Source organism: Rattus norvegicus, chromosome 2 (genome assembly GCF_021556685.1).
Source record: "Rattus norvegicus strain SHRSP/BbbUtx chromosome 2, alternate assembly SHRSP_T2T, whole genome shotgun sequence".
NCBI lineage: Eukaryota > Metazoa > Chordata > Mammalia > Rodentia > Muridae > Rattus > Rattus norvegicus.
In genome coordinates this window covers 62,983,835-63,128,013 of record NC_141535.1, presented here as the reverse complement: position 1 = coordinate 63,128,013, position 144,179 = coordinate 62,983,835, and the positions used below count along the sequence as shown (strand labels likewise).

The window sequence follows — 144,179 nt, the reverse complement described above, 5'->3', positions numbered from 1 at the left end:
CCAGGATGGACTTTCAGCTAGAACTGTAGGTGAAAATAAACCTTCCCCTCTTTCCTAGGCTGTTTTTGTCAAATGTTTTGTTGCAACAATGAGTAAAGCTAATCAACACAGTTTCCCTAGAGTGACTGCAGGCATGGGGCCATATCCTATCTCATTTTTCTTTCTTTCTTTTTTTTTTTTTTTTTTTGTTTCGTTGGTTACAGTTTGAATTTTTTGGTTTTGTTTTTTGAGACAAGTTTTCTCTGCGTATCTCTGGCTGCTCTGGAACTCGCTCTGTAGACAAAGCTGGCCTCAAACTCACAAAGAACTGTCTCTGCCTCCTGAGTGCTAGGACTAAAGGCATGTGCCACCACCGCCCAGTTCAACTTTTAATTTTAATAAATATTTCAAAGCTCTTGGTAAGGAAGTCATAAATGTGGCATAGAACGCTGTGATTGGATTGTTTTATGACCTTAGAGATGAAGTCTTGGGCTAGTGAGCTGATTCGGTGAGTCAAAGGGACCCACTACCCATGCGAAGGCAGACAGAACAGACTCCACAAGGTTGTCCCTCTGCCCTACACAGGAGCACCTGGCATGCGTGCACATCACATCACAGACACAGACATTACCCAAAATCCAGAACAACTAACGTCTATAATAATATGTCTGATTTTATACAAAGCAGTAACTCTAACATGGAGAAAGTCACAAAGCCAACATGTGGCAAATAGGATATTAACCAACTGTCTTAGTCAAGGTTTTTATTGCTGTGACCATGCAACCATGACCAAAACAACTTGAGAGAAAAGGGTTTATCTGGCTTACACTTCCATATCATTACTCCTCATTAAAGGAAATTAAGACAGGAACTCAAACTGGGCAGAAGCCTGGAGGCAGGAGCTGAAACAGAGGCCATGGAGGAGTGCTGCTTACTGTCTTGCTTCTCCTGGCTTGCTCAGCCTGTTTTCTCATAGAACCCAGGACCTCCAGCCCAGGGATGGCACCACCCACAATCCATCACTAATTAAGGAAATGTCATACAAGATTGTGTACAGCCTGATTTATTTTTTTAAGTTCTAATTGTTTTTATGCACATTGGTGTTTTGTCTATATGTATGTCTGTGTGAGGGTGTTGGATCCTGGAGTTACAGACAGTTGTGAGCCGCCATGTGGGTGCTGGGAATTGAACCCAGGTCCTCCAGAAGTGCAACCAGTGCTCTTAACTCTGAGCCATCTCTCCAGCCCCAGTACAGCCTCATGTTATGGAGGCATTTTCTTTTCAAAAAAAAAAAAAAAGGGCTGGAGAGATGGCTCAGCCGTTAAAGGCTAGGCTCACAACCAAAAAAAAAAAAAAAAAAAAAAGGCAGGAAATCAGAACTGTTATCCATTTCAGGTAGAAATATAAAACATTGCACTTCCTCTCCTTGTACACATACCCTGGACCGATCTGCCTATGTGTGAAATGGCATATAAAGGTGTTTAACGCCTCAGCACTGTTTGAGGGAGTAAAAGGCTGGAGATAATTATCAGAGATGCTTTCTCCTGCAGCAGACGGGAGCAAATACAGGGAGCCACACTTTGCAGAGAGAAAAGGAGAGAGAGCTTGTAACACACAGCTCTAAATGGCATCGACCTATCAAACCCCTCCCCTCGGAGCTCAGGGAGCCCCATGGCAGAGGAGGCAGAAAGAGTGTCAGAACCAGAGGGGACAGAGGCCCTCTGAATCAAGTGAGCAAAGCTCAAGTGAACGCACACAGACTGAAGCTACAGCAAAGGCTGACTCGGGTGTGCATAGCCAGGTCCTCTGCGTATGCATTAGAGCTTTTCGGCTGAGTATTTTTTCTGAGACTCCTCGGTGTGTGAAGGAGGGGATCTCTGATTCTTGTGCTTTCTCTTGGGAATCTGTTTCTTCTGCTGGGTTATCTCGTCCAACTTCAACACGATTTGTTGTTGATTTTTTGTTGTCGTCGTTGTTTTATCTTATTCTATTTTCTATTATGATTTGTTGTTATCTCTTTGAAACCTGCTCTTTTCTAGAGAGACGAAGAAAGGGAGTGAATCTGGATTGGAGAGGAGGTGGGAGAGGAACTGAGAGGAGTAGAAGGAGGGGAAAAACGGTAATCTGGATATATTTTATGGGAAAAAAATCTATTTTTAATGAAGGGGAATACCAAGTAACAAAAAAGAACAGCAGAACATCTCAGCGTCTGCCGTTGTTGTAAGGGGTACTGTTCACCGAAGCTGTCAGACCATAGGATACCAAGGGGTGCTTAGGATTGCAGGATTAAAGCTTCAGATGCCTTTAATAAATGTAATCAATACCAAAAAATAAACACAAATGACATGTTATAAGGTAATACATTAATATGGCCTTGTAATTGTAACCTACTCAAGGTGAGTTTTTAAAAAACTATGATGTCTAATCTTCATTGTCACCATAAGTGGATCTGGAATCAGCTGAGAGACAGATCATGGGGTAAACACCTGTGATGGCTATTTGAAGTGTGTTGGTGACACAGCCATGCCATGGTTCCCAGTGCCTCAGAACTATAAGAAATGGCAAGGCCTTCCTTCCTGGTCTGACTGCAGATGTAGATAATGCGTGCAGAAAATGTACACAGTGGCTTTCTTCCCCAGCCCCTCACCTCTCAGCCCTGTGGTTTTAAGACTGCTCCCCAACAGAGACTGCTCCTACCGAGGCTGGCCACACCTGCCGCCTTCCATGTTCAGCTGTCTGCAGTCTCCTCAGCTCCCTGTTCGCCTGTGTATAATAAACACACCGAGACTGTGGACTCTTGAGAGGTCTTCATCTTAGGGAGCCCAGTCCCCACCTGATTGCAGCTTTTCTCTGTGTTTATATGGTTGTCTTTTCTACATTCTCTCAACTCAGTCAGGCCCACCCCTGGAGTCAAGCTGGATGAGGCACAGAAAGACACAGAAGAAATCCGCAGGAGTCACAGGATGTGGGAATTAGCACAGGGATGTAGATTAACACTGCTGCGGTCATATGTTATTTGTTCTACGAAGCAGATTGTTTTTAATTTATATGGGTGTGTATTTGCATTTGTATTCAGTCCCATGTTTGCCTTTTGAAATGTCAGCTCTACTGAGACATAACCCACATACCACAGAGTTCCTCCAAATGGTACAAGTGGCTCTTGGTATATTCACAAAATTATAAGCCATCACCCCAACAATTAAGACCACTTTCATCATTCCCCCTTCTCCCCAAATGCATATCCACTAGCAGATGTTTCCCCCACCCACCCCAGCACACCCTCTTCTACTTCCTGCCTCCGTGGATCTGCCTGTTGAGTGAGGTGTTGGCTCCTGTTTTCTCTTCCTGTCGATCGTCTTCCTGTACAAATGTAATCCACGTGTTCCCTTACAGCCACTTCTGCTTACTCTGCAGCAATGCAAACATCTCCAACTGTCGCCATACTTTATTTAGCCTCATTTCTATAAATGTGCTATGGCAGGAACAAATGACATCTGCCAACTTCCCATGGCCACTGTCCTTAGCTGACATCACTAGTTTTCTGTTGTGTCCTCTCCAGCTCTCTGTTTCTCCCCATGCATTGCCCGCCACAGGGCAGCACTCCTCTTCAAAGGGTACAATCCTAGGGCGACTGTCTGTCTGTCTGTCTGTCTGTCTGTCTGTCTGTCTCTGTATCCAGCTGTCTTTCTGTGTGTGTGTGTGTGTGTCCCTCTCCCTTCCTGTGTATATGCTATGATACATGTGTGGAGGTCAGAGGACAACTTTGGAGAGACGGCTCTCTCTTTTCATCATGAGATCTACAGATATACCTCAAGTTTTCAGGGTTGGATGGCCACAGCTTTTCCCTGCTGAGTCATCTCCCCAGCCCTCTGGCTACTTCTAGTACCTAATAAAATGTCAACGCCAAGTACAAACCTGCCATAATGCATTGTTAGGGAATAATGATAAGAACTTAATTTCTTTCCCATGCTCTTTAGTTGGACAATGGCTAAATTTGCAGATTCAAAACCTGCAAAGGCAGAGAGTCAACTGTATGTGCCTGTATTCAACTTGAAGCCTATTAACCACATCTTTCTATGCTATTTCTCAAAACCAAAGACTTGTGACGGAGTCTATATGCTTAGACTCTTTCACTCCCTTATATCCTTCCCAAATCAAGAGGTGTGATTTCTATTTCCCGTTTTTTTGAAGCCATAGCAGCCCCTGAGACTGCCTCAAGCTGTGGCGGTGTAAGGAAAATTGGCTACACAATGTGTGGGGTTAGACTATGAAAACACACACCTGTCTGCTTTGTTCTCTCAGGATGCTGACTCTAGGACGACAGTCAAGAAGTTGTAAGGCAATGCAGTGCCCTGTGGGAAGCTCTTGTGGACAGGGAGTGAGGGCTGTGAACCATAACTCTCGCTGAGCTTTCAGGCAACTGGCCGTGTATGGAACCTATCTTTTTTTTTTTTATTAACTTGAGTATTTCTTATATACATTTCAAGTGTTATTCCCTTTCCCGGTTTCCGGGCAAACATCCCTCTCCCCCCTCCCCTTCCTTATGGGTGTTCCCCTCCCAACCCTCCCCCCATTGCCGCCCTCCCCCCATAGTCTAGTTCACTGGGGGTTCAGTCTTAGCAGGACCCAGGGCTTCCCCTTCCACTGGTGCTCTTACTAGGATATTCATTGCTACCTATGGGGTCAGAGTCCAGGGTCAGTCCATGTATAGTCTTTAGGTAGTGGCTTAGTCCCTGGAAGCTCTGGTTGCTTGACATTGTTGTACTTTTGGGGTCTCGAGCCCCTTCAAGCTCTTACAGTTCTTTCTCTGATTCCTGTATGGAACCTATCTTGGAAAGGAGCCTTTAGCCCTGGGTTATCTCTGCCAATGCCCTGTGGGGCACTTGTGACCACTGAGTCATGAGGAATAGAGAACTGAAAGACCAGAAATCGGCTGTTGGTGCTAGAGATCTAGCTCTGTGTGGAGTGCTTGCTATGTGCACAGGCGAAGAGTCTGATCCCCGGGCATGCAAAATGGGTAAAATATGTAGAAGGAACTGAATCAATGCAGGAGGCAGAGGCAAACAGATCTCTGAGTTCAATGCTAGCCTGGCCTACAGAGCAGGTTCCAGGGCTATACAGAGAAAGCCTGTCTTGAAAAAAAAAAAAAAAAACTAAGCAAGGCGGGTTGGAGAGATGGCTCAGCAGTTAAGAGCACTGACTGCTCCTCCAGAGGTCCTGAGTTCAAGTCCCATCAACCACATGGTGGCTCACAACCATCTGTAATAGGATCTGATGCCCTCGTCTGGTGTTTCTAAAGACAGCTACAGTGTACTCAATACATGAAATAAATAAATAAATCTTTTTTTTTTTTTTTTTTGGTTCTTTTTTTCGGAGCTGGGGACCGAACCCGGGGCCTTGCGCTTCCTAGGTAAGTGCTCTACCACTGAGCTAAATCCCCAGCCCCTAATAAATCTTTAAAAAAAGAAAAAACAACCAAAACAAATAATTGAATCAAGAGAGGAGAAAAAGTTTTCAGCCTACTTCAGAGCAGGATCTGACACTGCACTCACATACTACTTAACTCCCTAAGACTACAGGATTGTTCTGAGGAAAATGTCTTGTTTGGAAGGGGGTTAATTTGGGTCTGGTATAGCTCAGGCTGGCCTTAAACTCTCTGTGTATGGCCGTGTACACGAATGGCCTTGAAATCCTGATCCTCCACCTCCAAAGGGCTGGGATCACAGAGGCAGTTCTCAGGTGAGAACAGTGTCTCAAGTGATTCCACCTCTGTGCAACCGTCACAGTGTGCACGCAGGTAAAGTCAAGATGCCCACAGGAAATATTCTCTCAGGGGACTATCCGTAAAATCACCTGTGGCCCATCTTTATGACTAGTATGTCTACATTATTTCCTTCCTCTGGAAATTACTCCCTGTCAGTGGTAGAAACTCACTCTAGTACTCAGAACTCCCCCACCCGCTTTCTTTATCCAGTTAGGTAACTCAGCAAGAGTGAACACCATAGCTCATTTTTTATGCTGGATACTTTAGGAAAAAAATCCTCAGGTGACACCAGGGACAAGAGCCATCGGGCTGAGAGGACGATATTCACTAGAGTGGTAGTTGCAGTCGCTGGAGGGATGGCATGGGCATCCGAGTTCAGTACCCAGAACCCATAGATAAGAAACTGGGAAGAATAGCCCAGTACTTGTAATCCCAGTGCTGGGGAGGCTGAGGCAAGCAGATTTATGAGGCTCACTGGCCAGCCCCAGGACCTAAAGAGAGATCCTGTCCCCCAAAACAAGATGAGGACTGGGGTAATGGCTCAGTGGATTAAGCACTTGCAGTGGAAGCTTAAGGATCAGAGTTCAGATCCTCAGAATCCACATAAAACCCAGAGTTCCTACTGGGATGTGGGGGAATAAAGACAGGAGGGTCCTCGTAGGGCTTAGAGGCATAAAATACACACGAACAAACACCGGGCCCAAAGCGATGAGCTATCCTAACTGACTGCTCATGTCCGTTACAGATTGAGCAAAGCGGGGAACAGGAGAGCCTGTTTCAAACAAGATAGAGAGCAGGCACTCACCCTGAAGTCATTCTCTGACCTCCAACATGTGTGCACACAGGTACACATGTACACACATAGTGATGAAAGGGAGGAGGAAAGGAAAGGAGGAAGGAGGGAGAGAGGGAGGGAGGAGAGAAGGGAGGAAGAGAGAAAGGGTGGATGGCTCCAAAGGAATGATACCTGGGGTTGGCCTCTGGCCTCTGTATGTACTTCAGGACCTGCCCTGCCCCACTCTCACACACAGAAGAGATCAGGAATCAGGGCCTGGAGAGCTCTTTCAGCAGTTCATCTTCCAGGGGACCTGGCTTCAATTTTCCCACCAGGCAGCACATAAACCACCTATAATTCCAATCCTAGATAATCCGATCTCTTCTTTTGGCTTCTGTGGGTATGAGACATTCATGTGGTACACAGACATGAAGCATATGACAGAGGACACCATGCAGGAAGCCAGGGTTCTCTTCTTCCACCAGGGGCCTTCATACACTGCACCTGCCATCTCCCATGCCCTCCCTCGTCCCTCATCTTCTCAACCTTCTCTATCCCCACACTGCAGTTTAAAGAACCGGGGTCAGTTGGTTTGAGAGCTGTTCCCTAGCTGTTGCAGCCTGGTGCTTCCTCATGCCTTGATGGAGGTCTGGGGTCGCCTGGGAGGAGGTAAGCCAAGTGGTGCCCACACAATGGCTTCTTTCCGCATCTTAGCTGGAGGTGTCCCGGCAGTTGGCCCCTGGAGCGGTTAAAGATAGATGACCACCTGATCCACGTGTTATCTGGTTTCTCCACTAAATACCTACAATTTTCTCCTTGCAAATGGAAAAGCTGTCTCCTGAGAAACACAAACGGACTGAGGAAATACCTGTCCCTTAGCAGACATTATCTCTAGATTCAGCGATCACTGCTTCCTGCCCAAGTTTTTTGTTTTTTTTTTTTTGTTTTTTGTTTTTTTTTAACTGTGGAGATTGCAACAGTGTTTCAGCCTATCTTTTCCTCACTGACCTGCTTGTCTTCCCCTTCACCTCTGTGAATTCACCTAACAGCATGAATGGATGGGTTCTGTGTATGTGTGTGTGTGGGGGGGTATATGTGTACATCCGGAAGCCTGTAGCGTACATCTGTGTGGTATGGGCATGTAACCTTATACACAGAGGCCAGAGGAGAGACACCCTGTGTCCTGCTTTCATTTCCACGAGACTGGGTCTCCTTCTGACCCTGGAGCTAGGCCACCTACCAGAAAATCTCAGGAAACCTGTCTGTCTCAGCCCCACCACAGCACCAGAGCTGCAGGGTTGCGTTGTCTCGCCTGGCTTTTTGCATGGGTTTGGGATTTGAACCTGGGTTCTCATACTTACGCGTGTTTCCTTTCACCTGCTGAGCTCTCTCCCCAGTCCTGATGAACTGGAAGACCTAGGGGGATGTGGAGAGGAAAAGTAAGAATAAAATTTGTTTTTATGTAAGGTAGGGGATCGGCCAGGCCGCGTCTAGTATCAAAAAGCTCTGGGTTCAGTCCTTAGTGCTGGGAGAAGGAAAAAAAAAACTGGGCAGGGAAAGTTCTTGATTAAAGTATGCAGGATAATCCGAGTGAAAATGAAATAATTGGCATCTTGAGTCAGATTTAAATAATTTCTTTTCATTAGCATGATTTGAATGAGAATGACCCCCACAGGCTCACATTTGAATGTTTGGTCCCAACAATAGGAACTGTTTGGAGATAGGAGGTGTGGCCTTGTTGGAGTGGGTGTGGCCTTGTTGGGTGGGTGTGGCCTTTTGGGGGTGGGCGTGGCTTTGTTGGAGAAGGTGTGTCACTAGAGATGGACTTTGAGGTTTCAAAAGCTTAAGTCAGGCCCAGGCTCTCTTCCTTGGCTTACAGCTTGAGGATCAGCTATGAGTTTTAGCTGCCTCTCCAGCAGCATGTACCTGCTGCCATGCTCCCAGCCGTGATGATCACAGACTAACCTTCTGAAACTATAAGCAAGCTCCCAATTAAATGCTTCTATAAGTTGCCTTGGTTACCATGTCTCTTCACATCATCAATAGAACAGTAACTAAGACAATCAGCATATATGTATATCTACTACATTTAATTTTTTTATTTATTTAATTTTATGTGCTTTGGCGTGAGGGTGTTGGATCCCCTGGAATTAGAGTTACAGACAATTATGAGCTGTCATGTGGATGTTGGGAATTGAACGTGGGTCCTCTGGAAGAAGAGCTGGTGCTCTTAACCACTGAGCCATCACTCCAGCCCCCCAGTCAGCATACATTTGTCCTCCAGCTTTGTGTTTATGTCATGAGTGCTGACGTTAGTCCAACAGAGAGAGATCAGTGCAGAAAAGGCCAATTACTGCCTGCGTGCGAAGTTAAAAATACTGGTGACACTTCCAAGCACTCTCTACCAGCCCAGCCTTGCAGAATCCCACACATGGCCGATTTAGGAGTTGCCTAGAAACACGCATTCAGGACCTGCCCCCATGTGGCCCATACATATACAGCCACCCAATTAGACAAGATGGATGAAGCAAAGAAGTGCAGGCCAACAGGAGCCGGATGTAGATCTCTCCTGAGAGACACAGCCAGAATACAGCAAATACAGAGGCGAATGCCAGCAGCAAACCACTGAACTGAGAATAGGACCCCTGTTGAAGGAATCAGAGAAAGAACTGGAAGAGCTTGAAGGGGCTCGAGACCCCTTATGAACAACAATGCCAAGCAACCAGAGCTTCCAGGGACTAAGCCACTACCCAAAGACTATACATGGACTGACCCTGGGCTCCAACCTCAGAGGTAGCAATGAATAGCCTAGTAAGAGCACCAGTGGATGGGGAAGCCATTGGTACTGCCAAGACTGAACCCCTAGTGAACGTGATTGTTGGGGGGAGGGTGGTAATGGGAGGGAATGGGGAGGGGAACACCCATATAGAGGGGGAGGGGGAGGGGTTAGGGGGACGTTTGCCTGGAAATCAGGAAAGGGAATAACATTCGAAATGTAAATAAGAAATACTCAAGTTAATAAAAAAAAAAAAGGAGTTGCCTAGAGAAGACAATCTTATCGTGTGTGTGTTTGTGTGTGTGTGTGTGTGATCCTTCTTGTGTTTTGAAACCAAGTCTCTCATTGGCTTAGAGTCTCTCCTTGTGTGCAAGGAGGCTGGCTAGCCAATGAGGACCAGGGATCCACTGTCTCTGCCTCCTCTGCACTGGGATTGTAAGGGCCACCACACGCAACTTTTCAGTAGGTGCTAGGGACCCTACTCAGGTCCTTACACTTTACACGGCTAGCACTTTACCTAGCTCCCCAGCTCCTAATCTGAGTTTAACCTCTAACGTCATGAAATCTTTGTGGTGTAATTTTATGACTTTTCAACCACATTTTAATTTGTATGACTAAGTAACGCTTGCTGGTTTATTATATAAAATACAAACTTTGCTGTGCAAAAACATATGCTCGCCAAGTATAATTGGACTTAATGGCCGTCTAAAGCCTTCCTTCTGCCTTTGTCTGAAAACATAATCTCTATTTTGGGGCAGAACTGCCAATTTACTTGATTTAGGGTTGTTTTTTTTTTCTCTCTCTCTCTCTCTCTTTCACTTCTGTAGAGGGAGAAAGGCTCAAGACCTACTAAGAGATAGCCATGGGCAGGAGAACTGTGGGGAGTTCCTGTAATTTTATACCTCCACATGTATTTTAAGTGTAATTTGGTATAGTAAATGTAATGGTATAAATTTCAGTGGAAGAACACTTGCCTAGCCTGTGCAAAATCCTGAAGAGCTGAATCCTCAACACTTCCAAAATCAAACAGACAATTAACGATTAAATATAAGTTGAACTTTCTTCACCCTGGCAACAGAATTTGGTCATCCTTGCACGCAGTCCACTCTGCCTCCTCTGGATTCTTGCATATGTCAGCCCACATGTCTCCCACACGTAAATAAATCTCCTGGCAGCCTCCTTCCTATGGGACGGCTATATACAACCTACTTACACTGATGGCTCTGAGGGTAAAGGCACCCTCTGCCAAGCTTGACAACCTGATTTACACAGGTTAGAATGAGGACACTCACTCCTGCGAGCTGACCTCTGACCTCCAAGCAGATACTATGGTACATGAGTGACCTCCTCCCCATAATACGATAAATAAATTGAAATGTCATTTTAAAAGAAAGAGAGTGAAAAAGGCACCCCTTGAATCCCAGCACTTGGGAGGCAGAAGCAGGCAGACCTCTGTGAGCTCAAGGCCAGCCTGAGTGAGCTACAGAGCGAATTCCAGGACAGTCGAGGCTAACACAGAAACACTGTCTTGAAAACAAACACAAGCCATAAACAAAAAGAAAAGAATTATTCCTATGGTGACACATACATGAGCTATAGCAAACGGAAGGTTGGGGCTAGCTGGGTCATAAACTTAATAAGATCCTGCTTCAAAATAAGAATGTTGTAAAGGGTTGGGTATGATCTCAGGAGAATCGTGCTTACCTAACATAATCAAGGCCTTGGTTTGGATCCCAGTATTTCACCCAACCAATCAAAATGATACCCTAAAAGAGACATCACAAACATCATGGAACTCCCCCAGAAACCTGCCAGAGCCAGGGCTACTCCAGAGAGACCTCAAGGTTGAACTGAGAAAACTTTGTTGACAAGAAGGCTCTTCTTTGGCCTTCAAAACTGTGTGTCTTTTACACACGACTCCCAGACTCCTTGGACTCCCTCAGAGCATTGTGAGGGTATGGAGACGACCTGGTTGCTTTCTTCTTGCTTTCTTCTTCCACCACAGAACATCTTCCCCTCACAGCCCACCTCACCACCTGTTCTAGCACCTCTTGTCCTTGGGCCACAAAGGAAAGGGGAGCCAATGGTTACGGGGTATCCACCATAGAATATTGTTTGGACTTGGAGTTAAGCCAATAGGAAGTCTTTGTTAGCTTCTAGCAACTGTACCTGGTCAGGATCCCAGTGTAGCACTGAGTCTTTCTCAGGGCGAGCTTTAAAGAACAAAGTCCATATCTTGGCTCGACATACTTCAGTTAACAAGAACAGTTAGCTAGAAGTGGAACTACAGAAGCCAAAAAGCAAGATTAGTACATTTAGGGACTTTCCAAGATCTATGGGCATTGATGGATTAGGTCTTTGTTTTTGTTTTAGCTGGTGGTGCTGTCTACATGCTGAGTTTTATGGCCTGAATGGTACTGCCATCATGGAGTCAGTTGTGCTGAAGTTTGGGGGACCTACAAAAGCCAGGAACCCATTATGACAATGACCCTCTCTATTCTCGGATTCCTCAAATAAGTTCTATGAACTGTAGAGTTCACTCTTGGAACTCTGGGAGCAGAGAGAGTAGGAGCCAGACTCTGTCTTTGCTCCCTATCCCAACATCTTGTTCTCAGTGGACAGATCTCTCTCCCCTCCCCTCCCCTCCCCTTTCCCTCCTCTCCACTCCTCGTTTATTTGCCTTTTCTCTTTTTAAGATAGGCTCTCATGTATCCCAAGCTTTCCTTGAACTAGATATAAAGCCAACAATGACTTTGAATCTCTTTTCCTTCTGCCTCCACCGTCTGAGTTCTGGGATCACAGCCATGTGCCATCATATCCAGTTTATGTGGTGCCAGGGCCTCATGCGTACTAGGCAAGCATTCTGTCAACTATACTACAGGCCTAGACTGAGGATTTTTCATCTAGATGTGGTTTAAATAGGTTTGGCCCTCAGAGATTTATGTGTTTGGATGCTGGGCCATAGGGAGTGGCACTATTAGGACTCGTAGCCTTATTGGAAGAGGTATGGCTTTGTTGGGGGAAGAGCATCACTGTGTGGGTGGACTTTGAGGTCTCCTATACTAAGGCTTGTGCAGTGTGAAATCCAGTCTCCTCCTGGCTGCTTTCGGATCAAGATGTAGAACTCTTGGCTCTTCCATCACCATGTCTGACTGCAAGCTGTCATTTTTGCCTGCCATGATGATAATGGACTAAACCTCTGAAACTGTAGCCAGCGTCAATGAAATGTTTGCCTTCATAAGAGTTGCCTTGGCCATGGTGTCTGTTCACAGCAACAGAAACCCTAACTAAGACAGAAGAGTAGTGGTAGAGAAACAGGCCCTGATGCCTGCTCTGAACATTTACAGTGGCCTTCCTGACAGATAAGAGGAAAAGCTTGTCACAGGAGTGAAGACACCTGTTAAGTGTTTAACACACTGACTGCCCCGTTATCTCCAACAGATGAAGCATGGCATCCCATGTACATGCTCTAGATCCTTGTAAAAGTCTGTGTCTGCCTTCTCAGACTTGGTTACAGAGATGTAGATCCCTATGGTTGGCTTTGTAAGAAATAAAATTGATACTCATTCTCAAAGTAAAGTATCCTAAGTCAGCTTTGGTCTAAATACAGATAAGTAGAAAACAACCCCATCAAACTCTTGGTAGTCTAGCTACACCCCAAGGCAGAGGGGGTAGGGGGAGAACCCTAGGTGTCTAGAGTAAAACGTTATTAGAGACGAGCTTGCCTAACAACCTGAGGAGAAGATACGCCATGATTATGTGCCTGACAAGCTTTCAAACAAACAGAGGTGAAGCCATCGGGTTGGTTGGGTGCTTTGCCAGTGAAGACACAAGCTAGAGGAAACCTCCACTGAGAATGTGCCCACCAGATTGCCCTGTGGGCAAGCCCGTGGAATATTCTCATGGTTACTGATTTATGTAGGAGGGCCCAACCTATTGCGGGCAGCGCCATCCCTGAGCTGGTGTAAGAAAGCAGGATGAACAAGCCATAGGAGCAAGGCAGGAACACTCTTCCATAGCTCCCGCTTCAGTCCCTGCCTCCAGACTTCTGCTTTGAGCTCCTTCTGGACACCACTCAGTGACAGAGTATGAACTGAGAGTTACAAGCTCGATTAAACTCTTTCCTTCCCAAGTTGCCTCCAGTCATGGTGTTTTTATCACAACAGAATTGAGAGACAATCTGCGTGACTGTCCCCTCCCTATGAGCAAGGAAGGGCTTTAAAACTCTCCTCTGTACTCAACCAGCACAGCCTGCCATTCTGGGCTGACACCTGGCTGTGTAAAAGTCATAAAGGAAATGCCCCTGCTCTCACTACTACTCCCAGTCTCTCATGCTCCCCCCCCCCCTCCCCGGAGCTGGGGACTGAACCCAGGGCCTTGTGCTTGCTAGGCAAGAGCTCTACCACTGAGCTAAATCCCCAGCCCCTCTCATGCTCTTATTATGAAGTGATTATAAAAAGGGACTTATCAGAGAATTCTTCTCCCAGCTTTGGAGCCTACCTGCTTAGCCAGTCCTTAGCATTTTAGATTTTATTTTCATTTTTAATTATGTTTGTGTGTGTGTGTGTGTGTGTGTGTGTGTGTGTGTGTGTGTGTGTGTGTGTTGGGGGCGGTGTTTGTGCCCATGGAGCTGAAGTTATGGTGGTTGGGAGCTGCCCAACATGGGTGCTAGGAACTGAAATTCAGGTCCTCTGCAAAAGCAGTACAGAGCTCTTATCCACTGAGCTACCTTTTCAGTCCATCTCTTAGCATTTAAATCACCACAGAAAATGGTAGAAGTATCTGGGCCTTGTGGAGGCCCTTGAAGGCAAAGCTACTTCCTTCTAGTCAAAAAAATAGAATCTAAGTTCAACCTCTGGCCTTGAGTAGAGAGACCTGAGGTTGTGAGCTTCACAAAACGATAGGTACTACAGGTACTATTGCCTCTTCCTTTTTTTTTTTTTTTGGTTCTTTTTTTTCGGAGCTGGGGACCGAACCCAGGGCCTTGCGCTTCCTAGGTAAGCGCTCTACCACTGAGCTAAATCTCCAGCCCGCCTCTTCCTTTTAAGAGTTAATACAATGAGGCCTGTCAATCACTTGGGCAGGAGTCCTTCCTCACCCCACCCCCAACAAAGCTACTTAACCAGAAGACATGCTAAGGAAAGGGTAGAATAATTATTCCCTTAATGTGGTAATCCACTACTCCTTCCCAGACGTCCCTCCCTTGGGGCGGAGTCTTTCTAGCAGCACAGTGGAGTCTGTCTTCTTTTCAGTTTTAACTCACAAGCTGTTAGCCTCCACATCTCCTTACTTCTAGCTAAGCTTGCTTACTAGGAGCAAGGGTGCTTGCAATCTTCAGTTTAATCCTGTCCCCACTCTTCCCTCTTCCCTAAACCTAAACGGTGCTCTTCATTATATTTTATAATGTTATTTACAAAAGAAAAATTCATTAAGAAAGGAGAGCTGGGCTAGAGAGATGGCTCAGTGATTAAGAGCACTGACTGCTCTTCCAGAGGTCCTGAGTTCAATTCCCAGCAACCACATGGTGGCTCACAGCCATCTGTAATGGAATCTGATGCCCTCTTCTTGTGTGTCTGAAGACAGCTATAGTGTACTCATATATAATAATAATAAAAAAAAACTTTAAAAAAAAAAGAAAGGAAAGGAAAGCTAAGTAAAACAGGTTTCTTTTTTTAATTAAAAAAAAAATCTTCAGGGCTGGAGAGATGGCTCAGTGGTTAAGAACACTGACGGCTCTTCCAGAGGTCCTGAGTGCAATTCCCAGCAACCACATGGTGGCTCACAACCATCTCTAATGGAATCTGATGCCCTATTCTGGTGTGTGTGAAGACAGCTACAGGGTACTTATATGTAATAAATAAATAAATCTTTAAAAAAGGGCTTATTAACAACAACAACAAAAAAAAAAAACTTCACGAAATCTTGAAGCCTGGTTATAAATTATGTTCTTTAAGCAATAGCTCTTTGCAACCCTCTAAATCCTATCTATAGCTCTTGGGTCAATATGTATGTGACTCTTTGTCTTGGGTGTGTGCTGTTGTGTTCTAAAGCCTCCTCACGGGTTGGGGATTTAGCTCAGTGGTAGAACGCTTGCCTAGGAAGCGCAAGGCCCTGGGTTCGATCCCCAGCTCCGAAAAAAAGAACCAAAAAAAAAAAAAAAAAAAAAAAAGCCTCCTCACCTCTCTCTCTCTGTCTCTCTTTGAGACAGGGTTACTCTGTATAGCTCTGGCTGTCCTGGAACTCACTCTGTAAACCAAGCTGGCCTCAAGCTCACAGAGATCCTCCTGTTTCCAACTCCTGAGTGTTGGGATTAAGCATGTGCATCACCACAGTTGGGTTGATTGTTTAATGAAAGACTAGAACTCAGAGCCTCCTGCTTGCTCGGAAGTACTTCTACCCTCTGGGATATCTCCCCAGCCCAGACAGCATTCTTTATTTGTTTGCCCTGTACCCCTGGCTGACTTGACCTCTCTGTAGCCCACAAGGGCCCATAGCTAACACTCCTGGCTCTACCTCCCAAGTGACGGGATTCCGGGTGTGCTGTACCACATCCCGGTCCCTCGGGATTCGTTCTTAAGGGGCCTGACAGTTCATCTTTTTTTCTTACCAGAAGGCCTCCAGATGGATACTTTTGTGCTCTCTGGGCAGTTTAGATATCATGTCTCCATCTAGGGCCAGAAAGATGACTCAGGTCCATTCCAGTAATGGAAGTCCTGCAGGTTCAGAACCGGTTTTGCAAGCTGCTGCTGTTGAAGGAATGGTATTTCCTTTGACCTGCTAATATCTGACTAGCTTCCTAATGCTGTTGGCCATTCTCAAACCTTACCCTGGTGCCTTGGATCTGGGAACAGCTGACTAACTATGTTAGTCTCAGAACTGAAAATTACAGAGTCAGAGTCTGTCAGTACAGGGTTTCCTTCACCCACAGCAATAAAAATGGGCCTCAACCTGTGGGTCGTGATCCCTTTGGAGTTGAATGAGCCTCTCATGGGGGTCTGAGGTATTTTCATTCAGATTCACAACAGTAGCAAAATTACAGTTATGAAGTAGCAATGAAAATAATTTCATGGCTGGGGTCAACATGACACGAGGAATTGTATTAAAGTGTCACAGTTCCAGGAGAGTTGAGAAAGTCTGCTTAAGTAGATGAACCAAAAAGCCTGCAGACAAAGGACCCTGAGTGGAGGTAGGAGCATAGGTGCCATTTGCATGTGTTTCCAGTAACTACTGTTTTCTCATTAAGTTCCATGGTGATTTCCTCCTTTGAGGTGGGGGTGGGGTGGGGGGGTGGGGGTGGGAACAGAACTGCACTGGGTTTCTGTCTCCTGCTTACAAAGTAGTAGTGGGAAAAGTGAGTAACTTTTGAGTTCATGAAGGGATTGCTGACGGGGGTTAGGAGATGCTCTCTCAGCAGAGCCAAGTCCAATGCTTAGCACCCACATGGTGGCTCACAACCATCTGTAACTCCAGTTCCAAGGGACCCAATCCCCTCCTCTGGTCGTCAACAAGTGATGCACAGACTACACATGCAGGCAAAACACCTACAGGCAGGAAAAAAAATAAAGTAACGAAGTCATTTTTCTAAACAGGCATCGTACATAGTGAGACTCTATTACTTTGCTTTCCCAGAACATCTCTTGACATTTTGAAATTTTTTCCTTGTACTTCTTTTCTATATCTCTATCTAAATTAAATCATGGTTTTTGGTGTGTTTTCAAGACTATAGATTATACCACAGGCATTTCTATGTTACATCCTTCAAAATGTAATTATTCCTGTCTCAGGGTTTACTATTGTGCAGAGACACCATGACCAAGGCAAACTTTTAGTTGGGGTTGGCTTACAGGTCAGAAGTTCAGTCTGTTACTATCATGGTGGGAAGCATGGTGTTGGCAGACTTGGTGCTAGAGGAGGAGCCAAGAGTTCTACATCCTTGATCTGAAGGCAGCCAGGAGGAAGCTCTCTCCACACTGGGCACAGCCTGAGCACAGAGACCTCAAAGCCCACTCCTACAGTGACACACTTCCTCCAACAAGGCCACACCCACTCCAGCAAGGCCACACCTCCTAATAGTGCCAACCATTCAAACGCATGAGTATATGGGGGCCAAACCTATTCAAGTCACCACAATTACCCATGACAAGTAATGTCTTTGATATTTTAATAAGTGGATCCAACTACATTAGTGAAAGGAATGATTCCACTTGCGTCCATTTCTAAGGATAAGATCTGTGATACAATTACTAGAAAGGAGAAAGTTGGTCAATATGGAAAGGCAGCATTGAGCTGTGCCAAATGGGAGAGAGAAAAAGACCTTGTATAACACAGTTTTCTTGGGAAATGTATATGACTGGTAAAAGCCAGTGTTTTCATTCTCCTTCACCAATTAACCAAACAGAAGAAAGTCATTCTAGAAGGAAATACCAATATTGCTAAGCAACCCTGTGACAGGCACTGGGCTGTATACCTTACATAGAAGGCTCCTTTAAAAGTACTCAACTATTCATATGTAATGCTTAGTTAACAAATGGCTATTTCTAAGTGTCTTATTGATACGGTAAAAGAAAAGACACCAGTATAATTGTGGGTAGGTGTTCACAGTAAATGAGTATTTATGAATTATGTTACACTAGTTTTCTATTTTTATATTATTTTTATTATGTCAATTTTATTTGTATTGCTTTGATATATTATTATAATTATTAACACATTATATTATATAAAATATATTTTATATTATGTATATAATATTTATATTAGTATTATGTTAATATAAAAGTTAAGGTGATGTATCTACCCTGGCTACCTAAATTTGCCTTCCCAGGAGGTCCCACTCTATACAACTCTTGATTGGTAGTCAAGCAGCACATAGATAGCATCTGTCCTGGGAGCCTTTCTCAAGACTTTTTCAGGCATTGCTTCCAATATGTGAAGACTAGGGGTGAAGGCAAAAAGACCTCATAGCTCTACCCTGAAAGTAATCAGGAAGCCTGTAGCACATTATGTGAACTGTTAAACTGATGATCTCTCTCTCTCTCTCTCTCTCTCTCTCTCTCTCTCTCTCTGCTCTGGTGGCTTCCTTTGAAAATGTATCTTCTCAGAATCCCTATCAAGATGTCCTTATACCCACAGATAATCTATAGCAAGATGCCCTTATACCCACAGATAATCTATAGCAAAATGTCCTTACACCCACAGATAAGCGTTGTTATCATTCCTCATCAACGGAACTTCTCTTTGGAATGGATGGAGACCATTATGGAAAACCAAAACCAATCAGGATGCAGAGTTGTAGGGCTCAGTCCCAACAGATACATCTAGAAAAACACCCCTGCATCTATAGTTTAGGGAGCATTGAGGAAGAGGGGGCAAGCAGACAGTAAGAACCAGAGGATTGGGGAGTTTTCTGTGAGAATGTGTGTCCTAGCAATGTCACATGTTATACTCACAGATTCACCAACACAACTGGCCAAATGGGAGCTGAGCAAGGACAACACCAACAGGTGTGCCAAAGTGAATGAGGAAAAACCCAAGAAGCACCAACCCTACACAAAGACCCATGGGCAACTGAGGAAAAAGGGGAGTTGGGGAGGTGGTCTTCTCTAGGGAAGAGCTCACCAACTGGTTGTCCAGTGCCCAAAGTCAGTCCTGAAAACACAGCTACAAATGACACTATATAGACTGAACAGGGCTGTATATATATTTAGGGATATATGTGTGTGTGCACAGACATGTATTCATGCAATAGCAATTAGTGGGAAAAAAGGCCACGAATTTGAAGAAGAACGGGAGTATGTGGGAGGGTTTAGAAGAAGAAAATGGAAGGGAGAAATGTAATTATATTATAATCTAAAAAGTTTTTTAAAGAAAAGAACATCACAATACCTGGAAATAATATACCTGAAATTGTTCATTTCATATTTTTAACTGATACATAAATATATAAAAAAAATAAGAAAAGAGAAAATCTACTCCTAAGAAACTCACCTGGAATCACATCCTATCTTAAAAAGTTTTCTTGTTTTGTTCAATAGCTGTGTGTCTTTGTCCAATTTCTCCTTCTGAGACACAAGAACCTGGATACCATTTTACAACCCCTAACATCCGCTGTTACCAGCTGGTGAGCCAGACAGGAGGATAAAACCAGTGAACACAGAAACCAGGGTCCCGGCCCGAGAACCCAGAAGAATGTCTATCGCTCGCTGTGAATCTGTGGACAACTGCAAACTTCTTTCCAAAATAAAAATACAGCAGTGTCATGGTTAATCTGACTTGTCAACCTAACAGGGTTTGCAATCACACAGAAATAAGTCTCCAGATTTGATGTGCCAGGGTAGGGGGGATACCTGGGGTTGCCCCCACCTGCTCAAAGGAGAAGGGAGGGGGCATGTGGGAGGAATTATGGGAGGGGATGACTGAGAGGGAGACACTGAGTGACTGAGCGGAATGTAAAGGGATAAGTAAAATAATAGTAATATACATAATGAATATATTATATATAATGAATACACACACACACACACACACACACACACACACACACACACACACATATATATATATAATGAAATAAGTCTCTGGCTCATCTGGATTAGTTTAATTGAGGCAAGAAGACTCATCATAAGCGTGGTGGACTTCATTCATGGCTGGAGTCCTGGACTGAGTGAAAGGGAGCTGAGCAGCAGCAGTCACCGCTCTCTGCTTCTGCAGTGTAGACGCTGTGTGACCAGCTGCCTCCAGCTCCTGTGGTCATGCCTTCCTTCTTCCCCTCCTTCATGTACAGTATCCTCAGACTGAACCAAAACTCTGTCAGATACTTTGTTGCATCAATCAGAAAAGAAACAAGTACTAGCAGTTCTGACTCAGACTACTTGTGCTTCAGGGATTCCAGCCAGGTCCTACTAGAGGGGATCCAGAGCTCCTCTGCAGCCACTCTATAGGGCAAGAGGAAAGTTTGCTGGTCCCTCTTAGACAGGGACTCCACCCCTAAACAACAGAAGTTATTGCTCAGGCACGCGCGCGCGCGCGCGCACACACACACACACACACACACACACACACACACACACACCCCGCCAAAGACATCTGTGACTACTGCTCTCAGAAAAGACCTGAGGCAGAATAGTGGGGACAGTAAGATCCAGAAAGCTTTAGCCAAAGGCTGCAGAACTAATGCGTAAAAGCAATTCCTGGGAGGGTTTCCTACACCCCTTTTGCTCCCAGATAACTGAAACAGGGTGTTTTCACACCTGCTCCAGCCCATTTCAGCTCCCAAATAAATGACACAGAAACCTAGTATTTTCATTAACAAGCTGAGACCCTAAGCTGGGCAGGTTTGGAGCCATTCTAACCCAGCTAGGCTGCTAATCGCCAGCCAAGTGCTCTGTTACTTGCCATCCTGTCTTCTCCAGCTCTCTCTGATCCATGTGTGTCCTCATGGCTGCTCTCTTGTGGCGAATACTCTTGGTCCATCCACACAGTCTTTCCACACGTCTTCTTTCTCTTATAAATCACGCATAATTTATAACTGCATTATAAATACTTATACCCATGGATAAATCTGGACAGTTTCTCTCATTTGTGGAACTGCTGGTGACAGTCTGTTAAGGATAAAATCCTTTCAACTCTCACAATAGAAGCTCCTTTTTGAAGTAGAAAGAGGCTATTTCAGGACCTCCCAGCTGGACAAGAGGCAGAGAATAAATGATTCTGGTGCATTCAGTCTTGCCTGGTCCATCTACAATGAAGCTGCTATGCCCAAGACTCAAAAAAATCATAAAAAAGGGCGCAGAGAGATTATAATAATCAGGGGTACATATCACTTTTTAAGACAGGGTCTCGGGGCTGGAGAGATGGCTCAGCGGTTAAGAGCACTGACTGCTCTTCTATCTTTCTTTCTCTCAGTCCTTGTTGGCCATCCTGTGACTCTCTTTCATTAGCTTGGCTTTCAGTTTGTCCAAGGCTCTGGCATCCAGGGAGGAGCCTTTCCATCTCAATAGCCTCCTTCCCAAATCATACAGTGCGACCAGCGCAACTTCGTAGACCAGGTGGTCAATGACAGATTGGCCTGAGTGACAACAAGGCTGTGTGTCTTTTCCTTTTCTGTTTTGGCGTCGAGTGGTGATTTTTATAACACCTCTGTTCTGATTAACGGCAAATCCATCGCAAAAACAAAACAAACAAAACTGACATTGCTTCTGGTGTGTATTTTCCGTGGAATCAGACAGCCAGCTGATAGAAGTCCATCGCTTCTGTATCCTGTAGGAGGCCTCGAGTTCAAGTGAAGCCTGACAGCCAGGAGCCAGAATGGAAAGAAGGACCCAGAAAAGAAAACCTGGTCCAAATGTGGAGAATCTAACAAAAATGTCAGGGACTGTGATCTACACTCAGACCGTGTAGCCATAGGCATCCATTGGAATTCATGTGTCTCAGTCCCTCTTCAGCCATGGACACCCACTGGAATTTATAACTGGAATATACATTTATGACTCAGTCATTCTTAGTCCTGACAGCTTGGCTGCTGCCTGCCTGAGTCAGGCCTGGATAAGTTCGCCTTGTGCCGGGAACACACTGAGCCCTTATTCCCTGGCGTCTGCTATGTTATTAGGAAGAAACCCAACAATCTTTGAAACTGCTCACACAGGAAATGTATGTATCAAACGGGTTCTGTACACGACAGGGAATGGCTTGTGTTATGTTTTCCTTACCACCTACTGTAAACAGATGCTGTTTGATTTCTTGTTTTTTTTCACTAATCTTTCGAGAGTCACAAAACATTTCTTTCTTGGAGTCTTGCTGCTCTTCGCCAGGGCTCCGCAGCTTGGAGGATCTGGGGGTGGGGCAGGGCTGCGTACTATGTTCCAGAGGTGGTTAAAGGTTCTTACACTCGGATGACAGCCACGGAAGTAGTCTGTATATCGAAGGCATCGGATAGCTATTTTATTGACTAAAATTTCTAATTTAGATTAAGGATTAAACCCATAACCATCCAGTTAATGCGGCATGTTTATAAAGCAAGGGACAAGCATGGGTCAACTCTGCAGTTCTAGAAAACCAGCCCTGTAGCTAGAATCCTGAGACTGGTACAAGTACCTCTCTGGTACAAACAGGAGGCATTGCCAAACACTCACTCAGCTTTCAGTATTCGGAACACTGCTCCTTTATGAAGGAGGGGCAACCTCACATTCCAGAGACCAAGTGACTTAGACTGAAGCAAGAGGAAGCTGCCCCAGAGCCCTGTGTAAGGACATTAGCACTCGGCTCTTCACTCAGTGTGGGGAGAAAGCAGGAGGGAGAGATGTGGACCTAAACGGCATCTGATCCCTCACTCACAGGTGTTAATACGAACAAGCTAAAACCCCTGGTTTTGTAGTAGTCAAATGTTGGCAACCTCTGATCATTTCTACTGTTTATGCATAGCTGTACATGCTTACATGAGCATAGGGAGAATTCTGAAAGGATATTATGGTGATTTGAATGAGGGTGGCCCACACAGACTCAGAAGTTTAAATGCTCGGTAGGTCCCCAATTGGTGGAACTATTTGGGAAGGAACAGGAGGGATGGCCCTGTTGGAGAAGGTATGTCACTGAGGGCAGGTTTTGAGATTCGAAGGCCCATGCCAGTCTCAGTTAATTTCTCCACCTCATGCTGTGGATCGGATGTGATCTCTGTTACTGTTCCAGCACCATACCTATCTGCCTGTTGCCATGCTCCCTGCATGATGGTCATGGACTCGGTCTCTGAAACCGTAAGCCCCATTAAACACTATTTTCTATAAGTTGCCTTGGTCATGGTATTTCTTCACATCAATAGGCAAAGTAACTAAGACAGAGATATATACAAAGTTAACATAGTAGGGAGAAGGAAGCAGCTAAAATAAACAGAAAAACTACTTTAGAGAGAGAGCAGACAAGAGAGAGAGAGAGAGAGAGAGAGAGAGAGAGAGCGAGCGAGCGAGCGCGAGCTATGGCATATATGATATGATCTTGCCTGTGAAGGAGGAGCACCTGTGCAGATAAGGGGACACATCTGGATGTCTAACATTGGTTACAGTACTATTTTCTCCTTCTAGGCACCACAGGTTTCCCTTGCATACACCATGCCCTCTTCCTCTTCCATAGAATGAAACCCACATTTTCAAGTGTTTTCCTGCACACGGGAGCATCTGAGAAGGACCTGGCAGGCAATAGGTGACTTGTTGGGGTCAAAAAGTGATCTGTTCCACACGCTAAAGCTCTGCTTTAACTGGAGACTGCCATAGAGGTCAGAGCCATAAAGCATCCGTTACATGCTCTGTAAGGGGGTTGATACGGCTCAGTTAGTAAAATGCTATGCAAGCAATTAAGGTCTGGTTTAGAGACCCAACATCCCAAATCCAGGATCTAGAGAGGCATGGACAGGAGAATCCTTGGGGCTCTTGCACCAGGCAGGATAACTGAATTGTTATTGTTGAGCCCTGTGTCCCAGTAAGAAATCCTGTCTCAAAAAAACAAGGCGGATGGCACCCAGGGAAAGATAGCATCATTGACACCTGGTCTCCACATGCACACACGTGCTTGCATACCTGCACACAAAGAACTCACAGAGGGGTTTGGTAAGAAACCTTATAGAATAAGAGACTGTTGATCACACGGCTTTGAAAGGACAAAGTTCTGAGCCAGCCGTAATGCTTCCGAACAAATAGCCAGGGCCAATGTTAGTATTTGCACGCGTCATAAAGTCCAGGTTCTGTTCGTACCTGTTTTAGAGTACGGTATCATGTATTGGTTGTCCTAAGTCCCTTGATAGGAAGGGGAAAGCACTTTCCTATAACAATGAAAGCTCTGAATGTCTCAAGGCAGTTCCAACTGTAATAGAGAAGCTGAAGATACGGGAATGAATTCAGACCAGTGTTTTTTTTTTAACCTTGATCTGTTGGCATGCAGGGTCAGATACATCTTTATTGGGGTGAGGCCTGTCCCATACTCTACGATGCTTGGCACCACCATAAGTTACTATATAGGCTGATAGCATTCAGGATGTGACAAATATCCCCTGTAGGTAGGTTGAGAAACAATGAACTGGTTGAACCTCATTTGTTGTATTAAAAAAAAAAAACCATGGTGAAGCATGACAATAATCACAGTGTTCATGGAATCCTCAGGTCAGGACAAATATCCCCAGGAGATGGGAGGGGGACACAATGAGAAAAACTGAATTTGTAAACCTCATTTGCTGTATTTATAGACTACATGGTGAAGCATGACTATAATGTTTAAAAGTGAGTTAGAAGATACACACACACACACACACACACACACACACACACACACACACACGCAGCTTAGATAGACGATGCTTCTAGAATCAGTATGGGAGATACCCTCTTACGGACACCAAAGGCCCCTAAAACAACACTGACTCTAGCCATCCCTCTTATGATGGTTTGCATATGATTGGCCCAGGGAGTGGTACTGTGTGGCCTGTGTCACTGTGGGGGTGGGCTTGGAGACCCTCCTCCTAGCTGCCTGGGGACGCTCAGTCTGTTCCTGGTTTCCTTCAGATGAAGATGTAGAACGCAGCTCCTCCTGCCCCATGCCTGCCTGGATGCTGCCATGCTCCCACCTTGATGATAATGGACCGAACCTCTGAACCTGTAAGCCAGCCCCAGTTAAATGTTGTCCTTATAAAACTCACATTGGTCATGGTGTCTGTTCACAACAATAAAATCCTAACTAAGATACCTCTTGACTACCCACCAGAACTATACATTAAGACCTTATTTTTTTTTCTATTTTTTTTTTCAGGAGCTGGGGACCGAACCCAAGGCCTTGCGCTTGCTAGGCAAGTGCTCTACCACTGAGCCAAATCCCCAACCCCTCATTAAGACCTTATTATGGCTGGAGAGATGGCTCAGTGGTTAAGAGCACTGACTGCTTTTCCAGAGGGCCTGAGTTCGAATCCCAGCAACTACATGGTGACTCCCAACTATCTGTAATGGGATCCAATGCCATCTTCTGATATGTCTGAAGAGAGCAATAATGTAGTCATATACATAAAATAAATAAATTTAAAAGACCTATTGCTAAAGATAACATTCTTTGCAAGACATAAAGATATAGAAAATGAAGCAGGAACCAAGCAGGAAGCTTCCTCCTGGATAAATAGCTTTCATAATGCTGGCAGGTGCTACGCAGGCTGCTTGGGGGAGAAAAGGCATTGGTAATACTACTAAGACCAGAATAATCTTGCTAACTATAGTACCAACCTCCGTGGCAAGATGTGCTTATTGGTGCTATAGTGGCACAACTGTTGTAGGGGCAACCACCTGCTCTGTGAGTGGATTTGGCCAGTGTAGGAGTAACATGAAGTTTGTTACTGTAAACCCAATGAAAACTTCACAGTTGAAGAGGCTGTAAAAAGTGGACTCACTACTATTCTGTAGCTAAATTGACTTGGTGACAAACTGTCTTCTAAACTTCTGTGTTTGTAATTGTGGACAAATGCTTTCCTTAGCCTTAATGAGATAAGATTCTCTTTACAATAAATGGGAGTGACTGCAGAAGCTCTCGACTGTATCAAGTGCTAAGACAAAGGAACGGTTAAGTGCTCAGCTCTAAACAGGGCCTCTGCATCGCCCTCCTCAACGCTTGGAATATTGTGGCAGAAGAGGCAGAAAGAGTGCTAGAGCCAGAAAACAGGGGAAAGACTTATAAAACGCTGTCTTCTGCATATGACACGAAAACTGCAGTTGCGAACACAGAGTAGTTGTGGTTGCCCACAGCCAACTATTGATGGGTGAGGGAGCCTTATGAGTCCTTACCTCTCCCTGCTATTGGTAATTAAAGGAGTGAGGAGGGGGCTTAGCTTTAGATACATGTCCACTGTTGAGCCCATTAGGGATCGATGGATAGTGTTCTTCCCATCTCAGAGACAGTCTTGGTTAAAATCACTGACTCACCAAACAAAGAATACATGACCCTTAAAAAGGAACTTGTAGGGAGGAGGGAGTAAGTATCGATAGGTTTGAGAGAAAAACAAAAGAGGGTGTAAATAAGATGAACTGACTGCATTACGTACATGTGTGAATTGTAAGAGAATCAATGCAAGCATTCATTTTTTAAAGAAGAAAGGCTCTCCTTTGTGTAGGACAGCAGGATTGGCTTGGACAAGGCAGTTCTGAGCAGGAACAAGGAAACAGTGGGTGTCTTAACACTGGCTTGTTTTTCTAGTGAGGTTTTAAAGCAAAGGGACCTTCCCTACACTAGCTCGAGTTGCTTGGGTCCCTTCAGCTTAGGTGCTGTCTCTTGGTTTTGGAAATAGTGACTGGTCTGTTGGGGGATTTTCTTCCTTCCTGAGAGTCACAGTTTAATTTCATGGCATGAATGACTTCATTTTACTCTTCTGAGGCCTGGTGCAGAAACTCTATTTGGGCAAGGTCACCCCCAAATTCCATTGAACATTGATAAATCTACTGATTCCAACCAAGGCATTTACAAAAACACATGTTAGTTTTGTCACATTGAGAGCAGATAAGATACCCAACCCACAGGACTCCCTGAGACTAGGAAGAACAATTAAATATTTGGGGATTGTTCATGTTGCAGAGGCCTGGGCATCTGGGAGGGGAGTTTCCAGTGTCTTAACCTAGGTTAGACTAAGCTATTTAGGTGCCATGGTTAGGACCTTTGGCAAACCTGCTGTCCCTTGCTGATCCTGGAAGGAATTGTGCCCATCTTCCAAGGGGCCCTTCTGACTGCAGCAAATGGTTCCTTGCCCACACTTCTGACGCTATTTACACACACCAGCAGATTCCAAGAGCAAGAAGCCCTCGAGGAAAATCTGGTGTGTGTCCTCTTCATCTGGTCAGATAGATCTGAGCACAGGCCGCACAGATGCTCAGAGAGTGCACGGGGGATTTCCTACCCACACATGTTCCCCCCACACACACTTATTAGTTTTGAAGCAACGCCTCGTGTAGCTCATGCTGGCCTCAGGTTTACTATGTATCTGAAGATAACCTTAAACTTCTGCTCCTTCTGTCTCTGCCTTCCAAGTGCTGGCATTAAGGTCATCCACTACCACTCCTGGCTTCAATTCATACAGGTCTTTATTTTATGCATGTGTTTGCATGCATGTGGTACTCACAGAGACCAGAAGGGATCAGATCCTTTGAAACTGGAGCTCCAGATTTTTGTGAGCCACCATGCTGGGATCTAAACCCAGGTCTCCGGCAAAAGCAACAAGTGCTCTTACTCACTGATCCATCTTGCCAGCCCCTCACAGGCGTACTTTTTAACTGTCTGCTTTCTCTTTGCTATCTTGGTTCTCTGTTCCTTCAGCGTTGCTCAGGACTGCTACACAAGGACACTGCTTGCACCCAAATTCCTGTATCAGAGTCAGCTCTGGATGGCACCAAACTACGACATACAGATCTTAGCTCCTAGGCAACAGCCATGGCAGTCAGAAGGCCACAGATGCAACTCATAGTTACAGTTACCATTGCTGTGATGACACACCATGACCAAAAGCAAGTAGGGAAGAAAGGGTTTATATTCTGCTTACACTTCCACAGCATTGCTGATCCCTGAAGGAAGTCAGGACCTAGAGGGGTGTTGCTTACTGGCTTGCTCATCATGGCTTGCTCAAACTGCTTTCTTATAGAATCCAGGACCACAGCCCAGGGATGGAACCACCCACAATGAGCTGGGCCCTCCCATCCATCACTAAGAAAATGCCCTCAGGCTTGCCTCTAGCCTGATCTTACCGAAGCATTTTTCTCAACTGAGGCTCCCTCCTCTTAGAGAACTCTAATTTGTGTCAAGTTGACTTAAAACTAGCCAGGGCAGACTCTGTGGAATGAAAGGAGTTCTGCAGCCATAACGATGACAGAATGTCTAGTTACTATAATCGTTGAGAGCACTCCTTGTACATTTTATAGCATGTCACAAATTGATCTAAGTTAGGGCAATGGTTAACCTTGATTGTCAACTTGACTAGACTGAAAAGTGCCTGTGAGTCAGACACACTTCTACATGTGTTTAGGGGCTGTTTCCAGACATGATTTACTAAGGGGAGAAAGTCTTAAAAGTAGTGCCATCTCATAGGCAAGGGTCTCAGTGAAATTCAAGGGGAAAAGGAGAAAGGCCCAGAATGTAGACATTCACTCATATCCTTCTTCTGGCTCCCTCCCTCTCCCCTTAACCCTTCCTGACCATAGGAGAACAGCCAGTCCCTGCTTTTGTGCAGCAGTTTCTTCTGAGTTGGAACATCCCACCCTGGAGGAAGGAAGGTCCTTAAAGCTCAAGAAGGTCTAAAGCAGTAGTTCTCAGTCTGTGGAGTGTGAACCCTTTGGCAAACCTCTATCTTAAAACAATATTTATATTATGATTCATAACAGTGGCAAAATTACACTTATCAGATAGCAACAAAAATAATTTTATGGCTGTGGGTCACAGTATTAGGAAGGCTAAGAACCAACTGTAAAGGAATGTTTCTTAAGACTCAGGAATGGGGTTGGGGATTTAGCTCAGTGGTAGAGCGCTTGCCTAGCAAACGCAAGGCCCTGGGTTTGGTCCCCAGCTCTGAAAAAAAAGAAAAAGAAAAAAAAAAAAAGACTCAGGAAAAACAAATCAGGAAATTCCTGAAATTGACTAATACACAAAGCTCCTCCATCCCTAACATTAGATAAGCAGTAAGAATTATGGGGCTTCCTGGAAGACTCTTCTGTCTCTGTCTCTGTCTCTCTCTTTCTCTCTCTCTCTGAAGGAAAGTATCTTTTCCCAACATACTATTTTTATTAATTTTTTGGGAATTTTGTATCATGTACCCTGATCATGTTTGCTTCCCATTCTTCCCACCCTTGTGTGCCCCACTCCCACACATACCAAAACAAGGAAAACCACTAAATCCAATTTTTGTTGCCCATATATTCATTTGAACATGGCCAAACTCCCAGTGGCCAGCCCCTTAAAGAAAATTGAAGACTCATAGCTCTTCTGCTACCTGCAAATAATACAGCAAGCCCCAGATTCCTCATGCTGGGTGGGCTTTGGTTTATGCAGCTTTTGGAGTTGTCCCTGCCTCTGTAATACCTTACCCACACTCCAGACTAACCAATAAACTCATCGGTTCACCAGGTTCAACTTTGATGGTATTTTTACTTTGGTCTTTCACCCCCTTGATAAGGGGGAACTTATATGCTGTGTATTTCTACCTTTGATGTATATATTCACAATACAGTCAAAATGCTGGTTTATAGTTTGAAAGCCTTACTTCTAGCATAGTCAAGAACAAGAAATGCTAAGCCTCGCTTCTGTATTTCTACTTATTTCAGTCCTTGGGAAAACAATTATTTTTTTAAAGATTTATTTATTTTATGTATATGCATACTGTCACTGTCTTCAGACACGCAAGAGAGCATCAGATTTCATTACAGATGGTTGTGACTTACCATGCAGTTGGTGGGAACTGAACTCAGGACCTCTGGAAGAGCAGTTGGCCCTCTTAACCACTGAGCCATCATCTCTTCAGGTAAAACAATCACTTACAGAACCATCTTAAAAGACAGATACTCTTCACAAACTTTCCATATCAAGTCAACCCCACTTCTACAGTTACTTCTGCTAAAATAACCCTGGCTGAGACTTGTATGTTATATGGATTCATAACTCAGGGCCCAGTCTTCCCCAGAGCATTAGCTTGGCTAGGTGGCCAGCCTAATTCAATGAAGAGTTTCTCATTTGCAATCTCTGAGTGCACAGAAAGCATTCTTGCTGGAATTAGTCTGAGAGTTGCTCTGCCATTCCAGACTCCCCAGGAAAAGTGTCACACAGCAGCTACACATTGCTGCCGCCATGATGCACTGCCTCACTAGGTACCCATACACATGGAGATAAGTGACCATGGCCTGAAACCATGAGCCGAATCCATCTTTCCTCCTTTTAGTTGTTCATGTGAGGTACCGCGTCATGGTGACCAAGTCTGGCTGACACAGTGTGGCTGGTCATTCAGCTATTCTGCCATTCTTCTGGCAGATATCAGCAGCTTGTGGAGGGGACAGGTGAGCAGAGAGGACAGCACCTTAGCAGCTGGTGCTGTGCAGTGGAGGTCAGCCCTAGACCAAGGATTCCAAGTACACAGCCAAGAACAATGCGATGTGGTCACGTTTCCAGCTTGGTGAGGGTCCACTCTGTCCTTGGGTCTCCACACAACACCTTCTATGAAAGCTTCACTCCTGAGCCAACGCAATGGACAGATGACACTATGAACTGTGACAGGACCATGCTCTGCTCCTCAAGCTGCTGGTCCTATGGATTTGCCACTGGTAGGTATGAGGATGAGGCCTCCGCAGTCTTTCCAGTCAACAGAATTCAAGTACTTATCTCACCTTTGAAATGCTTTTAGCAATTATGCTAAACCCTCGGGTGGATTTTTTAAAATTTATTTTTATATTTTTAGTTATGTGTATTATATACACACAAGCATATATATATATTTTTTCCAACAGGATACTTTTATTATTTGGGAATTTCACATAATACACCCCAATTACACTTACTTCCCAGTCCATCTAGGGCTGTCCTCACCCTCCCCTGGTAACTCACCCCCCCCCCAACACACACAACAGAAAAACAATCAACCAAACAAGAACAAAGTTCAGTTTGTATTACCTATATACTCACTGGAGCATGGTAAAACTCTTGGTGGCCTGCCCTTTAAAGAAAACTGAGTCCTTCCTCACCCCCACCCACACAGAAGCCATCAACTGTGGAGAGCTCACTTCGGCATCCGTATCAAATTAAAGAGTTTTTTTCCACGGCTTCCTGTCTCGTCTGTTGCTTTTTGGGGGTGTGGGGTATGGTATAGTTGTGTGTGTCTGTCTGCATGTGGGTATGGGCACAGGAATGGAGGTGTCATTAGAACCCAGAGGCATTGGATCCCCTGGAGCTGAAATTACAAAGAACCACCATATGGGTGCTGGGAACTGAACCCCAGTCCTCTAGAAGAGCAGTAAATACTTTTAACCCCTGAACCCCCCTCTAGGCCCCAATCCCCCTGCCCTGGGGTCCATTTTTGACAACACCTGAAACACTTGTACTTTATAGATAGATGCCTTGGAGCTTCTTGCCTAGGGTACACCAGTGGTAACTGTTCCTGGAGTGGAAATTTTCATGAATATACTTTAAATTTTTTAAGTATTTACCTCATAATGGACACTTTACACGAACTTATTTTTAATCCTCTAGAGCTTCCCAGAGATAGGTTCCACAAATGATGACCTTTTACATAGGAGAAATTGAGAGCACGGTTAGGTGAAGCTTCCTAAGTTACAAAGCAGGGGGTTGGACCCAGGCATTGGGCTTCTTCGAGCCTAGGTCCTTAGCAAATATATTTTGTTGCCTTTCCTGAGGCCAATGCCAGAATCAACTTGGAGAATTACACAAAACATTATAAAATATGAGAATCTGGGAGCTGGAGAGATGGCTCAGTAGTTGGGGGCACTGACTGTTCTTCCAGAGGACTTGGGTTCAATTTCCAGCGCCTACTTGGCAGCTTACAACTGTCTGTAAGTCCAAAATATGACACCCTCACACAGACATATATGCAGGCAAAACAGCACTGTACATAAAAAATTGAAATTAAAAAAGAATGACTTGGGGGTTAGGGATTTAGCTCAGTGGTAGAGTGCTTGCCTAGCAAGTGCAAGGCCCTGGGTTCGGTCTCCAGCTCCAAAAAAAAAAGAAAAGAAAAAAAAAAAAGAAAAAAGGATGACTTGGTGATGTAAAAAGATAGCTCTCAAAGTCTGTTTATGAAATCAAAGATGTGCAGAAACCTTCATTAGGAACAGAATCCTCCATTTAGATGGGTCTCCCAAACAGAGCCAGTTAAGAGCTCTCTTCACCAGAAATCTGACTACTATATTGAAAATAATATCTGTTGGACACTGGGCAGATGAGAGCCCCGGCCATTCAAGAAAGACCAAGAACATTTTAAGAAAAGGCTCCTCTGCTCATGAGGATCAAGACCTAACAGCATCTTCAATGTCACCTTTGATACACACATAAAATACTTTCTATCTTAAACAATAGCAATTCAGAGTTTTAATGGATACACACACACATACACACTTACACAACACACACACTTACACACACTCACATACACTTACACATACACCTTTACATATACACACTCACACACACAGACACATACCTACACACACTTACACACACACACTTACATATACACACTTAACACAGTTACACACACACACTTACACACAAATCAAGCCAAAAAATGTGGCTATGTTAAGATGAATCACTGAAAGTATATGGGGAAACGACAAGAGGGGACCAGAGGTGGAAAAAAATTGAGAACTGTAGTTTAGACAGCAGAAGATAAGCAGAAAGATCAAGAGAATAGAGGAAAGGGGCCGGGGGAGGGGATAAACATTCTAGTTCATTCCTTAACTTCCAGGTGACCACTTTCCTCTTTTCTGAATTCCATTATATCCTTCTGGGGCCAGATAGCTTGATAAGGCCGGAGCATCTCTTCTCCCTTAAATGACCGATATTCTACCATATATATTTCCTCTCCTGTGTCTCCAATTATTTCTTGGAGGATTTAAACTTCTTCCTAAATTAGAAACTTCCCAAATACAAGACCTATACCCAGGCATAGTGGTACATGCTTTTAATCCCAGCATTGGGGAGGCAGAGTAGGGAGAGCTCAGAGTTTGAGGCCAGCCTGTTCTGTATAGTGAGTTCCAGGTCTGTGAGGGCTTCATAGTGAGATCCTGCCTCAAAAGAAACAAAGGCAATGTCTATCAAATAGCATAGAAATATAAAATGTACTGTAAACACATATCCTAATTGCTACTTGTAGATCATTTACCACAGGTCCAGCCGTGTCCTTTAACCCAGTTTAACTTTCCAACCATCACAGAGTAACTACTGACACCACACTCAGAAGCATCTGACAGCCAAATAGTTACTTTGTTACTTTTCCCCCATTTCACCTTTTCTTTTTCACTTCCTGGAAACTGAATCCAGAGCCTAGCACATGCTAGCTGGGGTGTTCTAACACTGAGTTACATCACAAGCCTCTTTGCTTTGTTGTTTTGATGTAAATTTAAGTACAATGAAACATTTCCTATTTTTTTTTTCTCCCCCAGACAGGGTCCTGGAACTAACTCCCTCTGCAGCCAGGCTGGACTGGAACTCAGAGAGCCTAGGCCATCCAAGAGCCGGATTAAAGGCACACACTGTATAAATCGCTGCTACTTCAGAACATCACTGAGTCCTTTCTTATCCAGCCCTGTCTCCACCCGAATTCCTGGAAATCTCAGCAGATTCGACTACAAACTAGATCAGTTTGGGCACAGGCTCGTTCACCCCCTTGTTGAAACAACTGCAGTACCTATCAGGCTCCTCAGGGATAATCTGTGGCATGCCCGCATTCTTTCCCTACCCAGGAAAGGCACGCACAGTGCCTGTTCTCTGGGGTTCAGGGAACATTGCACTCTCCAGGCCCAAACTACTGTGAAGGAGCATTTTCGTTGGTTTGTTTTGAGGAGCGTGTGTGTCCTTTTTGGTTTTGTTTTGTTTTCTTCGTTTTCCCAGATTGAGTTTCTCTGTGTAGCCTTGGCTATAGACCAGGCTGGCCTCAAACTCTCAAGAGATCTACCTTCCTCTGCCTCCTGAGTGAGTGATAGGATCGAACTTGTGTGCCACCCCACCCCCCACCCCCCAGGCTGTGAAGAGGGTTTTTGAATACACCTTCATTTAGGATTCAAAGGCAACAGCTTTTTGTCTTATAAAACTATAAAGTTTCTTTTGTAAGTGGCCAAAAGGCTCATAATTTCCATGACTGTCCACTTCATACCCTTTAATTACTGAAGACAAGACTATGATCTAAACCACAAAGTAGGCTACCAATGCCTGTGGTTAAAGCATTAAACCACCAATTGAACTTTCCTCTCGGCTATTTAAATGGCATGTAAATGAGAAGTAAAACTCTGCCGGCTTTACCCATGCTAGTCAGGCTCTCAATCTTACACGAGGATACTTCTCTGGCAAATGGGTATCCAGCCAAACAGGATCCTTCTCCTTTCACTATCCTAGTCTTTTTCAGGGTGCTATAGGGACTTTAGCAGGGACTGTTGGGAGATTCTTGATAGGTCTGTTAGTGTCTTTGATGCTGTGACAAAATACTTTCCCTACCCCAAAAAAGGGGGTGTGGGCAGGTTTATCTTGGCTCACAGTTTGAAGGTAGTCCATCATAGCAGCAAGCACATCAGGTGGGTGGACACGTGAGAACAGTCGGAAAGCAGGGATGGCTGGTGCTTAGCTCACTTGCTCTTTTTATTTGGCCTAGGCTCCAACAGCTCATCCACTAGTGCTGCCCACACTCAGGGTGGGTCCTCCCAGCTGTTAAACCTCTCTGGAAAAGGTGGCGCAGACACAGCTCTGAAGTTTTGTGTATGTGTATGTGCACGAGATTCTAGATGTTTGGCTCCAATCTGCCCTGCCCCAAGGATGGTATTATAAATATGAGACACAGTATGGCGCAACCATAGCCCCAAACAGCCACTTTGACTATGAGCTGAGGAGGAGCTCAGAAAATGGGCTTTAGTCAGGCCATTTCTGTAGTCTGTCCCACAAATAGTCAGGAGACATGAAGCACAGGGCTGGTTTTCAACAGGACCCATTCCCCATTCTCTTTTTTTCTGGACAGGAAACACTCCACACTTCATTAAGTGCTCTCCACACCCTTGGCCAAAACCAAGAAAAGAACAAAACTGAGAGACCACAGATTGCATAAGACAACAGAGATGGAGGATAAGAAAGCTGTGACTTTCCAGGGTCTTAACCAGTTAAGAATATAACACAAATATCTAAGAAAGAAGTATGGGGAGGAGGCTGAGGGAAAGGTGCTGGAGAGATGGCTCAGTGGTTAGGAACATTTGCTGCTCTCAGAGGATCTGGGTTTGGTTTTATAACAACCTGTGACTCATTTCAGGGGGATCCGATGGACTCTTTTTGACTTCTACAGGTAATAGACACACAAGTGGTACACATATATAACACACATGCAGGCAAATACGCATATAATATAAAAGTAAGTCAGTCTTTACAAAATAAGTCTGAAAGGAATGTGCCAACAGAGCCTATTAGATTCCAGGAGAGCCTTAAGCAAGGCTGGCCAGGCCACACTGGGAAGGGTGTTCTAGGTGTGGAACAACAAAGGCAGGGGAGCTGGGGAGCCAGATCTGCCCGTGGGAGAGGTCAGAGAGACAGAACTCAAAACAAAACAATGTGTCTCAACTTAGTGTTAAACAAAGTAAACTACACAATGCTCTTCTCCTAGGTCGCTTGCTGTGGACCAGCTCACCTTTTCATCTGAGAAGAAAACAAAGCCTCTGTCTCAGTTTTATGAGCTCCATTCCTTACAACAAAAAAATAGAACTGAGCCCTCACTCACACACACACACACACACACACACACACACACACACACACACCACTCCTCTGGAGCAAAGACCCACACTGCAGCATTTCAGGACACAAAAGCCCTTTCTTCCACTCACCTGAGGGCTTCTGGCCCCATCTACCTTCAGATCACTAAAAATCACATTTATTTGTGTGGGGACCACAGACAAGAGGGGTATGCGTGGAGGTCACAAGACAACTTACAGGGGACAGTTCTTTGTTGGATCCTAGGGATTGAATTAGGGTCATAAGGCTTGGTGGCAAGCTCCTCTACCTGCTGAGTATGTTTGGATGTTGGTTGCCTATTACCAGCCAACACATGAGTGTTCATACATGTACATACACATGCACAGAGGAGAGAAGAGGATGGAGGTGTGGGGGCTCCAGGAAAGTACAGCCTTGAGCTTTCCCAGGGCTCAGTTTGCTGTGGTCCTGCCAGAACCCAGGACACGTTTATCATATCCTGAATGAATAAGAAGGATTAACCAGGAGTCAGACCACGCACATCAGTCATGGCGCTGATTGAAAGTTGTTCTTTAATCTCTGCAGTCAGTTACAATGCAGTGAGGCATGTATAAACTTCCACCAACAACCCGAAAATAAACTGCACATTTAAACTGACTCAGCCGAACAGCTTATTCCCTTAAATTTTTAAAATTTAATTAAAGCTAGTTTATCTTCAGTGTAAAAACTTGGAGGTATAAACAAAGGCAAGTATTATATACAGTAAATTATTAACAGACACTTCCAAACTTGCACAGTGTGTTTTAAACAAAGGGTCTTATTTTATCTTTTAATGTTAAACATAAACCACATCTCAATCTTGAATAAAAATACACAATATATAAACCTATGGAAAGTTCTGTACAGAAATGCAAGTTATAGAAATCTGGTTTCAAATATAAATACATAACATAAATTGTCGTAACCACACAGGTTGCAACAGCTTGTTTACCTTTTCTATTGTGATTTAAAAAAAGCATAGAAAAATATTTCAATGCACATTCAACTGATATAACAAGGATGATGACCTTGTGCCTTTAAACCATACTTTGTGAAGTATAAAACATCACATGAGGCAATTTTTTTTTGGGGGGGGGGGAGAAATCACTAAGACTGCAGAGGCTACCATATAAATATTCATGCTATAATACGGTAACAAAAATAGTTCTCTCCACTGAGGACTTGTGAAGCAGAGGCTGAGGGCGTGGCAGTTAGCGCTAGCTTAAGAGAGCCCAAGGAACACAAGGTAGGCAGCTAGGAACGGGCGTGTTCTAGATCCCTAGCGCACTCCTAGCGCAGGCCTGGCCTGAAAGATTCTTAAGGCAACCGAGACTGAGTGCATTTGGTCCCAGAAACACAGATCTTGACCCCCACCCCCCAACATGCTGAGTCAACACGCCAACCCAGACTGTGCGCTACTGTGGAGGGAGCCGAGGAAAAATAATCACTACATATGAAAGATAATTCAGTGCAATCAGAAAGGACTTTTTGTTAAGTTCCAAAATGCCTTATTGCCCATGAGCAACAGAGATTTCCTAACAGGACCTCTCCCTACCAGCAAATAGAGAAAAAAGGCAAACATGTGAGGCAGTCTCAGTGAGGTCCCTTGCCCACTCCCTCTTCTCTACACTTCTGTGGGACTGGACAGAGCTTTGTTGAGAATGACAGCATGAAGCCTTACAAAGTATGCTTTCAAACAGTAAGAAAATATGTATCTTTAACACAGCAGACCCACGGTGACTAGGCAGGGCTGAGTTCCCTTCTATGGCTTTTTCAATCACTGAGGCATCCTGTGATAATTGCTGCTGACATGGCTGCTTTCCTGTGAGAGCCACATTCGAATTGTCCTGCTTGCCCCAGCATCATGAGGGTAGTGGGGAGGCAAAGGGAGCTGAGGGGCTGCTGAGAGTCTCTAGGTGCCCCGAGCCTTGGTATTCGAGCAGAGAGCCAAGTGTGCAGTCAAAACAGGGCTCCAGGGGCTGGGGATTTAGCTCAGTGGTAGAGCGCTTACCTAGGAAGCGCAAGGCCCTGGGTTCGGTCCCCAGCTCCGGAAAAAAAAAGAACCAAAAAAAAAAAAAAAAAAAAAAAAAAGAAAAGAACAAAACAGGGCTCCAAGAGCTCCCCCGTGGAAGCCAGAGGACCTTCCCCAGGTCAGCAACAAGACCCTGGGATGATGTGCACCGAGTGGACCCCCAGAATGGCACAGAACAGGAAAAGGTAAGATGGGAATGACAGCAAAGGAAAAGGGAAGGCGGCTGCCCCACCCACCCTGTGCCTTGTTACAGTTCAGGAAGGAGGGACTGAACATTAGGATGGATGACACCAGAAGAACTGTCAACTTTTCTGTGGTGCGTGCATGTGTGTGTGTGCACGCTGGAATATGGTTTAAGACAAAGCACATCTCTTAATCCTCTGTCTCTCCACTTAGATGCCGCATAAAGCTGCCCTTACTCTTGTTCGAAATGGCTATGTAATTATCTTGGCACAGAGAAATCAGGAGGCTCTCACAGCAGCCTGGCCACGAGCCATTGTGTGTACATATAATACAGATGTCAGGAAATGACCCCAATCCTATGACAGGTCAAGTAGGAACTCCCTCCTATGCATCCTAGAGGCATGGCTTTGTTGCGCTGTCTTCCAGAACTGTGGAAGAAAAGGAGAACCAGCTCTCTTCCTGAAAGCCCTGCTCTCTCCTTCACAGCACTGAGCTAACATCGTGACACCAGTCCAGGAACAATTGTCCCACCGTACAGTGTGCCTCTTTCACAGTCCCTGAGAAGAGAGTCACACGTCCCCTAGGTCCACAAACTCATCTTCTCGTTTGGCCAGGTCATCTTCACCTCCCAAAGCTTTCCAGCCACTGGTGGGTAAGACAGGCTTGGCTGAATGTCGCTGGTGCATTGCAAAGGGGAACAGGGAAGACAGGCGGGCAGAGTTCCTGAGCAGGCCAGGCGCCTGTACGTGGATAGCCTCCTGTCTGTGATGCCTTGCCTCTATTTTCTCCTGTAAGCTCTGCACTTCCTCCATCATTTCCAAGAGTTTGCCCATAGTGGCCACTCTGCCACCACCCAGGATTTGGGCTTCTGGAATCCAACGTAAATAGCGCTGAGCCCACACCTTGATTTCAGGCCCCTCAATGTGAGGCAACAACAAGCCATGGTAGTCTGTGGGCTTACTATGCCAGTTGTCATAGAACTCTCGAGAGTTGTCCTGGAGATCATCGGAAGAGTTAATAAGTTTACTAATTCTCTTGCCTAGAAGGTTTTTGATTAAATGATCCGTTTCTTCTCTGAAAAATCCTCTTTTGGGAGATGACTTAGACTGGGTAAGTGGCAAAGAAAGTTGTCGTTGATGCTTTGAAAGAAAACAAAAGAGTATCTGGTTAGGAGGCAAGGTTACAGCTATTTCCATTAAAATAGAATGATGATTAATGATGAGCATCACCATCCTGCTATGAGCAGGGTCATCTCCTGTGTACCCATTACAATGCTGTAGCACATGGGGCACTTCCTGCTCATGGTGGCAGTGGGTGATCTGTGTGACACACCATCAACAAAGGAGAGGAACCCGGCATATGTGGGGCTGGACACAAAGTCATGCTGGGAAAGACTGGTCCTTCTGAGACCAATGGACACAAAGTACTTTGCCGGAACCGGTTTAACACAAGTTAATGATTAGGCCAGTCTTGGGGGCTTTCTGAGACACAGTTCTGTTGCACAGCCTTGGCCACTGTGGACCCCTCAGTCTACTGTGTAGATCAGTCTGGTCAGGAGCACTGGCATCCTTCTCCTGCAGTCACTGACGCCTAGCACTGTTTTTTCTTTCCCTTTTTCTTTCTTTCTTTTTTTTTCTTTTTTGAGAGCTCTTGACTACAGAATCTTCTGCACTTCTTCAGGCATCAGTACTGACCACCTGAAGATATGATCCCATGGACAAAATAACCTTTAGCTTATCAGGCACCCAGTGAATTCCAGCTGAAGTCTTAACGTCTCTTTTGAACAAGGGCAACAGGCAACAGCAGCAGAGGCGCTGGCTAAGAGGAATGGGCTCACTGGGCCAGCTATTCTTGTTTGACAGGCTGCTCAGAGCAGCAAACATGAGAGCACTTAAGTTTTGTTCCTGCTTGCTAGCTTTCTCAGGAACAAAGCAAGGTATTATATTCTGGGTACACCATGAGAGGGTTATGAAGATAGGTCAGAGGTTATGGGGATTCATCAATGCTCAAAGGAAAAGGTACAAATAAATGTAGGAGAAGGTTATTTCTGCCAATTCTTCTGTTCTTAAGGATTCACTCAAAGGAGGAGAGCTGTAAGGAGTGGTTGACGCCTGTAATTCCATGCTCGGGAGGCTGAGACCAGAGGCTGCCAGAAGTTTAGGGCTAGCTTGGATTATACAGTGAGTTTCATGTCAGTCCCTGCAATGTTGCTTGCCCCAACCCTTCCCCATTTACTCGGCCTGCAATCCTCCTGTCCTCTGGCTCGAATCTTCCCTCCCAGCCTCTCCTAGAGCCAACATCACCTGCCACTGTCTATAAGAAGAGACAGCGAGGACATCAGAAAAGGGGTGCTTAGCTGTCCCAGTGGCTCCTTGACCCACAGGTACCAGTCAGCTCTGTGACTCTAGTCCAGCTCTCTCCAGAGGACAAGCAGGCTGCCACCAGGGGGCACAACACACCACAGAAAAGCTCATCTCTTTGCAGCAATCTTGCTCTACCAGAAGAAAAGATCAGCATCCATGCTGGGCTTCAGGGCAGCTAAGAGGGTGACATGGCAGGTCTAGTCCCCAGCAGCTGACACTGTCTCTAAGTACTGGCCATAGCTCACCTGCACCCCATCTTTCTCAGCTAGAACCTGAACTGGTAAGGCTCCTAGAAGCCCCGAGAATCAGGCGGGATAGGCAGGACAGTGATGGGAAAGAGAATGACATGCACAGGTGTAGCTCTGCCATCGCTCTGCTCTGAGAGCCTAAGGGATCTGAGAGACTCTGGGCTAGGTGACAGAATGCAGACCAAACCGTGCATCAGTTAGAGCACTCTGGGGCATGATAATCAGCAAAATCAGGAACAAATATGTCTTAAAGGGAAATAAGGACTTGTTTTATGTGGTTTAGGGTACTGGCTGGCAAACTCTAGTCCATGGGCCAAAGCTGGAGGGTGACAACTGTGGAAAACACTGGGACACAGCTATCCCACTGCAGTAGAGTAGGTAGTGCTGGGGACAGTACAGACCTTTACACGATGCTTGCCACTCTCAGTTTACAGGTTTATTAAGAAAAGTCTTGGGAGCTGGAGGGATGGCTCGGAGGTTAGGAGCACTGACTGCTCTCCCAGAGGTCCTGAGTTCAAATCCCAGCAACCACATGGTGGCTCACAACCATTTGTAATGAGATCTGATGCCCTCTTCTGGTGTGTCTGAAGACAGTGACAGTGTACTTATATATAATAAATAAATAAATCTTAAAAAAAAAAAAAAAAAGACAAGTCTTGGGCTAGAGAGATGGCTCAGTGGTTAAAAGCACTGACTGATTTTCCAGAAGATTCAGGTTTGGTTCCCAGCACTCACATGGAGGTTCACAACTGACTAGAAGCCCAATTCCAGGGGATCTGACGCCCTTTTTTCTGGGTTCTATATGCACCAGACACATATGTGGTAAACAGACAAATATTAGATAAAACACGCATGCATGTAAAATAGTAAAGTTTTTATTAAAAACAAAGACAAGGTCTTGCTATGAAACCTATAAACTGGCAAATGAGTGGTAACCCTTCCTAATCAACACCCCCTTATCTACCAGCCACACACGGAGACAGGTAAGAGGTGCAATTCCATGCATAGCAGCACAGCCACAGCCACAGCAGTCTCAGTGACATGTCTTATCAATAACCTGAGAACCACAGATCCCAACTGCAGGCCATAGGAAGAGGTAACACACCCACAGAGAGATTCATAAAGTGGCCTTTGTCCTCACATATACAGGATGGAGGAGCTGGTGGAGATGGGGGTGGGGTGGGGTTAAGACAGCACATCTTACTTTGAAACGTGATCCTTTCCGCTGGCCTTTGTCCAGTTTTGGCTTTTCCACATAAAGAGGGTTTCTGAGCAAAGTCTGTGCTTTGGGTTCAAACTGTACTGACCAATCCCACACGGTGAGCAGCGTCAAAGGCTTGCTTTGTGCATCCAGGCTCTCCCTGCCCTGCCAGAACAAGCATAGTGACGTCAGCACAGCTTCCAGGGACGGCTGGGAAGCAAACACTCATTCTCAGAAAAGACAGGCTTCAGGGAGAAGGCTCAGCCAGGGTTGACAACGAACGCTTGTGTAGGCACTGTGTTTCTCAAGGTAGATGCCCTTGGCAGGGAGGATGGTGGAAGGCCCATATTCCCAGTGGTCTATGTCAGCTCTGAGGCTGGGTTCCTTCCCAACCTTGTGAGTTAACCCCTACTTCCCATGTTTGACATATTTGACATCTGAGGAAACCAAGGCTAAGAGAACACAAGTGAACTGCCTGAGGGTATGAAGCTGGCAGGTTGCAAGGCTGTCACGGAACCCAGGGCTATCTAAGATGCCAGCTTCCACTGTTCCTGCTTCCTCCTCGGACTTGGCAATCTAGCAACTCGAAGTCCGTCACAAAGCAGGAGAGGGCTAGATGAAGGCACAGAGATGAACAGATACCTAGAGTACATAAGGCAATGAACAGAGGACATCTGCTCTACCTTCAAAAAGAGTAACTTTTAATTTGGCTTAATTCCCAAACTCCAAAATTTCCTTTTATCTTAATGCTTACAATATATATTCTTGGGCTAGATATTTATTGTGCTTCAAGCTTCATGTATGTATGTATGTATGTATATACATATACATAATGTATATATGTATATATGTATGTATATATGTGTGTATGTATATATATATTTATATATTCTTATGTATATTAAATATTTTCCTAGGAGGAATAGCTGGGATACCTTGAATACTTATGACTTTTAGAGTCACAGTTAATTAAGCATGGAGTCTGTGAGATGCAGCTTCTTTGGCACAGGGGTCTTTAAGAGGGACTCTTACCATGTTAGTATCTTTTTGATGAGGTGAATTGAAGAAGAAGGTGCTAAAAATAGGTATATACAGGCTATCTGACAGAACAGTCAGGTATGTCTCTGTGAACTCAAATGCCGGGGGATGCTGGTGCACCAGTTGCCAGACACAGTCCAAGAAAAGCAGGAACACAGGGACCTATGTGGAAACAAGACACACTACTTAGCAAGCCTACGTCCAGCAAGGCCTATCCTGAGCTCAGCAGACAGCCATCAGGAGCTTCTCAACCCTGTCTCTCTGACAGATAGACAACCTATTCCACGTGATGAACATTCTCAGGGAGACTATCTCCCTTGGTTAGCATCAGCATCTCAAGTACCACTGTGCCAGAGGTAAGTACCTAATAATGCATAACGTATCTGCACTAACACACAAGAGGCTGCAATTAGCTTTGGTGATAGAGAACACTAATTCTGAACTCCAATTAAGTGAACTACTTTTTTGTTGTTGTTGGGTTTTATTTTTGTTTTGTTTTTTTCAAGACAGAGTTTCTCTGTATAGTCCTGGCTGTGCTGGAACTTGCTCTATAGACCAGGCTGGCCTCAAACTCAGAGATCTGCCTGTCTCTGCCTCCTGAGTGCTTGTAATAAAGCCATGTACCACCACTGCCCAGCTAGTGAATTCTATCCTTCTTCAGAGAATTCAACTGCAAAACGAGGACATCATAATGACTATCACTTTACACTTTGTCAAGAAAAACAGTGTATGGGGGCATTCCTGACCTCCTCTCCCCCACCCCATGTTAACAGGTGGGGATGGTGCTGGAGACTCAGCAGGAGAATGTTCCCCTCTTTACCAATCAGAGAGGGTCTTGCAGGCAAAGGCAAAAGCTGCATAATGGGTTCCTACCCTACGTTCAAATGTGTTTTGTTAACTGGGTCCTCTTTTGACCCTGTTTCTCAGTTGTACTGCACTTATGATCCACCAGTGATTCTGTAACAAGGTAAGGCAAGAATGTGACAGTGTCTACCTTCTGTAAGAGTAGAGAGATGCAGGCCTCACACAGAACTGGTAAAAAGGTGGTAAGAATTATTGGATAAAAGGCCAGCTCTGCATCAGTAATATCACAAATCACAGCAGCCAGTTCTCCTTCAGAACTCCAGCATGTTGGTTCTTAACAGGCTTCATACTACACATTATGGAAAATACCATTAAGGCATTACGTATCCCAGGTTGGTCTCAAACTCATCACGTAGCTAAGGATGAACGTCAAGTTTAATCCTTTTGTGTCCATCTCCCAGGCTCTGGGATTAGAGGCATATATGTATGAGCTAAATATATGAACATCAAGTATACAAACCTCACTGTATAGTAAGGGCAAGGGATCTTAAGTGTCAGCAACCCTAAAGGGGGTGAGCACAGGCCTTCTTTTGGCTTCTTTCCCAACAAGATACAGATCCTGTCAGTCTCCCTTTGATAAGACATGCAAAAAAATCACATCTTTCCAAACAGTATCACCTCCTCTTTGCCTATCAAAGTATGTGTATCTTATTAGCCTTTCAAATTACTTCTTCCAAGTCCCTCTCAGACTAAGAAATGGTGGTTTCTCTTAAGTTTGATAGCATACAGAAGAGCATAGGTCTGGCCTGAAAGAAACTGAGTGACACAGTAACACAGGCCCAAGTATCCCCAGGAACCTGTCAAGCCCGGAAGAACAGGAGCCAAGGTGCTCTAGTCACACAGCACGCTAAGCCAGGCTGTTCTGCATCACAGACAAACATGCTGATTAGTTATCGAGAAAAGAGAAGCCACAATTCACACTAGTAGCATGTGTTTGTTCACTCTAAAGATGACTTAATCAGGTAAGGCTAGGTCCAATTTTCCTTTCACTAGAACCAAGGAATTTGTGTTGCTGTTGCCTAAAAAAAGGACACTACAATCCAGAGGCAAACTGCTTGTTAACTCAGGCAGGGATGTGGCTCTGGAGACATAAAACTGGTTGTGTTAGTATATGGCTCTAATCCCCATGCTTGGGAGATGGACACAAGGATTGAACTTCACCGTCATCCTTGGCTTCATAATGAGTTTGAGACCAGACTGGGATATGTAACACCTTGTCTAAAATAAAATAAAAAACACAAAACAATTCTCTGACAGAGAGGCTGAGCCAGTCGAGCCAGTCATGCAAAGGGAAGCAACCTAGGGTGAGTGGTGGTGCGTTCACAGAATCCCAGTTACCTGGGATGTTGAGATGGAAGACTCGAGTTCAAAGCCAACCTTAGACAATATCACCAAAAACCCAAACCCCAAACAACAAACAATGACAAGGAATAGAAAGAGAAGAGGCTGGGACTCAGGGCCTACTTCTCTAGCACTTCAAAGGCTCTAGCGGAGTGGGATTTAGCTCAGTGGTAGAGTGCTTGCCTAGCAAGCGCAAGGCCCTGGGTTCGGTCCCCAGCTCCAAAAAAAAAAAAAAAAAAAAAAAAAAAAAAGAAAAAAAAAAGGAAAAAAAAAAACCTACAAAGGCTCTAGCAATGGCTGGGACTGTCACAAGGAAAATGTACTCAGCTAAGTATACTTTCTGTGGTAAATTTATACACTAAATATCACTCTTTGCCGAGTTAAATTTAGAGAGATTTGAAGAGTTCTCTCTTCCTATTTTCTAAGTGTTACAAAACCAGTATTTCTCCTAGTATGAAACATATACACAAGCTTACTCTTACAAGTCGGAAAACTTTGAACATGCTCACTGATATTCTTTTGGCCCTGGAAGGATTTCATATTAAGCAATATGAAAAAGTCATTCAAAGCATCTAAAGTCATCCTGAGGTCAATGGGTCAGTTTTCTGGTGTCTGTGGAGTATACGCTTGTACCTGGCAAATGTACATCTAAGAACAGTGACCCAGTGAGAGGGAGTTTCTCCCCAGGACTGCAACAGTCTGCAGTGAGGACACTCACCTCCTCTTTGTCGCTCTGGTGGAGATGGTTACAGCGGTCCAAAAAAGAGTGGCCACCCATGACCCACTCCTTTTGGATGAGGCTCTGAAACCCAGTCCAGGTTCGACAGTGGGCATCCATCATCACTTGCACCAGAGATGATAGGAGGCAGCAGAGATCAGAAGCGTTCTCTTCTACAAGGGCCCAGCAGCAGCACCAAGGAGGAGGAGGACAGAGTGTTAAAGGAGCAATGTTCTCATTCCCACACAGCTCAATGGGGTTCCCAAGAGCAAGGTCTGTTGTTACTGCCTATAGACAAGGGCCAGTTGGGAGACAGACTGCTTATGGCTTATCAGGACAGGTCCCAGCCAGCACATAGGGGTGCTAAGCAAAGATCTGCTTACTGAACAAAGGCAGCCCTGAAAAATCAACTTTTAGCCACGGCACCCACAGGTGCCATACATAAATGAGAACAGTAGCATCTATGCACGATAGCCTGCCTACTTCCTTCCTTCAGGGGAGTCACCACTCACTGCTCCAGACTCAGACCCTTTTCTTCCACTCCCCATCCTTCTTGGATTGCTTTGCACTAAATGACCTTTTCAGCCACAAGCCTCTTTCCTGTTCTGTCTGAAGAGCACAGGCGCCTGCTTCTCCTTGCCAAGTGTACAGGAGGAATTCTTGATATTCCTCCATGTGCCCACCTGGAATGCACTTCATCTAACCCACAAGGCTAAAGCCTATTCACAGACTTGCCTAACACTGCTGACTCAGAGCAAAGGGAAGTACATCCAGTCATGCTTTCTTCTTAGAATGTGGGGATACTAAAGCCAGGTCTACATTTCCCATGGCTTCCTCTTTATTCCCCCTTTCCAAAAAGGTCCATCTCATGTTGCTTTTTTTTTTAAATTTTTTAATTAATTTTTATTTGTATGAGTACACTGTAGCTGTCTTCAGACACACCAGAAGAGGGCACCGGATCCCATTACAGATGGTTGTGAGTCACCATGTGGTTGCTGGGAATTGAACTCAGGACCCTCTGGAAGAGCAGTCAGTGCTCTTAACTGCTGAGCCATCCCTCCAGCCCCTCATATTGCTTTTTAAAAGTGTCCTCAAGGAAGATGGTGACAGTCCCGTCAAGACTGGAGAACTAGAGATGTAATCATGCTGTAAGCACTCTTTCTCCCTGTGCCCTAGAATCATAACACACTGAATCTTAGGCTTACACTCATCCCTAGCGACTGTGCGGCCACCATCTGGGGCTAATTTAAGTGTGTGTGTGTGTGTGTGAACATGCATGTGTGCAGGTGCACGTGGAGGCCAGGCCAGAGGAAACTCTGTGTGCTGTTCCTTAAGTACCATCTACCTTCCTCCTACCCTCAAAGACAGGGCTCGTCACTGGCCTAGTGTTCCCTGCCTCCTCCCCCCTAGTGCTGGGATCACAAGCACATGCTATGATGCCGGTTTTGTTCTTTGGTTTTCTTTTCTTTTCTTTTTTTTTTTTTTTGAAAAATTTATTTATTTACTTTGTTTATGAGTACACTGTCGCTGTCTTCATGCACACCAGAAGAGGGCATCGGATCCCATTACAGAGGGTTGTGAGCCACCACGTGGTTGCTGGGATTTGAACTCAGGACCTCTGGAAGAACAGTCAGTGCTCTTAACCGCTGAGCCATCTCTCCAGCCCTTTGTTTTGTTTCTTAATGAAGGTTCTGGAGATCTAACTTGGTGCATCCAAACCTACTAGCTGACTCGTCTTCTCTGTCCGAGAGAGATGTTTGTATCTGTCCCCTAGTGCTGCCAGTTTCTTCTAACAGCTCCATCTTGAAGGCAATCTGCCTCTTCTTCTGTGGATGGCACACTTCTGGGGACATGCCACATCCATCAGAACCAGATTGCACACTGCATGGCTCTGCAGTGGTGGATCTGGTTCTGGGCTCTTCCTGCCTCTCAGATCTCATCCCTCTTAACTAGCTATTTAGAATCCAAACACTACTCTTCCTGTAACTTATAAGAATATGCTTAAGGCAATGCTCCCAGCAGTTTGCATGTGTGTAGGAAGAAAACACAGACCGACTGCTGCACACGGAAGGTGTTTAAGAGCATGCAGGGCTAAGGTAATAGTACCAGGTGGCCCAGAAACCATGAAGAGGAATATTTTCCAATTTGCTTTAAGGGGTTCCAATAAGGCAAGCACCACAAGTGGTAAGTAACCACCGGGTGTGTGTGAATGTGCAGAGCTGGGCTAGAAACTAAGACCCTCTTAAAGCAAGCCAGGATGGTAGAACATGTCTGTACTTCCAGATAATTTTGAGGCTGAGGCAGGAGGATCACTTAAGCCCAGAAATTCGAGGCAGCATGGGCAATCCCATGAGATCCCATCTCCTAAAATCAAAGTGAAATAAAATCTAAAAGAGCAGGCCACAGCAGCAATCTCTGCCGCAGGTGGGTTTGTCCTCCTTTTACACTGAGTGGTTCCATCCAAAAGCAGAGCAAATACCCCACTGTGGAGAGGAGAGCCTCCGCCCACCACCTCCCTTTCCATGGCAACTGCAGAAAGCTGCCAGCACAGACAAGAACAGTAATCTAAACAGCTACAGTCCCCTGGGTAAAAGGGTGTCCCAAAGACCATCGGGTAAAGACACAGAGCAATTCCTTCTTGGGCTGTGAGTGGGTCTGCCAAGCTCCAAGTGAAAGGATTCTATGTAAACTGCACCACTGAAATCTGAGGCAAAGGATTACAGGTTATGGAAAAGGGAGGAGGGAAGGAAACAAATCTACTCTGCAAATTATATACACAGAAGCTGACTCTCGGTGAATGCGGTTGGAAACCTCCCCTCCTCGTGCTTTATTACCCAAGAGGAGGACGTTCATGTTCTGCGCTTCCAGGCATTCTATAATCTCTATTGCTCTCTTCAGGCAGCGTCTAAACGGGAGAGATGAGAACAGGAGCATTAGTTACTGAGTTTGGTGCTATAAAGAAGACATTTAGAGGCGTGTTAAATTGTTCTTTTATTTTTATTTTATTTCTTCATGCTAAAAAGCTAGAAAAAGAAATAACCATTTGCTGATACCCATCTGCCTATAAGAAGCCAATTATACTATACACAAGTACACAGACACACAGACACAGACAGACACACAAATTTATTCAAAGGGATAAAAGTGGTATCTTAGGATATCCATACTCTTATATGCACTGCAACATTTCTCACACTAGTCAAAACATGGAAGCAATCTAAGAGTTCACTGACAGCAGAACAACTCTGTGTGTGTGTGTGCGTGTGTGTGCTGGAACATTACTCAGCAGTAAAAAAGGACACTCCATCATTGCAGCAATATGGGAGGAACATGAACAAAAGACAGGTGCAGAAAGACAAATGCTGAACTCCACACACAGAACCTACAAACGTCCAAGTCTGACCTACCAGAGTGGAATGATGGCTCCCCACAGACAGCACAGACGGCAAGGGAGTAGTGAGCTGTGGCTGTGGTGCCATCATATAGAGCCATGTACAGATTAGCACACTGAGCTCCTCCCTGGGGAGTAGTCCACAGCACAGTGCTCACACGTGGAACTATGTTGCATCTCTAGCACCACCAACAAATACATGTGTAACTTCAATGTATAGACTCTCCATCCATAAAATATTTATGAAAACCACTGAGAACTGAGCATTTTCCTAAGGGAGTCAAGTCATGAAATCAACGTAAAGATGTCCGCAATCATATTTTCTCTTGTATTGGAATTTTTAGTTAGCATACCGAGTAACAGGAAGATTAGCAGACAGCCACTGTTTCTTGGCCATATTCATCCTCCATGCTACAACCCACCTCTCCCATTTCCTGGTCTCCTTCATGCCCCAAATAGTCATTCCTCCATGCTCATGAGATGGGGTTGGCAAGGGTGCAAGAAAAATGATATCTAGATTCAGCTTGAAATAAATGTACCTTACTTTGATACCCCCAATTCTCTTGTTTGTTCTTATTTCAGAACCACCGCCTCCCTTCATGGTTTCCCTTACACCTTTTCCTTCCTCTTAAAATGTACGTGACAAGGTCTCATGTAGCCATCTTCTGACTACCCCACCACCACCTCAAAGTACTGGTTTTCTTTTTGTTTGTTTGAGACAAAGTTTCTCTGTGTAGCCCTGGCTATATTAGAACTGCCCTCTGTAGTCTGGGCTATCCTCATACTCAGAGCCTCTCCAGTACTGGGATAAAGACATATGCTCCCACCTCCCAGCTAAGAGCCTGCATAAGATTCTGTCTGGACCTCTTATTTCACCTTTCAAGATCTCCAGGTCTACCCCTTTTCCTGCAAAGCACATCATGTCACCCTTCTTTACAGCTGACTAACTCTGGTATGTAGCTGTGTATATATATCCTAGATGATTATTGAAATACAAAGTCTTGTACAAAATGTAACCCTGACCTTGTTGGTAAGTCACAGCAAGACCAGTAACTAATTAAACTAGCACAGGGTGGACGGTCAGCTGAACATCAGTGTGGCTAAGGAGTTCTCGCTGTCTCTCTCTGCAGGCTGTTCTTTGGAGATCATAGTTCCCATGGAACTCTCTGGCTTGCCCCTGACCATGTGCTGTCCTCAGCCTGCAGCCCTGAGAATTCCCATTCCTACTCCTGCACAGCACTCGCTCCCCTGCCAAGACAGTCCACCTGAGGAGGGATGCTCAGCCTTACTGCACGAAGAAGGCTTCTCTTCTTTCATAGCATTTGATCTCAGAATTGTTAACTGTGACACACCAGGTATTGGTCAATTCCTCTACATCTCAGAATTAGACAACTGTACAACTCATGTGTAAAGCAATGGGTTGAAATACCTGATTATATCCAGCCAGCCGCTGCTTTCTAAGAGAGAAAACCACTTTACATCTGTGTCCCAAAATTCTGAACTGCTATCTGAAAAAGGAAAAACAAAACAAAACAGGAGACTTTAGGTTACTGTCCACAGCCACACCTGCCATGAAACACCCATGATGCCCGAGGCTGTGTAGCTCATGGGTCCCAAGTGAATGAAATAAAACACAACTGTAGGCTCACAGTCCTGGATCATATAGTAAAAGGAACTCAGTTACCATGTGTATCACATGCTGTGGTTAGAAGACTACAATGCTGCTTCCCTTAAGTGAACATAGTGTTCTATGTCAGTCATTGGGTGAGCCATGTCTATCATGCACGGACAGTTAAGTCTACACAGTGAAACCTCAATAGCAGCTGAACAATGCCTAAAAGAGTACAAAATGTGCCAAGAAGTCAGGTAGGAAAAGGTATCTCTAAGAATGACAAACCCTAGAGAAAAGACTAGTTTAAGAATGTGAAGGGGGCTGGAGAAATGGCTCAGTGGTTAAGAGCACTGACTGTTCTTCCTGAGGTCCTGAGTTCAATTCCCAGCAACCACATGGTGACTCACAACCATCTGTAATGGGATCTGATGCCCTCTTCTGGTGTGTCTGAAGACAGCTACAGTGTACTTATATATAATAAATAAATCTTAAAAAAAAAAAAAAAAAAGAATGTGAACAATTGAGCCGAGCTGTGGTACATGCTTTCAATCCCAGCACTCAAGAGGCAGGGTGATTTCTTGAGTTCAAGGCTAGCCTGGTCTACAGAGCTAGTTCTACGATAACCAGGGCTAGACAGAGAATAACAGGCCACAGAGTGTAACTAAGTCTAGTTTTCAGTTGTTACTAACAGACTGGGAGGGAAAACAAATGCACTGGAGTGGTTGGAATGTTTTTACATTTCTTATTAACCAAGTTGTTTTCCACTTTAAGAAACTGTACATGCTGAAGGAGGGTTAAAACATATTAAAGCATTAAAGCACTCCCAATTGTGGGGGGGGGGGACGCGGGGAGCACGGGGGTGTCAGTCAGGGAAAACCAACAAATCATTCATATTATAAATAAGCAGGAAGGGCAGTGGCTCCAGGCACTCCAAGGTTCAAACCCTGCTAAGATGCTCCCCACAGGGGAAACTGGCATGCTAGGGAAGGAGGTGGAAGAAGATGACCTCAGTGGAACCCTGGGGAGCATCATCATAGTGGTGGCTGGCACTCTGGACCTCTGCCTCCAGCCTCACTTTGCTTGACAGTAACCCTGGAGTCAATAGCTCCTGTCACCAACATCTGCTTTCCCCAGGTCCATTTGACAGAGATTTTGCTCAACATTCTCTCACCTATCAGAAACAGCTGCTTAAATTTACAGTATGAACTCTGGATCTCCTGTAGGGAAAGGAAGTTGCTTGACAAGTCTTCCGTTTTAACCATTTCGTAGGGTGGCCTGTGGATAGTCTTGTAAATTCTACGTGTCAGAAAGGAACATGAGGTTAGGAACACGAACGTGAATTTGGAGAGCTTGTTTGCCACGGACATGAGCCACTCACTGTCTGTGTGAAGCACCCTGCAGCTGCCCACTCATTAAATCCACACTCACGAGAGCCAGCACATGTGGAAATGGAGGTCATGTTTGGGTTGAAGCAATCTAATTACATAACCTACCCCTTTTGAGGTTTTACATTATGTACTTTGACTTTATCTTACTTGTTTTGGAGGGCTAGAGAGACAGCCTGTGGGGAAGAGAACTTGATGTTCTTTTGGAGGACTGAGGTCTGGCTCTCAGTAGCTCACAATCACTTGTAATTGCAGTCCCAGGGGGTTGGGGATTTAGCTCAGTGGTAGAGCACTTGGCTAGCAAGCGCAAGGCCCTGGGTTCGGTCCCCAGCTCCGAAAAAAAAAAAAAAAATTGCAGTCCCAGGGAACAGGCACAAATGGTGCACAGACACACACACAGGCAAAACACCCAGACACATAAAAACAAATGAATAAAGAAACTTATACTCTACATAATAGAACAGTACTGTGGTGTGCCTGCCCCGTGACCTAGACTTGATGGGGGGTTAGCATTACAACCACCATGTTGCTCCTCCACCCCGCCTAACGCTTCTGTACTGCTCTCCTCCAAGAGAATTAAAGTGAGCGTTATACGCTGACTCCCAACACAAAGCTACCTCCAGGTAAGCAAAATGGACACACTAGTGAGAACCATACCACAAGCTTCTTATAGAACAGAAACTAAGTGGGACCAGAAAAAAATGTACAACAAATACTGACCCATCCAAGAAGCTCTTCTGAATTTGCAAAGCACTGTCATCCTGTTCTTTGGGCAGTGCTGACATTTTCAGAAGGGCACTTCCATTGTGACAGGACCAACACCAGATCTACAGAAATAAAAGAGAAAAACGTTTACTGGATGGAATATTCAAAACCCAAAAGGAGACAGGTGAGTTTAACATTTATGGTCAAACAGAGACATTTATAATCCTAAACAAACTGACTAGATACAGTCAACGAAAAAAAAAGAATTACTCCTAAAAATTAAAGAAAATGGGACTAGGCAGTCAGACTCAGACTCAGGCTTGTTCCCAGTTTAGCATCCACCTTCACTTGCTTTATAGCTGGTGACTTACACGGTGTCCGCAACCATGGTGTCTAGCAGCCATTGCTACTAGAAGGACAGTAGCTACTGTGGTGGTGCAGCTTGTATGCCAGGCACTTGGCATGAATTAACTCCCTAAATTCTCACGGTCACGCCATGTGATAAGTATGGTGATTAGCCCCAGTTACAGCAAGGATCTGAAGTTCAGAAAGACCAAAGGACTTCTTCACATGTACAACAGTAGCTACCGTCTGACTCTGCAGGTTGTGCTACCTCATGGCAAATGGGCAGCTCGGTTCCCAGCACAGTGCTTGGGGGAAGACGATGAAGCTATCTCACAGCGAATCTGAAACTCCCAGAGGGAAGGCATGATGACATAAAGATGACCGCTCTACCTCAGCTCTTCAACAGCAAGTACTATATGGGGGACAGTGGGAGGAATGGACTTGGAGGAACAACCGAGGGAGGGAGGGAGGGAGGGAGGGAGGGAGGGAGGGAGGGAGGGAGGGAGGGAGGGAGGATACATAACTGAAAGACAGGCCAAGGTGCCTGCATGGTTTTGTTATTTGGAAATGACCCAGAGCAAAGGAGTGTGCCTTGGTGCCTTGGGTAGCTGCACCAGCAAAGCTTCTGTGTGTGGCCACAGGTGCTGTAGTGGCTGTCCAGCCCTTACTCTGCCGACCACGTCAACCCCGAGTCACGTAGTGTTGGGAAGAAAACATTGGGGGGTGTGGTCAGGCAGCCGGCTAGGCAAGATGCTTGCAGCAAAGACTGACAGCCTCAGTTCAACTGCTGGGACCTACATGACAGAAGAAGAGAACAGTCTTCTGACCTGTATACACATTACAGAATGAATGGATGAATGAACGGATGGATGAATGAATGAGTAAATGGACAGATGGATGGACAAATAAAATGCCAGTTTTTCCTCATACTAGGCACCATTCAGCACCACCTGCCAGGAACAAACCATACTTTAGATAAGGGAGCAGCTGCCTGGGCAGGAGCTAGAGAACAGCAGGGCAATCCAGGAGCTGCTCTGCACACAGAGAAGCAGAAAGAACTGTCTTGAGGTTCAAGGGGAAGAGGATGAAATTGACACTGGGTGCACTGGGTGCCCAGTGCCACCAATACATCACCGTACAGCACCAGGGGGCCTCTGAATGAGAAACTATGTGTTCAGGAGAGTGGACTGCTGCTTTTGACATGGGAAATGATGTCAACTAGAGTGAGGGCCAAGGACTGCTTTAGCATCTGTCCCCCACAGAGCAACTCCCCTTCTAGAGCCAACCTGAACTTGTACAAGACAGCGGTACTCACACTAGACAAATGAGGGGTGCTTTGCCGCTTACTCCCTCCCTACCGTGACAGGAAGCAACATGCAGAAATGACTGCAGGCTTCTATGCCTGCTGCTGAAAGGACAGAGTAGTGTCTTGAATACTTAAGCAGCCATGCCTACTAGCTGGCACAGCTTACTTGGATGCATATGGAGGACACTCTTAGTCATGACTGGATGACAGTATCCAAAAAATGAGACGTCTCTAAGCATTTTAACTTCTTATTTGTGGGGGAAAAAGAGAGGAGGAGGCAGACCTTTCTTATTTTTCAGTTGGGACATATGTAACGATAACCCAAGGCACAAAGGGACAGCTAGTTACTGTTCTTTATTTCAAAGAGTGAATCTATACAAGCAACCTGGCAAAACTGGCAAGGATGCGAATGACCTGACAACCACACAGGTGACCAATGCACAAGTCAGCGCAGGAACAAACAGAAGAGGGTTAGCAGGCACAGCTGCAACCCAACACACATGGCGAGGCCCGCATCAGAGCCCAGCATCAAATAAAGGGAAAGAGAGCTAGGCAGAGAGAGGAGGGGAGAAGTCTGACTACTATATCAGCTCCGTCCTGTGTGGTATCTTACTGCTGTCCATGTGCACTCCACTAAAGATGTTAGAACAGTGAATACTACCTTCCTAAAGCTCCTAACAGATGTTTCTTAGGTGAAAGTTTTCTATGTCTCAGCCCCAAGGCCTGGAGAGGACAGCTGTATCTAGATGTCCCATGTATAGGGATGGAGGAGGAGTTTTATTCCCACCTGTGTGACTATTTATTATCCTTTTCTGTTTCTTCCCACAGAACACACCACACCCTTTTCTACATTTCTCCATGAAGGTAAAACCCTCATTTTTATTCCTCCCTAGCAAGTGTACTTTTCCAAGTGTACTACTCACTGTTCTGAGACCCAAGGCCCTTGTGGGAGGCCACAACACCACGGTATTTTCCACTGTGGTGACATGTGTACTGGAGGCACAGTAGGAGTGCATGGTGACCCACTGGTGGCTCAGCACTAGTCAAGGCATGACTGCCCAACTTCACTGCTTAGTAATAAGTTACTACAAGTAGGAAAACTGGCTGAGTCACTTGAGCATGTCCCCAAGTAAGGCCCAAGTGCTGACTCAGTGGATAAAGTACTTATTGGACAAGCCTTTTGACTAGAGTTCAATCCCCAGATCATGATCAAAGGTAGATGGGGCAAACCAGCTCCACAACGCTTTCCTCTGACTTCCACATGTATACTGTGGCATCCATGCCCCCATCCCCACTAATAATAAAAAATTTTAAATGAACAACTTTACAATCTTGATCACTATCATAAAATGTCTGTCCCACCGAGTTGGGAGTGCCTTTGACAAAAATTGTGCACGTTTAGATTTTGGAGGACTGGCTCTTTTAGTATTGAAGGAGCTAGGCAAGCTGCCATGGAGAAAAGCACCCACCAGTTCTTCTAGCTGTGATGCCCACAGACCACAGTAACGACCAGCCCAGAGGATAGTGCCAATGAAGCAACTTCACCACTTTACCTGGGGTAAGCAGCTGCTATCTATGGACTTGTAGTCTAAGTACTTATGTGTGTGAGCCCATGGATACACGTAGCTCTCACGCTTCATCAAAGAAGCCTCTGCTTCTAGAAGATGGTGAGTACTACAGAGATCCACAGCGGGGCAAATGCAGAGAGCAGTGACCGGGGTGCCTGACCCTAACTGACACATTTACAACAGGAGAAAAATTTAAGAACTAGGGGATCAGGACACCTGCTGGGAAATAAATTGTCTTCAAGACTTGATGAGGAAGCTGCACCCATGAAACCTCAACAATGTGGTTAACTGCCTTGAAGAGACCTGCATAATGAGAATACCAGCTGGCATGCCAATGTGGATGGAGTAGACTTCACAAGCCCACAAGCCTAGATGAAGAGCTCTGTGCAATCAATGGAGGCTGAGAGGGAAAAATCAACCTTCTCCAAGGATGGTTCCTGATAGGTCATCTAATTCTAAGGGGTCAGCCATCAACTCGTGTAAAAAAAAAAAAAAAAAAAAAACTAAATGGACTCAGTAGATTGTGTGTGTGTGCATACATATGAATATATATATATACATATATATATTACATACACACAGAGGCATTTACACATGTAATAATTATATGTCATACAATTATACTGTGTAATAATTGAGGAAGAGGTAGGGAGGGACATGGGAACAGTTGAGAGAGGGAAGAGTAAAGTGATGTAAATACAGTGCTCATGTGTGAAGCACCCCCAAAAGTTAAATTTCTAAAAAAATTCACAAAGCGAATAAACAGTTTATCACAGAAAGCAATTTATAAAATGTTGCCAATGGGGTAGGGGATTAAGCTTTAAAGCAAAAACGTAGGAATGCGAAAAACTAGAATATGACCTCATGAAGAGCTTCCTATTGGTACTCTTCTGAGAAGAGGATATTACTGAAGCGTCCATATCTACATGTATAACCCACAAGCCAGAATTTCCAAGTGTGTAACAGGACAAAATGTATCCTTTAAATTCCACTCAAAGTATAAGACAGACTGGTGGATTTTAACAACACAAAAGGAACAGTTCCTTGTGTTTTCAAAGCCCTTACTGTGGTCGGTCACCTTTGAGAAACAGTTACAGACCACGTTCTGGCTGCTGTCAAATAACACAATTCTCAGTCCAGCCTGTCTATGCCTCCCTTTCCAAACGCACGCCTGAAGCTGGAGTTTCTCTGTGTTCTTTAACAACAGGCTGACTAAAAGAATCCAGCTGTCTTCTACTTCCAAATGCAAAACAGTGCTATTACATCTGACTGCTTTAGATAGTTACTTCCCATAAAAGTATGTTTCCTACAATGATAACACATTTCTTACATTTTTCCACTAAAATTCAATTTGAAAAAAAAAAAAAACCAACAGGGTCTCACTCTGTAGTCTACACTGGTCTAAAACTTAAGGAATGCATGCTGGCCTCGAATTCACGGCAATCCTCCTGGTTCAACCAGTGCTGGGATTACAGGCATGAGCCATCACACCCAGTTTCAACTGGAATTTCTAAAATGACACAACCCACATAAACAACACTCTTTCACAACCACAATAATTTTCAAGAGTGTAAAGGTAAGCATGGAAACGTCAGCTGTCGATCTAGGGCTAAAAACTGGTGGAATGTGATCCAACAATATCCCAGAGAACATTTTTTTAAAAAAAGTCTCCAATTTAACCATGTCTAGTTGGAGATCAGATAGAACTCACATAGAAATCTGCATCTCTGGCTTCCTCTAAAAAAAATCTGGCCATCTGGCAGCATTCAGTTAACAGTGCTACAGGCTGGTGCTGAAGAGCTGGCCTTCTGGGCCAGGCGGAGGGACTCTGTGTCTGTAGGGCCATATTCACTCCCTGCCCGGCCTCCCCTCCGTAGGCCCTGGGAATGGGATGGTGTTTCACCATCTCGGCTCACATTCAGGATTCTTCTGGCAAAGCAGCCTTGTGTAGTACACAGCAGGTGCTTATGATTCTGATTCCTTACTAAATTCCCAGAGGCCTGGCAACTCTGTCAACAATTAGAAGTCGGGTGCCATCTGGTTGTGCTTTATTAGGTCAGTGACATTAAAGACAGCTCCCATCCCCTCCTATTCTGTCTGTGTTTCATGCTGTCTTCTAGGAGAAGCCTCAGCTATGCCCAGACCAAGATTAACAGAGCTGGCCAAAAAGAATCTTACATTCCACTACAAGTAGTGTGTCAGCTCAGGAGCAAAATGATTTAAGTGTTAAAGCAGGCCTGTTAACCTAGTAAAGTGTCTCAATGTCTCTGTAAAATTTCAAGAGCATTTGTGATGACTTGAGACTTGCTCCAGGGAGCCTCGTGTTTAGGAGGCTGCTTAGGGCCCCCGTGGTATCTTTGGATTACTCCTACACTTAGACACTGGAGCACTAAGCAAGGGCTAGCTTTGCCTCTGCGTGTGCATGTGCCTGCCTGTGTGTGTTCCAGGTGTACTTACTGGTATGCCACGGCCCTGAAAACGCTTCACATCGTCTTCGAGAAGGGGAGTAGGGACAACAAAGTATGCCGGCAACCTAGAAGCAAGAGATAGATAGTGTCAGCTTTCAGACAGATACTTAATTCACAAAATAGGTAAACACTCACACTGAGGAAGAAACAAGGTGTTACACCAAGGACCGTGCTTCCCTTGAGACCCAGCTCAGGTGAACTGCTATCCTTGGGCCGCTGACAAGCACTGTGATCAGATAGGTTAGGAACCTGGATTCCAGCCCTAGCCCTGTCTATGATCTACACAACCCTGCCTCTGCTGACAAGGGAGGTAAGTTGATCTGCCCTCCTGAGCCACTGTCCTCTTTTACAAAATGAGGAAGATGGGGACCTGGGGACAGCTCTACAACAAGAGCCCCTGCCTAGCATGTACAAGGCCCTAGATTTGATCTTTAGCACTGAAAAGGGAGGAGACTGGAAAAATGAGATATCTAAAAATCTATGTCATCCAAATTCTCATCAAAGAGTAAGAGCACAAACGTCTGTGCTGCTTATAATTACACTAAACAAATATGAGACATGGTAACCGTGACTGCTACCCATCTTATCACACACTCTGAAACAGGCATGACGGCTTGACTTTAATCCCACCTCTTAGTAGGCAAGATCTCTGTGAGTTCAGGGCCAACCTGGTCTACAAAGTGATTTCTAAGACAGACAGGGCTACACAGAAAAACCCTGTATCAAAACAACACAAAAACAAAACAACAAAAGGAGAAAGACCCAGTCTCAAAAAAAAGTTCTGCTAACAACTGACGTTTGTGAGTGCTCCTCTGTGGCAGACACTTCCCCAATCCATCACGTGAATGACTCAACCCAACACCTCTGTCAGGTATGTAATGCGATTATTCCCATTTACAGATAAAGAAAGTGGGAGACTAAGACACTACACTGACTGAGGCTCCTCCTGGGTTACACTGTTGAAATGCAAACTTCTTCTTTTTTGTTTTTTTTTTGGAGTTGCACTGTCTTTATTGTAAACTTGCATAGTACATTGATTGTGTACGCTTTTAAATAGAGCAGGGCAGCCCCTACGGAACCACCCCCTTGTGTGGGGCATTTAAGGCTGGTTTACTCTGAGTAGGGAGCCGGGACCAGAGTGCTGCCTGGGAATTAAAAAGAACCGTTATCTGATCAAGCAGAAGTCAGGGAGCGGAGGGATCTGAGTCCATCTGAGAATATTGGAAGGAGAGCTAACTGGGCTCAAAGGAAGCATACGAAGAGGGTAGAGGGACTCGCTGATGTCAGGAGACAGGAATCAGGAGCAGAAATGCAAACTTCTTTGGAAAGTCATTTGATGATGTTTTGCTGGGTCAAACTCATGAAGGAATGTTTTCTTGAAGCAAGAAAACACTGAAGAGAGGATATTCTGCTAAAGCAAACACGTGAAAGGACACATGAAGGATTCTTTGCTAACAACATGTATTGGTCCTCCTTACATTGCGTAGTTGAGCTCAATTTGTGGGGCCTCTGAAGACTTGGGCTGATTGGATGCACATGCTGAGGCAAGACACGTAAAAGACACGTGATGTTTGGAGGGTATAAATGGGACTCCAAGGAGTGATAGAGTCAGAGCTTGGCTTTCTGTACCAACACTGTGGGTCTCACATCTTCACTGATCTTCACTTCCCTGGGAAAGGCATAGCCAAGAACTCCTGGCATCCCTCCAGGTCTCTCCTGCAGACTGGCTGAGGCCTGGTTGTCTCTGCTAGGTCATGTCACCACTGTTGCTAGCCTGACTCTACAGAACTGGACTCCAGGAAGTGTTTGTGAGTTGATCAAGCTGCTGCCGCCTGCTAACCTGTGAACTGCCAATTTCCAGATAACACAGACAGGATTTGCTCCAAAGAATCTTTCTAAACAGGTCCTCACCCCCTCCCTCATCCTTTCTTTTCCATTACCTCTGATGGGTAGTAGGCTACAAGGGAGGTTACAGTGTTTAAGAACCATCATTAAAAATAAGGTTTGAAAAATTTAAGTTACACATTGTGATACTGTTATCTACAGGAGAAACATCATCTTTACAAGAATAAGCCTGCTAAACAGAAGAACACGAGAAAGCTAGATTTTTCAAAGTTCCAGGGATCAAGAATACATGAGCACACTGGCTCCTGGTCATAAATAAAGCCTCCTGAGACAGAAGACACCTGTTGGCTTTGTTGTAATGGAAAGTAATCAGATGGTGTTTGCATATACACTGCATGTTTGACTCTACTTGGTCAAACAGAGTCACAGATAAGATTAACTTCAAAATGAATTTTTATGTGTATGAATGTGTACCTGAGAGTGTGTCTGTGCACCATGTCCATGCAAGTGACCTCAAAAACCAGAAGAGGGTGTTGGATTCCCTGGATGTAGAGGTACAGACACAGTCTACAGTAGAGTTGTGAACTACCATGTGGTGCTGACAACCAAACCCCAGTCCTCTATAAGAGCAGAAAGTAGTCTTATCCACGATCCATCCCCTAGGCCCATGGAAAGATGGATCTCTCAAGTTAGAGATGAGAACACAATGACTGAGCCATTCATCAAGTCACAGAAGGTGGACCTAAGTGTGAAGTACCACTAGGGGTTGTGGTCAAACTCCACTGTGGGAAACAATTAGCAAAGAGCTTGATTTCTTCAAGAAAAAGATGATGGTGGTGGGGGAGTCTAACACTTAAGAAACCCATCAAGAAATGCAAAAAAATGACAAAAAGGCTACTCAATCTTTATTAACAATAACTTAAAAAAATCTTATAAAAGCCAGTTAAGAATCAGTGCACTTGGGGTTGGGGATTTAGCTCAGTGGTAGAGCGCTTGCCTAGCAACCGCAAGGCCCTGGGTTCAGACCCCAGCTCCGGGGGGAAAAAAAAAAAGAATCAGTGCACTTGAATGATCCTAGCAGTTGAGTGGCCATACTGGGATACAGGGTAAAACCCTGTCTCAACACAGACACAGACACACAGACAGACAGACAGACAGACAGACAGACAGACAGACAGACAGACAGACAGACACACACACACACACACACACACACACACACACACACACACACAAAACTTCCTTCCATCCCCAAGCCAAATCAAATCCTGGAGAAATTTGAAATACTAATCAGATATCAAAGAAACAGTGTGAAAGGGCATAACAAAGGCCTGTAATGCCAGGGAGTAGAGGTAGAAAGATCTCTGTGAGGTCAACCTGGTCCTCATAGAAAAAGTATAATGTTTTCATGCTGTGCTTATTAAAGACAATCCCAGTCCTTTGTTCTTTGGAATATATACTAAACATAAATGAAATGGACTTTGATTGTTATTTTGTCATATCCACCCCCCCCCACCCCCCGGAGCTGAGGACCGAACCCAGGGCCTTGCTCTTGCTAGGCAAGCATTCTACCACTGAGCTAAATCCCCAACCCTGAAATGGACTTTGAAATTCATTTCCAAACAATGCAAAGGGGAAACAAGTGGGTAGATGTACAAAGAACACAGGGTTAGCTATGAATTAATCATTGCTATACCTGAGTAAATGGATAAAAGGAGGTTTGACATACATTCTTTTTCTATAATGCTTCAAAATTCATATTAAAGAAACCTTGAGCATAATTTTAACGATTCATTTTTCTATGTGTATGTGCTGGTCTGTGTGATTATACGCCACATGTGTTTGGGGGCTAGTGGCCAGAGCATAAGGCAGTTGGATTCCTGGGGCTGGAGCAATAGGCAACTATTAGAGTAGCCAGACACAGGCATAGGACACTAAATTGGGGTCCTCTAGAAGAGCAGAAAGTGCTCATAGCCCCTGTATGAGAGTTGTAAAAGGACAAAGATCCTATGAGACGCTGACGTATGCCCAGGCCTGTGAAGCACTGCTCACAGGTAAGGCCCCCAAGTCACTTTCACAGCCCTATCATCATCTTGACTTCTGAAACTCTGACATGCTAATACTTTCTTACACATTTGCCTGAGTACAGAGACAGTAAGCTAACCTTTCTTTAGGGAGTCACTAAAGTAAAAACATTTCAATAGATCAATGGCTTTTAAACTCAAGATGCCCATTAAAAGCACAGGGAAGGATTAGAAAATTACCAAAGCCCAGCCTTGGCCCCGTGATTCCAAATCAGAAGCTCAGAGCTATCCAGGAAAGCAGAGGGATTAAGCTGCTGTTCTGGAATGCCCTGCTATGAGGGTACAACAGTTAGCCTCTCGGCACCTGCCCAGTGACACCTGTGTTCCGACAAGCTGTGAGGACTGAGATATCTGAATGTGGGAAACACGGACTGAATAGTACTGTCCAGACAGGCCACCATTCTAATTCCACCTGAGAAGTGCTCAGCTCCCTCTTTAATACACATACTGTACTACTGCAGTGGGCCCCTGGTCCTGGAAAGGTTTGTATGCCTTCCCTGTCTAGTAAGATTGAATATTCTACAATGTTACCACCCTAGTTAATTTCACCCTATACAAAGGTTGACACAAAAACATTTAAAAAGTCAGACAAGGGCTGGAGAGATGGCTCAGAGGTTAAGAGCACTGACTGCTCTTCCAGAGGTCCTGAGTTCAATTCCCAGCAACCACATGGTGGCTCACAACCACCTGTAATGGGATCTGATGCCCTCTTCTTGTGTGTCTGAAGACAGCCACAGTGTACTTATATATAATAAATAAATCTTTAAAAAAAAAAAAAAAAAGGTCAGATGGAATGTCTGGCAGGCTAGGAGATTTTGGCCTCTGTCCATGAGCACTGAGCACCACACCAGGTACAGGATGGAGGGTGTGCTCTCCTGTCCCTCAGCTCTGGTAGATCCCAGGCAGTCTTCAGAGACTATGAGCAATTAACTCTCCCTCTTCAAAACAGTCACCTGAGGCCCCAGGAGAGTTCTGAGTGAAGAGCTTTTCTCTGCTGCTACGTTATGGAAGCTGGGCAATCCACTCAGGCACCGCATAGTGTGGGAAGGGTAGCCCAGGGCAGAGCTACATCATGCTGTGTCTGCATTGTTCATGGGTCTCTCTGTAAAGCACACACCCCACAACGCTATAAACCTTCTTGTTTCTCAGCAAAGTACAAAGAAGTCAAGATTTAGGAGTGAATTAAAAAGAGAAACAATAGGCCATGGCACCAAACAGTCAGATCTGATGATGCTACAGCTTCTCCTTCTGATCCAGACCAACTGGGGGAGGGGCCATCCTGTTCCTGTTTCAGGTTGGTTGAGATCAGAACTGATATGCTGAAGAAACCAGATACTCAAATATAAAAAGTGCTATAAACCTACAGTATTTTATGAGGCTGTCAGCACAGTGCTAGGAAGCTATGTTCCCAAATGATAAGATTCAAGTTTCTAAAAACAGATCAGCAGAGTCACCCTTTAAAAATGTAGGCCAGATCACTCCCTGCCTCAGCTCAAACTCCCCCTTCATTGTTCTCAGAATCAAAAAGAATAAATCCTTCAGGAAGCATCTGACCATCCCTTTTCCTCACCCTTTCCTCCCCTTTCTCTGGCTTGCTACTCCCCAACCCATTGGCCCCTGGATGTAGGGCACACAACCTTGCCCTGGCTGTTCTGCCTACCAGGCTTCCCTGCCTCCCCTTCTCTCAACTCTGACCTGGAACTTGCTATATAGACCAGGCTCACTTCAAACTCAGAGATCCACCCAAATGCTGGGATTAAAAGCATGTGTCGGGTTGGGGATTTAGCTCAGTGGTAGAGCACTTGCCCAGCAAGCGCAAGGCCCTGGGTTTGGTCCCCAGCTCCGAAAAAAAGAAAAAAGAAAAAAGAAAAAAAGAAGAAAAAAAAAAAGCATGTGTCACTAAGCCCAGCTGGGTGTGTTATTCTTGCAAAGGACCAGAGTTCAATTCACAGCACCCACTTTATAGCCCACTCACAGATGCCTCCAAGTCCAGCACATGGGGTCTGTGATGACTCATAGTGGTTGTCAACTTGACTGTATCTGAAATCAACTAAGCTCTGGGCACTTCTGTGAGGAATGTTCTTAATCACATCTGAAGTAGGAAGTCACGCTAAATGTGGGTGGCACCTTCTGGCAGCAGCCTGGACACAAGGACAAGGAAGAAGAAAATTGCTTTTTTGCCTTCTTGTCCTCACTTCTGCTGACAAGATCATCTATCTGTTGCTGTGGTATTCCTCTGCCATCAGAACCAACTTCTTCAAGATTTCAACATAGCAGAAGGTCAGCAATCCAAGAATCCTCCACCCTCCAGTTCCAGACTGGGACTGCTGAGACAGCCTGCCTTGAGGACTAAGCAGCTGCTGGTGTGAGGCAGCCCACACCCTGAAGGAAACCTAATAAATCACCTCTGTGTGTGGGTGAGTACACACCCCCATCCTGTCAGACTTGCTTCTTAGGAGACCCTAATATAAGATCTGAGGCTTCTTGTGGCCTCCAAGGGCGCCCACAGACACACACACTAGTGGGGAGAGCTGACGTGAAGAGCTTACCTGTCACAGACTCTGTAGCCTTCATTCACACTCACTGTTTTGTACTTCACACTCCCCTTGGTCCGCTCCAGCTCCCAGCACCAGTCTTTGGGTGTGTCAAACATTACGGTACAGTTCCTGGGGTCAGCAGCTAAGAGAACAAAGCGAGCACAGCAGTAACGTCTCTGCATGACTGTTCATGTGAGCGCACGAGCTCTGAACCCAACTTATTACACTTAAGTCTTTCTTTAATCAAAGAATAAATTCATAACTTAACTGTTCCACTTTCTGTCACTCATCCAAAATTACAATGGGAACTTTATTCAAATGTTTATTACGTTTATGTATTTTGTATGGGGGGGATGCATGCCTGTCTTAGTACATATTTGTTGATCAAAGGACAACTCGGCAGGAGTCAGTTCTCCCACCACGTGGGTGCTGGGGATTAAACTTAGATTAATCTTGGGTGTGAAGGTTCAATTTTACCTACTAAGCCATCCCACTGGTCCATGCTGTCTCTGTGCATTTTAAGGAGAGGGTTGCTTTGTTCTTCATTTTTTCATCGTGTATTTCGTGTGTTTGTGTGCACCTGTCTCTGTATGCTCAGAATGTGTGGGAACCTATGGGATCCAGGATATGGTACTAGACCCCTGGAGCTGGAGTTACAGGCAGTTGCGAGCTGCCCACTACGGGTGCTGGGAACTGAGCTTGGGTCCTTGGGAAAAGCAACAAGTGCTCTTAACTGCTAAGCCATCCCTCCAGCCCGAGAAGGCTATTCTTATTCCACAATCCTGGCATCTGCCCATGAAATAATTTACATAAAACACAAACCCTGTGAAAGACTGAAAGATGGGTTTGGCACAAGGGCTAAGGAATGAAGTATTCTTAGCCCTGCCACATGTGTATAACCCAGCTGTCTGATGAGAACAGCATGCCAGACTCTGGAACATCCGTCCTCCATCAGTTTGGGATGCAAGGGGCCTGTGCAGGATGGCACTTGATTCCTGCAGGCTGTAAATGGATCAGTCACAGTGAAGACAGTGGCCAACAGCCAAGGCCTGCATCATGGCAATAGGCACGTTGGCTAGTAAATCAGCACTGTTAGAACAAAGTGTCCACAAGCACTGCCTCAAGCTCAGCAGAAATAGCTATGGCCTTCCTCCAGGCCATCCCTGATTGCTGGAAGTATCATGCATCAAAAAACCCAAACTTCCTGGAAAAAAGGCAAGTTCTTGCTAAAACCATCCCAGCTGCTTCTGTTAAGTAAAACAAAATTACAGTAAAAGTAGCTAGAACAATGACAATAATCAATGTTTACATATGTTGAATATTCCTAATCTAAAAATATGAAAAGAAAATCTGAAACTTAACTGCCAATGTGATATCACCATAGTCAAAACACAGGCACAGTAAAATATTGTATAAGTGGGATAGAAAGATGGCTCAATGGTTAGAGTACTGGCTATTCCACTAGACTAGCTGGGTGCAATTTCTAGTAACAAATGGCAGCGCCTACGTAACTCCAGTCTCAGGGGATCCAATGTCCTCTTCTGGCCACAGAATGTGGAACACATACTCATTTAAGCAAAACAGTTACACACATAAAAACAAATAAAGCTAAAAGGACATTATACAAGATAGGAACAGTACTTATACCTATAATATGGACACTCAGAAGGCTAAAGTAGACTCTCAAGTTTGAGGGCAGCCTGAGCTGCATATTAGAACCCTGCCTCAAAACCACCACAGACAAACTGATAACTCTATCTGTCCACCCTAAAAATACTAAGTAAAGAAAAAAAAGCTTGGTTGGTAATGTGTTTGCCTTTCAAGCAAAAAGGCAAAGGTTTGGTACAGGCAGGTGTCTGTATTCTCAGCAGTAAGGAGGCAAACAGAAGATCTGGTATAAAACAATCACATTAACAAAACCTATACTCAAAAACTAATAATATTTACTAGCCTGAGCTCCAAGAAAGGTGAAAAGGAAGGTCAAAGGAGGGTGGAATTAGGATAAAGGTTTTATATATTCTGGGTATCTGGTACAAAACCAGACAGACAAACCCAAAAACAAACACCAGAGGGCCATGAAACTGCCAAAGTCTGGAAGGTAGAATTAAGCACTGACCATGTGTTAGCAAGCCCAGAAACTGTCCTGGCAAGGACCAGACCAGTTTGAGGCCAGCCTGTTTTACACAGCAAGTTCCTGGCCAGCCAGGGTGACATAGTGAGACCCCATTTTTAACAACAACAAAAAGGCTTTAATTAGGATATATGGAAGAATAGAATTCATAAAACTGAAATATTGACTGATTTTTCTATATTAAGCTGAGAGATGATTGATTATGTCAATACCACCAAAGCTGTATAATAGCACCTGGGTCAAAATCAAAATAAAAAGGCAGAATTTCTAAGACTAGAGAGGATTATTTTTCAAGTATGAGCCCTATAGATTGTTTATATAAACTGTTACATGCAGTGACAATTTTGGAATTTTGATTTCTTAAAAATAAAACAACAACAACACAGAAATGTAAGAATGTGTTTTCGTTCTAATTCCAAGTATGGGGACATGGAACCGCTTTGGACTGTTCACAGCAGATGACTATGATTTGCCCTGAGCTCTAGCAGAGGTGTGGCTTTGCCAACTGGAGATAATTTCTGTGGTTGTGTGACCTTTGGAACTCTGGTCATTTTTCAGAGGATATATTGCTACAGCCCTAAGTGATGGGGTGGCAGTTGTTGGTCATTCAGAGGAGTTAGATACAGTTTGTTAGTATTCGTGCTTAAAGAAGAAAGAAAAGAGATTCAGGATTTTTTTCTCTCTCCTCTTTATCCTTTCTCTCCTATCTAGTGATAGGGGTGAAAATGGAAGGTAGGGAATAAGGACCGAAACAAGAAGAAGCCACAAAGTAGCAAAGACCAGCTACAGTAGTAATCGACTAAAAGGCCAAGCTGTGTTCCCATACTGTCACAACATTGTAGCTACAATGTAAAGATCTGTCTGTAACAAAGATGAACTTCAGGGACAAATTTCCTGTTTGGCTTAGAAATATAATGTGAGGGGTTGGGGATTTAGCTCAGTGGTAGAGTGCTTACCTAGGAAGCGCAAGGCCCTGGGGGGTCAGTCCCCAGCTCCGAAAAAAAGAACGAACAAAAAAAAAAAAAAAAAAAAAAAAGAAATATAATGTGAACTGTAATCCTCATGCATGGCTCTATGAATGATAGGTACCTTTTCTTCTTTGAAACAGTCTCTGTATGTAGCCCTGGCTGGCCAAAATCCTGGTTCCTAAGTCAGGCTGGCACTGAACTCTTAGAGATCTACCTGCCTGGGGCTCCAAGCACTGGGTACAAATGTGCACCACCACGCCCAGATAACAGGCACTTCTATTCTCAATTAGCTCTCACTTAATGATTTCATCCTATTTGCCATGAATTTAATGCTTAATAATCTTCACAAGAGAGGCATTAACACTCCTATTTTTAAAATGAGAAAACAAACATACAAGGCATTTAGAACTCTAAATAGACACCACTGAGGAAGAACTTTTCTATGATAATTATAATCAAGATGTCAGAAATGCAAAACAGAAGCTAGGAAGATGGCTCAATGGGTAAAGTGCTTTTTGTACAAGTATGAGGACAAGAATTCGGATCTCTAGCACCTACTTAAAAGCTGGATTGGGTACAGTGACCCCAACTTTAAATCCAAATAGAGGCAGGAAGATTTCTGTGAATTTGAGGCCGGCCTGTCTCCATAGCAAGCTCGAGGACAGCAAAGACTACATAGAGACCCTGTCTCAAAAACAAACAAGAAAAGCTAGGCACAGCAGCACGTATCTGGAAGCTGAGCACAGCAGCACACAGCTGAACCCCACACTAAGAAAAAAGGTGAGCAAACACAAGCTAACCCTGAAGCTCACTGGGCAGTAGGCTCAGTCAGTAAGCTCTAGGTTCAGTGAATCAAAGAATAAAGTGGAGAGGAACTGTGAAAGATACCCAGGATCAACCTCTGGCCTGAACATGCATGTATATACATACACACCTACATGAGCATGAACATACAACACATCCCCACACAAAATCCACATAACAATAACCAACAAGAACAGAAACAACAACAAAAACCTCAGCTAAGTATAATGGCTCAGACACATAATCTTAACTTTTGAGAGGTTAAAGCAGGTCCACCCACACAGTTTGTTATAGGCCAGGCTACAGTAAGACCGTGTCTCAAAAATTTATACAGACACAGAATAAAACATTATTCAAAGACCTGAGAGGAAAAGGCCAGTTCACACATAAAGACCAGCAATGAAAATAACATCAGCAACCCTAATCTGCAGGAAAGCATGGAATAATAAACTTCAAATCCTGACAGTAAATAATTACTAACCTAAATTGCTATAAACAGCAAAGCTATCTTGTAGAATTGACAGAGAATTAAGGATACTTCAAGACAAGAACAAACTAAAGCAATTTATGACCATAGTCAACATGAAGTCAAAATCATAACTACATAAAAAGAGTAAATTTCCTGATAGCAACACATGACAAAGAACTAGGGAGGAATTCATCATATCCAACACACTAAACTAGCAGAGTCCTAATGCTGACAGCAAACAGTCATCCACCCAACCAGAAAAACAACCAATAAAACTACTCTCATTCAACTTACCAAAAAATAAAATAAAAATAAAATGTGCCAACAAGCTGAATATATTTAAAAACCAACTCCAGGGGCTGAAGAGATGGCTTCAAAATTAAAAGCAAGTACTGCTCTTCCAAAGGACCCATATTTGGTTCCCATAGCCCGTGCTGGATGACTCACAATCACCTGTAACTGGCTGCAGAGACCCAACACCCCTGGTCTCCTCGGGCAACACTCACGAAGAAGCACATATACATAATTTTAACTAATGAAAACTAACAGATTCAACCTCCTACCATCTCCAGGAAACAATGCACTGGCACAGACTGAAAATTAGTTGATGGAAGTCAGTCTATCAACAAATGCAAGCCCAGAATAAGCAGGGTAACTCTTCTGTTATCTGAAGAATACTTTAAACCAAGAACACAGGAGGAAGACTACTATGTAATAATCAAGGAAACAAGACATAAAAAGTAATAAACATCCAGGTGCCAAATGCAAGGGTTCCCAAGTTCATAAAGCAATCACTAATGGGGCATAAAGGTCTGATAGGTCCGATAAAACAGGGTTACTTCAATAACTCCATCTCATCTCTGGATCAGTCATAAAGTAGAACAGAACGAGGAAACCCCAGAGCTAAGCCACACCACAGACCAGATGGATCTAACGTCGAGCTACAGAGTATTCTACTAAATAAAAACAGAATACAACTTATTCTTCTCAGCAGCCCTTGAGCTTCCTCCCAAACAGATCATATACACTCTAGGCTGAAAAGCAAGTCTTAGCAAATACAGAAGAATTGGAATTATTTCTCGGAACTCATAGATCAAGGTGAATAAAACTAGAAATCAATCTAACTACAAATACTTAGGGACTGAATCATACACTCTTGAATGGCCAGTGGGAAGGATTTAGAGGAAAACAGAAACAAACGCTGAGGATGAACACAATCAGTAAAGTGTCTTCCTTACAAGCAAGAAAGACCTGAGTATGAGCCCCACAGCATACATTAAAAAGAAAAAGAAAGAAAGAAGGCTGGATGGGTCATGCTCACCTTTAGTCTCAACACTCAGGAGGCAGAGGTGATCTACATGAATTCAAGGCCAGCCTCGTCTACAAATTGAGGTCCAGACCAGGCATCATGGCACGGTATGCACTTGTAATCCTAGCATCAGCAAGGCTGGAAGGCAGACTTACAGGCCACCTAGCCTAGCTTGCTTGATGAGTTCCAGGACACCTAGAACTCAACACCCTGTCTAAAAAACAGCAAAGTAAGAAAAAGGGACAAAATGTGGCGAGTGCTTGAGGAATGACACCAAAATCTTTATTCCTTCATCTAAATCATCCATAAATCCTATGGTGTGACATTCTCTTAGAAACATGCATATCTCTTACCAGGCATACTCCTTGTCAGAACATGGCTCACTCCCTCAAATGGCTGTCTCTGCTAATGAAGGAGGACTTACTTGGCAGAATACATGTCTTTATACTTCCTTTTGTCTTTATATCCCTGAGTGCAAAGACTTAGTCCTGCTCACTCCTACCCTCCACAGGATCAGGCCCACAGTAAGCACTCAATAGACATTTACTAAATCAGCGGTTGGTTGGTACAGTCCGAAAGCTTTCTATGTATGTGCTCTTAAACAAGCCAACCAGATGTCTCTGACATGGGAGCCAGATCACGAAGCACCCACTTCCTCTAGAATCTTAAATAAAGCATCCTCTAGAATACTCTAGAATCTTAAATAAACCCAAGTATATTTCTTGAGTATATAAACTCAAGAAAAAAGAACCCAGAGACAAATAGGGTTATTTTAAATCCACCCCCTCCCCTTAAATGTATGAGTACACTGTTGATGACACACCAGAAGAGAGATGGTTTGTGAACATCATGTGGGTGCTGGGAATTGAACTCAGGACCTCTGGAAGAGCAGCCAGTCCTCTTAACTGCTGAGCCATCTCTCCAGCCCAATTTTTGTTTGTTTTTTTTTTGTTTGTTTTTGTTTTTGTTTTTTTTTTTTTTCGGAGCTGGTGATCGAACCCAGGGCATTGCGCTTGCTAGGCAAGCTAGGCAAGGCTCTACCACTGAGCCAAATCCCCAACCCCCAGTTTTTTGGTTTTTTTTTTTGTTTGTTTGTTTTTATTAGTTTTGAATTTTCAGTATAATACTGATTTTACTTTTTTAATTTAATTCAGAAAAAGGAAAATTCATCTGTGTGTGTATTCACCTATACATGCACATATGGATGCCAGATGTCGAAACCAGGGGTCTTCCTCTACTGCTCATCTTTGAGACAGGGTCCCTTATTAAATCTAGACCTTGCTCTGAGTGAGACTGGCTGGCCAGAAAGTTCCACAATCTACCTTTTTCTGCCACTGGTGCCACAGTTAGAAACACACCACTGCACCTGTCTTTTACATGGATGCCAGGGGTTCCACACTCAAGTCTTTGTGCCTGCACAGTGAGCACACTGAGCCACCTCTCTAGCCCCTAATTTTACTTTTCATAAGAAGTAACCATTGGGCTGGAGAGGTGGCTCAGTGGTTAAGAGCACTGACTGCTCTTCCAGAGGTCCTGAGTTCAATTCCCAGCAACCACATGGTGGCTCAAAACCATCTGTAATGGGATCCAATGCCCTCTTCTGGTGTGTCTGAAGACAGCTATAGTGTACTCACAATAAATAAATAAATAAATAAATAAATAAATAAATAAATAACCAACCAACCAACCAACCAACCACAAAACAATTCACTGCAACATGAAAGTAAACAGACCTAAAAGGTACCTTAAAGCAAAGATCACAGGAAAAAAAGTAAGAAACCTGTAAATGAGGCATGCATTGGATGCTTGAGCCCCAGTTCATGCTGTCATTTAGGGAGTGTGCTAGATAGTTTTATGTCAGTTTGACACAAGCTAAAGCCATCTGAAAGGAGAGACCCTCAACTGAGAAAATGCCTCTTTAAGACTAGGCTGTAGGCAAACCTATAAGGCATTTTCTTAATTAGCGATCAATGGTGGAGGGCCCAGCCCTTGTGGGTGGTGTCATCCCTGGGCCGAGCGGGCTGAGCAGGCTGAGCAAGCCATGAGAATCAAGTCAGTAGGCAGCACTCCTCCATGGCCTCTGCATCAGCTCCTGCCTCCAGGACACACCTGTTTGAGTTCCTGTCCTGACTTCCTTCAATGGTGCACTACAATGTGGAAGTGTAAGCCAAAACCAAACACCTTTCCTCCCAGCCTGCTTTGGTCATGGCATTCGTCACAGCAATAATCAGCCTAACTAAGCCAGGGAAGATGCAGACACTTTGGGAGATCGGGCATCCCTGGAGGAAGCAAGTCACAGAAACCTCTGAAGGGAGCAGGTCTTTGAAGGCTATGTCTGCTTTCTGCTCCCTTCTTTTGCTATTCCATGTCCTTCACCTCGATGGGAACAATCTCCCCTTCCACGAGAACATAGGCCAAGAAACCATGGAGTGAACCCTTTCAAATGGAGAGAACCAAAATAAATCTTTCTCCTCTTTCCTGACAAATATTTGATCACAGTGATACAAACTAACAGTGAAGGCTTCCCTTCCTAATTACAGGTGAGAGTAGAAAGGAACTTTGTGGGAGTGGGGAGACTTGCCAGGAATGCCAGTATTCAGGAGACCAAGCCAGGAAGTTCCTGAGTTTGAGGTCAGCTTGGGCTATAGGGAGAGACAAAAGCAAAAGCAAACAGAAAGGCTCCCAACTACTCCGCAGTGATAGCTCAGAAAGACTTACCTGTGCCATGCACAGCAGCTGCGTAGGAAAACAGAAACAGTCTTTTCAGCAGTTTGGGACTCTGGGTATGATGGATTATGCCACTGACAATCTAGAGAGGAAAGGACCAATGGACACAGTTATGCTTCTGATAGACCAATGCTAAGAAAGGTAGGAGCCAACTAAGCTTTGTTCTCTATCACCAACAGGGCTCTGAGGACACCACAATCTTTGCCGAAACTGGAGTTAGCTCTTGGAATAGTGCCAGTACAAACAAAACATTATTTTGTCATGCTTGCTAAGAGTTCTTAATTTCTAGGGAAAATTTAAAACACAGTCTAATTTCCCAAAAACCAAGAGTTAAAAATCTCAACTGCCCTATTAGGTCAGGCCCAAATATTCAACATGTCTAAGATTCACAACTGATATCAGACAATAAGCAAGACATTAGCTGAATCACTTGTGGGTCCTCGAGACGATGAAAGGAGAGGGACTAGGGTTGTAGCTCAGTTAGTAGTATGCTTGCCTAGCATGCACGAAGCCCTAGTAGCACATGCCTATAGTCCAGGCTCAGGAGGTAGAGGGAAGAGGATCAAAGCTTCGAGGTCATTCCCACCTACAGAGAAAGGCCAGCCTGGGATACACAAGACCTTGTCTAGAAAGGAAAAAGAAAAGAAATCTGTCTACTGTGCTTTCTGACTGTTTATTGTGTTAACCAAAAGCATGTTTGGATAAAAGACAAAAATAACTGTTCAGAAGGAAATGCTTTGTTTCTTGGGGAATTCTTCTGTATCTACAGCTTTCTTTGCTTGCTCAGAATAGATACTACAATCCCGTTCCCTACTCTAACCGAACTACCGTACTAGCTGAAAGAGAGTTAAGGGCATTACCCATGGCGCGCACAATTCACTGCAGATAGGACAGTTTAGACAAACTGGCTTCTTGTCAGCTTTCCCTAACGTGAGCACTAGAAGAAGGGCAAGACCTTCACTGTCTTGTCAAGAAAAACCTAAGAAATCATAATGAACCGCAGCCATTTCCTGACTGCAACTTGCTGTGACCATCAGGAAATGATGCTAATCTTTAGGAGTGCATCAGGGGACCTGACTTTGCTCATGTGACCTGTTCTTAGGTCCACGCACAACTGCTACCGTGCAGAGGTAGGCACACCGATTCTTAGGAGCTGGAAGGCAGCTCTCTGCTTACATTTAATAATGTGTCAGGATGAGGGCCAGCCTTAGCACTCTCCAGCGGACCCTTACCTAAATCATCACTTCCCACCCCAGAGTGCTTCTTGGTGGCCAGCACTACGAACTGAAGGACTCAAAGAAGAACAGCCATGCTTGCTACAACTATTGCCCACACTAACCCAATGAGATTACAGCTGATTTCAACTTCACAAAGTGAAAGGCTCCCTTCCACCTTCAGGCAATTGAAACCAAGCCTCCAGTCCCTGGGGGAAGCCTGATAGGAAAAACCTAAAAACACATGCAGCTAGTTACCCTTTTGACTTCCTCCTCCTTTGTGTACCTCAGACAGAAGTGGAGCACCCGCAGGTCTTTGCAATGGATAACAAGCTTCTCGGGGTATTTCTTCAGTTGTCCAAACAGAGGTTTTTTTTTCTCATCAAACACTACAATCAATGTGGAATCCATGAGTAGAAATGAATGTTACATGGCAAAGAACATTCTGTCAGCGTCTAAGGATACATCCCTCTCTGCAGCATTGGTTTTGGTTTTTTGTTTTCTTTCTTGCAGGTTTCTTGTTGGTTGGCTGGCTGGCTGGTTTTTAACAAGACAGGGTTTCCTTGTGTAATTCTGGCTGTACTGAAACTCAATCAGGCTGGCCTCAAACTCTGAGATCTACCTGCCTCTGCCTCCAAAGTGCTAGCTGTGTCTGGCTTCTAGCAGGATTCTTTATATCTCTAGAGTACACCTAAGACCAGACTCCAACAGCCTGAGAAAGCTCATCTCTGAGGAGACTGAAAAATGGCTCAGCAACTATGGGCACTTTCCGCTTGTTCAGAAGAGCTGAGTTCGAGTCCCAACATCCATTATCTATGTCAAGAAGTTCATAACTACCTGTAGCTCCAGTTCCAGGGATTGGAGTTCTTGTGTTCTCTCCTCCTCCCTTCTTCCCCCCCCACCAAAATCTCCCTCTCCCCCACAACCTCTCTCTCTCTCACACACACACATACAAATAAACCTTGAGTCTGGGAAGATAGCTAGCTCAGCAGTTAAGAGCAATTGTTGCTCTTCCAGAAGACAGGTTTTGTTTCTAGGACCCACATGAAGAGGCTCACACACCATCTACAACTCCAGTTCTAGAAGATCCAGCATGCACTTCAGGCATTAGCCATGCATGTGGTGCATTTATATATAGCAAACATTCAAATACACAAAATTTCAAAATAAATATTTAAAAAGGGAAAAACTGCAAAACTGCAAAAGCCGAGGTCATAAAGGATGGGGGGGCATGCTGGAATACATTTTCATACTACTCGACTCCTACATTTATGACTAGAGCCTCTCTTGACATCTCCCTCCCTGCTTCAGCTCCTGTACTCACTCAGCACCTACTAGTGTTGAGAATACCATATTCTGTGAATACTAAATCCTGTTGCAACCCAGGCTGAACAACGTCTAAAATGTCCTGAACCCCAAAAATGGAGAACAGAAAACAGAGCGAGGCTTGGAAGGACAGTCTTAAGTCAGCAGAAAGGACAGCCTAATGTTATATAATCAAGCATGGGGGATGGGGGAAGTGTGAGGCAAGGTTTCTATCCTGGAACTCACTCTATAGACCAGGCTAGATTCAAATTCAGAGATCCACCTGCCTGCCTCTTGCGAATACAGGTGTGCAGTACCATGCCTGGCTGGCTCAAGCTTTTCTTTCTTTTCTAAGGACACTGCCATATAAGAATATCCCCATTACCTGCATATAATGAACCTCGGCTCATCAACATCTAACACAGAAACGATTTCTAGAACAAACAGACCTCAGGTGTAAGGTGGCTGTCATCTAAAACTCAGCACTCGGGAGGAAGAGCCAGAGGCGAGAGGCTAAGGTTGGCAGGCTCCATAGCAGTCTCCATTAAAGCAAACAACACTATCTCAAAAAAAGGTGAGTCGGGCTGGAGAGATGGCTCAGTGGTTAAGAGCACCGACTGCTCTTCCAGAGGTCCTGAGTTCAAATCCCAGCAACCACATGGTGGCTCACAACCATCTGTAATGGGATCTGATGCCCTCTTCTGGTGTGTCTGAAGACAGCTACAGTGTACTTACATATAATAAATGAATAAATCTTTAAAAAAAAAAAAAAAAAGGTGAGTCGGCAAGACGGCTCAGTGAGTACAGGGCTTGCCACTAAGCCTGTGACGTGAGTGATCCTCAGGACCCATAAGATGGACCCAAACAGCTCCTCCTGCAGGTTGTCCTCTGGCCTACACACAAACACACACACACACACACACACACACACACACACACACACACACACACACAACCTTACATACCATCTCAAGAGAAAAAAGAATGCAACAGCAAGACGAGGGTCGGAGGCCGGTGTGCTCACATTTAACCAGAACCCAAGCACAAGTGGCATCACGCTGCACTTACCACTCACAAGGCTGGGTCACACAAAGTCACTTACGTAACAGTTTAATATCATCATTATGGCTATACATTCTGGGGCAGGCAAAGGAAGAAGACACTCACCTCCATAAATCTGATCCACACAGTGGAGTGGAATGTCATTTACTCCTATGATCTTATTCTTAAAATGAGTTTCCTAAAAAGGGAAAAAAAAAAAATCAAAAGGAAACAAGGGTGACTCTTTTCAATCACGGTTCTCCCCTGGACACTGAGCAACTGAGGCAGCCATCCACATCTCCCAAAGGCAGGGATGCTGCAGTACCAGTTGCTTCAACCCAGGAAGAACATGCCAGTTCTGGGCTGCACCCAGGAGACCCACTGTGCCCCCAAATCAAGTGAGGACACAACAGTATTTCCACACACAAATGCACACAGGTGTGCACAGCTTTGGGAATGCTATGGGAAGCGCTAGGAGGGCCATGCACTTGGGCAAAACTGCCTTTGCTCAGGACTAGGAGCTAAGCTCTGCAACAGACGGCAGTGCAGGGGGCCAGCCTCAGCAGCAGCAATACTGCTCCATACAAAGCAAAGGGGTCCAGGGCAGCTGACACACGGGGTCAGTCTGGCAGGGCCCTGGTAGGGTTTCCACTGGGAGGCAGAGCTGCTCCTGACCTACGGCTCACTCCTAAGTAGACACAAGTCTCACAATGACCCTGCAACTAGGTTCAGCTCAAACAGAAACAACCCAATCTCAAAGGCTGAGCTCTTGATCAGTTTCACTACAATCTTCAGTTCCTGAATCTGTGAAAGCACTCAGCAGAGAGGAAACATGAAGGACTGTGTGTGAGGTTATTCCAATTAAGTAACTCATGATGTGATGGGTGCAGAAGAAATCAGGAAAAAGTTGATGGTGTCAGCTTATAAGAACAAAAGCAAGGGTGTCATGAAGTACAGATGGCAATTTTTGGTGGTCCTCCAGGTGGATGGAGCCCCTGAAGGGCAAGAGCAGACCACTAATAGGAGACATTTGTCTTTGTTGGAGGAGGGAGAAGCTGCAGGGAAAGCAATGGAGTCGTCTGCTCTTTCCCTACCTCTGAGCAGGTGCAGCTCATACATACCGCCCCATTATCCACAGCCGAGCCTTCATCCCCCAGGAAGGAGATTCTGAAGTCGGTGCAGACGAGCCTCCCACAGATACCAAGCTGACAAGAGTCCTCCTGCACATACTTCAGGACCGTGCTGGCTTCACAGAGCAGTTGTTCACCTGGTGAAAGCAAAGTAAGCTCTCAGAAATGCACAGAATGTGAGCACTAAGCATTTTCCTTCTGTTGTTTACATAGGGACAACACAGAATAACCTCAGCCTTGACAGCAGCTCTCTCCAGAGACACAGGAGCTGCAAACTGAGGAGGGAGCAGGGAGAGTCAGCGAATGTCTCAGGAACATCAAACTGGAACTCCTCTGACCTGTCATCCTGATGACGAGCGTTCCCACCCAGCTGACACTGATCTCAAGCGTCTTCTCTCCCTGTCTGCAGCCTGGGTCTCACTCTATTACACAGATGGCTGGAGTTCACTATGTAGCCTGAGCGCTCTTCTGGCTCAGTAGTCCTCCCAAGCGCTGTGATTAGATTCACACCCCTGCCCCCAGCTTGCAGCTACCTTCTCTTCATTACCCAGCAGGTGTCTCACAGCAATGACACTCTGAGCGAAGCAAAGGTCAGCAGGTTGGCCAGCTCAGCCTGGATTCCAACTCTGCCCCTTTCCCTGTGTAAGCCTTAACACCCGTGTCTTATCCAGGCTCCATGTTGGAGGAGGAGAGGGAAAAGGCAGCCATTGGGGTGGGGTGGGGATTGTCTCAAAGCACTCCCTCGCCATGGGCCACCTCCCGTGTTCCATCTGCAGGCACCCAGCCCACATGAACACAGACTCCACAGCCAAAGCACACTAGGGCTGAGAGCTAGGGAAGCAGAGAAATTCTCCACGGTTTGGGGAAGGACAGGAAAGAAGGATATCCAGGAAATGGAAAGCAAACTTTACAACAAAAACAAAGAAATTTTCTTATCACCCAGGAAACAACCATCTTCCCCACAGGGTCTCCCTCTGGTCTTCTTCACCTTTGAATTCACTTGTTGGCTAAAAATTCATTTACTCTAGCTTCCAAAATGAAGGTGAAGACTAAGCCTTCAGGCACTCAGACTGTCTCTCCTCTTTCCATTCAAGCAGGAAGTACAGGAGCTGAAGCACTACGGAAACACCTCAAGATGGCTGTCATTCGGTCAGCCTCCAGAGAGACCACACTTTGGACGAAAACAATCAAGTTGGGGCCTGTTTGGGGTTTAAAACAGTCCCAGAAAAAGTACCTTAGCTACGGTCAAGGTGAAAAATCAGTGGATAAGGTTTCTTGTACTTCAACTCTCCAAGACCAGCAGTGCCTCATCCTATAGTCATGCACTGGGACAGGAAACCAGTGGGCAGCGGCTACCACAGCACATCTGCTGAGAACTTCTGCAACATGGCAGGCAGTGCTGTCTGACCACCTTGTCCAGCCCAACACCGACAGCAGATGGGGTCTGGAAAGGCTCTTTCTTAAGGCTAAGGGACGGGGAAGTTACCCGTCAACTCAGAGTTGTACTTACAAAAGGCTGCCAGGTGCTGTAAGGTGGGAAATATACTTAACCTCAAGTTAAACATAGAGGCTAATTTCAGAATCTATAACTCCAAGGAGGGGAAAAAACCAATCATAGGTGGATGAATAAAAGGTCAGGCCATCATTAAAGAAAAAGGTCTTTGAAATTTTAAACCATTATTTACATGTCTAAAATAAAAGTCAGGCATCCTTGTTACAGAAAAATATATATTACAAGAAACACAAAAACACGGGCTGGAGAGATGGCTCAGCAATTAAGAGCACTGACTGCTCTTCCAGAGGTCCTGAGTTCAAATCCCAGCAACCACATGGTGGCTCACAACCATCTGTAATGGGATCTGATGCCCTCTTCTGGCTCGTCTGAAGACGGCTACAGTGTTCTCATCTATAAAAAATAAATAAATCTTAAAAACAAACAAACAAACACAAAAACAGCACACACCCCCAGTATTCTGGAGACAGAAGCAGAAGGGCCATGAATCCCAAGTCAGCCTCCGCTATTTGAAACCTAGTTTCAAAATAAACAAAACACTTAGAAAAAGAAATGATTTTGGGGGAGGGGGGTGGAGAGATGGCTCAGAGGTTAAGAGCACTGATAGCTCTTCCAGAGGTTGTGAGTTCAAATCCCAGCAACCACATGGTGGCTCACAACCATCTGTAATATACATTAGATAAATAAAAATTTAAAAAAAAAAGAAATGATTTTTGGACTGGGGAAAAAAATGAGAGAAAGGAGTATACCAGGGGCAAGACTTTCCACATAAGAGGGAGATAAACCACCAAGAGGTCTCTGTTCTTGAACTCAGAAGTGATTAAAATTTAATATGAGCATTAGCCACTCTCCTCTGTCTCAAAAACAGTCAACCAACCCAGGCTCCTTCATAATGAATGACTTCAGAGCAAAGCCCCAGTGCCCCAGCATCTCTGGTACCTGTGCTGAAATCCACCAGCAGATACACAGGTGAGTCCCTCACCCCACACCCACCCCTACCCCAGTGCTGGGAGGCCCAGCCAGCTGTGGCATCTATCTGAGAGCAACTATGGACAGAGGCAGCAAGAAAGCATGCCGACTGTGGGGTTCTTCCAGGGAATCAGATGGTCTAGACTGGAGAACAGAAAAGATAGATGACATCAAGCAGGACACCCTCAAAAAGGCCTCATTGCATTGTGAAAGGAGTGAGAATTTCCCATTATCTCCATCAGGTTGGAGAAAAGGGAAACAAGGAAAATTCTTTCCAAATGTTGTAACGCCCAGAGCCAGGGGGGTAGTCACAAAAGACCTTGATATCTTTGTTATGATACATCATTACTGTTATGTGCTAGGATGAAAACAAAGGAGTTTATATATAGCAACACCAGGGATGATGTAATCTATCTTTGGCCTCAAACTATATATGAGATATGATAACATGACCGTTACCTGGCAACAAGTGAAGAGTGACTTCCTCCTTCTCTGTTACTTCCTTCTCATTTGTGTGAATTTCCTAAAAATAAATAAGTAAACAAATAAGCAAGAGCAAGAGATTTTCTTTGTTTAAGGGCTTAAAATAACAATGAAGGCATGCTTTCAGAACACACATTAAACTTTCACCTCTGCTTGGGAACTTTTAGTTAACAAGCTACTGATACTACACTTACTTACTGTGTGTGCATACACACGCAAGCACATGCATGTGCCACAGTGTGAGTGTATGTTTGGTCAGAGGACACTTAGTGGAGCTGGATTTCTCTTTCCACTATGTCAAGTCCCAATGATCAATCAGGTCTTTTGGCCTGGTAGCAAGTACATTTATCCACTGAACTTAACCACCTTTAACAAGCTACTTTTAAAGTACATGTTTAAGGGGCTGGATCTGTGATCTAACATGCATAAAGCCCTAGATTCGATCCCCAGAATCAAAAAAACAAACCAAACAAACAAAAACGGGATGTGGAGAGATGGCTCCTTCAGTAAAGTGCTTGCTGCCCAGACATGAGGACCTCAATTCCATCCCCAGCAACCATGTACAAGCAGGGAACCGCGGCCTGCACCTGCAGTTCCAGTGCTGAGAAAGCAGAGACAGGAGGGTCTCTCGGGCTTACTGGCTAGCCAGTCTAAGCAGACACAGAAGCCCGGCTCAATGAGGAGGCCTCAAAAAAAATCCCATGAAGGACAACTAGAGAAGGCACCCAGTCAGTGTCAGCTGGTGGTCTCCACAGGCACACACATGCACATGTGCCTGCATATATGTGTACATACACAAACAGGATATGGTAGAGCATGCCTGCAATCCTTGCACTCAGGAGGCAGGCAGGCGCAAGAGGATCAAGTTGTTCAAGGTCATTCTCGTCTATATAGCAAACATGAGGCCAGCTTAGTCTATATGAGACTGTCGTAAAAATAAAAACAGGGGCTGGAGAGATGGCTCAGTGGTTAAGAGCACTGACAGCTCTTTCAGATGTCCTGAGTTCAAATCCTAGAAACCACATGGTGGCTCACAACCATCTCTAATGAGATCTGATGCCCTCTTTGGGGGTGGATGAAGACAGCAACAGTGTACTTACATATAAATAAATAAAATAAATACATAAATAAAAAATAAAAATAAAAAAAAAAACTGCGGGGCTGAACGGTTCAGTGGATAAAAGCACTTGCTACAATCCTGATGATTCCCAAGTTCGATTCCCAAGACCATGCAGTAGAAGAAAACTGCCCCAACCAAGTTGACCTCTGACTTTATTAGTGCAATCACACAAAAATGAACACAACGCTAAACAAACAAACATGATTTTAAAATATAAAAACAAAATATGTTTTAACAACAAGTTGTGGTACCCTGGTCTGAAATCCAGCACTTGGAAGGTTAAGGCAGGGGAACCGCAGTTCAAGTTCATCCTTGACTAAAGAGTGAGTCAGTTTTGAGACCTTGTCCCAAAATACAAAATAGATGATGCCTCAGAAACATCAGATTGACTCCTGGCCTCTACAGACAGAATGCTTAATAAAAACTCCACGCTATTCTTAACTCTGTCATTTCCAAACTAAGTCTTGTCTGTGTGCGTGTGTCCACACACAGAAACATACATTTTTAATTTTTCTTAAAGTAGAATAGACAATAACTTAAGGTAGACGAAATGTGTATGTCACAGGAAGAAGGTCATTTATAGAAAACGGGTCATTTAGGGGTTGGGGATTTAGCTCAGTGGTAGAGCGCTTGCCTAGGAAGCTCAAGGCCCTGGGTTCAGTCCCCAGCTCTGAAAAAAAGAACCAAAAAAAAAAAAAAAAAAAAAAAAAAAAAGAAAAGAAAACGGGTCATTTAAACGAATCCTGGACAAGTGCTGGCCCCAGGGAATCAAAGGGAAAGCAGATATACATAGTCCAGCAGGGAACCAGAGTACAGAGAACCAAACACCTTCGCAATGCACTGTGAAGGACACTCTCCCGGGCTGTGGGAGTATGAAAGGAACCGAACTATAGGAGACAACAGAGGGCATAGAGAAGAGACTGGCAAACACCCTTCTAAGGGTGGCAAATAAAGCAAATAAGCAGACAGGAAGTGGGGAGAAGGTGAAAACAACTGACAACCCATCCTGTGAGAGGTGAAAACATGGCTGCCAAGGGCATGGCTTAAAGTACCGTGCACCTCCTTAAGGGTTCTAGGCTTTCTCCCATGGGAAACAAGAGACAAGGGAAACAAGACTAAACTGTAAATTTACTACCTCAAATAAACATCATTCAGGAAAAAGCACAGGGCTGAATCAGAATCATGAGTGGGCTGTAGCTGACAGGGGCAAGTGCCCCACTCAGAGATGGGTCCTAAGGGATGGAGTGAACAGCTGTACTGCCTGCTTTGTGACCAAGAGAACCTACTCAAGGGTGAAGTCAGAGACCAGTCTGATAGGGCATAGAGAGGAGCATGGTGCTTTGGCTGAAAGAAAAAGCTGGGGTAGAGCTCAGTGGGAGGCCCCATAGGGACTTGAGACAAGTCCTAATTGCTCAAGCCCCAGCAATTAAAACAAAGAAACAAACAGGAAGAGGAATAAAGAAACTGTGAAGGAAGACCCCTGGAGGAAGACCCACTGTCTCCACTCTGAAACACTGGGCACAACCAACCAAGTGTTCAAAGAATGCTATCCATCATCTAGAACACTCTCTGGAGTGATAAAGAAGCTGTGCTTGGTGTCTTTAACTTCTTCCCTGGAATGATTTTAAATATATTTGATATTGGCACCAAGCTGATAACTGAAAAATCAATCTCGTTTCAGAATCTTGGGAAGACCCAAAAGCAACAAAGTCACCCAGAAACCACCTATTTCAGGAAGCATTTGATTTCAATGTCAGAAGAGTATGGCAGAAAAGCAACAGATTCCTAACCTCCTCAACTTCCTACCAAAACTGCCACTATTCACCACACTTCCTCAGCGCTGGAGCCAGGAAAGGAAAGGTCAGAACACCGTGAGATGCTGTTGCTGTTGAAAACAATCGTATCACCAAGACTCTAAATCAGCTACTCCAACACTCTGTTCACCCCACATTTAGATCACACAGAGACCACACCTAACTGGAATGCTGTCAAAAGCCATTAAGACATGAGCAGTAATAATAGATGTGTAGAACTTTGCACACAGTGACCAAAGTCCTCCCGAATCAGTCCAATAGACTTACCTTCATGCTTTAACTAACAATAATTGGCAGCATCTAAAAAGCTTTTTGTTCATACCAGATACTTACTCCCTATTAGTAAGTAACCCATTCTCCTCATTCTCCTCACAGCCCCAGGACTGTCTCTATTTCACAGACGAGGAAACTGAGAGAGTGAGAGTTTTAAAGAGGACCACCAATATAAGTTTTAAGGACAAATGGGCATCGACCTGGGCTCAATGAGAGCCTACCTCAAAGAAATACATTTTTACACGTGCATCTTCCTCCAAGTAGGCCATTTTATGCCAAGGCATAAGCTGTTGTCTCCATAAACCCCTTGGATAAATGACCACAAGCTATGCAAATGGGACTTTTACTGATACATATAGAAATACAATCTCTTCCTTAGTACATGTCGTCACCACTCAGTAGACACTATGGACTCAAGAGTTGTTCAATCTGCAAATGCCAAAGTCTCCTTAGGTCCTCTTTCAAAGTGAGCACAGGGCCAGCCTCACTGAGACAGGGGAATGATGAAGAATGTTTCTTGAGCCACAAGTATCTGGCTTGTTTAAAGGGTTTTGTATTTATTAGCTCACTTAATCCTCACAGAAAGCTTTTGAAGTAATCATCAGACACTAGAGTATCTCCTAGACAGACGAAGGCATCAACTGGTGTATGGAGCAGCAGAATTCATGCTCAGGCATCTAACCTCACCTCCTCAGTGCTCTGTAGAATGCCATGTCTCTTGTATCAAACAGAGAAATGTCAGAAAAAGGAAGACAGGTGATTAGTGAAGCAGTTCTTAGTGTCACCCGAAATCAGATCAAGTACAACAGAGAGTGCCCACAGAAGCTGGGTGTGGGGTACAAGCCTGTAATCTCAGCACTTGGAAGGTTCAGAGGCTCAAGGCCTTGGTTACTTTCAGTTAGTTCAAGGACAGCTACATGAGACCCTGTCACCAAAAAAGAGGGTTGGGGGCAAGGAGAAATCCTCAAAGATAAAAAAAAAAACAAAGACCTGCTATACTAGTCAAATGCTTGAGAACTTCAATGGAGGACTTATTTTACATTAGCTCATGGATTAGTGCCAATCCATCAGGGTGGAAAGGCATGGCAGAGCAAGTGTTTGCACCATGATGGACAAGCAACAGAGAGAACAGTGTACTACAAGGAATCAGAGCAAAGCCCACCCTCAACGACACATCCCCTGTGACCTACTTCCTAACTAGTCCCGACTTCCTGTCTTCTATCACCTCCCAAATGCCATCATATAATAAGTCTATCTAGGGATTAATCCATTCACTGGGTCAGAGCCCCATGATCTAACAGACTCTAGAAAGTTTTCATCACCACACCCAAAGTTTACTTTACCAATCTCCTAGGTATTTCTCTTAATCCACTTAAACTGAGCCAAATTAACTATCACACCTACTCTTCACAAGTAATGCTGCTGTGTATGTACTGTCTGGGCAAGACAATGCTTCCATTTGCACACAGCCTAATGGTCATCCTAAGAGTTACGCCTCCTCCAACCACAGACACTCTAACGCCAATTCTATCAGTATCACCTGTGAAGGATATCCACAGACTGCTCCTGGCTCCTGTTTGCCAGCACCATCCTACTGGAGGCAGCCTCACCTCTTACCCACACCACGGCAGCCCCTTTTCAACTAGGCTGCTTGTATTTGCTTTCTTTCTAATCCATTCTCCACCCTCAAGTGGAGACCTTTTCAGAGCACAGCCTGCTCTGGCTCAGGCATGGGAGAAAGACTGTGAAGCCCTGTTCAAGCTGGTCCACACCTACGTGACTAGTCTGCCTCCGACCATGTACTCATCACTATACTGGACAACACTCTGTCTTCTCTTAGCCCATGCATCTCTCTCACACCCTCTCATCCGGAGTTGTCTCCACAGGCATTTCCTTCCTCGCTTGGAATGGCTTCCTGTTTCTCTTTGTCACTGAGAAATTTTTTGGGTAGCTCAGTACAAAATCATTTCCTCAGGGAAACCTTCCCTGTTGCCAGGTCCCTCTAGCCTCCCGTTGTCTCTCTCATGTAATTATCCATCGCCCTCAAGTCAATAAGCTCTCTGGGGCAAGTTTTTGTCCCCAAAATCTAATAGTGGTCTGATACACAGTAAATACTCAAAGATTTTGTTGAATGAATTAATAATTGAAAGTAGAGTTCAAACTTCTTATATTTTAATTTCCAGCCAAGGTAAACTAATTCCAGCACTTAGGAGGGGGAGGCAGGAGGATTACTTGTTCAAGGGCAGTCTGGTTACCAAGTGAGACCCTGTCTCAAAAATCTGAAATAAGGGCGCTGGAGATATGGCCCTCGATACACTTGAAAGGACCCAAGTTCAGTCCAGCATGGCAGCACACTATCTAACTCAAGTTCCAGGAGATCTAACTTCTTTTTCCAGCTCTGTGGGCACTGAGTACACATATACACAGGCAGTTAAAACACTCATACACATAAAATGAAAATAAATATATGTATTTTAAAGCACATACATATTTTAATTAAAAAGCCAAGCATGGTGTGACTCACTGAAATCCAAGCCTTCTGAAGCTCTGGGCAGGAGGAACAAAAAGAATTTGAAGCCAGTCTTGACTACACAGAGAACTACTGTAGGCCACAATGGGTTACAAGTATGACTCTGTCTCAAATAACATTTAGAATTGAAAAATAACTTTATTAGTTTCCTAATAAGCAGATTCTGAAATCAACAAAAGATAAAAAAGCTTAATGGGAGATTAAGAAAGAAGAGATGGCTCAGCAGTTCCGAGCACTGGCTGCTCTTCCAGAGGTTCTGAGTTCAGTTCCCAGCAACCACATGTAATGGGTCCCAATGCCAATGTCTAAAGAGAGCAGCAGTGTACTTATATACATAAAATAAGTAACTCTAAGGAAAACCCAACAGCTAGATGTGGCCATTTGTATGGCTGGCACCACCAAACGTTCTAACCACGGCACAGCATGCCAAGGAAAGAACACTCCCTTAAACACTGCCACCCTAGATTGTCACTCACGAAGCAGGTTCACAAGAACTTCAGCATGCAGCCTCTGAGGACAGACCTGGCATCATTCCAGGGTCTCACAAACAGTTTACACAGCAGCCCATGAACGGTCTCTTTAGTACTCTTGTTCTTTGGGTAGTGGACTTTTACTCCATCTTGGTTTCCAAGGCAGGCCAGGGCTCTTCTGCCTCTATACTTTCTATCACACTGTTCTTCAACTCTGACACCCACAGTCAGCAATGTAAGCCTATAGTTATAAATTGTGACATGAAATTCCTCATGGAAAATAAGCAATTCCTCACTGACCTCATTAACTATCATGTTCAATGTGCAGGAAATAAAATGTGTGACTGTTAATAATCAAGCAGAAGAAATGGCTCTACAGGTTACAAAGAGAGACAAAATGTCAGCACACGTGTAAGTTATAAATGACCCAAGTGCTCTGTCCCACGCCTGTCGCTCTCCATTCAAAAAGGGACAAAGCTTGCTATTATGGAATAAAAGATTAGCAAACCAGTGCTGTCACTGGGGTCACAGTGTGTCTGTCTCTCTTTTAAAGCGGGGCTAAGTTTCAGTGGCATGGACTCAATTAGGATGGGGGAAAGACCCAAATGAAGAGTGGCCCATCCCGTCAGAGGGGCAGGGTCAGAGCCGGGCCTCGTTTGCTTCCAACCTCAGTGTTGATCTCCGTGTATGGGCATTCTTTCTGTTGTTTTCATTTTAAAGCAGGGAAGGGCATGGAACATGAGCCTGCCGCTTTCTGAAACTCCTCTCCCACAGATCTGAAGGAGCTGGCTGCATCTGCTCCTGCTCCCACTGCGAAAATCAACAGTTCTGAGCTGCCACTATCCAGCATTCAAGACCACCACACATGCTCAGCCAGGAGCACAGCCTTTCTCATAATGTCTCTGCCAGACAAGATGAGAGCCCAAGAACTGTCTGACGCACAAAGGAGACATGCCTACAGAAATTCCCAGCACCACCAGAGTTGTCAGTCTATCTTCTCAGATCTGTTTCCGAGGAGTGGCAAAATCACAGGGCTCCAGTAAGGAGTCAGCGCCCCATGATGTACATCTGATAATTGAGAGCTATAAAATGGCCAACTTATTTCAACAAAAACTAAGTATCCTAAATTCCAAATGCAAGGGAGATGGCTCAGTGATAAAAGCACTTGCCAGGCAAGGGTGAGGATCAGAGTTTGAGTCCCAGAATGCATCTAAAATTCCAGGTGGGTGTGGTGGCCCAATTTTAATTCCTGCTGTGAAAGGTGGAAACGAGTTCCCTAGAGCAACTAGCTAGCAAGACTGGCTGAACTGGTGTGCCCTCCTATCTTAATGAATGAGATGATGAGATGGGAGAGCAACTGAAGACAACTGTCATTAACCGCAGGCCTACACATACACAGACACACACACTCACTCATAAGCACACACATGTGACTACCTATATGCAAACATTTTACAGACCTGTCCTACTTAGTGCTACTACTGCTTTAATAAAACACCACGACCAAAAACTACTTGTGGAGGAAAGGGTTTGTTTGGCTTAGTTTCAGCATCACAGTCCATCACTGGAGGAAGTCAGGACAGGAACTCAAGCAGAGCAGGAACCTGGCGGCAGGAGCTGATGCAGGGGTCATTGAGGGGTGCTGCTTACTGGCTTGCTCTCATGCCTTGCTCAGCCTGCTTTCTTATAAAACCCAGGACCTCCAGCCCAGGGATGACACCACCCACAGTAGACTGGGTCTTCCCACATCGATCACTAATGAAAATGCCCTACAGGCTTGTCTACAGATCTTATGGAGGCATTTTCTCAGTTGAGAATCCATATCTTTCAAATTACTCTATCCTGTATCAAGTTGACATAAAACTAGCCATCACAGCACACCAAAAAAAAATTAAAAAAAAAATAAGAAAAAGATGAATTGATTTTATTATGATATTCTGACAAAAATGGTTGGCTCCTTGGATAATCAAGGCAGTAATTACTAAAAGCCACAAAAAAATTGCACCTGCACATTTCATTTAATTTTCAAGACTAAATTACCTTTACTACTCTTGTTCACAGGAAGACACGAGACTGCCAGAATGCAGTGGGCCATTAGCTTCAGCTATACAACTGAAGCTGTGCTTTACCTTTAATCCAACCTACCTCTGCCTTCCAACCTCCTCTCCAGGATACTGCCGGGGCCACTGCCTGTCAGCACTGAGCAGCCATCCCTCCTGACCTGCTACAGTGCAGGCACAGTAATCAGAGACAACACAGCACACATCTCCACCTCTTTAGAGTACATTGCCGCCACAGCATAAAAGATGACCTGAGGAATAGCAGGTACAAGGCAACATAGCAAAAGCACCCAACACATCCAGCATTTTACAGAGCCCGACTGGCCTCCATTGGAAGGTGTAGCTGAGGATGACCTTGAAGTTTGATTCTCCTGCCCTTGCCTCCCGAGACCTCAGGTGTGTCCCCTACCACAACACCTGGCTTTAGAAAGGGATGAAAGAGACTGCCACCCTCAGAAAAATGTCATTATACTGAAATGTGAAAACAGCAGAGGTTGGTTATATGTAGAATGGCCAATACTCTTATTCGAGTCCCTTAATGCCTCTTCACAAGTCCTATATTCTCTGGACTCCCACTCACACAAACAGTTTGGATGATCTTACACAAACAGTTCTTCATGCAAGATCCTTTGTCATAGCTCCAGATCTAGACACCCCAGTAGCCCATGGATACTCATACTGGAATCTCCATCAGTCCTTCAAACTCACATTTCAAAGCCAACATATTGCCTCATACATCCTGTCTCTTATGAAGCTGGCATGTGTGGGATCTGGCTAACTTGGCAAGCCACTCCAGGAACCAGAGAGCCATGCTCTGACTACTGCTGTACCTCAGGTCCCATACTCTGCTTTCATGACATGTCCAGATCTACTCTCCCCTATTACTCTCTTATTTAGGCCATCATCCTCTGTCACCTGGCATGCTCCTATGACCATCCCAGTCTTATTGCCTTTATGCAACCCCCAAGTCCTGTGCTTACTGAGACCACACAAAACATACAGGTCGCCAGTCCTGTCCCATCCAACACTCTATCCAATCCACTGTCCACACAGTCCAGCTCCTTTATGAAGCTTTCTCTGATTCCAGCCTTCCTCACAAGCCTAAGAGGCCCTTTTCTGGATGCCCAAGCCACTCTCTGTATATGCTTCTATAACTTTACTATTACTCCCCATACGTTACTGTGGTTACCTCCTATCTCATCTGTCTCACCAACAAATGATGCCAACTGAGGCCTTAGATGGTATTTTCTGGGTTTTTAGCTTCGACTCCTACCCTTGACAGATAGTCAGTTGTCAATGAAAGTCTACTGAAAGGCCATATATGTCAAAATATCCAATAACAAGTAATTCCCTTTCTGGGTAATATTCTTCAGTGCCAGGCATAGTTATTGAAAGAATACAACAACAGCTCTATTAAAAACTCCCAAGTGCTATAGTTAGATTCTAGTCCATCCACCAAAGGCCCTTACATTAAAGGTCTCAATGCTGGTCTGGTGCTATTGGAAGGTGATGGAAACTTGAGGAAGTGTGGCATAGTGGAAGTCTTTAAGGGTTCGCTCACTGAAGATGATGGGCCCCTGGTCCCTTTTGCAATGAGGTCAGCAGTTTTGTCCCACCACACACACACTCCTGCATGATGTGTTACCTCATCACAGGAAAAAAACAAGGCCAACCAACCATGAACTAGACCCTCCAAACACATGAGGCAAAATGAATCTTAACTGTTTTACTGTTCAGATAATGATTTCAGGTATTTAGTACAATAATAGAAAGCTTACAGGCTGTGCACTAAAAATGGCCAGTGCCAAATATTACCAAATTGTTATCTGACTTTCTGAAATATGTTCAAGCTTCACTGATAGAATAGGATCATTCAAGTTCAGATTTTAAACAGTTTTCTCACCAATGGTACAGACTCTGTCCTGGATGACACACATGTAAGTCCATTCTAGGGAGCCAGATTCTTGGGACTTGTAGAAGCCCGGCTCCCTCAGAAACAGCCTTGCTGGCAGATTCATTCCCTGAGCCTCCTGACTCAAAGGCAGGACAGGATAATGGCTTTGCTGATGAGCACAGCTCTACCCCACTGTGGAGACTGCTTTGGGCCATTACAGGCACCAACTACTCTGGTCAGAAGCCAACAGAGGAGCATCTGAAGGCAGGCAGGTAGACAACGACAGGCAGTAAGAAACTGACACTGTCTGGTTCAAGGTAACAAACCATACCATACAGATATAACTACATACTTTGAGGACTCTCCTGTTCACTCATACAAATCAGTCTCAGCTAGAAGATGAGGCAGCTAATTGGAGACTAGCATTTCCACACTTAGCATCAGTTGTCTAAAACATCTGAACATAATTTGTTGCTGTTTACAATGTCCACTCATAGATGTCTTGCCTGTGTCATTTATTTTCACATAGTTCCAGCCTTTTGACATTGCATAGATGTTGTCATCTATAAATATGTTGGACAGCATTTACAGTTATAATGGGACAGTCTTTGTGCTTTAGGTTGCCCACACCTGTGAGTGGGAGGAATTTTCATCCCCACTTTATAGATAAGGCCAATAGAACTTCAAAAGGCTAAAGTCCCCAAGGTTCCCACAACCAAATAGATGGGGAGCCTAGGGTTTAATATCAGAAGCCCTGACACCAGCTCTAGCATTCTTGACCCTTAATGTTTTTGCTTAAAATTGTTTTCTTTTGTCTGAGACAGGGCTCACATAGCCCACACTGGTCTTGAACTCACTATGTAGATAAGGATGCTTCTTCCTTGAAAATGCTTGAGTTATACTACCCCACCCCACTAAGTCCAGGGCTTTATGCTAGGCAACATTCCACCAACTGATTACAGCTGATTGGTTTGGTTTGGTTTGGTTTGGTTTGGTTTGGTTTGGTTTGAAGACATAACTGCTCCTGGGAGTGCACCCCAGACCCTTGCTCTTCCAGCAGTTCATCACTTACTTAAAGTGAAAGCGTTGCTCATTCACAGTTCTTCGCAAGGGTCACCAGACCAGGCACGTGCTGGCCTCTAAGCAAACATTCTCTAAAGTAAGAAACTCAAGTAACTAGGAAAAAGCCATGAATACCAATGTAAACCTCAGAGCATACATGTAACTTCATCAGTTAGCTGGCTCCTCGTATATTCTGTGAGTCAACACGAAGGGTCTACATGCTTGATGCCTGAGGCAGGCGTGAGCTTTATCTAGAATCCTCCATCTCCCTTCTGAGGAGGCATCCAGAAGCCCCTCGGATGACGCTTCCCTGCAGCTGCCTTCTAAGAAGAGGCCCTATCCCATTGAGTCAGTGACACTAGCCGAGCCCTGCCGTGTGTGTGTGTGTGTGTGTGTGTGTGTGTGTGTGTGTGTGTGTGTGTGTGTGTTTGTGTGTGCGCGCGCGGGGCTTCAGCCTCTCGGTTGGAAATCAGCCACACAGTATACGAGGGCAGAGGGCAGCAAGCTGCATGAGCAGGAGCCGAGCTGCCGAGCACAAGTGAGAAGAAGAAGGAAGCTCTGCCAGGAGGGACGGCCAGAGAAGACCAGGAGCCTTATAAACTGTACCTCACCTCTTTCTCTTCCCTCTCTGAGTTTCTCATTTAGTTGTATTTTAATGTCCCCCAAATTCTGAGGTTTAAAAAAAAGTCTCCCTTTCCAATCTGTGACCTTCCCTGTCCCTGGGATGTATCTGAATCTTGTGCTGTTGTTGTTGTTTTATTTTGCATATCTGACTCTCAAAAGGATCCTGTGGTGGTGCACACGTGGAGTTCAAGGATGACCTGGTCTGCAGAGCTAGTTCCAGGAGAGCCAGGGCCGCACAGAGAAATCCTGTCTCAAAAAAGAAAAAAGGAAAGAAAAGAAAAGAAAAAGCAAACCCACAACCTCTAAAATCAGAAAGTTTAATTCTCTAAAACCAGGAAATGAGACACACAAACTAGGCCTGCAAATCCAAGCTCAGGCTCTCTTAATGAAACCATAAGCAAGTGGCGTTCTCAGAGAGCGGAAAGGCACACAAAGAGGTCCCCGAGGTGGAAAAATGGAAGTTGTACTAGACAGGGCCCCTCCTGCTGAGTCATGCAGAGATCTCAAGGCAGTGCAGACAGGAAGCATAAGAAAGTGTTCTAGACAGAGAAGGTGATCTATACACATGAAGACATTGTCACAGGGGTTCCCACAAGGAGTACTATGGAAGCCATGACCACTTTGCTTATGGATGATGAGGCAAAGAGTATACTGACAGAAACTTGAGAAGATGACCTCAGAGAAGGAAACCAAACTAAACTGGGGGGGGAGGGGGGGAGTCAGGTATTAGGAGACTTCTCACCCTGCCTGAGCCCCAAGCCTTCCCCAATGTCCTAGACATGAGATACTGCTGCAGAAAAATAAACTATGAACTCCCATGAGAAGGCAAAGGGCAGGCAAGGAAGCCTGAGTAGACAGTGAAGGCAGTCACAGGGGGTGTCATTCTCCTACTAGACAGAAAGCTCCTGTCAATCCATATCTGAGTGAATTGGGGTTATTTTTTTCTCATCTTCAAAACTAGCCCTCAAAGAAGATGTCCAAATTCTACAGTGAGAAATCTCAAAGAAGTGATAGGTCCATGTCTAAGGTCAGCACCAAGTGCCTGAATCCCAACAGGAAACCTACAGAATCACACACTTGTCTACAGTCTCCTGATGCTCAGCCTAGGAAGGGCAAATGCATGGGCAGGTACTGCTACTTCTGAGGTCATACGGAGCAATGACAGCTAACAGCACAGGCCTGGGCATGCAGCTCAGTGGCAGCACACTTGCTTAGCACAAGTGAGGCTCAGGTTCAAAGCCATAAACCACCATCAGCACCAAAACCATAAGAACCAGAAACAACTCATTCTGTCTACCACATATGGTGTTAACGGCTTTCCATTAATTGCTTCATATAAGGCTAATAGCATTCTTATGGATTACATGGTGTTATTGTTAGCCCTATTCATAGGTCAGAAAACAGGCTCACTGACGTCGATATGTTGAAAGTAATGATGGTTGTGTTGGGAGAAGGTGACAGGTGGTAGTACTGGGCCAACACTGCTTCAGAATCTATGCTAAAGGATGTGACTAAGAGCAGCTGCAGTGACACATGGTGCTGCCTTCTGTGCTTCCCTCTTCACCACCGTCCCCAGAACTCTTCTGTGTTCTTAAATAACTGGGAGAGTTAACAGCCTTAGTGTGAGGGGCAAACAGTGTTTGCCTGTAGGCTTGCTAAGAGCCAGGCTGAATCCTTCCAGAACTATCAATACCCTTCTCACTGTCATGCAGAGAATACACAGGATTGGGTAAGATGGGGCAGACACATTCCCAATACACCTGGGTAGGCTTTCAAACTGCCCCTCTAGTCTACCTGTCTACCTGGCCCCTCCTTCCCACACCAAATCCCACACTACAACTGATCTGCTCAAGTCCCACACCGCCTCCACATAAGCTGTGCTCAGAGCCGCCTCTGCTCTGGGCATTCTGGGTATGCCTCTCTCTTGGGTTAGGCAGTGCCCACCTCTGTGCTTTAGAGCCATCTGGAGACTTGCTAACTCTCCAACAGAATGTTTAAGCGCCTACATACAGTTTCTTTGGATTCCTAATTTTAACCTAGTGTTAAGCAAATGGTAGGTACACAATGACATTGAACAAATAAAGAATCTTCCAGTTCTAGCTATTATTAATAATAAGAGGGGCTGGGGATTTAGCTCAGTGGTAGAGCGCTTACCTAGGAAGCGCAAGGCCCAGGGTTCGGTCCCCAGCTCCGAAAAAAAAGAACCAAAAAAAAAAAATAATAATAATAATAAGAGCACCTATAAGCTGGTAGGCATCTGCCACAAGGCCAGTATGGAGCAGAATGTTTACCATGTATTTCTTCTCCTTCTCAAAATAATCCTCTGTCTCCTCACAGGAGAGGAGAAGAGACAGAAAGGCAAAGTCCACATCTAAAGTTGCCATCAAGAGGTTGGAGCAGGACCAAAACCCTCTAGAATCACAGGCTGAAGACTCTTCTATGATATATTGGCACCTTTTTCTCATTCCCAAATTCCCATGGTGACCAGTTTATTCCATAGGTGCTGTCATGCACGCCACAATGCCCTGCCTTCTGTCTGCCACATACTGAGCTCTTAGGCACAACACACAGGGACATGGGGGGGTTCTTTTGTCACTTTGACATGGGTCATGCTATATACTTAGCAGTAGAAAACAGTGATCATTGGGCAGGTGACCTTGCAGCTAAGCTAAGCAAAAGCTGAGGTGGAGTTAAGCAAGGAGGCAGGGAGGCAGGGAGGCAGGGAGGCAAGGGAAGCAGGACAAAGATGACAAGTAGGCACCATGCAAATAGGTAGAGGTGAAGGAGAATGGTCAACAGATGGTATCAAAGGAAGGGCATGAGGTGTAAACATGCAGCCCAGACAAAGGCCCTGGGGACAAAGCTGAGGTACTTGGCAAATGGCTTAACCAGCCAGAGCCCCAGATTCTCTTCTTTAACAGTGACCCCCATCACAGAGTGGACACTAGGGAGAGTGCCGAGGTAGCAGTTTGCTTAGAGAGGGAATACGCGCTCACAGGCCAAGAGTGAATAAATCGTTCTCCTCCAAGCACAGGGACATAGGAGGAAGATGATCTTCGGTACTCTATTTCTAGAGAAAAGGCATTAACACTGTAAGACTTTTATTTGAAAAACGAACTTCTCTCAGGCTATTCTCAGGTTTTTCGGTTTGTATTGCTTTATTTTTTAAGATAGGAACCTACAATGTTGCCAAGGCTGGCCTTGAACTCACTGTATAACCTGACTGAGCTGTCTTCAAAGTCAAGACCCCCTTGTCTTGGCTACTAAAGGACTTAACATGTAGGCTTGAATCACGACACCACATTCTTCACATTCTTCAGTGATTTTTGTTTTGTTTTGCTTTTTTTAATTCCTAGAAAAGTCAAATATTAAAACCTAGCAGATCAGGACTGAAATAGAGGCTGGTCACCTGACTTTTCAGAAAGCTAGGCCACCACTCTAAGCCAGGGCTTCCTTGTTCTAATGAGTACTTAAGCCCTGATGTTTTGGCTCCTTCCCCCAAAGCAAACAATAGAGGAGGAAAGACCACCTGTGACAGGCTCCCCACCAACCTGCATGATGCAGCATAGACCCAGGAGGCAAACTGATATCATCTGTGCTACTCAACTATGAAACCAAAACAGCATGGTCTTCAAATGCCTCTGAAATAAACAGAAGTCATTTTCTTTTGCTTAAGCTAATTATGACTTCATTTGATTCACTTGTACCTTAAGTGAGTCACTGGACACACGTGATAAAGGACAAATTTTGACCTTTGACAGAAAAGCCTGACAGAAATGAGTAAAGAGGAAAAGTCTGTCCACACCACACATTGAAACTAGCAAAATGCCAAAGGCCAAATGGTAATAAAGAAAAAAGCTGACGACTATGTTCTCATTAAGTCAGAATTTTAAATATAATCAAATCATTTTCTACTGTATAAAGGAACAAAAAATAGAAAAGAAACTTTCAGAGACAGTGAAAAGTACCCTAATAGTTACCACAGCAAGCTTTCCTGTCATGGCACCAAGGCAACTAACACAATAAAACACTCTACATATTAACACCTTAGCAACGGAGAGCTCTGTCCTCTAAGAACAGACCAAGCACTGTATGGAACACCCCAGTGGTGGGGGGAGGGGTGAGAAAAAGAGGGAGGGGGAGGAGGAGGGAGGAACACCACCACCACCTATATATTATTGAAGACTATGTATGTGCCAAGTACTCTACTAAGAGCCTTCCCTAGAGCAGAGAGAGTTAACAGGCATGAGTGGTCACACCTATGGTTTAAGAAGGGTGTTACTATCATTCCAATTCTCCAGCTGGAAAACAAGACAGGCTTAAAGGAGCCAGCTTACCCTGCTAGCCACTGACAAGCTTTTGCTTTCTTTAGTTATGTTCTGAAAGGTGTGCAGGGGTAGGGGTGGGAATGGGCTCTGGTGTCCTTCCAACTCAATTCTGTCTTCCTCCCCAAGGCAACAGAAAACTTGAGGTTAAAAGGTTATTCTAGTTCAAAGACAGACTTCTGGGAGCCCAATACAGGAGGATCATCAAGGGTCTGCGGCCTGCCTGGGACACTCGCTTTGTTCCAGGTCAACTTGGCCAAAAATGACATGCACAACTTAACTAAAAATAAAATATATCAGGACTGGAGAGATGGCTTAGAGGTAAGAGCACAAGCCCACTCTTCCTAAGGACCTGAGTTCAATTCCCAGCACCCATATGGGTGGTTTACAACTGCCTGTGTTCCCAGCTCCAGGGGGTATAACACCTCCGACCTCTGTGGGCATTTGCATTCATATTCAAATGTGCACACACACAGACACTTAAAATAAATCTTTAAAAGTAAAATACAAGCTCTTTTGGGGTTGGGGATTTAGCTCAGTGGTAGAGCGCTTGCCTAGGAAGCGCAAGGCCCTGGGTTCGGTCCCCAGCTCCAAAAAACAGAACCAAAAAAAAAAAAAAAAGTAAAATACATCTTGCAGGGGCATGGTGGTGTGCAACCTTTCTCTCAGCACTTAGGAGGTAGAGACGGATATCTGTGAATTCAAAGACAGCCTGATCTACAAAGTGACACTTTATCTCAGTAAGTAAAAATAAATAATAAAAAAAATTTTGTTTTGAGCCATGGTCTCAGTATGTGCCTAGGATTCTCTATACAGATCAGATTGGCTTCCAACTCACAGGATGCCTCTGCATCCAAGCTCACCTGGCTAAAATAAATCTTAAAACAACAACAAAATTAGCCCTATTTCTACCTATAGTGACATCTACCTTGGCTGCTTTTTTTTTTTTTCCCCGGAGCTGGGGACCGAACCCAACCCAACCCCACCTTGGCTGCTTCTTAAACTGTACAGAAGTCCCCAGCACTACCATAAGCATAAGCCCAGCAAAGTGAAGAATGCAGCCTCAGCACCTTTCTAAATGTGGGTTCTGGTCAAAGGCTGCAGACCACTGATAGAGACAAGGGCAGTTCCTGCTGGTCAAACAGCTCATACACACCCTACCAACATGAAGCAGCTTCAAGTCTCAGTCTCTCTCCCTCTCTTTCCCTCTCACTCCCCCTCCCCCTCCCCCTCCCTCTCTCTCTCTCTCTCTTACACACACACACACACACACACACACACACACACACACACACAGACAACATAAGTGGAATTACTGCTTTATTTGTGGTACCATACCTACAGGTAATTTTATTTTCTAACTTTCAAACTGTAACTTTGTTACATTGATTTTTATCATAATAAGATATATGTGGGTTTTGTTGTTTGTTTTTTTAAGGGAAAAAAATCTGAAAAACAGATTCCTTCTGAAACCTACTTGTCACAAGGGGACATGCAGAAACAGTCCAGAGCATCCAACACTCTGCTGAGGAAATGCAAAAAACAAAAAGCGAACGAACAAACAAAACAGCTTTACCCTTTAGCTGTCGCACCCTGTACCCTAAGCTCTGACAGTAGTCCTGCCTTTCAGACTTCACCCTTTTTGCTGAGGACCCAATCCTGGGCCTTGCATACTTCCCACTGACTGAGCTTGGTGTCAGCCATGAGTGACACCGGAGATGGCAGCAGGGTGAAGGATGATCTGGCTCTGAGAGGAAGGCTGCATGTGGCAGCTGTTTGGTCAGAATGCAGGAAATATTGCTTGGCAGAGCCTTCCGATGCGCCATCTGCAAGTTGTATGGTGTTGGATCTGACCCAGGGAGATGCCACAGGAAACACATGCAGGAGAAAAAAGCGGAAGCTTGGATGGATCATCAAACTAAAGCCACAGCTAAGAAAGTGATTATTTTAGGAAGAAACTTTAATGTCTTTCCATGGCTATTCAACAATTATCAGTGACTGCCAACTTCAATGAGGTAATCTGGTGAGGACAGTGGGGCCACGACTCAATGCCACAGTGCTTGCCTAGCACATGTAGGCCTGGAGCTCAATCCCCAGTGCAATGAATGAATGAATGAACAATAATAAATAAATGAATACTTGCTAAGGGAAGGGAAGCCTCACTCTATGCCTTAATATGCCCATTGACAGAAGAAAAGCAGTATGTTTCATATACATAGTGGGCAAATTCTGAATGCACTAAAAAAACCAGAGGGGAATCCCAGCATTTGGGAGACATATCTGAGTTCAAGACCAGACAGATCTACAAAGTGAGTTCCAGGATAGCCACGGCAGCACAGAGAAACCCTGTCTTAGAAAAACAAAAAAGAAAAGAGAAAAGTTGAAAATGTAGAAAGGCTATGGAGTTACATAGATTTAAAAAAAAAAAAAAAAGGCAGGACCATCAGGATGGCTGAGTAACGGCCAAGCCTGACAACCTGTGCTCAATGCCTGAGGCCTAAATTGTGGAAGAAAAGAATCAACTCCTCAAAGTGATCCTTTGTACACATGCTGAGGTATGCCCATGAGTGCATGTGTGTGGACACATGCTAGATTTTAAATGTAATAAAAACAAAAAATAATGCATATAAGCCAGGTGGTGGTGGTGCCTGCCCTTACTCCCAGCAATTGGAAGGAGACGCAGGTAGATCTTTGAATTTCAGGTCAGCCTGGTCTACCGAGTGAGTTTCTGGACAGCCAAGCTAAAGAAAAAAGCCTTGTCTCAAAAACAAAAATAGTAATAAATGAAAAAATAATAATAAACAAACCAAACAACAACAACAAAGTATGAATGTGTGTTTTAGGATAAGCTAATTTCTTCTTCCTAGTATTTATCCATCAAAGTCAGGGATGCAGCAGACACACAAATCAAGCTGGCCATGGTGGTGCACATCTGAAATCATAACAGTCAGGAGGCTAAAGCAGTAAGATCTTGATTTCCAGACCAACCTGTCTGGTTGGGGCTACATACAGAGACACTCTCAAAATACGTATCAGACAAAGTGTTTTCAATTGTGTGTCTATTTTGTAGATTGCAATAGCTCACTGGATGTCTTATTGATGCTTGGTAGACCCAGCAGATGCTGTGTAAATATCCGCTGCATTAGAAAGCAAAGCCTCGAGAGACTGCAATAAACAGAAGGTCCCTGTACCTGCTCACTAAGTCTCCCAGATCAGCACCTAACAAAAGCCAAGGAGGAGACTGTCAAGGAAAGACACCAATGAGACAGCACTGTATGTGCTACGGTCACATGTCAACAAGCCTGTTCTGCTAATGAAAGTTCCCTGAATCCACAAAAATAAGGAAAAGAAAGAGGCACAGTCAGACTGACCCAGTTTAAACACTGTTTGATAAGGTCAAACTGCTAGTAATACATTGGTTCACTTCTGAAATACACAGGTTCATGGCTCACCAAAGAAATGGGCCTAAGTAAGGACTAGGAAAGAATGCATTTGTCTTATTAGATAAGACGAAGAAGAGATAAAGAGAAAAGGCTCGGCTCTTTCTGATTTTCTCCATTTTGGTGTTTCTTAGTGCTCTGATGAGACATTATGACCAGAGCGCATTAGGGAAGAAAGGCTTCGTTTGGCTTACCCTTCTAGGTCACAACCCATCACTGAGGGAACTCTATGGAGGAGTGCTGCTCCCTGGCTTACTCCTAATGGCTTGCTCAGCCTGCTTTCTTATACACTCAAGACTATATAAAATCTCTCCTGAGTTCCTATGGGCCTGGCTAGGCCTTGTCACTACTGGCCTAAAGATAGGAAACAGTTCTTTGTTCAGTAATCCTGTGCCACTGTGCAAGGGCATTTAACCCTGCAGACTCAGTTTACACATCTGTAAAATGGAGGACAAATTATATTTTCTTCCCAATCTTAAAAGAAATCCACAAAACAAGTCTCTGGTACTACTATTAGTATATCCAAGCCAAATACTGACTAAACTCCGTGAGCAAGTACATTTTAACCATATTTGGAATACCATGCAAAAATGGGTGTACATATAGCAGCCCTTTTTTTTTTTTTTTTCGGAGCTGGGGACCAAACCCAGGGCCTTCAAGAGCTCTACCACTGAGCTAAATCCCCAACCCCCATAGCAGCCCTTTGAGAGCTACTTTCCAGGTCAGTTTTAAAGAACACACAAGCATCTCGAAGCTTCCTATTTAGCATCCCATCACAAGGGAATGTGCCTCAATCAAAGCAGATCTTCCTCCTAGCACTGCTTACTTGTCCTTTCTGTTCAAGCTTCCGAGCCCAGTCACTGAGCATATCTGTCTAAGCACTAAAAATGACCAAAGGGACCGGGCAGATGCCTCATCAGTGAAGAATACTCGCTGCTCTTGCAGAAACTCTGAGTTCAGTTCCTAGCACCCAAATGGTGACTCACAATCATCTGTAACTCCAGTTTCAGGGGATCAGATGATCTCTTCTGACCTCCTTGGGCACCAGGGACACATGGAGGGAAAACACTCACATACAAAAAGTAAACTAAACTTATACGGTCAAGGCAGCTTGGCCAAGAGCAGGTAAAGTCGAAGAATCGGAACTGCCATGCAGCACTGGCTTCTCAATACAAAATCCTCCCATCAGCTACTCTGCTGTTTGTGCTGCCCAGCCTTCCATCACCGTGTCTTCACTGCAACACAAAGTCTAACTGTGGCTTAACAATTGGCATGGAGAAGCACCGACAATATGCACTTGTGGTTTAAAAGACAGCTGAAATTAAGATTAGATTCGTAATGTTAATTCCATTTTGGTAAGCCCCAATCCATACCCACATACTGTGCACATAATCTAATGGGATGCATTATAATTAGCAAGTTTGTAATCTCTTAACATTTAATTAATTATTTATTTTTATTTAAAGAGTATGTGTATGTATGTGGGTGCTCACATGCTACCCTGCAGAAGTCAAAGGACAACTTGGAGAAAATGGTTCTCTCCCTCCACACCATTAGGGCCCACCAGTTGAACTCAGGTGCTCAGGCTTGGCAGTAAGGTCCTCTACCCACTGGGCCATCTCCTCAGCACTGATTTTCACATGTGTGGCTGGTACTATTTTGTGTGTGTGTGTGTGTGTGTGTGTGTGTGTGTGTGTGTGTGTGTGTGTGTGTATGTGTGTGTGTGTGTGTGTGTGTGTGTGAGAGAGAGAGAGAGAGAGTGTGTGAGAGTGTTTGCCACAAGAATGTATCTGAGGAGGCCAGAAGAGTGCCTCAGGTACTCTGGAACTGGAGTTACAGGTGGTGGTGAGGTGCATTGGTACTGAGAACCAAACTTAGGTCCTCTGCCGGCCAACAGCAGCCAGCACAAGTTTCCACCTTGTACTTATTTTTTTTTTTTTTTTTGGTTCTTTTTTTCGGAGCTGGGGACCGAACCCAGGGCCTTGCGCTTCCTAGGTAAGCGCTCTACCACTGAGCTAAATCCCCAGCCCCACCTTGTACTTATTTTTTGTATAACTTCATCTCATTTTTCTACAGTGAAACTTCTGGCTTATTCTCCCATGAAAAGTGAGTTTGTGCTCAAGCTATCGCCAGATGCCTCCCTGGAACAGAGCTCAACATCTCTGCTGCACACTGCTAGACATTCCTTGCAACCTGGGCCTGAGCTAGGATAGGGGAGTTGAGATGTTTCTAGGCATCCACTATCAAGTAGCAAGGTGACCCCTGGGTCCAGCCTCCTGCAGACCTCAGCTTCCAGAACCATCAGCTTCCCTAAGAACAGATTATAAAACATGACCGAAGCCGTGGTTCAGGATCTTACCTGCCATCCTCACTGACTTAGATGATTAAACAATGACAAAACAACTCGTTACTCTGGCATAGATACAAAAGCCAGAGTTAACCATTACCCTTCATTTTAAGCTATCATTTGCAGGCCTTTTGTATCACGGGGGGTGGGGGGATATGATCACTTTTAACAACTCCATCTTCAAATGCTTTAGCCAATGCTTTAGGACGGAGAGTGCTGACTCTTGATAGATCCTGTTCTGGCTTCCTGAAGGCTTCTGCCTCTGCAAGTTCCAAGATCTGATCGGCAGGCAGGCTTATCACCAGGAGCAGGCATAATTACACTACAAGGTGTAAAGGTTCTGGCAACTTAAGTCATCCGCCAATAAGAAAACACCTCAGAAACTGCAAATACCAGCTTGGAAAAGTGGTACAAAGAAAGATGGGCTGGGATGTGGCTCAGTGTTCAGTACTTGTTTATCATGGTGGAGGCCCTGTGTTTTCTCTCCAGAACTGCACACAGGGAAAAGTGATATCAGATGACAGTGGGCCCCTTCAGAGTGGTATGGTTCGAAGTGGGATAGCCAAACACCAAAATTAACGCACACACGGCACCACCACCACCACCACCACCGGACACACAAGACAAGCAGAGAGTAAAGTCAAAGAAGAGTAAAAATAGTGGTGCTAGTCCTCATAAAAGTGCTTTGAGGCCCCCCCAAGGTGAACCAGGAGGGTATCAGACTCAGGGCTCTGGAACAAACATAAACAACACTATCAACGATGCTCATCTATTTCCGGTAATGTGATGGCTAGCAAAGGTATCTACTTAAAAATAAGTTGTTTTCTCACCTCCTCCTACCATTATCTTTTTTTTTTTTTTTTTGGTTCTTTTTTTTCGGAGCTGGGGACCGAACCCTGGGCCTTGCGCTTGCTAGGCAAGCGCTCTACCACTGAGCTAAATCCCCAACCCCGACCATTATCTTTTAATAAGCCATGCACAGTTGAGTAGAGAATCTTATCCAGTACAAACTACAACAAAGACGCCCAGCATCCTCACAGCACTGTTTTAAATGCAAAAACACAAAACTGCCCTCTAAAAAGACCCAAAACCCGTGGGTGAGCACAGCGAGCTGAGCCACCGCCTTCCCCACTGCCTCTCAAAGGAAACAGCAGGGCCTGTGAACAGAGTGCACAGTCAGATGAAGGAGTTGAGCACTCTTGAACTCTGGCATACTTACAGAAGACTCTTCCCCTGTAGTTTACTCTCACTAAATAGGAAAGGTTAAAGGTTAAAGGTTAAAGTCAGTTAGCATTCAACTAGGGTGCTATCAAAGAAAGATAAAGAGAACCTGACCCCATTACCTCTATGGACTACAGGGAGAGCCTGGTGAAAATGGAGGATGACCCTGCCTCTCCGTATCAAGTTCTGACAGAGGAAGTGGTTTTTATTTGAGAATTAAGACTGAAAATAGGACCCATTTTAGTAGTCTCCGCTAGATGCCGTGATTTCAAGAGACATATGCAAAAGGCTGTAGGCACCAGCAGCCTCCCTGGCCCACCTGTTTTCCATCTTCACAGGTGAACCGTGGGCAGACATCTGGAGATGGTGAATTTGGTAAAGCATCTACCTGCACACTACTCATCAGCTTGCAGAAGTTGGGCCTGGTAGTACTGCCTTTAGTTCTAGCATTCGGGAGGCGGAGGCACGCAGAGCTCTGTGACTTCGAAGCCAGACTTGAGAAACAAACAAAATTGCAAAACAGAAAAAGGGGGGGAAACCCACAACTTTCACAAATCGAAAATGAGAAGGACTCTACTAAAAGATAAAGAATGACAGTTCCAGAAGTCTTCAACATGGTCTAGGAGTTCTGATTTCTCTCTCCAACCTCCTCTCTGTGCCTCACGAACGGAGTTCCAGACACACTGTCAACTGGCAGTCTTCTCTGGGGCTGCGAGGGACCCCTTACCTAGACCTAACGTCTTCTATTGACTGAAATACCACCTTTGCAAGTATGAAAGGATGTCTTGTCCCATTACCTTCTAAGTACTATACAATTTATATATATCCTGGACTGTTTGTTCCTCTTTTTACATAAGTTCCCAGGGAGCTCTATCTTTGTTCTGTTCACTGATACTTATCACAAGAATTCCAGGATCGTACCTGGCACATAGTAGGAGCTCAGAAAGTATTTCCCAAGAGAATGCACTTCTTGACTAAAATTGCAGATCGGAAGGGGTGAGATGAAATGGGAAGAGGCGTGAGGAGGATGCTCTGGGCAGACACCAAAAGAGGCCAAGGCCAACCCACATTCCGTACAGCAGCGCGGACGGAAAGCAGAGCACCACCCGCGGCAGGCGAGCTCTAAAGACTCACGAAGAAAGTCCAGGGCAGAGCATACACACCAAGCTGCGAGCTGCCGGGAAACCCCGCGGGGGGCTTTCAACCACCCAAGCTTTCTGCTACCTTCCCGGATACCTAAGGCGCTGGGGCCGCAGGACCTCCCGGACTCCGGCTCCTGCCCATAGGGGCCGTGGTGAACGACAGGGCCCGGCCCTAGCACCTGCCCGGCCTGCCGCAGGGGTCCGGGCCGCGGCCAGCCCAGAGGCCCCAGAGCGTCCTGCCGCTTCGCCCCGCCCGGCACTCGGGCAGGAAGCGCCCCTGTCCCGGCCGTTCCACCCGCCGCCGCGCTCGCCCGGCGCACTCTCACCTCAGGGCGCACGTACGACACGAAGGAGGGCTTGGGCGCCTTGGTGCCGCCGCCACCGCCGACTCCCCCTTTCCCCAGCATTCCGCCGCCTTGCGAAGCAACGACGCGCGGCGGCAGAGGCGGCGGCTCCGGCTCAGGTTCCGGCAGTGGCGGCGGCCACCAGCACCAGCGGCCGGGGCTCCGCCCATCCCTAGGGCCGCGGCAGCGGCAGTACCGCCCGCATCCGGCTCCGCCGCTTACACCGTTCGCCCCGCCCAGGCCACGCGCCCCGCCTACGGACCGTGGACACGCCCACTGCCGCTTGCTCTTTCCAGGATGAGAGGCCACGCCCTCTCCCTTGTTGGCCCGAGTGTCTGAACGCCTCTCCTGGCTTGATTTGTTCCCTGTCTGAGGCAAAGCCCGCCCCTAGGCATCCTTTGATTGGCACGGGGCAGTACCTTAAGAGATAGTTGCTCTAGAGATATTTGCTTTAGCCAATGCAGACAGCGTTCTCTCTCCGGGCTGCCCTACGATTGGATAGCGGGAATGTCGCCGTTTGCCCCAAGATTCTGCCATCGCTAAGTTATTGCGGCCAGTCGTTCTACCCCTTTGCTTTATTTATTTGTCAGCAGCTTTGAAATTCAGCTTCCGAAAGCTCGTTGAACAGAATGCCTCCGCAGACGCTTCAAATCCACACCAACGACGTTCAGACTTTGGACAAATGAAAAGAGACAGAGAGGACAGGAACTAAGTAATAGACTGAAGTGACCGCAAAATGTTGTGTCAACTTCAAACTTTTGTTTGTTGCTTGGTTTGTAACTGGTAAGATATAGTAAAAAGAAAAAACCCTTACGACTTACCTACTCTCCCAAGTTATCGACAAACCTCTCAAATTAAGCCAAGATTGCAAATAAAACACACGCGCGCGCGCGCGCGCGCGCGCGCGCGCGATTCATTTGAATTCTACCTTTGGGGCACTTGCCTCACATGAGCAAAACCAAATTAAATTCTCCCTCTGGAGCATTGTGGTCGAAGAATAAGACAGGATGCAACTCACTCAAAGTTCCATCTTCTGTGAAAAGCTATTAAACATTTGCAGTTAATTTTTCAAGTGTCAGGCACCTTGCCCTGCCTTAGTCTGACCAACAGCCTTTAAAAAAAAAAAAATTCCCAACTAAGTACTACTCCTTCACGAAGGTCTCTTAAGTGACACGGAAAGTACTAGGGGTGGTAGTGCACATCTGCCATTTCAGCACCTGGGAGACCAGACAAAAAGATTGTCAATTTGTGGCTAGCTCAGACTACTTAGTAAGTTCAGGATCAACCCAGACCACAAATAAGACCATCTCAAAAATCTAGCAAACAATTAACTAAGCTCCTCCAGGTTGATTCCCAGGTACAGGACGTGACCCCTGACTCAGATATGCCAGACAGATTCTGTTACTTTTGTTTCCAACATCTGACCCAACCCATAAACAGAAATACTGGCTTTTCATAGAAATTCACCAAGCAAATGTCCCTTTCTTCAGGCATCATGCATTAGGTATTACTAGATCACCCTGATCTTTAACATCTGTCATTGTTCAAGCCTGGTTGTAATATGATCCTGGAAACTTGACACTGTCTCTGGATCAGTACACTTCCCAGGAATTGGAGCCAACAAATGAAAGGTTTTAAATACCAAGAGCCAGCTGGTTTGCCACCCTCCAAATATGTCCCTGCCCCTCCCCGTAGCCCCTCCCTATAGCCCCTCCCTGTGTGATACTGTTAAGAAAAAAATGGGCTTAGAGGAGGTTCTTAAGTCTTGAAGGAATGCCCTTGTGAGATCAGAGGGTTCTGGCTAGCCCTCCCACATGAGAGAACTCAGCAAGAATGTGTCATCATTGAATGGGCCACCCTTCCCAACGTGGAATCTACTGATGTCTTGTTCTGGAATTCCCTAGACTCCAAAACAGTGAGAAGCAATTTTCTATGATGTATAAACTGTCAACTGTAAGGTCTTCTGTTACAGCAGCAGGTGTTTACTCATACATGCTTCTAGAATCCGTTTTCACTCACTGATAAACACTTTTTTAAAGATTTATTTTATTTTTATGTGTGTCTGTATATGGGCGAAGAGGATTTGCCCATGGAGGATTTCTCACTTCCTGAAGCTGTAGTTACGGGCAGTTGTAATACCCCACATTGGTGCTGGGAAACAAATTAGGTTAAGAGGAAGAGTTCTTTTTTTTTTTTTTTTAAAGATTTATTTTATTTATTATATATAAGTACACTGTAGCTGTCTTCAGATACACCAGAAGAGGGCATCAGATCTCTTTACAGATGGTTGTGAGCCACCATGTGGTTGCTGGGAATTGAACTCATGACCTCTGGAAGAGCAGTTGGGTGCTCTTAACCGCTGAGCCATCTCTCCAGCCCCAAGAGGAAGAGTTCTTAACTCCACAACTCCAGCCCTGTTGGATGATCTTGCTTGTCAACTTGATGGAATCTGGAATGAACTAAAGACACACCTATGGGCAGGTCTACAAGAGCATTTCCAGGAAGGATTAACAGAGGGGAGAAGACACTCCCCAAAAGGAGGCTGCACCTCCCAGTACGTGGCCCAGATAGCAACAGATCCAGAGAACATCAGCGCAGCTCCTTTGCCTGTCTGAGTTCGGCTGGAGCAAATGCCTTGCCACATTGCTGCAACTATTGTCCCTTTCAGATGTCAGACTCCAGCCTTGGCCTGACTCTCCAGGAATCTCCTAGGCCTTCGACACCACATTAGGACTACCAAGGCGTCCAGCTTCTCTGACTGAGCAGCTACCAGGCTCTCAGGCATACAAACAGCCATTGTTAAGACTACACTGCCTATATAAGTTGTAAACCTTCTTAGTAAATTCTCTTTAGAGTATAATAGGTCCCCTTTAGAGTCCTATTTGTTCTGCTAATCTACAAAGCCCTATCTAACACTTTTTTCCCGTTTTTTGGTTGTGTTTTGGTTTTGGTTTTTTGTTTGTTTGTTTTGGGGTTTTGTTTTGAGACAGGTTTTTCTGTGTAGCCCTGGCTACCCTGCAAGTTACTCTATAGACCAGGTTTACCTCAAACTCAAAGATCTGCCTGCCTTCCGGTGCTGAGATTAAAGGCCTGTGCCACCACCACCCTGGCCACACACCTTCCTTATTAAGGATTGTAAGAAAGGGAATGAGCAGGGGAAACAGTCTCTGTCTTGCCCTCCTGATTTCCCAGCTACCAGCATTGATCTGATCTTAGGATGTGGGTCCAATCTCATGAAAAGCCATTCCCAGCTGACTGAAAAAGCCACCTCACTGAGGTCACACTATTCTCTGTCTGTCAGTGAACACTGGGGCTGGAGAGGTGGCTCAGCGGTGAAGAGCACTTGACGCTCTTCCAGAGGCTTTCTTTCCAGCACTACATAGCAGGCATCCCACCACCATCTAGAACTCCAGTTCCAGGGGGTCCAATTCTATCTCTGGCCTCATGAAGCACAGACTCATGTCTGGTATCCGTAAGTACCAAGACGGCCATATAAAATAAAAATGTTTTAAAAGAACACACAGGTAATAGCTTGGAGACTTTGAAATATTTCAGTTTACATATAAGAGTTAAAAGGTTAACCCTTTTATTGAAGATGCTTTCCTCCTCCCTCCCCCATTGTTTATTTTTGGCTTCTTTGTCAAAGCTCAAGTGTTCCTACATGTGTGGTTTTATTTCTAGGTCTTCAATTCTATTCCGCTGATATACCTGTCTATCTCTGTAACAGTGCTATGCAGTTTTTTTATCACGATTGCTCTGCAGAACAGCCTGAAGCCAGGGATGGAGATTCCCCCCGAAATTCTTTTATTGTTAAGAATTGTTTTTGCTATCCTGGGTTTTTTGTTTTTCCATAGGAAATTGAGAATTGTTTTCCGTGTCTTTTTTTTTTTTTTTTTTTTTTTTTGGTTCTTTTTTTCGGAGCTGGGGACCGAACCCAGGGCCTTGCGCTTCCTAGGTAAGCGCTCTACCACTGAGCTAAATCCCCAGCCCCTGTTTTCCGTGTCTTTGAAGAACTGTCTTGGAATCTTTATGGGGATTGCATTGAACCTGTAGATTGCTTTTGGTAGGATGGCCATTTTTACTGCTAATCCTATCAATCCATGAGCATAGGAGATCTTGTCGCCTCAATTAATTTAATCTAAAAGCTCCCTCAAAGACATACCCAAGATGTGCTCCCTAGGTGACTTGATGTTGGGATGGAAATTGAAGCTTGGGTCCGGACATACCACACCAGGCCAAGGAGGAGGAGATTTATTAGAATGGTGGAGCTGGGGATGTGATGGGGGAGGGAGAGGAGGGTCGGGGGGTGTGGGAGGCAGAAAATGTCCTCCTTTTATTTGAAATGTGACGTAACTGCTCCCCGGTGAAGGTAGAAGTTGAACCAAAGGTATGCTGGAAATGTATGGTGGTTGCCATGGCAACAGATGCACAGGTGACATCGCTGCTGGAGGCGAAAGCTGTTCCTGATACCAACACTAGATCCTATCGAATTGACAATCAACATTAACTACTATATTTTGTGAATTTTGGAAAAAAGAAAACAGACTAGGTCAGTTGTCTGGAAACTTGGAAGGAAAGAGTTGAGAATACACTCTAGAAGATGGGATTATTTTGGAAGTTTTCAAGAGATGTATGTATTTGAGTGTTTCCAACATAGTTCTTTCTTTGTTTTTAACTCAGCTTTGTGACTTTGTTAGGGTTTCTGCCAAGGATCAGCCTCACCTTGAAGAGGGTTTCCTGAGGAACCAGTGTTTGAGAGCAGCAAAAGGGATAACTCAAAGTCAATTGTGGGGTATAACTGACAGCCTGTGTTTGCTTCTGCTGGCTCTCCAGACAGCTCATCCAGACAACTCGACTCTCACAGACCAAAGCCCAGTCTTTTCTTTACATATCAATTCAGTCATTTATTCCAGGCTCCCCTTTGCTTATCCCATGAATCAGCATCCTATGACCTTAGACCCTTGATTCTTAGAAAAAAGATAGCACATATATTTCTTTAACATTACAAATGAATTTAGAGATCTGCTTGCCTTTGTAAGCACAGATGATAAGCTAGCTGGGTGGGATCTTGCTCTGACATCACCATTCCCGCCAGACCTGGACCTAACCTTGCTCTGTCTCAGGCTGAACTTGAACTCAGGAATCTGCCTGCCTTTGTAAGCACAAATAATAAACTAAGCTGAGTCGGGGGAAGGGGGGAAGGAGGCTAACCCTTTCTGCTAACATCGTCCTAATTTCTCAGCAAATTCTGAACAGGAACAGATTCTAGCCTTCCTAGTAATGTACCTCAGATGGGTGTCTTATTCATCTTGACCTAACAGGTGCCTCACACAGAGTAGGGATTCAATAAATATTTGCACTTGAGTGGGTGAAATCACTTTTTATGAAAGACAGAAATCAGTAAGCTATATATACAGAATTTTCAGGACTAAAGTGGTGTGTGTGTGTGTGTGTGTGTGTGTGTGTGTGTGTGTGTGTGTGTGTGTGTTTATATATACTCTTGTATGTGGAGGCCAGGAGTCATTCCTGGGTATCATTTGCTGGGCACTAGCCCCCTTGTTTAAAGACAGTGTCTGTCACTGGCCTGGAGCTTGCCATGTAGCCTAGGCTAGCTCACCTAGACTAGATGTCTCCACCTCCTCAGCTTGCCAAGTAGCCTAGGCTAGCTAACCTAGACTAGCTGTCTCCACCTCCTCAGCACCGGAACCACAATTGCACACCACAAAACCTGGCTTCATTATTCATTTGAGTTTTCTGTTTTGCTTTGTTTTAAAAATAAAACAAACATGTGTTCCTAGCAATAACTTCTCTAGCTGAACTAACTTTCCAGCCTCGAGCCTGTGTTCTTTAATGGCCTCTATCCACACTTCAGCTGTACCAAGTAGTCTGTGTCTTCAGACTTCTTCTTTATCCTGGAGGTTGAAGCTAGAGAATGCGAATTTGAAGCCATCTGTGTTACATAGTGAGACAGACAGACAGACAGAGACACGCACACCACACACACACACCACACACACACACACACACCACACACACACCCCACACACACACACACCACACACACACACACCACACACACACACCACACACACACACACCACACACACACACACCACACACACACACCACACACACACACACACACCACACACACACACCACACACACACCACACACCACACACACACACACCACACACACACCACACACACACACACACACACCACACACACACACACACACACACACACACACACACGGCAGGGGAGTTTAGTCTCTTGCTACAACAGTCTTCCTACTCTCCTCTGGTAATGACAGGAAACAGACATAGCCTAAGAAGCATGGCATCTTCTTCTTGAGGTATCATAACAGGACAGCCTGTTGGAATTTTTTTTTCTTTTCTTTTTCTTTTTCTTTTTTTTTTTTTTTTTTTTTTTTTTGGAGCTGGGGACCGAACCCAGGGCCTTGCGCTTGCTAGGCAAATGCTCTTCCACTGAGCTAAATCCCCAACCCCAGCCTGCTGGAATTTTTATTTATTTTTTAATGTTTTGTATCCTATTGTCCAGGCTTGCCCGAAACTCCTTGGCTCGAGCCACCAGCCTCTGTAATACCGAGATCAAGGACCAGCACACTCAGCTTATTTATTTAATTCTACTCTCACGAAATATACAGCCTGAGCCAGTCACGTGGTGAGAAGCCTAGTGAGCCTCCTCCTTGGATTCTGCCTTCTTCCATTCAGTGGCTTGCTTGGTTTACTCATTAAATAAAGGCTGTCCAGCGGTCCACGGTGACTCACTCCATCACTCCAGCCTGTACAGTCCAGAAGGTTCTTAGGGACAATATAGTTTCAGTCTCCTTCACAACCACAACAACACTAACCAGAGTGCTACACTGCTAGGCAAGTCCACAGCAAGGGTCAGAGGCATGGGGATGCTCACATGCCACGGACGTGAAGGTGAATGCAAGAGGCAGGGAGATGCCAATTTTACAGTCATATTGTCTTGAGGAGGCTGGAGAAATAGCTCAGTGGTTAAGTGCACTGGCTGTCCTTCCAGAGGTCCTGAGTTCAATTCCCAGTACCCACACAGTGGGCTCACAACCATCTGTTAGATTTGATCTCCTCTTCTGGCATGCAGGAGTATATGTGTATGACAGAGAACATTTGTGTACATAAATACATAATTTTTTTAATTACCTTGAAAAGTTGGAGACGTGGCTTAGCAATTAAAAGACTTACATGTCTCCTGTAAAGAACCATTCATTGTTTGGTTTCCAATGACTGTGTTGGGCAGTGTATCGGCTGGTTTTACATGTCAACTTGACACACGCTGAAGTTATCACAAAGATTGGAGCTTCAATTGAGAAAATGCCTCCATGAGACTCAGCTGTAAGGCATTTTCTCAATTAGTGTTCAAGAGGAGAGGACCCAGCCCACTGTGGGTGGCACCATCCCTGGACTGGTGGTCTTAGGTTCTATAAGAAAGCAAGCCAGGGGAAGCAAGCCAGTAAGTAACATCCCTCCATGGCCTTTGCATCAACTCCTGCTTCCTGACCTGCTTGAGCTCAGTTTAGACTTCCTTTAGTGATGAACAGCAATTTGGAAGTGTAAGCTGAATAAACCCTTTCCTCCCCAGCTTGCATCTTGGTCATGATGTTTGTGCAGGAGAGACACCCTGACTAAGACAGGCAGCTTACAATAATGTACAACTCCAGCTCCAAGAACTTTTGGCCTCCATGGGCATCTGCATACACATATGCAACATGCATATACACTGACATCTATAAACACACACACACACACACACACACACACACACACACACACACACCTTTTTAAAAATTGTCTCAGGAAATTCAATTTTAAAAATTTATCTTAAATAAATAGTAATAAATGAATCCCACATGTTTGAAATGACATATAAGCATGCTTACTAATTACAAATTTTTGGTTGAGATTTTGTTATGTTCTGCTTGGTTTAAGACAGGGTCTCAAATAACCCAAGTCTGAGGCCTGGCCTCCTGGCCTCCACTTCCCAAGTTCTGGGATTACAGCCTGTACCTCCACACCCATCCACTAACTGCTTTTTTTTTTTTTTTTTGGAGTATGTAACATTGAGTTAGAAATATCATAAATGCTCACTAATAGAAGTAGATCAAGTAAATTACAGGGCAGCCATTTAATTTGATGCAGCCATAAAAATTACAGCCACACAAAGAGAATGGGGAAACCTTTCAGGTAGCAGCTATGCAGTTTGGTGTAGAAAGGCAACCATTCAGGAGTCAGACAACCTGGCTTCAAACTCAGCTTGTATGTGTGATCCTTTCTGTGAGAAAGTGTTGCACGCGCAGCCCAGCCTGGCTGTGAACGTGTGTGGTTCAGGCTTGAACTTGGAATCCTCATACTGCACCTCTTCCGTGGTGGGAGAGAAGAGTGCTACTCTACCTGTCTCTTCCTATATGAATAGAACCTTTTTGGGTAGACATGAAGGAGATCTCGGCATTGATTGTTTTTAAAAAAGGAAACTGTATTTGGGGAGACATTTTTGAAGAATTTTCTGTACATGGCTCTTTCTAACTCTAAATTCTGAGCCACGAGGACTATTGTCTAAGTTAAGAAGTTATTGTACTATTTCAACATACCTTTTAAAAAGGGTGATAGTCTCACTGGGGATATAAACCACACTTAAGGGTAGGTCTATGCCCTGCAGTGGATGGCCAACAAATTCAATGGTATTTTTGCTTGTTTGTTTGTTTGTTTTTGCCTCATAATGCTTTGTCTGGGCTTTTTACCCTCTTCCCCCATAGGTCTTTTGCTTATCATGGTTTCCAATTTTGTGTTTTTATGGAATTTCTGTGCATGCACATTTGTGCCTTGGTGTCTGCATGTATTTCCTGTGTTTTTCTTTGGCTTTTTTTCCCCCTTTATTCACTTGTTTTGTCCTATTCACATTTGTAAGCTTTTGTTTTAGCCTTTTTAAAAAAAATGCCTGTTTCTTTGTTTCTTTTCTTTCTTTTTTTTTAAAAAGATTTATTTTATTTATTATATATATAAGTACACTGTAGCTGTCTTCAGATACACCGGAAGAGGGCATCGGATCTCCTTACAGACGGTTGTGAACCACCATGTGGTTGCTGGGAATTGAACTCATGACCTCTGGAAGAGCAGTCGGGTGCTCTTAACTGCTGAGCCATCTCTCCAGCCCTCTTTGCTTCTTTTCTAACTGGGAAAAGCAAAAAAGGAGTGTGGATTTGGGTGAGTGGGGAGTTGCAAAGGATTTGGAAGTAGTTTTTTGTTTGTTTGTGTTTGTTTGTTTTTGAGGGGAAAACATAATCAGAATATATTGTATAAAAAATACCTATTTTCAATAAAAGATAAAAGAGTGGCTGTCACATAATATTGGACATTTTGTATTGAGTAATTCAAATAACTTGGATTAAAATAAGAAACAAGAGCCTTGTTGTGAACACTTGTGCTTGGTACACATTAACATAGGAGATTAAGGTAGGAAAATCAGGAGGGTCAAGGTCCCTTGGCTACAGAGTGAGTTCCAGCCAGTCTGGACTACCTGAAACAGTATCCCCTCCAATTAACCAACCAAATAATGCCACTTTATGCCTCTACCTGTCTTGGCATAGGTTCCCTAATCATCCGATCCAATGAATCTATTCCTAGCGTCAACAACTCTTGACAGCTTCCTTAGAGACCAGGGAAGAAGTAGATTGAATTTCTAAGCACCTCTGAGCTGCACAGCCAGCACCTCGTCCGACCCTCCTGAATATGTCAGAGTATCTAGAACAAGTCCTTTCATCCTCTCAGGGGTGAGCTAGGAGCTCTTCAAGGTCCGTGGGTGCTCCTGCTTTCTTCCTCCTTCCTCTCCCTCTCCTTGCCTTCCCCATCCCTCCTTTTCTTCAACCAGATCTTGCCCTGTAGTCCTGAATGGCTTGGAATGTACCACGCAGACTAGTTAGCCTCAAACTTGCAGACTACCCTCCTGCTTCAGCTTCCGGGTTGCTTTCCCGCTGGGCTTCAAGGTCTTTAGTGTTTTGAATACTTCGAGGGATGCCTTCAGAACGATGACCTGTGGGTGCTTCAGGGACGAAGAAACTGCGCCCTCTAAGGGGTGTATAAAAAGTAGTATGTTAAGTTCGATAAACTGGACCATGTCCGGATTGCTTGTCAACCCCCACTCTCACCCTGCTCCCTTTGTCCCACAATACATCTGTTGTACCACAGCCACATTAAACTTGAAGTACAAGTTCAACCTAGGTCAGCTTCAGGACATCCCGCAACCTCCAGGAGTTACAGAATGTAACAGTCTCCAAATGCAGCTTCAAAGAGAGGTGTCACAAAGTTTGGGGATGTAGCTCAGTCTACACACAAAATCCTGGCTGTGTGTAATTCCCAGTACCGCATAAAGCAAGTGTGAAGATGTCAGCTTGATTAGCTGGAGGTTTGAGGCCGCCTGACATACACAAGAACTTGTCTCACAGACAGAGGCCGAAGAGATATAGCTCAGAGGTAAAGAGCACTCGTTGCACAATCGCACAATCGTGAGAACTGGAGTCATGTCCCGGCACCTACATAAGGGGCCACAGCAGAGGAGCAGAGGAGACAGGACTGGGACTTGCTGCTTCCAATTCAGTTGAGAAAACCGGGCCCTGGGTTCCACGACAGACCCTTCCTTCCTCAAAAGAAACAGGCAGAGATTTATAGAAAGGGATATTCCAGACAGGTGGTGGCCGTGCCCGCCTTTGAGCCCAGCCCTGGGGAGGAAGAGGCAGATGGATTTCTGGTCTACAGAGTTCCAGGACTACACAAAGAAATCCTGTCTCTAAACAAGAGAGGGGGGTGGGGGGCGAGCAGAGACAAAGACAAAGAGAAAGACAAAGACAGACAGACAGACAGACAGCCACAGCCACAGAGAGAGGAGAGACAGAGACTCCCAAAGCCTTTTTAGCACATGCAGACACATGAATAAATATTTTTGTTTATTTGTTTTTTGTTTTTCGAGACAGGGTTTTTCTTTGTGTAGCCCTGCCTGCCCTGGACCCACTTTGTAAACCAAACTGGTCTCGAACTCACAGAGATCAGCCTGCTTCTGCCTCCATAGTGCTGGGATTAAAGGCATGTGCTACCATTGCCGGGCTAAGAAATAATTTCTTAAAATCTCCCAGGCATACTGTAGTTCTCAATTTATGTTTTAAAAGGTAAACAAACATGATAAAAACAACCATCCCAGAATCACACTGAAAGTCAGGGTCACCTCGAGAGTTGTTTAAGACAATGTGCTATCTGAACAAAGACAGTATGAGTGCGGGTTCAGTTGTCTATTTTCTTCATCCTCCCAGCGCCATTGAATGGAAGTTTAGGCTGGTCTGGTGTGGGAGCGTGAGGAGACCTTGGACTTTTCTGTCCCCTAGAAGGGAAGTTGCTCTGCGCTCAGGGTGCTCACTGGGGTTCCTGTCACTCTCTTACATTTTTTTTTTTTTTTTTTGGTTCTTTTTTTCGGAGCTGGGGACCGAACCCAGGGCCTTGCGCTTCCTAGGTAAGCGCTCTACCACTGAGCTAAATCCCCAGCCCCTCCTGTCACTCTCTTCTGTTCCTGTGAGTTCCACAGGCTTTGTGAACATGCCGAGGTCACCTTGTTTCCCCTGAGTAGGTGGTTCCTTTCCTTTGCAGGGGATGGCGGCTCTCTTCCCAGACAGCCTTTCTCTGCTCACTTGAGGCATGAGAAAACTCAGAAGACAAAGAAACGAGTAACTGAAAAAATCATGCCACCCTTCCAAATCCTCTGCTACCCACACAAACTCCCCACACGGAGGTGCTGGGGTCAGGCCCACTCTTCTCTCGAATGCTCCCTCCCCCTGGTCGTGGGGAAAGCTGTGGGGGCAAGTGTCAGGGACAGCGCCCCGCCCTCTTTGTGTGCGTGTGTGGTACGTGCATACATGTTCACCCGCATGCGCCCAGAGGGAGAGCTGGCAGAAGACAGCAACCAGGAAAACCTAATCTTCTTGTGGCGCCCACTTAAATGTCCCATGACTCATTCCGGGATAACAGAATTCGAGACTTTGCATCTATTTCAGAGACGGTCACCAGGAAGGAGGAGGGGGCTTCCTAGTCACACAATATAAAGCTTGTATATGTCACCCGACTATGTGAATTCAAAATAAAAATAACATGTGTGATACCAAAGTTGTACTGTGGGCCAGAGAAAAGGGAGGGGCCAGCTGTCCAGCTGTCTCCTCTCTCAATTGACAGAGCTGACACCCAGAGGATCCATTTCCCCTCTCAGGCTTTGAGGCTAGATAAACGTCTTGAAAATGTCCAGGAACAGTGGGCGGGGCTGGGGTTTGGAGTTTAAAGACCTCAGGAAGCTTTGACAGCTGTAGGGTCAGGGGAACCTTCTCTAGTAAAACATCACCTGTTTCCCTGACGAAGATATTTGATCTTTGCTCAAAATGCAGTCAGGCCTGTTTTGGGCTTGGCTGTCTACTCCACTTCTGCAAACCTGATAGGCTTATTGTTCAGGGAGCTGTAGAAGAACCAGAGGTTGAGACACACCCACACCCCTATTTCCTGTTAGAAAGAGTCGTATACCCCGAGGTTTAAAAGGTTTAGAATGCAACTATCAGCCATTGAAAGGAAGCATGTTTTCCAAAGGCAAATAGAGAACACTGGGAGCCTCTGAGCTGCCATGCAGCACCTCTATGGTTTTAACCCAGCGGTTTTTCTGCTGAAGCCTGTTAATGATCAGCCATTTCCTGGCTCCGTACCTCCCTCAGAACACTGGAGTCTATTCTCCATTCATCCACCTGGTCTCAGGAATACATTCTCCGGGCAGCCAAGTAAAGCAAGCAGTGTAGGACTTTGCAAATATCTCACACAGGCCTGGGAAATCAGAACAGAACCTGCCGGGCTGAGCTGGGGACCCAGAGGTAGGGAGCGATGTTCCAGTCCCTGTGAGGAATCAGCTGGAGAAGAAATATCCACAGAAACAGTTTGAAACCACATGGCATGAGGGAAGTAATCTGTTTGCTTGTCGAAAAGAAGGTTCTGTGTTTTGCTTTCCCTGGTTCTGCTCATATCAATAAGGAGGCCCCTTTCAATCTTCCCTAGTTTAAAAAAAAATGGCATTTTGCCTCCCCCCCTCAATTCTTACTGAAGGTTGGTCTTATGCATTGTATATTCAGTTGCTGATTTCTGTGTCCAGAAATCTAGTTACAGCCCGGATGCCAGCATTGCCGTGATCTTTGAACCATCCCCTGTATCACATTGTATTTTTCTTTTTTCTTTTTCTTTTTCTTTTTTTTTTTTTTTTCCGGAGCTGGGGACCGAACCCAGGGCCTTGCGCCTGCTAGGCAAGCGCTCTACCACTGAGTTAAATCCCCAACCCCGGTTGTATCATGTTGTATTAAGAATGTTCCCCAACCATCTCTAATTGGTTAATAGAGACCCAATCAGGCTATGACTGGCCAGAAAAGGCAGGACTTCTGATCCCAGCAAGGGGTCTCAGGGAGGGAGACCATGTGGAGGTAGCCGTGAGGCAGAGGATCCAGGAGTTATGATCAGCAGATCACCAAGGGATTTGCCATGAGGACACACCTGGAGTAGAGCAAGCCAAAGTAAGACTCGGATAGAAGGTAGACCATGTGGCTGGAAAATAGATTGTTTAGAGGGGTATAATAGTCCAGCCATAGTGCTTAAAGCTTGTTAATAGACTTAATAGGTCTTTGTGTCAATTATTTGGGAGCTAGAACAAGAAATTACTACTTCATCCCTCCCCCAAAGAAGCACCTCACAAACTCATAGAGGCCCAACTGAAAGAGCAAATGTGTAAAGAGCTGACGACACGAATTTGGCTCTGGAGGTTACATGAGGGTTTGAACAACATGGTATTCTGGGAGGTGCGGATGCATTGGAGTCACATCTACAAGCCTTCAGATATCTAAGAAAGCCGGGGAGTGAGAGAGTTGTAACCCTGCTGAGCCGTGTAGACTTTGTCTGCAAGGAACTAACCTCGGCTGGCATCCGGCACTCCCCAGCCCTGGTGAGAGCCTGCGAGTCCTCCCTGGAGCTGCAACATTTTAGCCACCTATAATGCCTCTCTAGAGCATCCCACTGCTACCGAGAGTTTGGGCCTGTTTTATTTAAATCTGCAGCATGGCAACCTATTTTAAATGGTTTTATTTCACTTAACGGTTATTAGTCCCAAGCTGTACACTTCATTTCTCACCTTGTTCTTGGAGACGGTGAGACAAGAACCCAGTTGGAGACAAGAGCCAATCGCTATTGAACCCCTTACCTCTGACTCCACAAAGCTCTTCTCTGATGTCCACAGACATAGGAGAGTTGGGGGTGCACGTGCACACACACAGACATACAGACACACACACACGCTAGCAATTTATAACTTTGTATACTTATTAAATATATTTGAATCTACAGTTGCTGAGGCAAAAGCTCTTGATAATGTATGGTTTTTAAAGATTTATTTATTTATTATATATAAGTACACTGTAGCTGTCTTCAGACACACCAGAAGAGGGCATCAGATCTCTTTACAGATGGTTGTGAGCCACCATGTGGTTGCTGGGAATTGAACTCAGGACATCTGGAAGAGCAGTCAGTGCTCTTAACCACTGAGCCATCTCTCCAGCCCAATGTATGGTTTTTAAATATAGATGTATTTATTTTATTTATATGAGTACACTGTAGCTGTCTTCAGGCACACCATAAGAAGACATCAGATCCATTACAGATGGTTGTGAGCCACCATGTGGTTGCTGGGAATTGAACTCAGAACCTCTGGAAGAGCCGTCAGTGCTCTTAACCGCTGAGCCACCTCTCCAGCCCTTGTATATGTTTTGAAAAAACACAATTAAGATGCCGACTGAAACCAGATATAGTAGCACATGATGATAATGCCAGCACTCAGAAGGCTGAGGAATGAAGGTCTTAAGTTTGAGGCCACAAACAAGTTCCCTGCAGTTATGCATGATAGTGAGACTGTCCAAACCATAACAGTGAGGACCGCAGCAATGGAGACAATGGTGGGGAGACAGGTTGGGATTCTGCAACTCTGTCTTCCTCTTGATAAGCTCACACCTTACAGTTTTCAATCTCTATATATTTTGTCAATGGAGTTGATAAGCATTCTATTGTCTTTACATTTTCGTGCATTTGTTTGATTACTAGTAAGGTTAAACGATTGGCTTTCATATTCCTATACACCATTTATATTTCTTTTGACGATGATTTGGACCCATAAACATTATACTGCTAATCACACTTTTTTGAGATGGGATCTCTGTTAATGTTTTATTTCTGGAAGAACAATAGAGCAGAAACAGTTTAAAGGGAGGAATTACTTGTTTTGAGTTGTGTTTTCAGCCCATGGTCCTGGGCTCCACTGCCTCTGGCCTGAGTGAAGCCCATGGATGATAGGAAACAGACTGAGAAAGAGTAAGAAGCAGGAGACTGTGAGCGGAGCTGTAAAGACTAAGAGAAAATAGTAGGGGTCCTCAAGATGGCTCAGCAGGAAAAGGCACCTGCCCCCCAAGCCTGTCCACCCACGTTCAGTTCCCAGGATCATGTGAGGGAGTAGCTCCACTCCTGACATTGCATACATGCTGTGGTACACACACACACACACACACACACACACACACACACACACACACAGAATTGAGCTAGAGAGGTGGCCCATGAGTGATAGCTGCTGTTCATCTAGCAGAGGATGAATGGCTAGAATATATTTACAAAAAACAAAACAAAACAAAAACAAAAAGCCAAAATAAGCAACCCGATTATGGAATGTGCTATGGAACTGAACAGAACATTTTTAAAAGATTTTTTTCAGACTCACTGTATTTTCATGTATATGAATGCTTGTCTGCATGTGTGTCTAGGCACCACATGCTTGTGTGGTACCTAAGGAAGAGGTGAGCCTCCTTGTGGTTGCTGGGAATCAAACTCAGTCCTTTGCAAGAACAAGTGTTCCTAACCACTGAGACAACTCTTCAGCTTCATAGACCGGGTAAGCCTCTTCCTCCTCCTCTTCTTCCTCCACTTCCTCCTCCACTTCCTCCTCTGCCGCCTTTTCTCCTCCTCCTCCTTCTTACTGATTTTTTTTTTTATTGAGACAGGGTTTCTCTTTGTAGCCCAGGATAGCTTCAAACTCACAGAAATCTACTGGCTTCTGCCTCCCAAGTGTTGGAATTAAAAGCAGGAGCTACCAGATCTGATCCCAGAAAATTCTTAAAAGAAGAAATGCAAATGGATAGAAGACATTTTAAAAGATGTTTTAGCCATCAGAGAAATACAAATTGAAGTGACTTTAAGACTCCATCTCACTCTATTCAAAATGATTATGATTAAAGAAGCAAATGATGCAGAGTGGTGGTGGTGCACACCTTTGATCCCAGCACTTGGGAGACAGAAGCAGGTGGATCGATGAGCTCGAGGCCAGCCTGGTCTACAGAATGAGTTCAAGGACAGCCACAACAACACAGAGAAACCCTGTCTTGTAAAACCAACAGCATCAGCAACAACAACAAAAACCAAAACATAAAAAAACAAAAACAAAAACAAAAACAAAAAAAACCAAACCAAACCAAAAACCAAAACAGATGCAGAGACCCACAGCCAACATCAGGCAGAGAGCTTGATGCATCCTGCAGAAGAGGGGAAGGAAGAACTGTAGGAGCCAGAGGGGTCAAGGACATCACAAGAACATATCCCACAGAATCAACTAGGCCCATTGGGGCTCACAGACACTGAGCGCCAGCCAACCAGGGAGCCTGCATGAACCTGACCTAGGTCCTCAGGACACATCCAACAGTGGTGTAGCTTGGTCTTCACATGGGACTCCTAAAAGAGGGGGCAGGGGGGGCTGGGGATTTAGCTCAGTGGTAGAGCGCTTACCTAGGAAGTGCAAGGCCCTGGGTTCGGTCCCCAGCTCCGAAAAAAAAAAAAGAACCAAAAAAAAAAAAAAAAAAAAAAAAGAGGGGGCAGGGGATGAATGCCTCTGCCTCAGTTTCCTGTCTTTGGGACCCTTTCTTTCTACTGGGCTGCCTCCTCTAATCTCAGTATGAAAGGAGGCATCTAACGATATGCCAGCTCCATTGGAGGCCTCCTCTTTTCCTGAAGAGAAACTTATGAGTAGATGAGGAGGTAAAGACTGAGAGGAGAAGAGGGAGAGAAAGTTGAAGCCAGGATGTAAAAGTAAAGAAGTAAATAAATAAATAAATAAATAAATAAATAAATAAATAACATTCACTTACAAAAAGAAAGAAAGAGAACAAAGGATAACAAACATTGGCAAAGATGCAGGGAAAGCCAAGTGTTTATTTGATGCGGGTGGGAAAGTGAATTGTTGCAGTCACTGGGGAAGTCAGTATGGGAGTTTCTCACTAAGCTAAAAATAGAACTCCCATCTAATCCAGGTATAGCACTTCGGCACTTTATACCACACTTCTACCGAGAGACTTGCACATCTGTGTTCAGTGCGACTCTCTTTACAACAGCTAGGAGGTGAGCTCAATTCAGATGTTAATCAGCAGGTGAATGGATAAGAAAAATGCAGGATATACACACAACGGAAATTTGCTCACCTGAATGGAGAAAGGAAATTGTGGCATCTACAGGTAAATGGAGGGAACTGGAAAGAATATACTGAGTGAGGTAACAGGCTCAGAGCTACAAAAGCAGTGTTTTCCCTCACATCGTATCTTCAAACCTTTTGGTTTGTGTGTTTAACTTGGAGCATAAATGGAAGCCAGAAAACTACGAAGGGGCCTTTCGTGGGCAGGGGCTAAGAGAGTGGGACTGTAGACTATAGGTTAGTGAGTTGGAATGCTGGGGGCAACATAACAAACAGGGTCCCAACCCCTAGCACAACTAACTCCATGGTGGAAGTACCATTCAGGCTGTAAAACACAGCATGTAGACAGCATCGCCAGCCAAAACAAAAACAAATTTTTGTTGCGCGCCCAATGTCCCGCCAGCAAGAACGACGCGCAGCAACAGGACTCTTCTGCGAACAAGCCTTTACTGTGTTACAGCTCTCTTGAACAGGGACCCCGAGCGGCAAAGTCGCTCGCCTTATATACACAGCAGTATGCTAATTATCTGTCAGGGATTGGTGGGGCATGGATCACCCCACTATCACCCCACTACTTGTCCTCCAGGGGTTGGCGGAGAATGAATCACCCCATTAGCATGGTACCGCCCCTCATTAGCATATCAACGGTCAACTGACACCTGGTGCAAAAACCGCACATGTGCAGTACCGTTGTTCACCACTGGAGGGCGCCCTACATCTCATTATCGTGTGGCCGCCCTAGCAAGGGGACAAGCCTGCACATGTGCAGTAAGTTGTCGACAGCCAGACAAGGCTGGATGTCGGCGCCATCTTTGTTTCGCCGCGCCGCTCTCTACAAATTTTAGTTTGTCTAAGCCTGAATCAAAGTTCATAGTTCTGGGAAAAGTCTCTACATGTATTAACCGGGCCTTTGGCTTCTGTAGTTCTGCTTCTGGCTAACTGTTCTTGTTCACTGAAGTATGTCAACCCAGGATATAAATATTGTGTTCACCATGAAGAAGGCTTGTTGCTACACTGGGATCCTGAACACCCAGTGTAGTGACCAGCCAGCTAATGAAGACTTTCTATTGGCTTAAACCCATGTCTGAGCAGTCTTCTCTGGTGAATCCCCCACGATAGGCAGAAGGGCTTAGGCAGGGAGAGGTGCTGGAGTGTGGGGAAATCGGGAGGCAAGGAGGCTGGGTGGGAAGGGTCATGTGGAAACCATGATCTCCAGTTGAAAACACTAAGTAAAAAGCACAGGAAAGGAGAGGGGGTACAATGTAGGTTAGCCAGAGCGAAGGATCTGTGAAAGGCCAATGAAATATCACTAGTTAATAACTGAATTTCAAAACACAGCCCCCCCTCCAAAGAGTTCAGACCAAATTGCCCTGCATGGGTGGACAATGTCACTCCTAGAAGACATGGATTATTAAATGATAATGGTAGAGCACAGGATTCCGTCCTCCAAATTATTGGTCAGGGAGGCACCAAAAAAACCTCTAAAACAATACAGGTTATGGCCATTTCCCTTAGCTGTCTGACACAACTGCATGGTGAGATTCTGTTGCTGGAAGATGCACAGCTGGCTGCAGGGCACAGAGAAGTCAGCCTCAAGCCGACTGGGAAGCCTGTGTGGTTGGGTCGTGGGAATGGACAGACACATGCATAGGAAAGTGGTATTCGATAGGCTGTGTGCTCTGATGGACAGACACAAGCAGCAACCTAGACATTAAAATTCTTATTTTATACATACGGGTTGAAGAGGAGGGTTTAGAGAATACAGCTGAACAAGGAGCCAGGTTTATTGTATACGGCGGGACAAAGAGGAGGCCAGGTTAGCAATTACTTGACAGAAGCTTCTATAGGGGAGCAGTTCAGGCTGCCATCGCCATGTGGGAGAAGGAAACTGTGATCCATACTTTCTGTGGACTCTGGATTTAGCTAAAGGGTAATCCATTCATCAGCATCCATACTTGGTACAGAACTGAAAGTTTTAAAACCATTCCTATGAACCAGACACATGGGGAGGCTTTGCATTTACATGGGTCTGAGATGTTCCTTGGAGAGGCTGAGGTGTGGCTTTGTTAGAATAGGTGAGGCCTTGTTTGAGGAAGTATGTCACTGGGGTGGGGCTTTGAGGTTTCCAAAGCTTAAGCCAGGCCCAGTGCCCCTCTCTTCTTGCTGCCTGGGGATGCAGATGTAGAGCTCTCAGCTCCTTCTCTGGCACCATGTCTGCCTGCTCATCACCATGCTTTCCCATGTGATGAGCAATGAACTGAACCTCTGAACTGTAAGTCAGACCCCATTAAATGTTTTCCTTTATAAGAATTGCTGTGGCGATGGTGTCTCCTCACAGCAAGAGAAACCCTAGGACAATGATCTTAACCAGTCCTGGATCCAGCATGCTGTAATATCAACCTACTAGGCAAGTTGTGGCTTCCAGTAAAATGGTGGTTGCTGTCAGAGGCCTGTTCCACAGGAGGGAATTTCATGCCTGGTTCTGTAATCCTAGTCAAAGGCCCATTACAGAGGTCATGGGCCTTAGTGTAGAACTTGCTATTGTTATTTCTGTCAAATGGTCATGCTGCCAAGTTGCCTTCTATCTAAATACTTTTTAATACCTATAGACATGGGCTACTTTTCAGCTTTAGTATGAGGTTTTCTCTTTGCAGGGGACAGCAGTCAACAGAGAGATGCATAACTGGTCAAGGTGCTGAGAAAGAGAAAGTGAGTGTTTAGGCCTCCATAGGACATCTGTGTTAACCTGACCCCCACCCAAAGCTCATGAAACACCGTGGAAGAGGAGGAAGTGCAGAGAATGGGGAGTTAGTGCAGTGCTGTGGAACGCTGTCAAGGCATGGCTCTCCCTTTCATAACCTCAGAGCAGCTATAGTCGCCTCCATAAGACTTACATAAGGGGCTGGAGAGAAGGCTCAGCGGCTAAGAACACTGACTGCTCTTCCAGAGGTCCTGAGTTCAAATCTCAGCAACCATATGGTGGCTCACAACCATCTGTAATGAGATCCGATGCCCTCTTCTGGCGCGTCTGAAGGCAGCTACAGTGTACTCATCTATAATAAATAAATAAATCTTAAAAAAATAAAAGACTTACACAAGATCAAGTAAGCCAAAATCCCAGCATAGATGGAGGAGGTGACCTCCAGGTACCATCTCTGACGTAAAGGTTATTGGCAGTTGTTAGTTCCTGGGGAAAGAAAGAGAACTCTTTGTTTTGAGCCAGGGTCTCCCTACATGGCCCCAACTGTCCTGGAACTCAACTATAGACTCCAGATTGGCCTCAAACTCAGAGATCTACCTGCTGCTACCTTTCAAGTGCTGGGGTAAAGGCATATACCACCATGCCTGACCCAGAGTAAGTCTTTTTGATGGTATGGTTACCGGTAGGTTTCCCATGCACCAGTCCCATATCCATGCACACGTGAGCAGCACCAACTACCCTTAGTTGGGGGTACTGGTTTTTGTCAACTTGTCCAAATTAGAGTTATTTGGGAAGAGGGCACCTCAACTGGGAAAATACCCGTAGGCTGGTGGTCCTGTGTTAAAAAAAAAAAAAAAGCAAGTTGTGCAAGCCTTGGGGAGCAAAGCCAGTGTGCGGCACTCCTCTATGGCTTCCTCATCAGCTCTTGCCTCCAGTTGTTTTGAGTTCCTACCCCAACTTCCCTCAGTGATTCTGAATGTGATCTGGGAATTTTAAGATGAAATAAACCCTTTCCTCTCCTATGTTGGTTTTGGTCAGTGTTTTATCATGGCAACAGAAGGCAAGCTAGGATAATGGGTTGTTATAGAAAAAAAGATATATGGTCATGACCCAGTGACCTACCTTCAAACCTGTTCCCACTTCCTAATGTTTCCATCACTCCCCCACAATACTGTCAACTTACATTCATTAATTGATCGACTTATGAAGTCAGATCCTCCTGTCACTTCCCTAAACTCCATCAGTTTGCAACAGCCCCCAACTCCCAATATGAGCTTGTCAGGATATTCAAACATACTAGGGTTTTGCTGTATAGTTCAAGCTGGCCTAGATCCCATGATCTGCCTGGTTTAGCTGCCCAAATGTTGGGATCATGATGTTATTGATGACCAAAGCCCAAAGTATTCCATATTCACAATCAAATACTTGGAGAAAAGACAGAAAATATCTCAGTTAACATTTTTTTTCTTTCTTTTTTTAGGGCTATGGGATACATCTAGATTATAAGCACAGTGAGTAACTATGCTTGACTAGGTAGTAAATCGATTTCCTATTTCCCCAGGATTTTGAGACAGACTATCACATGTAGCAAGTGTCTCCGTGTTCTATTGCTGTGAAGAGACATCATGACCATGGCAACTCATAAAGGAAAGCATTTAATTGAGGCTTGCTTACAGTTTCAGGGGTTTAGTCCCTTACGCTTACAGCAGGGAACATAGCAGCATGCACACAGACATGGTAGCTAAGAGTTCTACATTCAGTTCAGGCATCAGAGATGGGCTTGGCTTTGGCTGACAGCCCACCCTGAGTGGTACACTTCCTCCAATAAAGCCCTATCTACTCCAACAAGTCCACAATTCCTAATTCCTCTCAAGTAATACCACTCTCTAATATCCAAGCAGGTTAAATATAGGAGCCCACGGGGGAAGAGTCTTATTCAAAACTATTAACCACACTTAGTTCTTCTTTTTAAAATGTTTTTAGTGGAATTTTATTTAAATGAGTGATACCAGTTCTTTGGCATATCATGTTATTACTACTCTTCTGAGTCTTCTTCAGAAATAGAATATACTTTTACTCTTAGATTATAACTTTCTGAGTGTAATTTGTGCTGCCTTTTACAATGTTGATTGATCTTGTTGATTGATCCTGTGTGTGCATAAAGCTGTAGTGAGCTCGAGAGTCATGGCTCGAAGAGAATATTCCACAATACTCCTTCCCACCCTCATAACCCTATTTTCTTTGTCTCTTCTTTCTCAGTGTTTCATGAGTCTTCAGAAGATTCAGATGTCTCATTTAGGGCTGAGTATTCGATAACCACATATTCTCAGCACTTGGACCAGTTATGAGTCTTCACATTAACAGCTGATCACTACAGAGAGGTTGTTTCCCCAGTGTTGAGATCAGCACTAGTCTGTGTGACTAGACAATGGCAATAGGTTCCCATCTAGGGCCTAAGAATTCCCAAGCCATGAGATTTGGTCAGATTTTATATAATCAAGTATGCGCTCGCTTTTGTGGAACATGTCTCAAGTTCAGTCCTAAACAGCCTAAAAGTATTCCCAAAACATTCCTAACACTAGCTCACCAGTGAAAACAATGTGTCTGCTAGGATGGTACTGTAACATGTAGGGCTTTCTGGGTGATGTCATCAGTGGCTTTTCTTATTCAGAAGCCTGAATATCACCTTGCAGACTTGAAATCTAATCAGTTGTGGTTTGATTATCTGCTGTTCTGCCACCAAACTGTTGTTTCTTCAGCAATAGGGTCATTCCATCTAGTTCTAAGAGTGTAGAACATAGCTATCATCTTATTCCCAATTGCAGTTCAAATGCTTTTGAGTTCCTTCTCATTTAAACTGTTGCCTGTAGTATGTCTTTAATTTGTCTGCCTCTCCTTCCCAAGTGCTGGGATTAAAGGTGTGCGCCACTATCGCTTGGCTCCTTCAGAACTTTACACATGAAGGAATTGGGATTTTTGTCAAATGCCTTTCTGTTCCCTCTATGGAGTTGATCATGTGATTTCTGCCCTTGAGCCCATTTATGTAATTTTTATTTACATATATAACCATCCCTGTACCACCAAATAAAGCCAATTTGATTATGATCTTTTTCAGTTCAATTTCAGATTGCAAATATATTGCTGAGAATTTTTACATCTAAACTCATCAGGAAATTTTTTTGTAATGTGTATTTGTTTTCTCAGCTTTGGGTATCTTAGGTCATAATACTGGTATCACAGAACGTGATGGGTATGGTTTATTCCTTTTCTATTTTATGCACAAGTTAAAAAAATTTGTGGTGATGCATTATGATGAAGAGCTTATATTCTGAGCCTGGAACTCATAGTAAAAATATAAACCATACAAATAAAGGCTTGCTGAAGTTATATAGATCTGCAAAAATGCCAGTCTTGTATACTTTGGTTTGGGTAAGGGCTCCACCCTAGAAAAATGAACCAATATGGTGATGAAACCTAAAAAACTTTTAGAATTATGTGATCCACCAACACACACTTGTCAGGAGTAACACATACATACACAGTATATATGAATACAGTTTGACTGAAGCGTAAGGAGTATCAAGCAAAAGTTATCACCATCAAGCCTACCACATAATACAAGTAAGTCATTCTATGAATTTAAGTCTTTATTTCTGTATCTCACTGTAGTGCTGTGACAACAAAACGACATCTGTGCACCAGAGCACACATACATCGCAGTAGGCTGTAACTCATTACACCACTGCTAGGGGTTAGCACTCTGTATAAGACGTAAGCATGGAGGATGGCCACACCAAATAATTTTCTGTTTTTTTTTTTCCTTAGATACTCTTATTTTTCTTAAATCAGTAATACTTTATCAATCTCACAGTTAATAGACCTATAAATGATCTGAGTGATAGGATGTATGGGGATCATTCAACTGTGTTATACTGTAGAAGCTGCTAGAGTAATTGCACACATATCAATAAGGAACTGTCACATAATTAGGGCTAGTTATTGTTAGTTGCACAATGATGAAGTTCTTCTGAAAACAATAGCCCACTTATATGTGAGAAATTCCCTTTCCACTTGTACAGAAGAAAAAGTATTCAGAAAGTTATTTTTGGCCTTGCTATGTCAAAAAGTCAACTGTACAAAGATCTACGTGTTAAACCTAAAATTATTTTAAATGTCTATTAAAAACAAAAATGTCATGCATTTTATTATCAATTATGCAGAGGCTTTAAAACTGTTGCAAGACCATATAATATATATTAGCTTTTATACTGCTAATGCACAACTAACAGCAAACTTGATTAGATTAACGAATTTGTCTTAATTACACCTTTATATATCACACTAGATAGACAAATGCCACAAGATCTGCAGAAACACCTAGTTCTGAGCACTTAGATGGCAGGGTAGCTTTTTGTATTGAAATCCTTCACATACAGAGTAACAAAGGAAGAAAGTCTGCAGTTTCACGTTACAAAAAGACGCACTGCTGTAAAGTAGTAAGGGGTAAAGGATATCACCTGGAACACAGTAACTTACAACTGGTGTCAAAGCAAACAAAACTTCTAAATAAAAGTATCAAAATACACGGAGCAACTGAAGCACAAATCCTGCATTAAATACAGTAAAGATTTAATAACACAATGCACTAGTTAATAAAAGACACAAAAATACAGGGGGCAAGGGCAACCAGTCAATAAAATAATGGGGGAAAAAAGGGAGGGGAACCACTATACTTCCCCTAGTCAAATTTATTTTCCAACGTCTTTCCATCCATATAATACCTGACACTGTACAATAAGTTTTTAATATCATAGAAAAACTTGGTTCTTCCATGAAACTCTTTATATTCTTGATAAACTTTTAAAGTAGACATTATTATGAATGGAAAACAGCCAATAACCGGCACCTATTGTAACACTGAAGATTTACACAAACTTTTTAAAAGTTATCATAATCCTTTTTGTCTTTTTTCCCCTCAGCTTCAAATCCATCCACTCCATCACTATCCCTTCTTCGTTTCCTGTTGTTGTGGATATTAAAGCGTTGATTCATTTGTGGTAATGGATCCATTCCCAGAACTTTGTGTATCTGACGGAATGCAAGGAGTCTCAATGCAAACTGCAAATAGAATTAGAATAGAATTTAAAGTCAAAACACCCTAAAATCTGTACTTTATATTTATTCATTTATTTACTTGTGTGCACATGAATGCCACGTCCAGAGTATGAGTTGGGGCCATTCTCCCTTTTACCTGCAGACTGCTATCTCACTGTCAGAGAAGCACATCAATTCTTATTAAGTTTGCTTTTCCATATAACAATATGAGAAGAAAAAACAAAAACAAAAACAAAACAAAAAACAAAAACAATGTAATGGAAGAAACACCCTGAATGGGTTGTTTCACCATTGATTAATCAGAAGGGACATAAACTATGTCCTGATACGCTTTTAAAATTTTATTTTTAGGGCAGGGGCTTTCCAAATAATTAAGCTACAAAATATCAATCTTTAAATAAATTTAGCCTATGTACTAAGGGGTGGTAGGAGTGGTGGAAAGATGTCAGTGGTTAAAACAACTTGTTGCTCCCACAGAGGAGCTAGGCTCAGTTCACTGTCCCAGGAATGCCAGAGCTGTAAAGAGAAACCTTGTCTCAAATCTCCCCCCTCAAAAGGCAAAGTACCCAATTTTTACTCATCACTTATTTTTAATGAGGGGGAAATGAGCACACTTCTTTAGTGACTCAAGGGCCTTAAAGAGTTTATACAATATTTTCAATATATAATCCTTATCTTTAACTCTAGCCTAAAAGAAAAAAGAAGCCCATCTTTTAATGTTAAGAGCACTTCTCAGTCTTTTGATATATGTCTTTTTAAATCATTACCCCACATATGTATCTAATATTTAACATAATAGTCAGCTATCTCAAAACCATTTTGTTGATGATTTGCCCTTTCTCACTGAAAGTATGAGGTATATTAAATATAAATTCTCTTATATATTTAATAGTCCAGTATCAGGTTCTTTGATTGCAACGCCTTATTTTTTTTTTTTTTAAAACATTTATTTATTTTATATAAAGTACACTGTTGCTGTCTTCAGACACACCAGAAGAGGGCATCAGATCCCATTACAGATGGTTGTGAGCCACCATGTGGTTGCTGGGATTTGAACTCAGGACCTCTGGAAGAGCAGTCAGTGCTCTTAACCACTGAGCCATCTCTCCAGCCCGATTGCAACGCCTTATATGTGCCACAATTATACTGTGAGAGAGTATGAATATATCTGTATATGACTATGTAGTCCTGGCATGTAGACCAGGGTGGCCTTGAAAGCACAGAGATCAAGTTAAGAGCTACATAGTGAGATCCTGGCTCAAAAACAAACAAACAAACAAACAAACAAACAAACAAACAAACCCACCCCAAACAGAAACCCCAAACCAACCAAACAACCTTCTAGAGATTTCCTAACCCAATGGTAAATGGTAGCTTCCTCTAAATTTATAGCTTCCTGTGCTACTGTGTTCAGATTTTACTCAGTTACAGTTCCTATAAAACCTCTCCCCAATTTGGGCAGGCAGTGTTGGGGTATATAATCTAGGGTCTTAATTTAGACAAGCATGTCACTGAGCCACAAGCTACCTCAGTTTCGATACATTTCTAATGTGATACATTAGAGAATTTTGCCATATTAAGTGGGTATTAATTAGTAGCAAATAAAATTAGAAGATTAGGGTTGGGGATTTAGCAAGGCCCTGGGTTCGATCCCCAGCTCCGAAAAAAAGAAAAAAGAAAAAAAAATTAGAAGATTAACACCAATTATTCCCAAAATTTTGGAATTTTAAAAAGATTTCTGAGTATGAGTGCCTGCCTGATGCCAAAGGAAGTCAAAAGAGGATATTGGATCCCCTAGAAGTATTTATGAATGGATGTGAACTGCTATGCAGATGCTAGGAAGCAAACCTGGGTCCTCTCTGTAGGAGTAGCAAATATTCTTGAACACCAAGCTGTCTCTCTAGCCTCAATCTTGGGACTGACACCACCAAATACTTAAGTGTTTATTTTTGCAGTGCTGGGACAGAGCCTGGGGAAGAGGGCATACTTCGTGTATGTTAGGCAAGACATTACCATTGAGCTATATGTATCTGTACCCTTGTAAGGATCACTGAATGATGTTTCCTCTTTGGGGTAGAGTGGATAGGGAGGAGGAGAGTAGCTTTGTAAATGTTACCCTGAAAAGGTAATTAATTACCTTAATTAGGTAATTAACAAGGAGTTTATAATTTTTTTTTCCTTTTTTTTCGGAGCTGGGGACCAAACCCAGGGCCTTGTGCTTGCTAGGCAAGCGCTCTACCACTGAGCTAAATCCCCAACGCCCTATAATGTTTTCATGATATATAAAGACAAACACAACATTACACAATAATCAGATGCATTCACATAAGTAAATATTTAAAATCTTATCAGTGAATTCTAGGTTAAGGTAAATCTTTTTTGTTTGATTTTAGAGATAGGATTCCACTGTTTAGGCCTGGTCTGTCCTGAACTTATAGAGACCTACTTGCCTTGATTTCCTGAGCATTGGGATTAAATGAGTTTGCCCTACCACCTCTGGCAAGGTAAATCTTGGTTTCAGTGTAGCCTTGGCTATCCTGGAACTCAGAAGTCTGCCTGCCTCTGCTTCCTGAGTGCTGGGATTAATACCACCATCCGGCAGTAAATCTTTTTAATAGTCTCTTTAAAGGCTTACTTACCAAATAAGTATGACAATGAATAATTATTACACATAAAGAAACAATTATAAAACTCCCAGGCCTTAGGGACAATAATCCAACAAGAGTTCAATTACCTGTGCACTGGATGTAATGTCTTCACGCTGTTGGTCAGTCATTGTTGCCAAAGTATCAAAGGGATCCTTTTCACAAGGATCCAGAAGTCCAGGGCTGCCTACAATCATTGTAAAGAGATAAAAGTTATTAGTGGCATTATCTACTTGGGAAAGTAAACCTCTTACTCAATAAAGAAATACACTTAATTTTACTTAATAAAAACACTTACCTTTGAGAATAATCCCTGAAGAAATGCACTCAAATACTCTTCTCAGGGCATCTCCAGGGCTTTGAGGACTAGAAGCACTGCTAATTGCTTTCTCTACCAGTAACTCCATAGCCTAAAATTAGAAACATAAAATATGTCCAAAAGCATACAGACCATTTTCAAACACCATCAGAATGATGGGTATGTTCTTCAGTGCTAAGGTTTTAAAGATCATGAAGCTATGATAAACCAGTGAAGAGGCTCAGCGAGCAGGTGAGTGAGGAGCTCTAGCTGATGACCCTGATGGGATCCCCACAGTAGAGAACGGACTCCTCCAAGTTGTTCCAATTCTTACACACACACACACACACACACACACACACACACACACACACACACACAAATGTAAAACAGTTATCTAAAAAATATATAAATATTTAAGTTAAATAAAAGCATGAGGTTTCATGCCTTTTTTTATCATCTCTTTGGAGGATTTAGTAGAATTATTTAAGCCCATGAGTGGGTTTAGAATTCTAGTCTGGGCAACATAGCACCACCTCTACAAAACAACAAAACAAAGCCACCCATCAAACAAAACAACTTGCTAGCCTCTGGGACAGAGAGGTATGAGGATTTCTGCAAGTTTGAGGCCAGTTTAGTCTACACAGTGAGCTTCAGGAGAAACAGAACTATAGAGAGACTCTAACACAAAAGAAGCTACCAAGTAAACTCAAGGCAGTAGGGTCAGAAGTTTAAGGCAAATATAACACAACAAAGTGTCAAAAAACCCAGAAACTTAAGGGAACACAAAACTTTACATTTTAAGATTTGTACCTAAAAATGAAAAACATCAGGCTAATACCTACAGAATACTGTTTCTAGTAGATTGAGCAGGCCAACATTCCACTAATATTTCAATTCTGTGTTTTTAAAAATTGGGGAATCTCACTTTGCAACTCAAGGCTAACCCTAGGACAACTGCTTTGACCTCAGCAGGCCTGCTTTGATTCTTGTGTACTGGGCTACAAGTGTGAGCCTTCACTCCAGCCTCTTTTTGGAGCAAAAATGTAATAGCTTGCACCAAACAGGAAAATGTCTGTTTGGATGAGTTTAACTTATAAGAATTATAATACAATCTAAAATTGATTCTAAGAGAACTCAATGACTACATGAAGCCAACAAAAATGAAGTCAAAGTTGAGATAAACAGGAAGATCCCAAGGCTACTTACTATATACCAAGCTAAAACCCAAAACATTATGGAACTATGATGGTTGGAATGAAAATGGCCCTCATAGACTCTTAATTTGAATGCTTGGTCCTCAGTTGGTGAAACTGAAAAGGGTTAGTAGGTGTGGCCTTGTTGAAAGAGGTAGGGTCACTGAGGGTGGACTCTGAGGTTTCAAAAGCTCATGCCATTCCCAATTAGCTCTCCTCTTGCTTGTGGATCAGATTTAAACTCTTAGTACTGCTCCAATGTAACACCAACCTATTACCACGCTCCCCACTACGACGGTCATGAAATCTAGTCCCCTGAAATCATGAGTTCCCAGTAAATTCTTTTATCACTTGTCTGAACACAGTCTCTCTTCACAGCAACAGAAAAGGCCAGTATTGTTGTGTAAAAGACTAATCGTTCTGTTTTTGGAGCATTGTAGAGGACTCTGGCCAGTAGAGTCCAGAGCAGTAGAATGATATAAACAGGACTTAATAGGCCATCCTAGGAGGAGCCGGGAAGCCATTAGTACTGAGAACCATACGGACTACAGAGGCTGAGCTGAAGAGGTCTTTGATGGAAACAGTTATTAGCAATTGGACCAGAGATCATTCCTGAGATGTTTTAGCAAAGTATGTGCCTGGTTTTTGCTCTTGTTTTAAGAACTAATTTCAATGACAGAGGAGGATTTCAAAAATACTTTTGTTTCTGTCATGTGGTTATTAGTAACCACTCTTAGGCAGGTCTACAGTGAAAAAGAGCACCAGGAAATTTGATGTTGGACCCTTAGTTTGTGCTCAAAGAGGTAAGGAGAAATGGAATTAAGTGAGTGGTCAGACCCTATCAGCTAATCCTGTAATTTGTGAAAAGAAATGGCCTAAGTCAGTGATTCTCATCCTTCCTAATGCTGATAGGTGACTCTCTACCATAACATTTTCATTGCTTCTTAACTGTAACTTTACTTCATACTACTTCATACTTCCTAACTGTAATTTCACTACTATTATGAATCGTAATGTGAAATGTATGATATGCAGGCTATCTGACGTGCAACCCTTGTAAAGGGGTCATTTGGACATCCAAAGGCATCTTAACCCACAGGGTGAGAATAGCTGCATTAAGGAATTACTTATTCCAAATGAGAATCAACGAAGAAAACTTTAAGCAAATGTAATTTGAGGAGGGGACCAGTTTCCATCCCAAGAAGGCAAAAGAACCTGGCAGCACCGCCACATTGTTCTAGTTTCAGAACCACGAAGGACATAATAGTACAGGATTGTGGACTCTTCTTCCTCAGCTAATGAAAGCCACTGAGTCCAGGTGTGTGGCAGAGGAAGGAGTCCCCTGTATGAAGGCCCAGAAAGGACATTGCAGAAAGCTGTGAAAGTGAAGGGTGGATTGTGTTGGAGGCACTACTAGAGCTGTGGGATGTCTGCCAAGGAGGGCTGCAGACAGGGAGTGGAACCAGGGTAAGAGAGAGGTCTGTGGCAGTTAACAAATTGGAAAGGCGCACTCAAATCCCTGTGACATCACAGAACTACAGGATTTAGAATTTGTACTGCTGGGTTTTGGTCTTGCTTTTTCGTCTAGGATGCCCCTCTTTTCCAACCCTTTGGAAAGGTACTGTTTATTTTGTGCCACGGTATATTGCTAGTATACAACTTGCTATTATATAACTTGCTAGTATATAGCTTGCTAGTATGTAACTTGCTAGTACATGGCTTGTTAGTATATAACTTGCTTTTTAGTTTTGTTTTTGAAGGAGTTACAACTAAGAGACTTTCAAAAGAGACTTTAAACTTTGAAAACTGTTGAGACTGAAGAAATCCCGGGACTTTTGAAGTTAGACTAAATTCATTTTGCATTGTGGTATGGCCACAGTTCTATGGGGGCAGGGAGTGGAATGTGGTAGTTTCAATGAGAACGGTCCATACAGGCGAATATCTTTGATAGAATGCACTGGAAAGGATTAGGAGGTGTGGCCTTATTGGAGGGGGTGTGTCATTGGGGGGTGGGTTTTGAGGATTTAAAAGCCCACCCTATTCCCAGTTAGCTCTGACTGTTGGTTGTTGTCTCAACAAGAAAGCTCTCAGCTACTGTCCTAGTATGATGTTTGCCTGCCTGGCCCCATTCTCTCTGCCATAATGGTCTTTTTCTTTTTTCTATTTTTCGGAGCCGGGGAACGAACCCAGGGCCTTGCGTTTGCTAGGCAAGCGCTCTACCACTGAGCTAAATCCCCAACCCCAAAGCATGTAATTCTTAAACACAAAACAATAAAAAAATAAAAGATAACATTGGCTGTTTAGCTTTCAATAACCTAACTTTGAAATCAACAGGTTCAATTATATTTCTAAACAAGTCTCTGAAGTTTTATTATAAAGAACAGTTTGCCTTTAAAGAAAGGCAGCGAGTCTTTTTATGTTTAAGACAGGCTCTCACACTCGTAAGCTCAGGGTGACTGGACTTCAACACCTTTGTTATCAAAAGTGTCTCTTCATTGAACCTGAAGCTAGGTCAGTGGACAGCAATGCTCCTTCCTGTCTTGGCCAAGACAGGACTAAGGCTACAGCAAGACCAGAGTTTTATCATTTATGTGTGAGTTCTGGGGGTCATAGGCCCTCAAGCTTGCGCAGCTGAGCTGTTATGCAACCCATTATAACGCTTTTGGTTTTTGTTTTTTAAATGAGCAAACCATCCTGAATTTTTTTTACTATCATTCATCCACTCACACAATTCTCCAAGTGTGCTGCCCTACTCCTCTGGTTAAAGGGCGAGTTTTAGAAGTCAGTTCTCTTTTCCTTCTACCATAGGGATGGAACTCAAGTTTGGTAGCAAATGCCTTTGCCCACTAAGGTATTCTACCAGCCCAAGGACAATTTTTAAATTAGTAAATTTGTTATCAAACAGAAGAACACAACATATAAAAGACAACATAGGACAAATGAAATCCGAGGACAAAGATCTGAGAGAAAAACTTTCTCAATACCCATTTTCCACACTGCTGTCTGTCACGGCTACTTACCCAGCTAGGAAAATCAGACCATGTTGGAACTCGCTGACAAAGGTCTCGGAGAATACGTATGATAATCACACAGGACTGTAGGCCATTAGCTCTAGCCTTGAGGGCAACACAAAAACCAACTGAATTAATCTTAGAAATATTAAAAATATCCCTTGATGAAAAAAAGTTAAAATACCACTGTTCAATGGAAGCTCAGACTAAAAATAAAATGATTACATTGAAATTGGTTCCAATGAGCTGCCATTTACAGCAGTATTTTATGCCAGAGTTAGTATTTAAAAGCTAGTATTTAGGTCAAAGTAAACAGATTATACAAGAATAATATTTCTTGATCCCCTGTGAACCTTGACCTGTGTTCATACAAAACAGTAAACTGAAAAAAATCTGCCTAAATTAGAAATAAAAAGGAAAAGTAAAGAGCTAAAAAGTTTGTCTAGGGACTGAAAGGTTAAGGAAATCTGTTTGGTTTCCTCTCTGTGCCTTTGCATGTCTGCAAAGTCACTAAACCAAGCAGCTGTTTCCTCACCTTTCATTCCCTACACTTATTAACTTAAGAGAAAGAAGGGGAAAAAATCTTAAAACTATACACAAAGCTTTAAACACATATTCCATTATTTAAAGCAAAGTTAATCTGCAGCCTTATGGAATATAAGGTATATAAAAAAACATGTGATGTTCCTAAACAAGTCAACTTTAAATATAGCCACTAAAAATAAAAAACCCAGACTACAAACACACCCCCATACCTGTTTATTGTCAAATTAATAGTAACCGCAAAATGCAGATTGTTATACTCAGCTTCTATGATAACATTTTCTGAGATTTAATTTAAAATAGTGTTGTTTAGACAATTGTTTGAAATGTTTAAGCATAGTTAAACATGTTGTACTGAACTACTCTCTCATAAGGCTACAAGAAAAAAGTAAAATGATGTTCCGAACCTGGAACCACTTAGCGTGGCGTAGAGCAGCCAGAGCGTCAAGGCATTTTTGCCTGTCCAAGACGTCCGGTGGGTCTTTCACCATACCCGAGGTTACATCTAAAATGGATTGAATTGGCAAAATGCAGTGAGGAATGGGTGTTTGACCAGGTGAGCAAGACACTTCCTTAAAGCAGCATCAGTGTCACATGAGCCATTTGAAAGCTTTTCAGTTAAATGAATCCAGGGAGTAACTTTTAACCAATTTACATAACACAATATTAAGGAAAAAAAAAAGGAGAATTAAGATAAACTCTTCAGTGATACAGTAATTTTCTGGAAATAGAAGCCTTACTCACCAAAATGAAATCTAAAGGAAAGATTATTGGACACAGCGCACCAGCACAAAGAAGACAAAGACAAAAGGGAACACAAAAATCCACCTTAAATGGGAATGTACAATAAACTACCAAGTTGGTAAAGTCTCCTAGATTATTCTGGGGCTAATATAAGAAAGAACTTAAATTAATATGGAATGATCAATACAACAATTACAAGGGGGAAAAAAAAAAAGAGAACAAAGGACCAAAATGAGGTTTATCTGATAATTCAGTTCTTATTGTTCAACTGGAGAACATTAGCATGTTGTAAAGGAACACAAAATACCTTCTAAAATGGAAAGTCATTAAAAGTGTTCCAAACAGGAAGCAGAGAGAAACAGTGAGTAAAGCAGAAAAAGGCTACAGGAACTAGCACAGTTAAAATACATTAAGTACAGAAAAGAAGCCATAAGCAGAATGCTTGGATGGTAAATATGTAGGGTCTTTTAAGTTGGTTAAAAATGTGTTATAGAAAGCCTGAGAAAATAGGAAATCAGGACAAGAAATTAAGTTTACATTAATAAAGACTAGTTTACATCAATAAGTCATTCACAAATGTGAAAATCCAAAGGCCAGCTACATGTTTATATGAAATATAGGTTTGCTGGTCAAACTATTATATAACTAAACAGCAAATACTTTCAACAATCTAATTCACAGTTGCCATCAACTTTATAGTATATTTAGCTTCTGGCTTTTGAAACAAGGTGCATGTAGCTCAGGTTGGCCTTGAACTCAAGGTTTGTTGTCCTCCCTCAGCACATGAAAGCTGAAAGTTATCATGCTTGGTTTATAGTGCTTTGTAAAAAAAATTCAGTAAAATTATAAAAGCAATCTGTTGCGTATAAGCAGTAGCTAGAGAGGATTAAAAACCATGACACATTTAGGATGCAATAACTGATTATTTCAAATTAAGAGGGACAAAGAAGAAATATAAAAAAATAATGAGAGTATTTTAAGTCTGGGTAAAGCACTTGAAATTCTGTCTTTAAGTATTTAGAAAATGATTTTATTAAAGTTTATTTTTGTTTATGCATCTTTTCGTGGGTGCCCAGAGTCTAGAAGGCATCAGATCTCCTGGGGCAGGAGTATGGTTGGTTGTGGGTTGCCTGACCATGGGTGCTGGAAATTGTACTGAGGTTAATTGAACTGCAGGAACAGCAAGTGCTCTTAATCAATAAGCCATCTCTCCAGCTCAAGAATTTAGAAGTAAGTTGTCATTATTCTGAGATGAAATATGAAAAGGTATCTAAAAAATGAGAAGGAAAAAGGACAAAGAAAGGAGAACTAACTAACCTGAAAAAGAAAAGAACCTATCCCCACCTCCAGTCTCTAAAACATGCAGAATATGGGAAAGGATCTCTGACTACTGCTCTTATTTTATAGTACTGTTAAAGCCAGGACGACTCTGTACTACCGTATCTTAGAATTTTACAGATTCTGCCAATATGCAGCAAATTTTTGTACAAAGGCATAACTTTGTAAGTTTTAATCTACAATGCAAATTCAATGAAGACAGAACACCTATTCCAAGTTAAAACAAATAAGAGCTAGAGTAGATTTTTGTTAAATTTCGAGTGTGGATTTTTGTACCCATTTTTATGTTCTCAGTAGATTAACCCCTTAGATATAGTGTGCTAAATCATACTTGTTCCCTAACAAGTCAAAACAAAAATCTGTTAATTTATAAAAAGAAAATACAAATTCTTTTCCTACATGAATCTATTTCATGAATTATAAGGGGTTAATCGCCAATTAGAAGACATGCTGTGTCCACACTATTTTATGATTAAAAGTTAATGGGAATATATTAATTTCAATTAACATGGTTATGTAAAATATAATTCACTCGACTATTTAAAAACTAGTGTGAACACTGCTCAATTCTAGAAGAGACAAAAGACAAACAAAATAGCCACACAAAAGACAAAAAATGCCAGACTCTGCATCCAAAATCCCCCTTAATCAAATGGCAGATGTGACACTGAGCTTTTGAAAACCTTGGTCAAAAATCCTTCCGATGTCTTGGCAGCAACCCCTGACAGGAATCAATCCCTTCTGCTAGAAGGCTTTGGACCGGGCCTGATAAGCTACAGGTAGAAAAAAACACACATAATACTTGATTTGCTGCAGAAAAGACTCTGTAGCAATGGTTAGAGCATTCTGAACATTTCAAGCTAAATTCAATTAAATGTTTACTACATGTTAACTGTCAAACACAGTACCAGGAAAGAGATCTGTTATGTGTTTAACAGTTATTTCAACAATTTAGTCATTTCTTTTATTAAATGATTTCACATTAAACAGGACCACTACACATTAAAAAGGCTATCACACTATGTGAAAATATAGTTAAGTCTCAGGATTTACAACAGTTCTTCCGGCAAAGCCTTCCTTACACCCTGTACTAACTCCCCAAAGCAAGCTATAGCCTTTAAGTGATTTTAAGACACAGAGCATCGGGAGCTGCAGTGAGAGAGAATACATACCGATATTCTGCAGCTAGAAAAAAGCAATCTTCATGGTAAAGCTAAAAACATGGGTTTACTGCAGTCATCTGCAGCAAGGAACACTCTCATCAACGTTTCTATACTTTTGTGTATCCAACTTTCCAGCTCAGTGTCTTGAAGCAAAATCTTTCGATTTTAAGCTGACCATTTCCCTCATGATCTTATTTATAAGATTCAGAATTGTAATTCTATCTCAGTCTGGGTCAGACAAAAATGTAATTTTGTTTCCTTTAGAAAGGGCATGTTAAAGGATTTACTACAAATATGGCACTACAAACTTACAAAATGGCTTGGGAATGAACTAACATGTTAAATACACGAACATTCTGAAATAAAGCTAAATGGTTACATGAACATAATTTTACATTAATCATAGCAACATTAATTTATAATATATCATACTAGATTTTTAAAAACAGAAGTAAAGGATCATATGCTACATACAACTTGGCCAAATTGACTCAGGAACTACTTCCGTAAGCAACAGCCAGACCTTGAGATGAATTCATGTTCATACAAATGATCCTTTACATAAAACTCCTATTTTTCAGGATGTAAAGCTTAAGATACAACATAAAAAATGCTAATATGGTATACATATGTAATATACAAAATCAGACAAGTCTCCCAATGAAATTTTGACTAAAATATTCTTTTCTTGGACCATGGAAAGCCCATTTTCTTAGAAATAATTGCTTTGTTTTAAGAAAACAAATTTATAATAGTAATTGATAATTTTTCTCTCAACATGTACTATAAAGAGTGTAAAATTTAATTCTATTTTCAACAACTTAAGATGGATAAAAACAACATGAAAGGAAACAAAGTAAATTTTATCTGACCCATAAAACAAGAGAACCAACATTACTGCAGACACTGATCATGCTTTTGGCTTAAAAGCTTTGGAAGCTTTGAAAATGTTACAGAGTAGTCCCTAAAGCAACATTGCTGGCACCAGTAGAGTTTCATGTTCTACAAATGCAAATTCAGTTTAAAAAAATACCAAAACCAAACCAAAACGCAAACAAAAACTGTACTGCACTACAACTCACTTATCCACATCATTTGTTAAGAGCTCTAGCATGATATGCAGGCCCAATGCCCAAATCTGTGTGCATCAGCATGTTCTGCATTTAATGAAATTACACAAAACCAAAGAGCAACCTCAGAGAACTAGAAATATTTACTTCAGGACAGGCCAGATCCATGACTATAAATGTAATGATTGTAAGTAGTATTTGCCAATTCATGAAATCTTTTTCATCAAGACAACGCAAAACCAAAGTTGTCTTAGTAAAAGCTAAATTGTGGCCCCTAATTATTAACAAGCATTTAAAACGTTTCCTTGTGTCAACTATGTAAAAATCAATTTTTGAAGTTTTTTTCCAGAAATCTGAGGTCCACAAGAAAAGAAAGAAAAAAAATATATCAAGAAAACCAATCACATGATATAAATGTTTTCTATAATAGTACATCACTAAGAAGAGCATTCACTTTGTTAGAAATGATCTAAAGCAAAACTAACTGCTGAGTAAGTTAAATCTATAAAATTCATATGTAATGCCAGCATGTTGCCTTCTAGGGCTTAATGCCATCGTAAAGGGGAGGTAAATGGAAAACAAAAAGTTAACAGAAAAGTAGAATGTTTAACTGGCTTTCCAACCTCCTTCCCTCATGTTCTCTTCTCGAATAATTGGAGATGTCAGGGTGATAGTGACTTGCATTTTGGGTTCCACACACGAGTTCAAAATGATCGCTGCCTCAGACACCGCACATTTTATGTCATACTTCTCAGGACTTATAACCTATATAGTGAAGATAAGAAATTAGAAAATCTTCTGCAAAAAACAAATATGGTTTTATTGTGCCCTTATTAATCATTCTACAAATATTGTATTCTCTACCCTCTGAAAACACATGCCAGATTACCCTTACCATTTATCTTTTGCATTTCCTTATTTTCAGAATTCTTTGAACTATTATTTCTCACTTTTTAAAAACTTTTTACTGTCTTATTTTTCTGTATATGGTGTTTTGCCTGCACATGTGCCTGTGCATCAA

General features: G+C 43.9%; 2 protein-coding genes and 2 long non-coding RNA genes across 23 annotated transcripts in view; all 4 read right to left on the bottom strand.

The window, feature by feature from the left end:
• Positions 1-6,966: 6,966 nt before the first annotated feature.
• On the bottom strand, positions 6,967-11,772 carry LOC120101086 (uncharacterized). Its single transcript, XR_015674224.1, has 3 exons — positions 11,464-11,772; positions 7,880-7,934; positions 6,967-7,257 (listed from the first exon to the last, which is right to left on the bottom strand). It is a non-coding gene; the product is annotated as an uncharacterized LOC120101086 (long non-coding RNA).
• Positions 11,773-33,892: 22,120 nt separating this feature from the next.
• On the bottom strand, positions 33,893-105,926 carry Mtmr12 (myotubularin related protein 12). Of its 9 annotated transcripts, none has more exon segments than NM_001415035.1 (16): positions 36,273-39,123; positions 41,800-41,961; positions 42,829-42,996; positions 45,758-45,930; positions 48,592-48,662; positions 50,578-50,656; positions 51,932-52,056; positions 52,866-52,972; positions 58,527-58,602; positions 65,016-65,145; positions 73,403-73,493; positions 74,884-75,014; positions 77,098-77,170; positions 78,093-78,238; positions 81,043-81,106; positions 105,715-105,896. In NM_001415035.1, coding segments are annotated over 16 exon segments (2,247 nt in total). In that variant the 5' UTR covers positions 105,796-105,896; the 3' UTR covers positions 36,273-38,553.
• On the bottom strand, positions 60,834-63,243 carry LOC147996122 (uncharacterized). The gene is made up of 2 exons (XR_015674221.1): positions 61,987-63,243; positions 60,834-61,359 (listed from the first exon to the last, which is right to left on the bottom strand). It is a non-coding gene; the product is annotated as an uncharacterized LOC147996122 (long non-coding RNA).
• A 23,505-nt stretch (positions 105,927-129,431) lies between the features above and the next one.
• Positions 129,432-144,179, bottom strand: part of Zfr (zinc finger RNA binding protein) — a 62,532-nt gene continuing 47,784 nt past the window's right edge. For 6 of the 12 annotated variants that reach the window (XR_015666772.1, XR_015666775.1, XR_015666773.1 and 3 more), the window contains 5 exons: positions 143,782-143,923; positions 138,310-138,405; positions 134,094-134,205; positions 133,885-133,982; positions 129,670-131,153 (listed from right to left, as the gene is read on the bottom strand). Coding sequence is in view for 6 of the 12 variants with exons in the window: in NM_001270972.1 (NP_001257901.1) it covers positions 130,974-131,153; positions 133,885-133,982; positions 134,094-134,205; positions 138,310-138,405; positions 139,251-139,348; positions 143,782-143,923 (726 nt within the window). In the remaining 6 variants the exon portion in view is untranslated. 12 annotated transcript variants of the gene reach the window in all.

Excerpts from the sequence above, each read along its gene's own strand:
- Mtmr12 (XM_087621765.1), bottom strand. The coding sequence starts at position 75,036 with ATGGATTCCACATTGATTGTAGTGTTTGATGAGAAAAAAAAACCTCTG. Across the intron at positions 52,057-52,865 it reads CAGAAGAGCTTCTTGGATGG|AATTTACAAGACTATCCACA; the intron begins GTCAGTATTTGT and ends TCTGACACGTAG. Across the intron at positions 50,657-51,931 it reads TAAGCAGCTGTTTCTGATAG|ATAGCAGTTCAGAATTTTGG; the intron begins GTGAGAGAATGT and ends TTCCTTTTTCAG.